The sequence below is a fragment of the Ciconia boyciana genome, chromosome 1 (assembly GCF_034638445.1).
Source record: "Ciconia boyciana chromosome 1, ASM3463844v1, whole genome shotgun sequence".
Taxonomy (NCBI): domain Eukaryota; kingdom Metazoa; phylum Chordata; class Aves; order Ciconiiformes; family Ciconiidae; genus Ciconia; species Ciconia boyciana.
Window position 1 is genome coordinate 12092676 of NC_132934.1, and position 144179 is coordinate 12236854.

The following is a 144179-nucleotide window of genomic DNA, read 5'->3' on the forward strand; positions in this document are numbered from 1 at the left end:
GTCTCCTCTCCAGATCCGTATTAAATATGTCATGAAGCTATGGCCTTATACAACTTGTCTTAATGCTCTGAGAATGCTTTGAACCTGCTGTGAGCTTAAACTTCAAAGGAGAGAGAGTTCACAGATTGATAGAGACAAATTGCTTTATTGAGAGGCTTGAATTCCACAAAAATCCTGCCCCTGGACTAAAGAACTGCAAGAACAATGCATTTCTCAGGTTCTCCAAAAAGAAGTAAAGTTCTGAGCAAGAAACTGCCTAGAGACAAGAAACAAGTTGGATACAAGGAGTTATTGAGATGGAAGGTAAGCCATCTTGGTGTGGCCTTTCTGACAAATTTTCAGATCAGAAAGTAAAAGAACATTGTAAATGCTAAATATTAAAATGTATTTTATAGGTTTTATGCTAAAGTTAAATATTTAGTGTTGGGTTTATAAGCAATTTCATGTCATCGATGCCACACTGTCTATCCAAGGTAATTCATATCAATGGCAATCTTTTAATTGATTATACTGTACTTCAGACCTAGCATATGTAGTTGGCCCTTGAGGTGGAATTTCAGTCACTGAATTTTGGTTACAGTCTACAACTCTGCACCTGAGCCTGTCCTCCCAGGTTCAGTTTAGAGTGAGGGAGAGAAATATGTCAGACAAATTGTACTCTAAAAAGACTTATTTTAAACAACTGCATTAAGATAGATCTGACTACTCTCATTATTCTTAATAGTCAAAATGACTATTAAGGAAGCCCGGAGACGAAGCTGATCTGTAGATATCTACCATTAGATAAAATATATCCTGCTGTGGAGAGTCAGCTACAGTCCTGCAGAAGTGGAAGCAAAAACTGACCTATATGAAACCCTCTTTTTATCAGTGTTTCTGATAATTTAAAATTAGCTTGGATATTTCTATACTCTACTGAAGTCAGGGATATAGACAGAGAATTTCAGTCTTCTGGTACTATAATCTCTTCTCTTCTCTTCTCTTCGCTTCGCTTCGCTTCTCTTCGCTTCTCTTTTTTGTCTTGTCACATTTAAATAATAATATTAATAGCTTTGTGGTTGCAGAATGACATTTGCAGATTGCCAGAAAAAAAGTGCTTATTGCCTTGCATGCTTCAGCATTAGAACATCATTTTCTAACTAGATCCAGTCCTTGTTGAAATCATAGTGCTGTTGAAATGATGGTGTCACCGTCTCAAGCACAGAGCAGATTTGTCTGGAAAATAAAATAAAAAAAGCCTAAAAACCCAAAAAGCTGCAGTGGAGAGGAACATGTGACTGATAATGTGACTGTATGAAAATGCTGATGTGTATTTATAGAAATCATTAAGAATGACATAAACATCTGCCAGTGGAGTTCTTAATGGGACTAGTAAGGTCCACTATCCCAAGATGTTTATATATTCCTAACTTGCATCTCTTGTTAGAAGTCTCTGATCTTCTTATTTCAAGTAAAAGTTTGCTGTTTAAAAATAACAAAGACAGCAGAATGAAGACTAGAATTTATTTCATACTCTTCTTTCCTTGCTGAGCTATGATTCACCATCTAAATGTTTGCTTTAGTTTGGGGATTCCAGATGTTTACTTCCCTCTAGTGAGCACAGCAAAACAAAGACTTATGGAAGGAAGATTTTGTGATCTGTGAGTAGGGTTGGCCACCTGTTGTTTAATTACTATGGTTATTTGGTCACTGTTTATAGTAAAGTTCAGTTTATAAAGGACTAATAAACTTAAATTCTATCAAGTCCTAGATGTCAGTAAAACAGTCTATCACACTTTCTTCTGCTGGGCTTCTGATTGTTACAAGACATAATAGCCATCTTTTCAGTCTCTACATTTGCTGGTCAGCTCTTTACCCTTTATCAATAATTTCTCAGCAGAACTTTAACATGATTTCAAATTTCAACTTTAATATTTATAGCAGAGTATCATTTCAATTCATAGATTGTATTTTTGTTGATAGTTATCTTTATTGAGGCATTCAGAACTGTAATTTTTTTTTTATATTGTCCTTTCCTTTATTTTTCTGCTTAAGGAGAACTATTTTATATAATGGCTTCAAAATCTTATATCATCTTTTAGTCAATAACTACCCTCCAATAAGGTTTACCTCTTCAGCTTCCAATAGCTTTATTTTATTTCTGAGTAGCCACACAATCAGATTCCATTAGCCTTCTCATGTTTAGTAGACATGCATGTTTTTAATAAAGTCAAAGAGTTTTCATTTTGCAATGTTTTTATTTTATTTAATAGACATGATTTAAAAATACGGGTTGGATACTTATTTACACTGAGGCCATTTTATAAACCAGCTACAGTATACAAGCTTCTTTACCAGGCTCAAACCATGTAAAGTGCTATAGGTGTACATGTGAATAAAGCTCAATGGCTGAAAATTAACCAAGTACAGGTCAGCACTTGGAATAAATATGTCACTTTTTTCCCATTTAGTCTTATTTTCAGTGAAGTGTATCTCAGACATAATAGATCTATTTTATGGTTTCTAAGGCTAGATTTTATTGCATTTGAGTAAATATCATTGTTTGACTGCATTGTACTATCCATGACCATCTGTAGTGGTGGAAAAAAAACCAACCAAAAAACATGTCTCTATAGCATTATTAACAGTTTCTATGTAGTTTATCAAGCTTGTAGACATATTGTGACCCTATAGTAGGAAAAGTCTTCTCATAAATGTAGGTTGCTTCTATGATTTATTTAATCAACTTGCCACCCAGAAAACTCAAAAGCTATCACGATGATGGAAGCATCTTTTAATGCAGAGTAAGTAGGATTCAGATATGAAAATAAAATTGCTGTAAAAGAAAATTACACAATATGCCCACCCACTATTGAGAGATCCTTTAACCTCAAAGTGTTTAAAGTCTCATCCCAATCATGCAAACAGAAGTTGTAGCCAAGTCGTGTGTTAAACACAAAAATAACATTGAAGCAGTCTGCCAGTAGTCCTTTGAGACAAGTGAAATATTGTAGACTTCCAGGAAGGCAAGTACATGTATATTTTAAAATAGGGAAAGCCAAATTAAAACTTTCCATTTAGCAATGAAACTTTCTCTGGAAGGCTGACCCTGAACAAAACAAAAGAGGTGAGCATGTGGAGGTCTGCACAGACTACCCCAGAGCATGTTGGAAGGACTAGTCTTTTAAAGAAGTGAAGACAAACATAAGTAAGGTTCTGGCCAACACAACAGGCTGACACCAGTTTAACCTAGAGTGGAGGGCTGTTTATGCTTCAGATGACTAATTATCATTGATAGAAGAGTACTTAAGCAGTACAGAGGTAGCCAAGTTTTAAAAACATCACAGTAAAGCAAGGAAGTGAGCTGCAAGAATTTGTAAGTAATAAATCGAAGAACAGAAGTATCAAGGAGAACTTTGATGAGAAATACCAAACCACAAATCCAGATATAGCTACCTCTGTAGTAAGTACCAAGCAGTGATACTGATGGGCTTATAACCACTTTTCCAAGAGAAAGCTTGAAAAAAGTTGTTTGTATGTTTGTTTGTTTGTTTGTTTTTTAGTTCAGTTACTTGTCTGTAAAACTGTACAGAAAATAAGGATGGAGAGAGCACAAAAGTAAAGAAGAGAAATTGTGAGATTAATTTCAGGAAAGTACAGCTAAAAAGAAAAGACCTCTGTCACACTTCTCACAGCTACTATGTAATACATCATGTTGGTAAATGGGGTTTTTTGTGTGTGTGTGTAACTAAAATTGCTTCAATATATTGTTAACAGAGAGAGGTTTGAATCATTCATCAATGAGATGGCACACCAGCCCCTCAGAGATAGAATTTTCTGACTAAGGTCTCTCTAATTTCTGAAATATATGATCAAACTTTTCACACCCAGATGAAACAAAGGCACCCTCCATGTTTGTATTGCATGCACAGTATAAAGTGTTGATCTGCTGTGACCTATCCTTTTGATCCTTATTAAATACCTTTTGAACTATTTACAGGCCTCCTAATAATGCAATTGGATAGATGAAGCAGAGGCTTCCAGACATTCAGCTATGAGTGAGATGGGACAAATATATTTGTAAAAATAAAAACTATCAAATCCATCAGCATTTTTCTGGCTGTTAACGGCCTGCATCTGGCTGATAATTGATCCCCAAAACAGAGGAGGGAACTTTGTCTGTGTCCTTCATCCTCCAGCTGGAAGAATGATGGGAAAAGAGGCCTGAGTACATCTGAAGTCTCTGCTTGACTTTGGATATAAGAGCAATGCTTAGTGGACAAAAATCTGATATACAGATAAAAGGTTAATTAAAAGTATGAAACTATCCTGAAAATACTGATTTTTGGATGGGATGAATCCCCCTCTGGGGTATACCTTCATACCTAAAGAAAACCTAGATGATGAGACTGCATGGATGTCTCAGTTTTAAAGAAACAAAATAAGATTTCTCGAAACTCCTGAAGATTAAGTTTAAATCATGCCGCGGTTTGGTTCCCCTCCCCACCCCATTCTGAGAATAGAGGTACGCTGCCCAGCTAGTTCAGCTCAGCACTTCTCAGCCCTGCTAAAATTAACGGATGCTCATCCTTTTCACATTAAAACATATTGCCATCACTTATAAAGTTATTGAGTAAAATATCCGAGAACAATCCTGTGAGAACTATGCATCACAGTTTTCATCATCGGTGTAGACAGATGTATAGTTGCAAACAATTGTTTTATTTGTATATGCTCTGTAAATGAAAAACAACCTATCAGAAAAGTTGGCAGTATGTATACATTGTTGCTTTTTAGTCCAAATAGATATCAGTTTCTATTAAAACTATCCTAGAAACTACTTTTTTTTTGAGATAATACTTACCTGGCATGCAGTGTGAATCACATGTACTTTGAAATAGATTTCAAAGTTCTTTCACATCCAAATCTGTGTATTTAAATCAGAGAAATGCATTGGCCCCAGAATATGCTCTTCATTGTTATTAAGTGTCAATTCTGAAAGCCATTACATCATAAAGACTGATTATGCTATTTTCAAATCTAGGCTTAGAAGTAGAAATGAGCCTAAACTAAACCACATAAGGAAAAAAAAAAAAGAAATATGTTTGGTAAAATGCAATTTTATCTCTGAATTGTCTTTTATTTGTACAATTGGTCAGAAGAAATAAACTGTGTCTGAATACTTCTGATACACTTTAATTTAATGATGTGATAGAATAAAGAATGGTGGTGCGCATGAACTGAGAAGTCCAGTTTTGTGTAGCATTTTCAGACCTGTATTTTGCAACTTATAAAAGGAATCCAACTTTTTCTAACTTTTTTTAATCTATATGGCTCGGGCTTTTTGTGGCAAGATGCCTTTTACATTTGGCATAGAAAAAGCATAACAGACCATGTGGATCTGAGACTAAATGGAGCTATTTTGATTCCCCTATGCTGTGCTGGCACATACAAAATTCAGGGCAGATTTTGCCATCTTTTTAATAGATTTTATTGCAACCATTCACAGCTTCATGGCTCACCCACTGTTCTTTAGTTTACCACACCATTAATTTAAACAATATCAATCTTTATGTAAATATGGATTGACTGCATTATATTTTGTTTCTAAAAGTAAAGAGCGATCACAAGGGAAGAGTAGGCAGCTTTATTTAACTTACTAAATCATTTAATGGAGTATTTAATAAGATAAGCATTTAAAACTACTTTCCTGTTTACACCATTACAAGGGAAGACTAGCTGAGTGGTCATGATTTGATTCATTTATTTTAATTGGGAACAGATTATAAAGACATATAGATTCCCAGGCAAATTGACTGGCAAGTCCTTTCTTCAGACATCACTGCAATCTGTGTAACGTTAGCTCTCTGCAAAGCATTAAAACTGTGTCTGGCAGTGCACGTTTTGGAGCTTATCACTGGTGCTTTCCTTTGGAAATTAATCCAGAATGATACCCAGCAATGGAAAAGTAGTAATTCACACTTTCATCAAAGGCTTATTTTATATAAATGCTATTTTAGTCCTGTGCAATTAGAGAAAATTAAAAGCACAATTCAGCTTTTCCTTGACAGACTTGGGCAAATACTCAGCAAGGTATATTTGAGAAATTAGGCCATATATATAGACCACGCATGAGGTGTGTTTAGCAAAATTAGTGTGTTGTTCTACCTGGTTATAGGAAACTCATTGAGCCATGATAAAGCATAGCTCTCTGCCAAGTGTAATTTGGTCACAGCCCTGAAATATTACATACAGACCTAGACAACAGGAAAAGCATCGTAGAAGGAAAGAGTTGATAACTGACTGGGGGGCAGGTTTAGCTTGTTACTGTTGAAATGGAACATTTTTGGGCATTGTAGTGGAAAAATGTGGAAAAAGAGAATGCAAGATATTCTTTTTCATGTAACATCAATTTTAATGTTTCTGCAAAACACTTTGGAAGATGTCTGCCCACTACATTCTAGCTATTGTGGAACTGTGTTAGAAAATACTAATAACCTTATAAATCACCAGGAAAACTTCAGTTTCTAGTGTCTTTGAAGCTAGTGATCATTATTCACAATGCCTGAAAAGGAAAAACACTGTTAAATCTTAGTCCAGCACTATTCTCAGTGATTGGCAGGTTTTCCTGAGAACTTTTTTAGCCATCTAAAGGGTATGAGATAAAAGCAAAGTTCATTAATATCCTGCATTATCTGTCAAACTTACTGCCTCAGAGGAAAGTTTGTGCCTGGGTGCACTTGCAAATTTGTGTCACAAAGCTGTTCATATGGATTTTTTTTACCTTAATCATGATCTGAACCTTCAGCAATAGACATAATAGAATATATCTATTTTTAATTTATTTTATTTGAACTGGACTATGAAGAGTTACTTTGTATTTACTGTGTGAGATATGGGCAAGCCCATATTGATATTTTTCAGTGATAATATTTTGAATATTAACAAGCATAACCGTGTACCACTGTAATACATTATTATCGATGCTGGTAACAGGCCACAGGCTTTGTACTGAGTTTGCAAGGCTTGAGGACTGAGGCTTGTCAGATTTGCTTGTCTGAACTTGTCTTGCCTACCTGCAGCTTTTTTTTTACTTGGTTTAGCTGTAACAGATTTTTTTTTTCATCTGATCAGGTGGCTATGGCTAGTTTGGTTTACCTTTGCTTATCACTGCCTACAGGGGTTAAAGCATGACAACAGTGCAGCCATAGTTTTATAAAGGTTGTACTGACAAGTAATTATTTTGTGCAGAATGAGATATTTTTGGCTCTAACACGATGATGTCATGTAGAGACATTCAGTCCTGGCACAATAGCAGAGACCTTGAGAGGCAGAGAGGCAGGATGCAGTGCAGAGGAGTGCAGAGCTGGGGTGAGAAGAGATGAAGGCTGGCACTGGAGACCAACTCACTAGTGGTCAGCTGAAGAAATGCAGACCTGGAGCTGGCCAAAGCTAGTTTTAGGGGTAAGAAAGAGAAAAAAGAAGTATGCAACAATGTACTGTAAATTCAGATGTAACATGGAGTTGCAGAGCAATGCAGAATGAGAAAAGGTGTAAAGATGTGTTAGCAAACTTATAAAAATCTGCCTAAGTGGATTGTAGAGTGTCAAAGAATAAACCATTGACACAAACATCATCTTCCTCTCAGTGAGGACTCTGGACAACTCACCATAACACACCCCAGGACCAGACTGAGCCACCAACCTGGGATCCAGAGGAGAAAGGGAATGGTGAGTCCAACACCAGGAAAAGGGATAGAAACTAAGAAATTCCTATATAACAATTTAAACTGTATTAGTATTATTATAATTATTGATATTTTTTCTTTATAGAAGTTATTCAATTTTTAATTATCTTTTCCTTTGTTTTTTCTATAATAATGAAATCTGGGCTCATTGTGATTGTTGAATAGACTCTTAAGATTTCAATTATGCTAACAATAAATTCTCTGCTTTATATATGAGGCGTGTTTCCTCTTTTCCCATAAACAAGATTCTGAGCATAACAGTAGAAATAAAATATGTTGGACTAATAAACCATGTTTTATAAATTACAGATGTTTGCCATTAGCAGATTATAACACATGAGGAAAAGAGAAACAGTAGTACATCAGAGGACATGACCAGCAAAGTGTTATTATGTGAAAGATTTTTAAATATCCTCCAATTTATCAATATTTATTCATGGACACTACTCAACAGTCTCTCTGATGTCAGACGTCCAGCTTCAGATGGATGCTTTTGTTCATATTGACCTCTCTGTTGTGAAATCAGTGGGATGTGAAATCAATAGTTGCATGTGTGAATTTATCAGTGCTGATTACAGGTTATCTAACCTGATCCATAGGTAGCTGCTTTCTTTTGTAGATGTCATTCTAAACATATATAGTAAAAACAGATAATTATTCATCTGTAATGTCAAATGATAGTAGACTGGTAACGATTTGACATGTGTGTTCATGCATGTTTGTGAGTTATGTAGGTATGTGTTTGTGCAAGGGATTAACTGGCTGTTGGAGAAGTGGAGGAAGGAACTCCAGCTGAGATTATAGTAATCATAGTTTATTTTTTTGTTTTATAGGATGTGAATTATGAACCTCCTGTTTGTAGTCTGGCATATAAAATAATATATATTAGACAAGTTAGAGCCATTTTCTTCATTTGGAGTGTTTAGATAAAGATTTACTTAATCACTTCACTTATTCTATCATGAGAAACAATAGTGACACACATTCATTATGATAAGATAGGTCTCTATCACTCTGGAAAATTTCTAAGAGAAAACCAAAAATGAAATGTTAGGATACTATGTGTGCAGTAAATCCTGTAAGCTTAGAAACTAAGAGGACAGCATGATAAAACTAAAAAACTTGGCATTTAATATTCTGTTTTCTTGCCCTTAGTCTATAACCTCATTATTTCCAGACAACACAAATAATTGGTTCACACTCCTTCTCTGGCAACTGCTTAGGCTTTCCAGCAGGATGCATTTTGAACAAATCATGATATTACACTTACAGCCACTGACTGAAGTGACGAATTAGGTGGAAACAAAGCTATCCAGCAAGAAAAACTGTATCAGTACATTTGATTCCAAGAAGGACTGTTCAGCCTACTGTTAACACCAACATGCCCGTGGCTGCGCTAGGTGCTACATTTAGTGCTTGATTTTCCTTTGAAGTGGCGTCAAACTTTTTCCATACCAGTCAGTGAGCATATGAAAATTGATTCAAAATATGGTGTGATTAGCACCTTTTTTTGTGAGTGCCCAGTCCATTCTGTTCAACATTTCTAAAGAGATCAGAAAGTGAAATATATTTATTTGAATTTAATCTCATGAGTGCATTTTGCTGACATAAGATCATAGTATGTCTGTGACCTCATCGTACTTTGGCTATGATTTTGTAAAACAAAAATAAAGATCCTTTGAAAGGTGAGATCTACTTCACTGAATTACAGGGTTAAGAATCACACTTAGGGGAAACAAAAACTTTCAAAGGAATACAGGATTATGTTCCTGTCATGTGAATTTTCCTATGTGGATGTTTATTCTACAACACATAGTATGTATAAAGTCAATGGCAAATATATTCTTAAGTTAGATGCTAAATTTGTTGCCTAAAATTAAGTGAGAAGAATCTAGAGCAAGCTCTCTGGATTGCTATAACTGTGCTGGGAAACAATTTAACAATTCAATTTCTATAATCTGAAACTAAGCCAGTACGACGAAGGACATGTTATCTTGGAGACTTCTCTGTCTTGGATAAAATAGAAACCAGGAACAGTTTTTACTTTAATGATGATATACCAATTTTTGCAAGAATTTGAAGCTTAACATCAGTATCCTTGCCAAATTTCTGTATGGATATCTATATTCTACCTTTATGTATTTCTCTCCAAGTTCTGCTTGGTATCATGCTCACCTTCTTGCCATTACTTACACTGCTATGTCATAGAATACTAATATCGTATTATAAGTAGATGTGAAATTGCTTTTGAATCCTCTCTTCAGCTGCCTTTCTACTTAAGAATCAGGAGATAATGATAGATTCCTTCTCAGGCAATAAAGCATTTTAATGAAACACTCTAAACAGATTGCTTATCCCATGAGTGTGTGTCTGTCTGTTGTGTCTGTGTATGTACATAAATATAGCTAGTCAGTTATAGTTATTTTACCTGGCTCTTGTAAGTCAGTGTATCCTGCCTTTTCGTTGCTTTTGTAGGTCTTTTCTTATTTTATCTTTATAGATGGGTCATCTGTATCTTATACACAGAGATAAACTTTTTGGTTACTGATCCGAACTGCACTAATGGTGCTTTGATGCAAACAGTGGTATCGGAGCTATGAATTTGCTAGTGTACAATAAAGTTGAACCTGCCTGATACAAACCATGGTAAGCACCATCTGTGTTATTTGGCTGTCATATTAGACTAGTTTCATGGAAAAATTTTGGCAGCCAGTTAGATGCCAAAATTTGTGGATATTTGGCCAAAGGAAAAATTCAAAGAGAGCCTAGGTATCAGAGTACTCAGGGTCGTGACAGGGATCAGAAAAACATGTGCATCTTACAGGGACCAACCAAGCTATGTGACAGCAAATGCTAAATGCAGAATTATATATTATCCTGTGCCTTGCCACAGCTTATGCAGATATTTCAGGTATACCTCCGTGTTCAGGCATGAGTTTCCATATTTGTTCTTTGAAAGAACTAAGGTGGGTTTGCTCTTGTCTAATTGGAACAACCTAAGATAACTGGTTGCTCCACTTGTCTTTTTTCAAATAATCTAATAAGCAAGAAGATTAATAAACTGCCTGGGTATACTGATGCTTGGGATCTGCAGCATCTTCAAAACTCCATATTTCACTACAGGATGATGGTAGGAGTTGAAGGGCTTGAGGAGAGGTTTTGAAGGAGTGCTAATGTCTTAGGAAATTATGAAAAAAATTAGGAAACTCGATCTCCTTCACTTTTAACTTCTCTGACTCTTGGACCTGGTCACTCAGGGAACTTTGATGATATTTTCCAGCTAGAGCTTGTCCCTTAGCAGTTCAGCCCAAGGCAGCTCTGAACAAGGAAATCTATGGGTGCCTAGAAAGTTTGGAGACCAACTGATAAAGAGTTTGGGAACCATCAGGGTTCAGTGCTTAATAGCTGTGTGTACATGAATCACAGGTTTGTATCTATTTCTTTCAGGTCCACCTGAGTGATTTTTTTATACAGTGAAGTACTTTTCAAGAGAAAGGCTGAAATGCCTTTGCAGTCATCCAGTGAGTGAAGTGAAGTGAAGTGAAGTGAAGTGAAGTGAAGTGAAGTGAAGTGAAGTGAAGTGAAGTGAAGTGGAAAGGCTCACAAATAGCTCAGTGGAACTGGATCAGGCCCAATCCCTTATAAAATAACCAAGTTTATCCTTTCTGTATAGTATCTATTTCTGGTTATTTCCTTGAGATACACTATTCCCAAGGTGACTTTCACTTTGTTATGGCCTGTCCAAATTTTGAAAAATAATACAACCCTGAGTGAGATAGCCAGCTAAGTAATTAAGACACTAAGCCAGGAAATCAAATTAAGAAGCCACAGCCATCAGGAACTCAAGAGTGTAAGGACAGTTGCAAACCAGACACAACAGATGGTAACTGTCTAAATCTTTTAATTTCATTGTTCGGTGACATAATATTGAAATAAATATATATATATCTCTCTCTCTCACACATACCCATACAGTTACAGACATCCCCAGTAAGTGTTCAAAGACTGCTAATTCAGTCTTTCATTCACCTCTAACCCATTATTTCAGTACTGATTTCTGACAAAATGTTGCTAAAACCCTCTCTGAACTAGTCCATGACTATACATGGCATGACTATACATGGCATGGCCTTCCTCTTGTATCTCCTGTCCTGCATATCAGAGCTGCCTGCTCAGCCCAACAGCACGGAGCTGGGATCCTAATTCCATGGTACTGACATTGCAGCATACACCAGGTTTATGTCAACCGGGCACTAACCTTAGAAAACAGTTCTTGCAGAACAAAAATAAAATAGCCAGAAACCTTCCTGAAAAGATTGGCAGCAGTGGGTCTGAGAGAATTAGATGCTGAAGAAGGTGGCATACACATGACAGAGAGAAGGGAAAAAGAACTAGAAAGCCTATAAAATCAGAGGACAGGAACTAACATTTCATATTCTGAAATACTAATACTGTGGATCACTTCACCAGAGGAACTAGAAAAATATTACAGGGTCAAATCTGATGGACACCTTTTCCAGTGTGCGTAGATGAGTAGGTCCTAATTAACAGACTCTAAGAAGGTTGGCATGGGGAGTCTGCTACCCAGTGGAAGCAGAGACCAAATTACACTTACGCCTTAGACACTTCTTTGCAATGATAAAAGGAAAAGCTGTTGAACATTGGCTGTGAAACCAATAATGAGTTAAAAAATAAGTAGATATTAATTTTATAATACAAAAGATACTGCACCCAGCATGAGGAAACTATATTTTAGGGCTCATTATATGAGATAAAGTTAATAAGAGCTTTGGAAGATTATGACTGCCTAGGGACTTGTGATCATGCTCTTGTTATTTTCAGTATAAGCAACCCTATCTGATAATGTGTAATCAGTAGGTCATTTTTTCTGAAGAAAAAACAAAGAAAGATGGAGTGGACTGAAATAAATGTTATGATATAAAAAGTACAGAAGGCTTTCTCACATGGCTGAAAAGCCATTCTTACAAAACTAAAAAGAAAAGTAGAAAAAAAATTAATTTGATTCCCTGGAAAAGTAAATAAAGTGGTTAGAAATTGAAAGGCACTGTGTAAACAACTGGGGAAGGAAATAGAGTAGTCTAATATGTACAAACTAGAAAGTAAAGAGAGAAAAAGAAAACAGGAGAAAGAGAGACACAAGAGAGAGTGAGAGAAGGAAGGAAGGAAGGAAGGAAAATATTAAAAAGAGAAAGAAAAAGATAAAAAAGAGAAAGGAAAAGAGAGAAAGAAAACGAGAGAGAAAGAAAGAAAGATAATGAGAGAGAAAAGGTGCCAAGAAAGAAAGAAAAGGCACCAAGAAAGAAAGAGATAAAATAGAGCATGAGAGAAAGAGACAGAGGAAAAAAAGAAAGAAAAAGAAAGGGAAATAGGAGGGAAAGAGAGAGAAATAGAAAGGAAAGAAAAAGAGGAAAATCCAGCACATGCCAAAGGAAAATAATGATTTTTAAAGGATTTCAATAATAATAAAAAGTTTAGCAACTCTAATGGCCTGTTACTGAGTGGAGATGACAGCGATCATCAGTGTTGCAGATATCTTCTATAAATATTTCTGTTCTGTATTTGGAAAGTAGGATGATGTACTTATTAGGCAAATGTAGTGCTTTCCAGATAAACCACATTTACAGGGAGTTAACATTTAAAAAACAAGGGATTAAACCCTTCATTGACAACACTCAAGATGTAGAAGATCTATTAGTGGCCAGGATTAATTTGCGCATATATTTTGCAACATCCAGAGGCATTTAGTTGGAGGACTTTACATTAGAAAGAATGTAAAAGTTGTCACATCTGGAAAAATGCAGGCAGTCAAACTATGCTGACGCACAAGGTCACTCTAAGCAAACATTGCTGCCTGCATGTTTGCATGCTGCAAGGAAGAAGCTTTGGTTAGAGATGGATGGTTCATTTTTGTGGTTTTTGAGTAGAAAGAGAAAGATCCCCCTTAGGTTGTGTTTTGTGGCAAGGGTTTGTGTGGGTTTAACATGACCAGTCATGGTAGATGCCCCAACAGATGGTGGAAAGGCAATTACAATACTTCCAAAGCAAATTCAAATTAAAATTTGGGAATTTAATTTAAAATTTCATTAAATCTGTGACAAAGAGGGAAAAATAGTGAAAGCTTAGCAACATTATTGATAAAATCTGACTAGCCTGAATGGAAGATTTATTCTTTTTTGGAGAGAGTCATGGAAGCAGTTTTCTACTCTAGATCTCATGCTTGTTAATACAGGCACCCGAGAGGACTTCAGTGGCCTTAGTATGCAAAGGCTTGTGGGTCAATATTTTACGGACCCTTTTCCAGAACTGGATGGTTGTCTCTTGGTTTGGGGGACTAGGATTTAACAAGGCAATAAGCCTTGCAACTCTTTGATGTGTGGATTTACAGCATTGTCATCAAAACATTTGCAGAATGATCACAGGAGAGTGCATGAAATGATTTAAGAACTATCTGTCAGAGTTCAGAGAGAAGTTGTCGATGTGCTGCCACCTACAGAAATAAAAGTTTCTAATGGAGTTTCAGAGGGAAAGACAGTTAGCCAAGTATTTAACACTCATCAATTATCTGAAAAGATACATAATTAATAAAAGTTCACGGATGACGTGAACTTGGCAGAATAGTGGGAAACAGAAGACGGAATAGCTGTATCCAGAGATCTAGCTTTCCTGGTAACATCCATTCAACAAAACGCCTTGTAAGCCGCTAAATATAAAGCTACACACCTAGAAAGAATGCAAGTGTCTGACATTACCTGTGATTGTATCCTGGTGTCTTTAAGGGATTATCATGGAGGAAAGCATAAAATCACTGCAAACCAGATGACTGTTACATAAAAGCTGTTCTATACTTAAATTTATTTACGGAGAAATAATCAATAGGAGTGAAAAGATAGGTATTTTCTTTCAGTACACATTGCAGGAGTACAGCTTCCGTGTTTTCATGTCCAACTTTTAAAAAGTCTTATAAAACATGAATAAAAATTTAGAAAATAGACAAAAATTATTCCAGTGGCTGAAGAAATCACTTAATTGAGAGACAGAAGTTTTCCAAAAGAGATGACTTAATGTGACCGTTACAGAAAGTTGACTAATTAGAGTGCCTGCATACCTTCAAGGAAAGAAACACTGAACATCATTTTGCTCTTGGTATAATCTAGAAAGGTATGAAAAACCCATACAGTTAGAAATTGAAAACAGAACTCCTTGATTTTGATTTATGGCCTAGACAGTTTAACTGTGAGTGATTAACTGTAGGTGAAAAGTACCAAGAAAGCAGAAAATTCTCCATTTCTCTCAGACTGGATGGTTTTATAGTTGATATATTTTAATTAAATACAAGTAACTTGATTCAGTAAATGGATAATTAAATCAAACATACAGATCCCCAAATAGTGCTATTTGAAATTAAAAAACTATTCTTGTGGGGTTTTTGTTTTGTTTTGTTTTGGGTTTTTTTTTCACAACAAGTCTAAATGCCCCTGTGTGAGTAAGGGCAAGGAATAGTCTACAACTTATTGTCAGCTGCAGTACATATAATGAAGATTCTTTAGAACTTAAATTCAGTAAATCAAGAAAATATTTCTTTCTCAGGAATATTACAGCTTTTGACATGGACAGTAATTGGCCACAGCTTTACTTCCATATTTATAATACATATTTGACATAGCAACATTAATTGATTTTATATCCTATTTGTTTGTTTACTTGTTTTAAATAGCAATTGTTGACCTTTTCCTTGCTCTAGAATATACAAATACTTTTCAGAAGAACATTAGCATTAGTGTGGTAGGCTCTGAAACCTGTAGTCCTCTTATGCTTGCTTTCCGCACAACAATGTTTTACATATTAATTTAAATGTGTTCTTTTCTCAAGCACAGCAAAATAATCTTCAGAATCAAAAACATATTCTGCTCCCTTTTATGAAATATTTCAGTAATCCATTTATTGAATAATATTTTGATGTTAGCGAATACAACATCTAAATTTAAACATTAAAGCAGTGGACCAAAATGACCCTCCCTGCATTTTAAACCTTGTGCAACTTTCTAAACTATTTTCTTCTCAATTACTCTCTCTTTAGTTTTAGCACTCACACACTGGAAGACAGGTTAGGTTCTGCAAGAGTCTTTACCAGTATGCTACACTACCATCTTCTGGAAAGAGATGAAAATAGAGGTTTTAACCATTTAAGATCTAAACATTTTTTTTTCTGTTTTCTTCATCATTTGCAGACTATATGCTGATACTTTCCAAAACCAATAGGAGATTTTTCTGAACAGGCAAAAAACCAAATATTAAGATTTTACCTTGTATGTTTAAGAAATCTCTCCTTCAGGAGGGAGTTTTTCTTTTCTCCGTTTAAACTGTACTTCAAATTACAATTTTTGACATTTTAAGGCTCATTAACAATTTACTTGCACAGCATGAAATCTTTCCAGATTAAGACAACTTTGCTGTAAAGGACCCTCATTTCATCAGTTGAAATTCAGAATTTATGTAGTTCTTTTTATGTTGTCATTAACATCAACCTAGAAAGCAAAGTTTGTGCCTCATCCAAAGTTGCAAAAATTTCCAGTAAATGTATCCAAGCTTGTGGGTTGGCTTGTTACAGAGATAAGACTGTTTATGAAGGTCAGTCCTGGGAGCTGAGGGGGCTAGATTTTACTGTAGCAAGCCAAAAGAAGAAACAATTTTGGATCAAATAAACGAATGTAGTGGCTGCAACCGAAACCACAACATATTTATTTTGAAATTAAAAGTTCTGCTCTATATTAGAAAAGAGAAAAGAGGCATGAATCAGTATAGCCCTGGTATTAATGCTTCTCTTATTTCACATTCTATGTACTGAATATTTTATAGGACACTGTTTTTATAAATTTTCTGTAATTGTGATAATTTGAAACAGCATTCATAAAAGGCTAAAGGCTAAAAACCATCCTTTTAACTGTGATTTTGATTAGCAAATGGAACAAACCATGGCATTTCTAGATCTACTTAAACAAAAACTTAATTGTTTTTTGAGATATTTATTGTAGGAATATGTATCCTGGAAGACAGGAGAGGTGTCGAAAGATCTGCATAGTGAACTCGGAAAAGAAATTCTTCCTCTTGAAACTACTGTGGGAACCCTATTAGCACACTCTAAGATGTCTAATGAAATTAGACTGTTTAGATTACCTTAACAGAAAGCAAGGCTTCAGAGAGACAGATACATGTGTAGACTTACAAGAAAGAAAGAAAGAAAAATTTAAAATTATTACTACTGTCCTGTGGCCATCTGTGCTAATTCTGCTTTCAGTATTTCTTCATTTCCTGTCTGAACTTGCAGAGTGAGGCAGCTAGTGAGAAAAACATAAAAAGATTTTTTTCTTAATCTATACTTTTTAATTTGCACATTTTGTAATTTTGAAGTCAAAAGATAATACTACAAAAATAGTAATGAATTCTGTAGGATATATACTTAATTTTTTCCAGCTTTGGTGTATAAGGAAGGAAGTAAATATGGACAGGTATTCTCTTTTGCCTGATACTTCAGTAGAATTTTGTGCCTGTGTTCATTGCCTTAATGATTCACTGACAAATTAGAAAGTCAGGATGATACCTTGACTGCATAGTTAGATGGCTTTCACAAGGATGTGGGAGAACAGGATATTGCAGTGATAATAACAAGTCTGTGAAAGTTAAACGGCTGAAGAACTATCTGGATTAAGAAAATGCTTTGGTTTATTAATGAAAATTTCAATCTTTTCCTTTGGAAATGTGGGGGTGGTACTTAAAACTTTGCTTCCCATAGCACTACAAATAAATTCATTTTAAAAATAGGAAATATTCAGATAAGCATGATTCTAAATGCTGTAGGGACTGACATATAAACTACAATAAAATTTAGAATAAGTGGAAGAACATTGTTTATTTAATTCAAGTAAAATGGAGAATTTTAAGCAGGTACAATATTTTCATTAGATGAGCTGTGCAACTTAATAAGAAAAGTAAATCCATTCAGTTTTTTTTCTTCCTCTGTTTTCAAAGGCTTTAATGCCCTGTATACTTGGTCATTTCACTGTGATTTGTTTATTTATTTTTTTTATTTTACAGTGAATATTTTCTATTGCTCTTATTCTATGTGGTTTAACTCTATAAATGATGTGGCATTCTGTCTGTTCAACAGGATAGAATTTATCCTGAAACATTTAAGGAGAATATGTGTTCTAGAACAGAAATTCAGTAAATTTTAGTCATTATACCTTTAAGCTGATTTATAAGATTCTGAATCTAGTTGAGCTGAAGCTCTACTGCTTGATGTTTGATTTAATTGAACATGCAATGATCATGAACATAATCAAATGAAAATTCATTCTTGGAATCACTTGAGCATCAGCAGAAAAAGTATTCTCATTATAGTCCCAGATGTAATGGCATTTGTCCAGGACACTTGGCTTAACAAACCTCGTCTTGCAAAAATGTCAAGGGACTTTTCATGATCACATCATGAGAACTGCTGCATGATCTAAGGTAAGATGGTTGCTTCTAGAACATGCTTATATAAATGTTCCTTCATTTTTATCATTGATGAGACAGTTATGAAGAGAAAACCCCTACTGGTATATTTTTGTGTGACCATATATTTTTTGCATTACCAGGTAAATAACACTGTGTTGGTTTGAATCTCACTTTTCTAGGCCATTCATCATTGGTTTCTCGTGTTGTTAAATGTAACACCAGTCCTGGTTTTGATATACCTATGTGTCCTGGAATTTTTTTTCCCAAGAAATAGCATTTTGCTTGACTTTTCTTTACAATGTATTTTAATTCCTACAATTATGGGTAAGCTAGGAGGAAGTAGAAATCAGGAAGTGTAAAAACTGAGATCCCACTTCTGGAAGATTAACGAAATTCGCATTCATCTGTACATCCACAGACAGGCACACTGACTTCACTAGAACTATTCATGTGTTCAGACCTGTATTGGTGTTAAGATAATGAATATTCTTAATGATAAACATATTATGGACCTGCTTATACTTTCCAGGTGTTAATGAAATAGGAACATGCATATCTTTTTGCATTGTTCCTTGAAAACTCTATGTTCAAGCTCAGTTTTTCTTGGTTCATCCTAAAAAGAAATGAGAACAAGTTTTTTGTGAGCAGGCTGACATTTAAAAACAAAGAAATAAGACCTGATTGGGTGATTAGGTGGTATCTGCAGTGGTCTATCTGTGATTTTCACCTATTATTCAGGAATATCTTTAACCTGTGAGGAAAATAATGTCTCAGTTGTTGGTTTATTAGTCCAAAATATCATGTTTTGTCCCTTAGAAAAATGCATGCAAATGAAAGTCAGTTAAAGTTATATACCAAGCTAGCAATCCTATTGTAGGTATACAAAGAGATACTAAACTGAACTTATTATAAGACAAAAAATGGATCTTATTTTCTGTTACAAAAGTTCAATAGTCAATGGAATTATGCTGACCAGAAGTGTAAAATACATAGTAATTTATAAAATAGCATTCAGAGAAAACTGGGTGCAAAATTACTTAAAAGAACAGAAAAATGAATGACTGAGACCAGCAGAGATGGAAAATTATTATTTTCAATTCATGACACAGGGACAGCAAATAGCTAGAAGTCCGTGAGAAAAGGTTCTGAAGTAAAAAAAAAAGGTTCTGAAGTGAAAAAAAAACCTGCTTCATTTTGTAATTAAAGACTATGTCATATAGTATAAACAACACTGTTATACCAGGTATACAGCATGGTCTTCCCTCATAACACTGTCAACTAAAAAGACAAGACTAAATATGTTATGATGTCAAAATTCCAGTGACGTATGAATGCCAGACATAATCCACCCACACATGTGCATGATCTGTGTCGGCATTCCTCTTGCCTTGGAAAAGCATGTAGTTCAGCCTGGATCCCTTTAGTACCAGTGGGGGATTTATTTATTACAGTTTCTGTATACGTCAGTGGTTGGGGTGTTAGCTTGGGAGACCTGGGTGTAGCCCCTGCTTGGGAACATCAGATCATCTCTGCTTCAGTTGCCTGTGTATAAAATAGAAAAAATAACACAGTCCCTCTTTGCAGGAGTATTGCAAGGCTAAATGCATTCAGGTTTGCTTCCTAAGATACTGTGATTATAAGGGGTATAGGAGCTCTTCAGTGAGATGGGGGCAAGTTAGACAAGGCTCTTTCTATCTGACATAAGTAAGTGATGCACGGTCATGCAACGAACAGGTACAGAGAGAAAAGGTGAAAGGAAGAAAAGTCTACTTTTAATTTGTTTTACAAGGTTTGCATCATATTGTTATATCAGCAAGTGAGGTTTTGTTTTTTGTTAATAGCATTGCATATTTAGCATCATTTTTTTCGAAAAATTGTCACTCTGAAGTGGGAGTGTCCAGAACAGAGGTGTTCAATAATAATGTAAAACAATTGGCAGGGTAGTTTAGTATGTTCTAACCTTTAAAGAGAAGCAACACTGGACAATAAGAGTATCGCTCTCCAAAAATGTTATGCTAGTAGAGTTTGTAGGTAGAAAATGCTGGCCCAGTAAAATTCGTAACTGTTATAACCATGTCCTTTGTGGATTTATCTAAGCATTCTGATGACAACGAAGTGATTCCTTTTGACTTCTTTATTTTAATTATAATTGGAAATGAAATATTTTGAAATAATTTTATGAAAAATCCTAAGACTCTGTCTTCTTGTCTTGTTTGGGACAAAACCGAACTTCAGAACTTCTAGGGCCTCAGTCATGTGTACTAATATGTGTGATGAAGCTATTGCATACCTCCTCTTTTAATGAAGCGTTGTAACAATAAAGGCTCAGGACATGATAAATCAAGTTCTGGATGCATTTTAAATATTTACTGGGCAGATATTTTTTAGTAGATTTTTTGATTGATTAAAGGAAACAAGATTTACAGACACATATTGATGGCACTGGTGTTCCCTGAAGGATGGAAGACAAATCTTAGATAGTTACAAAAGCATGGCTTGTTATTGTCCACTAAATGCAATTTGTGTGGAGAAAAGAGAGGGGAGTGTCCACTATGGGAATTACTTTTCTCTGTGGGGACAAAAGAAGTAATAATTATATTTAGAAACAGCTGTGATGTAATTTAGTGTCTTTTATTTTTCTTACAGCCTTCAGTAATTTATGATGAATATGCTGTAGGTCCACGTAAAATACAAGATTAATACATGAACTTTTTATAAAGCTGATTTTTTTTTACCAGCTTCATTAGATAGTCGCTGAAATTCAGAAACTCAAGATATGATCTGTTTATATTAAAAACATATATTTAAGTAAATCACTGAACATCACCAACAGTACATGGAGAAATCTTTTTCTATGGAAATGTTCCATGCATGCAGTTTAGAAGCGTAGCTGGCCTCTCTAGCATCTGGCTTGCTCTACCTTTCCTTTTATTTTGCATTCCCATGAATAAAACGAATCATTATTTATTCTTGGCTCTCCCAAGAACGGAGTGAAGGAGGAACTTGACTTTTGCCCTTCAGTGTCTCCACCTCCTCCAGCAAGAGCAGATGTCACAGGCATGTGCTAGCTTTCAGCCATCCCTTTTATATCTTAATCATGTTCATCTCTGAACTTACTCATTCCCAGGAGTCAACAAAGAGTAGTCGAGCAGTAGAAATAGTTATGGGAAAGAAGAATAAATAATGCAGATGTTAGGAATTAATTCTAGATCATATTAAAAATCTCTCTTGCATCTCATGGAGCTCAAATCTCAATTGCTCTCTTCACAGTCGGAGTCCAATGGTTTTAGTTTTCTTACATCAGCCCTAAGTGCAGCTCAGAGACTACGACAAGCAGGAGGGTTGCTCAGTTCTGGAGTAAGCCCCACATACCTCAAAGAAGTCTTTCCTTACTGATGGGAGCTCACAGATTTCAGTGACCTACCCCCAGGGATCACTGTTTTCCTCTACGGATTTCAGGTGGATCTGTGCTTTATCAGAGGGAACCAAAAAGGAGGGTAATCAGCATGAAGAATGGGAGGGAACAACAAAATGAGCAGGGCAAAAGAAGTAGTGAACAGAAAAATAGGGAGAGAAGGATTTCTGTCCTGTGGTGAGGCCGCATAGGAGAACAGGGCTCTTGTCAGCCAGCTCTTAACAAGGCACGCAAAAGCCTTATGAAAAAATGTTTGTTTTCGGTGTGGCCACCAGATGACACTAGCGAACTAGGAATGAATTATTTTTTTTCTTCTCAAGAAGCTGCAGGAACGAACTGCCTGCTCTGGGCACATTTGATGCGGTTTTTTGCATAGTCTGTAGGTGCCTGCTGTGAAGGGAGCAATGGGATTCAATTTCAGACACTTTGAAATTCGAAAGGATGGATGAAAACATATCAGTACTACTGCTAAGTGCACAAATTATGGGCAAACGTGCCTCATCTATGCTTTTAATTATTTGAAATCTTTTCAAAATATCATTATTTTAACCCATCAGCTGCCTTATTTCTCTTGGTAAGAACTGGCTAAGCAATAGTGCCTGAGCAATGAACACACATTCATTAACACTTGGATTTTGACCCAGTGTTTGATTCAATTGCCTCGTCCCCATTATGTTTTTGCTATTTGCAAATATGGGGCAAAGAGTTTTTCCTTCTATTTTAATTTGTATGTGTGTGTACAGTATCATGATTAAATCTCAGTTAAGCTCAGTTTTGATGACTTTACTGTTATGCAAATCTTTCAGCAGCTTTTCTTTATTGAAAATTTTAAGCCATCATGAACTTTGGTTTGGTAAATTTATTTTGCATTTGCAGCAAGAATTACACAAAATCCATTTGGAAATGTAAACAGGATTTACATTTGAAATTACAGCTTTTGTTTGGTTCAGCTCTAAATAGCATAAATAAAATGCAATAACAACACGATAATTAGTAATTGAAAATAATATTTCATTTCCAAAGCTATGACTATTTCAGCCATTATATTATTGTTTCTTTTTCATTTTAATAACAGGTATGCAGTATATCTTTAACAGTAAAACTATTGTAATACAGATGTTGGACTATCCAACATGTTGATCACCAAAGAATATTCAATATTGAATAAATCCAGCATCAAAAATGTCCAGCCATTCACTTCTCTTCAGCTTGAAAATAAATTATATCAATAAAAATCACGTATAAGCTGTTACAGACGATAACACAATGATACAATTTAAACACACTTGAATGCTTTGTAACAGGCTTTGAAAGTTATTTCCAGCTTAAATAATGTATTAGTGCTAATATTATAAGCTGTTGATATACAAATATTATTTTGGTTCCTCAAACTGCTTGGCAAAATGCCCAAAGCAGATCAGCAGTCACGCTAACTATAAGGTCTGCATAATTGTGTCTCAGTCTCCTTAATTAAACAAACAGATGCTTGATATATTATTCTGTGTTCACATTTGACACACTCCCTTCAGTGACCATTGGAACATGACTTCCATTTTTTTCCTTCTCTTACATTGAACAATTGCAGGTTGTGTTTCTCCAGAAGTGGGTTAGGTTTTAAGAGAAACAGTTGGCCTTGGGATAAAACCGCACAAGGTTCTTGCTGGTTGTTTTCCACTGAAGCTATTTTCCAACAGGATATTGAGTTTTCTTTAGAAGGATATTTTCTGGAATGTGTCTGCTTTTTGCAGACAATTTAATCTTTTATTTTTGTTGGAAAGAGAGAACACCTGACAGCTGAAAAGCCTTTGGCTGAAAACAAAACAAAACAAAAAGATTTGGAAATGCCCTCCAGTGCCTTACATCAAGTCCTTATGTCCAAGTCAGACCACCGCCCCGTACCGCACCAGAGTTATCCCTCGGTGCACCCCAACAGTCAGGAAGACAGAGCTGCTCAGGGTGGGGAGGCACAGGACTGCAACGGCAGGAAAAGGGGCAAACCCCAGCTTTTATAACCCCCCCAAAAATATTTTCAAGCAAATTTTTCAACCGAGGTTTGTGATGAATAGCCTCAGATGTTTTCTTCTACATTTTTTTAATAGAAAAATCATGTATTTTGTGACCTTTTCCATTATTTAGCTTATAGCACCCTGCTTGCACAGAACAATTCAAGTGCTGGAGGCCAGGCGGGGATGTCTTACTGCAGGTGGGGGCAGGATAAGGCGGGGTGAGGGGAACCAGGGTCAGACCGAGCCTGGGATGGCTGGGCAGGGCTGTGGAGACAAGGATATGACGAGGCCCAGCTGGGATGGCAGGTCAGTGAGCTGGCGTCCAGATGAGCAGGGTGAGTGTCCAGACACAGACATGGCTGTAATACACATGCAGGATAACTGAGGCTGGGGCCAAGCACAAGCGCTTCAGCATCAAACCAGCTCCCAAAGGTAAAAAAGTACCCAGGAGCAACCAATCCACAAATTGTAGGCTGTGCTGATCAGCTGCACCCTACATAGCAATTGTGCAGTAGAAGTGTAACCACTTTTCTTTGAGATGTGAAACATTAACCATGGGTGGCAGGTCCTGAGTTAGCCTTTCCCATATGCTTGTCATGGTCACGTATCTAAGAGGCAGATAATGTGCTGATGTGGGCCATAGAGATCCTGGAAAGGATCTTGAAATGATCTCTGTGTCTGACAAGGCTAAAAGCATCAACAACGGTCCTACAAATAATTTAAAGTTTGTCTGCTACAGCAGTACCAGAAGTAGAGATTTTTTTTGGTCCAAAACCGTGACCAAAAAAAAAAAAAAATCAATAATATATGCAGGAATATACACAAAATGCATAAGCAGTAGGAACTTTCGGGTCACAGCTGGAAGCTAGCGTACCCTGATATGCACACATATGCATGTGCAAGAAAGCTGTTCAGAACTCTGCTTCCTGCACTGCAGGTCCTTGGGCGATGGCTGATGGAGCCCATGGAGCTCAGGGTGGGAGCTCCAGGCCACAGACGCAAAGGTGCTGCTTTATGGGGGAATTAAGGCTGAGACCCCAGAGTATGGATCAGGATCCCAGTGAAACGGGGGGCTACAGGAGAGGAGGGCAGGGCTTTGAGCTGCTTGGACATGCAGGGATGCACCTTCCGTGTCAGGAAAATGAGGCAGCCCTGACCAGTGAAAAGCACTGGGGAGCTTCTTGCTTACCTGTCAGTCAGCCTCAAACGTATTTTTTTCCGTGACAGGAATTTTGCCTTTGGATTAGCTGCGCTTATCTTTTCCACAAGACTCTCTTCTCTTTTGTGTCTCTGATGTTCTGGATTTACTTTTAGCCTTGATTCTAACTTTTTTCCCTCCCTAAATCACAGTATTGTTCATTTAAAACCATCCACATGACAGTTATTAATAGGTAAATCCTTTGCCTTTGGTCCTTTAGAGCGTCTGATTTAATTCATTTACAGCTAACAAATGCCATCTAGTGGTTGTTTTGTGCTTAATTTAGCATCTAGTAAAATACAGTAGGTCAGTGTTGAATGGCATTTATAAAAACCATAAGCAGTTAATACAGAAAAGAGGACTACATACTTAGGGCATACTCTTTTTATCTCACTCGATTTGTGGCCTGAGAGGTAAATGCATATTGATCTGGTTGTGTTGATGCGTGATATCTTCTTACCACCCATACTAGTTACATAATCATCATCATAAATCACGTTAGTGAAACCATGCTCCATTTTCTGAATAAAAGATGTATGTCCACAGTGACACTTTTCTACACATTTCAGACTATTTTTTAAACTCCCGGAAACAAATACTGTCGTTCATAGGAGGTATTTCCATTTAATTAAACCAACAGTGAGTCAGACATTCAGCTAGTGTAAATTTATGAAATTAAAACAATTTTCAAAAGCAGAGATTTGCATAAGCCATGAGCAGCTTTTATTTGCATTGGAGTCTATACATGCAATAGCTATGAAAACAGTGGTCTGGAGAGGAGATTACAGAGGTTTATAAAATCATGAACAGTACTAGGGAGAAATTAGAAGGAGAAGTTTTTATTTCTCAGGACACACAAATGATAATGTAGAAGGCTTAAAAGAAGTACATTTTCATGATGCACATAATTAAATTGTAGGATGCATTGCTGTAGGATTCTGACCACAAGTGTAAATGAGTTTAAAAATGAGCGTAGATAAATTCACCTGATGTAGATCCATCCTATGATGTATAGGTACGTATGTATATCATTAAAATTCTGCCCTGTTTCACATTTCCCCTTTTGACTTTTATTTCTTTTTCCTTTTTAATATTTTCATCCATCTCCTTTCCAGCTTGACTAAACAGGCCAAAGTTTAGTCTTCATACTGAGATAAACATCTCATTTGCACAACTGTGGTGTATGAGTAAGGTGATAAAATAAAACAAGTTTGCCTGTTGTTACTTGGTGTATAATAAATGAGAGAACAAAGGTAATAAGTAAAATTACTCTGAGGTTTGCCGTTTGTGGCCAGTTTAATGAATAACTTTTCACATACCATGAAGAGCTTCTGCCAGGTGAATAGGGGTGAAAGATGAGCTGGTTCATTGCAGTTCATGGTATGTTAATTCTAAAGAGAAACAGATTTTGAGGGGTCTCTTAGTCTCAATGTATCCTAAAATATCTTGCATTCCTATGTGATGAGGTTAATTTAAAAACAAAACCAAATTGCTGAATGGGGAATAATATGGCAACCATGACACCTGGGATTTCAGTGAGGATGCAGAGTCACTCACCAGCACCATAACAGGTCATGCATTGCCATAGACTTGGAAAAAGCCACCAACACCTGAACAGGTAGCAGCTGTCAGAATACTGTGTCACCAAAAACTTGATGGTGAGTTCAGCAGTTATTCTTGTTCTGTGAGGATGACACTTGTGGCCTCAGATTGGGAAGTAAGAAATGTCTTCAGGTTGTTTTAGTTTCTAGTAAGCCATCACAAATGCAGGTGGCTAACCCAGGACAGGGGTCAATGATGGCAGCAGTGATCTGGCATCTCTTATTTGCTTTTGGGAAATTCACAGGCAGCTGAACTTTTGATTGTACAAACATTGTGCTTGCTGTTTAATTGTATACATTGAAACAACAACCTATTATAGGTTCAAAAAAGTCTTCATGTAAGTAATTTATAGAAGAATCAGGAACTGCTTTATTACATGTAAGAAAAAAATATATATTTTCAGTATAAAAGCCACAGGTGAGAACATTCCAGCTTAGATGGGCAAGGCCCCGATGTGATCTCTGTTATATCACAGAGTAGAGCAAGAGAGCTCTCTATTCAGTCATCTTCCTCTGCCTGCATGCATGCTCTGTCCCTTCTCAGACAACACGGATGAAGGAAGGGACAGACCTGGGCTGCCAAATTCTGCCAATCCCCAGAATCCAGCAACCCATAGCATCTACTCTGCCTCTTCTTAGGTAAGTTTAATGCAGTACATGCTTCCTTGCTTGACAGATGATTTTGCTGAGTGCTGCAGTGCTAGAGGTTTGGTGTAGGGAAACAGATTTGTGTTTGAGGCATCAGTAGCATGCACTGTTACTTAGCAAGGTAAAGACCATAACCAGAAGAAGAAGAGGTGGTATAAAGCTCGTTCTAGCCTGGGGAGGTTTGAAACTTTAATCTCTTACCTCCTTGCAAAGTTCATGACTGTGATGATGAGAGGTGCATACACTATTCCTTCTTTTAGGGCTGGGCCACCGGGCAGATACATAGACAGAAAAGAGGTAACACATTGGTAGAAAAGAGGTACCTACTCTTTTTCTGTCAACTTTATGGGGAACTTGCTAGGGTATTTCAGGTCTCTTGCTTTTCCCTCATGAAAGAGCTTTTTAAACAGCTTGGCACCTCGATGTCCAGGTCATGTATCTATTGCTAGCCACAGTATGACTGGGCCATCTAGCTCAGTGTTACCCTGCCTGTTGCTGTAATTGCCTTCCAACCCCCGTCACGTTTTCCCAGTACTGTTGAGCCAGGCTGAACTGGGGAGCAATAGCTCCCAGCTGCACTGTCCTTTGCCCTTGGGGCAGTAAAGGAAAAGTCAGGGACTATGTTAGGGCAGTCTACCTGACCCTGCTGTAGGACAGCACTGACTTACCATCCCTGGGGACACTAAAAATTAGTAAAAATCCTTTTGTCTAGATTTTTTTTACATATTGACTATTTTATCTCACTTTATTTTTATTCATGAGATTTCTCAAGAATGCGAAGTATCTACACTGAGTGTTGCCTAGAAAAGAGTGATTGATGCAATTCTACATTAAATATACTAAACAGTTCATGAGGTTAAAAGGATAACATAATAAACACATCTCACAAACTCGCACTTGCTCAACTGTTTACATTCAGATCTGTAGAAGAAACAAAATCTGATTAATGGAGCTACTCTGATAGTTTTCATATTAACTGATCAAATCCCCTTTTCTAGACATGAATTTCATAACGTAACTTAAAAGTATATTTTACAAAGTTGTCGTGATTTTTATAGTGGAATCAGAGTCACTAATGAACTTCAATTCCATTTGGCCTGCATAAGTCTAGAAACATCCTTTCATGATACATGCCCTGTACTTATCCCCCTCTTCAGTGTGATTAAATTAGTAGTGTTGAAATAAAAGCCACCATTAAATAAAAAACTCAGCAGGGGCAAAAATACATCAGGTAAGCAGGTTACATTTATGGTAACTGATTTTCCATATATTCCAATGGATACACATGCTCTAAATCAAATGAGGGATTTCAGGAATCTTGAAAAATTAATCAGCTTTCAGAATTTGGTTCTCAAAGGACAAATGGAGAGGTAAAAGTCTAGCCACATCTGCTGATTTTGTTGAAGTGTATATACTGTCATACTGTACTATAACTAATGGAATAAGACATGATGAGTCAATGCAGCTGGTGAAAAGAATGAAAATAATGTGATTCTCAGCGTTATGTATAAGACACGCTTTTTGAATGTTAAGTTTATAGAAGAGCTGCAGATCACTATAAAAAAAAAGGAATGGCGATTTGAAATATTTCTGTGATTTGAGTATGAAAAATGGAATAGAGTGGGAGTTTCTAGGAATGAAAGCCTTAAGGGATATTTCCTATTAAATTCAATTCTATCTGACTCATTTCTCAGAGCAGGGATCAACGGTGGAGATTCTATAGGTAGGAGGAGATGAACAATATTTTAAAAGCCTTGTAATGTGTCCATTTCTGTTCTAGTACAATGTCAACACAAAAACATAATTTAAAAAATCTCTGAATGGAGAAGGGGCACATTTTAAAAATAGCAGGTACCATTCATGCTTCTCCAAGTTCATGATTGAGTAAATGTATTTCAGACACCAGTTCCCAAATTTCCTGTGAAAATAGGAAGAATGTAAAGTATAGTCTTTTCTATTCAAGCCTACGCTTAGGAAAAGATACTTGTTTATAACACTCTATAATGGGTTCAAATACTGGTATGGAATAGGGAAATGTAATAAAAAGAAAGCCTGTCCACCACAGGCAATTAAAAAAATGTTAAAAACTACTGTGGAACAGGTGATTAAGGAGTCAGTATCTCAAAGCCCATACAGACATGTAAGATAGGTAATCGAAGCCCACAAACTCAGATAATAGATGCTTTAGAAACCCTGAAGTTGAAGAATAAAGGAGAGACAGAAGGCACAATGACATTTAAAACATTTTAGCAGAACTGTTTTTAAATCGAGTTGTAAAACTGTTGATGCCAAGACAATACATTTGCTCAGCATGAACAGGATGATGCAAAACTTACCCTTCTGTAAAACTCTTTCAACTGAGCTAGCGAGATTTTTTTTTTTTAATAATAGCTGTAAGAGCTCCCTATCTGTAGTCTAAAAGGAGGGGAGTTTTATCACCACACTGAAAAAGGAGTTAACCATGTGAAAGTGCATCCATATGCTACCTTTTGAGGATACAAGGTGGTTAAGCATAATATGTGAAAATGGTAATTAGTACAGATTTTTTCTATTCACAGTGAAAATCTCATGCGCACTGGAGCACGGTTAGGCACACAGACACACAGCAGTTCCTTGGGCTCTCTGGCTAAGTGCAGAGTACATGGTGTTGGCTCAGTGCTGCCCCATCTAAGGTTTGTAAGTCTGATGACTCAGGATCCTTCCTGGCTGCTATGCCGTAGCTCTCTGTAAGCTGTGTAAATTAGTGAAGTGGTCTCCAAACCACTCTTATGACTGTCAGATGAGAGTCAGGACTGCTTTCTTCATATCTTCAGCACTCAGGTGAGGTGTTTCAACCACATACCAAATTAACGCTTTCTTTCATTAAGTATATAATACTATATTTTGGATTTTTTAAAAAATATCTCAAAGTGGTATTGACTTCAAGCTCTTGCGGTGGGTCAGTGTTATGGAACAGCTACGTGCATGCTTGCAAGTGAATCTTTAACAAATAAATTGATAAAACATGGCTTTGACTGATCAATGAAATACATCTTGATCAAAATTTGCATGATGGGTATTAAACAAGACTTGAAACCAGTGAACAACTACCTAGTTTCCAAATAAAGGCAGAAGTCCTCCGGAAAGCAGAGTATGTGATCGTGAATCATCTTACCTGTGAGTAATGAGAATAAAGTATTTTCTTAAAGAGAACCTTTCAGTATAAAAGAAGCTGTAACCCATAGGGGTGGAGAAACCTGCAGTGTTAGAGCTTCTGTCTTTGGGCTTAAACCTAAATTATTGCTCACTGATGTCATCTAGACAGCATAAAAAAATTGCGTTCAAGACAAAAATGTTTTGTCTCTCTGAGGACTCCTTGAAGTTTCAACTGACACTTTTCACCTCCTTTCCAAAGTCTGTTCTTTAGAGGAATTTAAGGGTGCTTAGATACCAAGGGCACATGGAGGAAGAATTTGAATTAAATAAATAATAAGCTAGATATTAGACTTCATGTTTTGTCAATGTTTATTTATCATTTTACAAAGAAGTGGAGTGTTATTATTAATCAATTTTAGGGGGGTCATAAAAGCTCTGATCAGAGAAATGATTTGTCCCTGGCTGTCCAGCAGTGGAAACATAATCCAGGAGTCTTAAATATTCATGCCAACAGCATCCAATCTCACGTGTCTTTTATACCAGTTGTAAAAGTCTTTTGGCAGAAGATGAAAAGTGCTATACAAATATTAAACTATACAATTAAAAATAGCTTTTTCCTAGATCACACGCAATACTTGGGGATAGAGGTTCCTGCCTTACACATACTCCATGCATAAGGGAGCCGTCTTGAATGCTGGCTTGATTATTTTCCAAAAGAAATAGATTAGCACATTTCTTTATCCCACTTATGTAGCAATCATTTCTAATATTTTTTAATAAGGCATTCATATTTGTTGCACGCCAATGTTGCATTACATTAAGTTCATCTGTTAGACTGCCATGTCCTTGAACTCTTGTAATTCAAAATTATAAGTACTGCACAGTCTCCAGAAAAATCATGACATGAGAGTTGTATGAAAGCTCATAAATACCATATCACATAAGAGCTATGGCATATTCATTTAAACATGGTGTAAGGCTTAAGTACTGTTGTAAACACACACAAAAAGGGAGATAATGTTTAAAAGAATAAATTTTTGCAAAATGTACTTTATATTAGATTTGAATGAGATCTAGGTTCATTTCTGGAAATAAGCTATTCACTCTCAGATGGGGAACTCTCATTCAGATTTCAAGTATTATTTTCAATGTGCATGCAGATACCTGTGTCTCGCATAGGGGTTTTGGAAGGGAGACATGAGCTGAGAGAGCGTCTCAGCTGAGCGCTCCTGTCTTACCACTACAGCTCCATCCTCGCCAACATCTCCCCTGCCAGATAAAATCCTGATCCTCATTTTTTATTAATCTTATCAAAACTATTTCTCTCCCACTGACCTTTTCATAGCCATGTTCCTCCAAGGTCTATTAGGGTGTAATAGCACATACATTTTCTCTGGAGAAATGACCATTTTAAGAGACTTTTGTCCCTGTCTGCTCATCTCTGGTTGTAATTTATTGCATCCCTCAGTCATGCTGATACACGGAAATAAACACTGACCCCCAGCTAAAAAAAATCCAAAATACCATAGACAAAAATACTACCCTATTTCACTTTACAGCATGGCAACTCAAAAGGGGCAGTAAACTGCAGCCCAATAAGGCAGTAAGGCTGTTGAGAACAGGCTGAAACATTGAAAAACAGCTATAACATGGAGACAAAATATATGTAAAATTGCATCTTTGAAAGGAAAAGTCAGGTTGAAGTAGTTGGCTGAGAAAATTTTGATGCAAGACAGGAATCCACAGGAAATGTGCTAATTCACTACTTCAGCATTTTGGGCCATAGCATAAATTTCTTTCTTATGAAAATTTATACAGCAACAGGCCACAGGATGAACTTTCATTTTGTTTCTCAGTGGATTGGTCTGAAGCGTTTCCTTAGAGAAAGAAAAGAAAATAGCAGAAAACTCACCCAAGACTTAATTTATCGGGAACAGTTCAACAAAATGGACTCTTAAAAAAAATTCCGAAAATGAACAGGGCTGAAGTCGCGCTCATGTATAGCCCAGCTGCTAGCATTACCAGAGGTCAAACTTAGTTTGTTTTCAGCATGTTTCCTTGCACAGATATTAGTCTTTGTCTATAATTTTGGCTATGTCTCTATTTTCTTAGCTCAGGTTAATCTAACACATCATCTATCTTATTGTTTCTTTAAAAAACCCCAACAACTGACATTTACAAGTCACGGTATTTGAAATACTTTTCTTTGGGTCAGTTTGTTAAATTGCTTCAGATTAAATAAACAAAATCACAGTCTGCTATGTTTTGAATAGTGTAAATTTATTTATATAAAATTATATGTTATTTTGAGGTAAAAACAGCAAGCTATATCCTTAACCCCTATAAAACATTATAGATCTATGGGAGGTACACTGGTTTCTGCTATCTGAGGGTCTGGCGTGGAAGGCTGATTACATGATCTAGACACGTTTGAGATATTTCTTTTATTAAAGGCAACTGTTTTCAGATGAGCAGAGGGGGAGGCAGGCTGTTTTTATGAATGAAGGAGTACCTGTCTTTCTTGATTTGACCAAATCTGACTTCTGCTGCTGATTTTCAGGTGATATTGGGAGTAGCCCTTAAGGTGCTTAAGATCAGACTTAAGGCTAGGTTCAAAAATAAATATGTGTTTGAGGCACAGCATATAGGGCTCATCTGATGGTATGGATGCCTGCAGTGTAGAGATTTGCATCTCACCCAGTCATCCCGAGCTTCCATTAAAATAACCCAGACCAGAAGCTCATAGGCATGGAGCATTCAACCTGAAGCAGGCATTTGAGATGAAACATGCTCTAACAGAGCTCACGTATCTCCCCATGACTATACTTGGAGTGACTAGATAGCTGGACATCTCTGATTGATACCTTGAGCCTGGCAAGATGGGACCCGTGTTGATGGCCCCAAGGCTAAATGTTTGTTATTGTGCCTGGGAGCAGAATTCACTGTGAGGCCTCACTCATCTGTTTTATATAGTTCTCTAGCTCTTCCTGTTTGGTATATAAGAGCAAGATTTGCCACAACACAATCCACAACCAGTGCACATGGTGCCTGACGTAGACAACATGAAGCGCTGCAAAGGGCTATATCTGAAGCTCTCTCTGCAGCTTAGGTGCCCTTGTGTTATGAGGATTTAGAATCTGAAACAGTTTCATGTGCCTTTGTTAAGTATCTTTTTTCCTCTTAAAACAAAATAAGAAGAAACACCTTTTTTTTTTTTTCCCAACGGTGGTTAGGGCACTGCACAGGTAGTCAGAGCATTAAGATACGCTCCCTTCTTGTGTCTCATTAAAATATATCCAAATGGGTACTTTTCACATATGAAGAAGGGTAGATAAAAATGACTACTGGCTTTTCTGCTTGTCAAAGTTGAGCCACCATATATCTGGGAATGAAAAATTCACGGGCTCAGAGATCGAGCATGGTGTAGCCTGGTAGATTTTTGGATTTCTGGCTCCTTAATATACTTGCAGATTAAACAGCAATTGGACAGAAAGTAGTACTTCAGTACACAAAACAACACCTTAACATCCATCCAGCTCCCTACATACCTCCCAGCTGAAAGTCTTTTGGAAATGTCTTATATTATAATTTCAGCCTATCAACTCACACCAGCTAAGCACTTTAGCATTGAGCTGATTCAACTTGCTGATAGGAAACCAGGAGAAAACTGTAAGATCTTACAAGAAGCTTTGAAGGAGATTCAACATCTGGAACTGCTTTCTCTAAATCATTTATGAACAAAATTTACAGTAATATCATGGCAAGAGCCAGAGTGATGCCTTTCAAGATAGGAGACTATGATGCTGGACATCCCATGTTTAGTTCTTGACTAGTTATGTTGCTATGATATGCAAATTAATTTAATGAGCTCACCAACTTCCTATTGATGAACCCCATTCTTCCATCTTGTTCATGATTAGATCTCATATTCTCCCCTATTTTTTCACATAACTCTCCTCTAGTTGTACGCAATTTGCTTCGCTCCTGCATGTGCCCTCATTCTGATGTCCTGGCTTCTCTCCTTTGTCTCCAGGCTTTGGCTGTGACATTCAGCGGGTACCAGTTCACAAAAGCCTGAGGAAAGTTGGCTACTTAAAATCAAAATAGACACTTGCCAAAGGAGATGAACCATAAAGTAAAAAGGATTTTGTTAATCCCATGTTGCTCCCTTCTCTCCAGTGTGGATAAAAAGAAGAGAAATTCTTCCCTCTCTATCGTAGCATAAGGCATTGCTGGAGCTTCTTGTTAACAGTGTTTTTATAATTTTAAACCATTCAGAAACTGCCTTGTTGACTCTTAATCTCTTTCTCTGCCAGAGGCTGCTGCCTTGTGATGCCTTGTCTATAGTTTTTAAGAGTCTCTTCAAGACTTTCTGGGACTGCTGCTGCTACTAAGACGAGCTTACAGCTCTGCTCCTTTGCCAGCAGTCCCAGCACTGTAGTGGCAAGTGCAAGGGTTCTTGTATATGTCTTGTTCATTCATGCATCTGATTTGGCTAGAATTTTTAATAGTAATTGAATGTGCTATAAAATGGCCACGTAAGGCCTTCTTTTATTGTCTCTCTTTAAGCTTTACAGCTCTAATTTACTAAGAGGGGAAAAAAAAAAAACAACCAACCACCTATATTATCTTTCTTCAACTACTTCTATAATAAGAAAGTTTCCCTTAAAAGCTGGAGACTGACCTCAGTGCATGCAGTTAAGAATCTGTGTTTAGATTTTTGTGCACAAACCCCATATGTTCTCCGTGTTGTAGAATTTATAGGGACGCAATCAAGCTCTGCTCTGCATGCAACTCCTATTATTTTCAGTGGTGATCTTCAAACTGGTATCTAAAATTGGATTTGGGCCTGCAGAAATGTGGGATTTGCTGGTATACATGCTTCTCAATCTTTCTTTTTATAAAAACACTATTAAAAAGAAAAGAATCGTGAATTCTCCAATTTTATATAACCAAAATAGAATGGTGCAAATTAGCATCTTGTTTTCCATAGATACTGAATCTACCAAATCCTGAGATTAAAGAAAATAAACTTTAATGGAATTTTTATATATATTTTTCTGAATGTTATTACAAACCACATAAAAAACAACAGAAGTTGGACTGAATATTTAAACCATCAACTCTTTAAAATAATTCATAACTTTAATTATGTTTTAATACTATTTTTCCCATTAGTAGTGGATACAAAGTCCCCATAAACCGCATATGTAGAATTTTAGCAAACCTTTTTCATTACACTATAGAAGACAGTCCCAAAAGATTTTATTCATGTTTAAAATTAAATCCATCTTTTATTTAGCTTCCAAATATCAAAAAAATGGAAAGTATTTCTAAATAGAGCAACTAAATAAAACAATTTAATTTTATTTTACAGAGTGTTTTCTATTAAAAAATATTATCAGATGCTTTTACAGACTTTGATAACAAACTCAGAGCTGAGTCCTGCTCACATTCAAAGAGATGATAGGATTTTGTTAGTATCTGTGCTTGAAAGGATTGATAGTGTTATAAATATTGCAAATTTTACTATGCAGTCAGACAGTACTGCTTCAGGATGTTTTCTTCTCCCCAGCTGAGTTTGTCCTAAGCTGCTGCTGACTTTGTGTACCTGTAATAGCTGCCCCCTATTAAGCCATAGATTTTTTAAGATGCTCGTCTACACCAGGCTTCTGTGGATGCTTCCCTGTTCTCTCAGCTGAGGTTTGGTGCGGTTTCACCTTTGGGCACTTGCACTCCCGCTGCGAGCTGAATCTGCATGGCCCTTCCAGTGCCCACACAGTGCCTCCCATTTTTGCAATTGGGTCCCATTCAGCTTATTCTAGAAGGGAAAACACCTGACACAAAGTCACATGTTTTTCCATACATTTATAAAAGGATTGCAGCTCTCATTTTCTTGTGGCTAAGGCGAGTATGAATTTCTGAGAGGAATTATTTTTTTGCAAGGACCCTGGGAAGAGTATTACTGCCCACTCATCTACAGGAGTCTCGTTTGTGGCTTTACAACACTTCACAGTAAAGCTAACTCCTGAAAATGAGAGACTTGCCAAACATCCTGTTTCCTGTAAACAGCAACATCAAAACTCTTCATCTTGCCAGTAACTTTGCCTTCCAGAAATACAGAAGAGCTTCAAAGTTCTAACTGTAGTGCAAACTATCTTGTAAGCAGAAGAATCTAATCATAGCTGTTTCATGCTATTTTGGTTCTTCTCAAATATTTTTTCTCTCTGCGTTTCTATGTCTATACCCTATACTAACAAGCCATTAGCTAATACATACTTGTTAAGGAAACCTCTAAAAGGATCCTGGCAGTGCCAAAGATTATCCTTGCTTGTCAGTAATCCTAAGAAACACAAGACAAAAAAACCCCACCTTGCAGATATGTCTCCAGAAGAGTACAGAAGTCCAGTGTGTTCAGGAGGTACAATTCTATTATTGGAGTTTAACTGTTTGTTATTTGATCACTAGAAAGCAAACCACCAGATTAATGTGAATTTAAACCGACTATGGATCTATCTCCACGTAGAAGGAAAGTCTCCAATAAATGCAGGAGCTTGAAGCATATCCTGAAGAAGCAGCAGCATTGCAGGAAGAGGGTGAAAAACCTTTTGAAGAAAGGGACAACTCTTACTCTTTTTGCATAGTCTCAAGCCTGAGGCCCTGAATCCAGGTCTGCAGGGAGCTGTTACAGGCACATCTGTCCACTTAAGAAAACAAGACAACCTGAGCAGAACTAAAAGGATTGGAAGAAGGGAGAGAAACAGAGCCAAGTGCACAGATAAAAAGGTTGGAAGAAATATCTGATGACAGCTGAAAAGGAAAAAGATGAAAAATTAGGTGGGATACAGGGCTTAGGGAAAGTGTCCAGGATAGTAGTACTCAAATTTTAGCTTGAAATCATAATCTGTTTTACCATTTTCTAGTAGATGATTGCCATCTGCAATCACAAGAGAAAATTAATAATCCCAATTATATCTAATTTGTACCATCCTGCTAAATCAAGAGCATAACGCGCTCGGGCTTGAAATCCAGGAACTTGAGCATGTTTTAATCCTAAGGTTACTCGAGGAGCTTTTAAACGCAGAGCTTTCACCTTGCAGCAGTGTGTGTTTTCATTATTAAATAAGCTATAATGGGATAATAATTGGAATACGGAAAGGAATAAAAGTATCCATTATTTCTGTCAAAAATAGTGTGCTAAGAAAATTAGTTAATTTGTTACTGTTGGTTCCATGATCAAGGTTCTGCTCATGCTCCTGTCCTTCCCTTGTATTTGGATTCTTCTAAGTGCTAGAAGATCAATCAGGAGTGTAAGGCAGATCTTAATTCACCATTTATTTTTAAGTAAATGTTCACTAAAAGCCTCTTTCTGCTCTACACTGAGCTTTTTCAATAACTAGCCAGATATTTAGAAAGTTGCACTACTTTCAAGAGAAATTTCTGCTGAAATCAAATTTCAAAACGTGGTTTGGCTCAACAGAGAGCAGACAAGATCATCAGATGTAGGTCTAATAATAATCCTTCCTGTTTATAAGAATTATATTTCAAGTATATGCAAATTTTCCTCTTAAAAAATACCAAATTCATACAGAGGAATTTAGTTTACCAAAAACTTGATTCAATAACTCATGTTCTATGTGATCCAACAATTAGTGACATGAATTGTGAAACATTCCCGAAAACTTAGAAATACTACAGGCAAGCTATCAATTTTCAGATAAAAGAGGCAGCTGTTTTTGCAGGAATCTGTTTTTACTACCCTTCAGCAGAACAGCACACAACCTTTCCGTAATGGAGACAATTCAGGACTTTTAAAGTTTTTGTTCTACAGTATTATTTTTTCTTTTCCCAGAGACACCAAACAATTCCAGTTCAATATGAACTGCAAGCATAAAAGCAGGTCTACAAATGTCTCCTGTGAGTAGCTAATAAAATAGACGCTTTTCAAAGTTGTCCAAGACATTGCAGTTGACAAGGAAATCGAATGAGATTGCTTAGAATCTTATATTAAGCCAGTAGCAATAAACTAATACAATTTTATAGTGAACCTTCCTATGACTGCCCTAAAATCATGTTATAATTCTGAGTGTACAGATAAAATGAGTTTTTTGTACTAATCAATCTCCAGTAAATTATTCAGGCAGATGGAAAGACTGTAATCTCTTTCCGTATCATTGTGTTTGTCTCATACTGGGTACAACATATACTGAGATCAAATGTTGAACAGTCAAATGAACAGCAATTGTAATTTTTAAAGGAGGAAAAAAAAAAAAAAAAAAGCCATCCACCTAGAATTTTTCTTCCAAGCAGCCCCAAAAGCCAAAGCATCCTCCTGCAACCTTCATTTAAGAAATATACTGTATTTGAGTCATGGATTATTTGAAATGTTTTCCAATCGCAAAAAATCTATTCCAATCATGCAGTAACAGCCCCAGCATAAAGAATGTCCAAAGATAAGTAAACCAAGAAACTCTATGAAGATCTACCCACAAAGAACAACTCTGCCCGCTCCCCAAACAGGAGCTCTCCTTTGTATTACAGAAGTAGGGGGAGAAAAAACCCAATAGATATGATTCTACAAATGTGTTTGCTTTTAAAGCAGGTTCAGATGAGATGAAACAACAGCCTGTCTCACAAGAAGAGGATACCACTTGCCCTCCTTCTGCTCTAAACTCTTGCTATGTGAATTGCTGCGCGTGATGTGCCATACAATTGGCAAAACAGGTAAGCTGCTGAGTTTACAACAGGCACAGTTGAATATTTGCCTCCCAAGAGTGGAAATTCACTCTTTTTCAAAAGAGAGCAAAAGATGTCTGTGACTGACACCTTGCTTACACAGTTTGACTTATACTTTTCTTGATGACTTCAGAAAACTAGATTAGAAAGTGCGAGCTTGTATGCTTCACAGACTGGGGTATAGGAGTCTGGGAAGTTTTCAACAGAAGGTTTTTTACAAGAAAATGGAAGATGATAGAAAATTATGAAGTTAGAATTTAGAAATTGGTATTTTTTTGCAAAATAATTCCCAAAAAATATCTTTCAGGTATAAAGGAACAAGTGACAGAGGGGGGAAAAAAAAAAAAAGAAAGTGGATCCAGTTGAGCCGAGTGTGGCTTCTGGCATGCAGGGGGATTTGAACCCATGTCTTGCATAGCCCACACTAGTATATCTATTGAATCCTTCTCTTGTTCTTCCTCTAGACCAATGAATAAGCAATTATTCTCATATATTATCATCTCCAGCAGACAACTTTGATGTATACTGTTAACTTAGTATGGGGCAGCTTTAATGTTTGTTCTGTCTGTTCAAGAACACTTGTTGAACAATCTGTCTTATACACAGCGCGTTTGCTCTTTGTCACTTTCTCTGGTTCATTTTCATCAGCTAAAGTGATAGATTAATGATCTATCAACACTCCCTCTGCAGGGACCTGACTGTGAGTTTTCTCTGTTCTGAGCTAGTGCCCTAGACAACAGGCACTTCTGATCCTATGCAGGGGGGACGAAGGGGGAAAAAAGAGAGAACAAAAGAAAGAGGTCAGTTTTGCTTTGAAGCAAAAGAAGGAAAACATTTAAAAGCCTGAAAATTCCTGAAGAGGAAAAAAATTTTCATTTACTATTAGTCCAGAAAATTAGCTGTGCAATGAACTACATATATAGCATTTAATTGAACCCTTTTTAGTTTATCAGTACCTTTTATGATACGTTAGTACTTGAATGTGACATAGTATTCCAATAATGGTCTTTTTAATTACATATATTGCAAAGGTAACATGATTTTATTGTACTTAGTACTTCCTTATTTAACGCATCAGAAGCTACCATTTGCTGTGTCTAATTTCACATGACATGATGAGTACATCTTACCACAGCCATGAGTTACTTTCTATCAATGCTTTCCCATATAGCAAGTCCTCCTGTAGGCTCTTGGTTTCTCAGTGCAGCCTGCAGAAGATGAAAGGCATTTGGGTGAGCCCAGCTATCATGCGTTTCCTCCTTTTCTGGGCAAGTTAGCTCTGCAGTTTAATTTGTATCACTTCTTTTATCATATTCATAAGATTTAAAGGGAAAGTTTAGGGTGAGGACATGGCATATTTTGCTATGGGTATATATGATATTTAAGATTAATATTGTTCATAAATTTTATTCAAATAAGAATAGTTTCATACGCTCAGATCCTCTGATGAAGATCCACTGCAGGTGTTTTCCTTTACCCATCTCTTAAGTAATTCCAACCACTGTCATAATGTCATTTCTAAGCCAGGATAACTCAAGTAAAGAATCTTTCTTGAAAACAGCACTTAATAAATTAGGATTTGGACATATATGATGATATTCCTCCAGGCACTTTCCACAAGTGAATTGTTAAGATTGGCATGCAAGCTGATGTTTCTAGTAGTGATCATATCCTATAGGTAAATTAGGACAGTTTTCTTTCATGTCAGTGTTATGCTAGAAACTAGTGCTAGCTTGCACTCTAGTCCTAGCACACATCCCTCAGAGGTGGAGGGACCTCTGTGCCTCTCAGAGTATGTTCGCTCCATACAATGGACGCTGGAGTTACTGCCATCCAGGACTTCCTTTGAACAGGAAAAAGCCCAACTGTCCTTATGGCACTGTAGCTAAGATGTCCCACCATCATGATGAGACAGTGCTCACTAGCGTGAGTGTGACAACGCATTCCCACAGCCACATCGTCATTGCAAGTTAGTACTGCAGCTCTGCACTTCATAGATGGAGAAGCGGGGTCTCAGTACCTTCTTATATACTCTATTGATGAGCATGAACACATCTTTAATTTTTAACTTTTGGTATACACCATCAGTCTGCTGTAGCTTTAATATTTACATCTATGCAAGAACACCTATTGAACAGCCATCCTCATACAGATGTAGAAGACATTGCACTAACTGTACTGTTTCATTTTCTCTAGTATAGTTCAACATTTGAGCTACCTAATCTTTTTGATGTGTGACTATTGTGTTTGTGTCTGTAAAAGACCTTTAACGAAAAATGAAAATAAAAGCCATATTTGTCTCAAATGTATGTAATTTAAGGTCAGAAGGAAAGGAGCGTGCTCATCTAGTCCAAACTCCTGCATATGATGGGTCATCGAATATCACCCTGTAATTTTGTCAGCGTTTAATGCAATGTGTTTTTAGGGGATAATAGGAGCTTCTTTGTCGTAAGAGTTTCAGGAAATGTAGCCAGTTCTTATGCCCTGGAATTGCCAAGGAGATATGTGTTAACTCTTTCCTATTTTAGTACTGACTACTGTTTTCCTAAGAATAAAATATACAAAGTATAATTGAAGCCTGCTGGAATTCTGCTACAGTCCATGTCCGCAATAAAAAAATTTAATCAAAGCTGTGGCACATTCAAAAAAGACTCAGTTTACCTGGGGGAAAAAAAAAATCCAGTTAGCTTGCTCCAATGAAGCTAACGATAGAAAAAAATCTACTGTCCCACAGCAGTAAACCTGCTTAATAAGAAGTCTCTGACCAGAATAAACTCTGCTTGAAATTATTGTTACTATTTTTATTATGTGAGAGGAATTACATGGAAAAGTTAAGAATAGATTGGAGACAAAAGCCTGAGTCAATATGAATGTTTTGTTCAAATAGGTTGTTTAACAACACGGTTTGCTAGGCTTTTCTTGCAGTATACAAAAAGTTAATAGGTAGTGTTCTTATATTTGTTTTCTCATATTTATTTCTTTTTGCACACCAATAAAGTTGAACTGCAAGGGAGTTGGCTTGAACTGCCTACACTACATATTGCACTGTATTTCCTTGGTGGTTTGAAGCTTAGTGGTTGGAACTGAACAAATGATATGTGACAGACTGAAAGTGAGGCATATTCTAACCCTTAACTATTAATCACGTACAAAGAAAGTAAGTGCTGTGTTAATAAATTTTATTAAATTTATATTTTACATTTTATTAAATTGCCCAGGCTGCTCGGTCTGGGCAATGTGGCCTTGTAAATAAGGTGCTATACTGGGAGACAAGAGCAGTAGCATTTGACTTTCACAGACCTGTAGGGTCACTTCGGGCAAATCAGCATTTGTCTCTCTCTCTTCCTTTACACACCACTCCTGTCTCATTTATTAAGGAGTAGAGTCTCTAGCCTAAGCCATTTCCCTTTATATTTTTGAAAGCTTATCTATAGTGGTATGTACCTGGAGCTCAGAGGTAACACAAAGAACAGGGATACCTATTTTACAGGAGGCGACTCAAACAGTGTGTAATGCATGCATGAAATACAGGCAGTGACTCTCAATCCTCATGTGCAAATGTATACATAATATACGAGGACTGCTACTTGTGATCCTGGAGAAGTGCATGCTTCTGATATTCCGTATATAAAATAGGCTGCTAGCCAGCTGGTTGACTCCTGTGCTCCAAGATAATCAGCACATAGCTGGAGCTGTTAAAAAAAGTTGCTGAAAATATTACACTAGTCAAAACCAGTCATTTTCATATGAATTTTCCTTTAAAAAAGTAAGTTGGAAGAAAACTAAACCTGACCAAAAACTGGAGGTTGTCCTGGACAGACATGAAAAAAATGAAAGGGAAAAAAAGGTTTAGCATAGCTAAAAACCTCTCAAACTCCTCTAAAACTAAAACAAGTCAGTGCATTAGATAGTGGATCTCTTTTTATATAGAAAACAGATGGGTGAATCAAGCAGAAGAAAAGTCACACTGCAGAGCACTAAAAAAAAAAAATTAGAAAGTCATATGAAGTGGTGGGAAGTCTTTAGTTGCCATATCTCCTAGCAGAAACTTCACTCACATCTGCTGGACAGAACTTTTCAAGGAAGCAGAAGACCAAGCCCTATTCTCATGCCTAGGAATTGGCTTCCTACCTATTCAAATACTGCTGTAGAAGTCATGCAGGCATCATTTGGAGCGTCACTCAGACTGCATAGAAGTCAAACAGTGTCTGTGCCTTTCAGAAAAAGTCTGAACTAGCAATAGGCTTGGCTATTCAGTCTCATATTTCTGAAAATAGTCTTTATTTTGAGACATCAGGTATCAGAGAAGGATGCCACAAATTTTCAGAAAAGGAAACCTCTTATTTTTATTATTTTTTTCCCAGGTGCTAAAGCTTCTAAGGACACTAAAGAGCAGTTAAAGCAAACAAAAAACCTGTGTGTGAGTGACAGCATAAGGTCTTCTGCCCACCAAGAGATAGGTAACGACTCGTTAGAGCAAAGCAGTGCTCCATTCTAATATTGTGTCTTTAGTGACAAAAACCAGATGCTTCAGAAAAGAGGCAAAGAACTCACAATAGGAAGAATTCCTTCCAGAAAGATTTCCTTTTAATCTTTCACATGTAAGAGACTGATTTAAACCTGAAACAGGGAATTTTCAAAGCCTTTCCAATATCCTTTCTTAGCATTAATGACAACAGCTCTAGCTCTTCTTGTGATATGTATAAATTACAAACTCTTTGAACCTTGGTAGGGAGATAATGTAAGATATGTGCTGTTACACACCGTTGGTAAACCAATGATTTGCTGCTTATATGCAAAATAAAAGAAAGATGTTGCACACTAAGGAAAAATACTAATTTAATTTATCAAAGTCTGTTCAGGCTAATTTATAAGGACTGGGCCATTAAACAGCAAGAACGGAGATTGCACATAACAATATAAATCATAATTACATATAATGATTTGTATCACTGGGACATTCAGCTACAACTAATGAGATAAACTAGAGTCTTTATTTTGAAGAAGATGAGTTTCAAATTGCTAAGCTAATAGATGAATAGTTTTTAAAGACTGGGCTCAAATCTTTAATGCACTCATGATCACTAGTACCTAAAAAAAGTATGGTGAGAAGTAAAATCACTCCTCCTTAGGGTGTTTTCAAAATCATTCTGCACATTTATTGACAAGCACTGTAAAGGATATCACTCAAAGACTAAGGTTAAAAAAAAAACCAAACCAAAAACATATGAACGAACAAAAGAAAGCTTTTAAATTTTCTTTGCATGAACCTTCTTAGTTATCTGTTCTTATACAAATGTATTCTTGCTTCCCAAACAATTCTAGTCAAGTAATATAGTTATAGTTGGCATATTACTATGGGTAAAGAAAAATCTAGGAACATAACTATTAAATTAAGGTAAGGAACAAGGCTTTGAGAATATTTGATTTTTGATTAATTTAAAAAAAGTGAAAAATTGAAGGATTTTTTTTATTTTTTAAATTTCTTTTTTTTTCAAACAGAGGTAAAAGCTATAAACTGTGTTCAGCTCTGTCCTAAATGAAACATTTCATTAAGTAAGAAGAACTGTTTTCCCTGTTCCCTCTTTCAGCTCCCAACTCTCATCAGAGACTTGACTATAGCACAGAGTTTTATAGTGTGTATTGGTTTGATAATAAAAGGTTCAGGGAAGGACAAGGGCTGAGAAAGAAGGTGGGAAGAAGCGAGTTATTTAATACTTTACCTAACTTTCAACTGACACAAATATAAACATATAGTCTGTGACATTCCTTTCCTTTTAGTCTAGGAAAAAAAAATGAATCTTTTTAATTTTGCCCATGTGCTTAAATCCCACTGAAGTCAACAAGGCCAGAGGATAAATTAGAGCCTTAAGGGAGCTGAATGGTGAAAAGCAGTTCTGGGATCAGCTGGGTACTTACTGCAGTATGAAAAAACAGTCGGGTTTCTCCTCAGACATCGTCTGTCTCCTGTCATTCTTCTAACATCCACAGAGCCTGGAGACTGAAAGTTGAACATCTCTTGCAAAGGGCAATCTCAGCCGGCTCGTCTTGACAGGATTTTGATGCAGAACAGCAAGTCAGGCTGTGGAGATCCTCCACATCTGTTTTGAGCAATTAATCCCCTCGAGGTAACTCCATTCACATGCAACTAATTTTGCAGTGTTTTAGCTAGAATGTGATTGAGTGAGCAATCTCGAAATTGAAGAAACTTGGTATTTATTTTGTGAAAACAAATGAAGAGGCCATTAACCTCCCAATAGAAATGATTACTGTATTTGTTTTAAAATATTAGTCCTTTCTCTTCCCAGGCTTGAGCACTGTGCAACAGCTTTGGTGACAATCAAGATGATGCTACTTGTCGACACTAACCAAGACAGATTATTGTGATGAAGGGAATCACAACTCTCCAAACATAAACATGAAACCTAACCCCATAAACTCCTGTAGCCTGTCTTGGTATCAATCAGCTGCAGGTTAGATTCTTTTTCTCAGAGAAAAATGTAGTCAAGGTCTAGTTCACAGTGCATTAAGATAATTTCTTACACCTTAGTGAAATAAATGAAACCCTCTCTTAGAATCACAGAATTGTATAGGTTGGAAAAAACCTTTAAGATCATCAAGTCCAACCGTAAACCTAACACTACCAAGACCACCACTACACCATGTCCCTAAGCACCTCATCCAAACGTCTTTTAAATACTTCCAGGGATGGTGACTCCACCACTTCCGGGGGCAGCCTGTTCCAATGCTTGATAACCCTTTCAGTGAAGTAAAATTTCCTAATATCCAATCTAAACCTCCCCTGGCGCAACCTGAGGCTGTTTCCTCTTGTCTTATCTCTTGTTACTTGGGAGAAGAGACGAACACCCACCTCTCTACAACCTCCTTTCAGGTAGTTGTAGAGAGCAATAAGGTCTCCCCTCAGCCTCCTTTCCTCCAGGCTAAACAACCCCAGTTCCCTCAGCTGCTCCTCATCAGACTTGTGCTCTAGACCCTTCACCAGCTTCGTTGCCCTTCTCTGGACACGCTCCAGCACCTCAATGTCTTTCTTGGAGTGAGGGACCCAAAACTGAACACAGGATTCGAGGTGCGGCCTCACCAGTGCTGAGTACAGGGGCACGATCAATTCCCTAGTCCTGCTAGCCACACTATTCCTGATACAAGCCAGGATGTTGTTGGCTTTCTTGGCCACCTGGGCACACTGCTGGCTCATATTCAGGCAGCTGTCGACCAACCGTCCCAGGTCCTTTTCCACCAGGCAGCTTTCCAGCCACTCTTCCCCAAGCCTGTAGCATTGCATGGGGTTGTTGTGACCCAAGTGCAGGACCTTGCACTTGGCCTTGTTGAACCTCCTACAGTTGGCCTCAGCCCATTGATCCAGCCTGTCCAGATCCCTCTGTAGAGCCTTCCTACCCTCAAGCAGATCAACACTCCCGCACAACTTGGTGTCATCTGCAAACTCACTGAGGGTGTACTCGATCCCTTCGTCCAGATCATTGACAAAGATATTAAACAGAACTGGCCCCAGTACTGAGCCCTGGGGAACACCACTTGTGACTGGCCGCCAACTGGAGTAAACTGCATTCACCACCATTCTTTGGGTCCAGCCATCCAGACAGTTCTTTACCCAGCGAAGAATACAGCCAGTACAAGCCATGAGCAGCCAGTTTCTCCAGGAGAATGCTGTGGGAAACCGTGTCAAAGGCTTTACTGAAGTCTAGGTAGACAACATCCACAGCCTTTCCCTCATCCATCACCTTGTCGTAGAAGGAGATCAGATTGGTCAGGCAGGACCTGCCTTTCTGAAATCCATGCTGGCTGGGCTTGATCCCCTGGTTATCCTCTACATGCCGTGTGATGGCACTTAGGATGATCTGGTCCATCAGCTTCCCTGGCACCGAGGCCAGGCTGACAGGCCTGTAGTTCCCCAGGTCCTCCTTCTGGCCCTTCTTGTAGATGGGCATCACATTTGCTAACCTCCAGTCAGGTGGGACCTCCCCAGTTAGCCAGGACTGCTGGTAAATGATGGAAAGGGGCTTGGTGAGCACTTCTGCCAGTTCCTTCAGTACTCTCAGGTGGATCTCATCAGGCCTCATAGACTTGTGAGTGTCTAAGTGGTGCAGCAGGTCACTAATCATTTCCCCCAGGATTATGGGGGCTCCATCCTGGTTCCTGTCCCCATCTTCCGACTCGGGGGGCTGGGTACCCAGAGAACAACTGGTCTTACTGTTAAAGACTGAGGTGAAGAAGGCATTAAGTACCTCAGCCTTTTCCTCATCCTTTGTCACTATGGTCCCTCCCAGGTCTAGTAGAGGTTGGAGATTCTCCTTAGCTCTCCTTTTGCTGCTAATGTATGTGAAGAAGGTTTTTTTGTTGTCTTTTACGGCAGCAGCCAGATTGAGCTCTAGCTCAGCTTTGGCCCTTCTAATTTTCTCCCTGCACAACCTCACTACACCTTTGTAGTCCTCTTGACTTGCCTGCCCCTTCTTCCAAAGGTCGTAGACTCTCCTCTTTTTCTTGAGTTCTAGCCAAAGCTCTCTATTCAGCCAGGCCGGTCTTCTTCCCCACTGGCTCATCTTTTGACACCTGGGGACAGCCCGCTCTTGTGCCTTTAGGACTTCCTCCTTGAAGAATGTCCAGCCTTCCTGGACTCCCTTGCCCTTTAGGGCTGCCTCCCAGGGGACTCTCTCGACCAGTCTCCTAAACAGGCCAAAGTCTGCCCTCTGGTAGTCTAAGGTGGCAGTTCTGCTGACCCCTCTCGCCACTTCCCCAAGTATCAAAAACTCTATCATTTCACGATCACTCTGCCCAAGACGGCCTCCAACCATCACATGGCTCACAAGTCCTTCTCTGTTCGTGAACAAGAGGTCCAGCGGGGCACCTTCCCTAGTTGGCTCACTCACCAGCTGTGTCAGGAAGTTATCTGCCACACACTCCAGGAACCTCCTAGACTGTTTCCTCTCTGCTGTGTTGTATTTCCAGCAGACATCTGGTAGGTTGAAGTCCCCCACAAGAACAAGGACTAGCAATTGTGAGGCTTCTCCCTGCTGCTTATAGAATAGTTTGTCTGCCTCATCAGAACTCATTAGAAGTTAGTGTCTCTTGGGACTTGGATAAAAATGTCAAAGTCCTTGTATTTCTAGAATATCTGGGTTCAGAAAAAAAGTCAATTCTGTCGCTATGTTTTCAGGTTTACTTAAGTTCATCAGATTGTATGTATGTGCATCTATTTTATAATTCCACTGCCAATGTACAGACATGAATGACAGTTTTGCTCTGGATATATTTGCTTTTGTGCATAGATACAGATATTTAACAACACAAAGTTTCTTTGAAATGATGGCAAAGTGTGTCTGGATTGGCATGAAATCCATGTTAAAAATAATATCTTTTAATCAAGTTCAAGTTCGGCTATGGATTTTTTTTTTTATCCCCAGTAACTAGTTCTCATGTGGTATAGTCTGATCAAAACTGGAGTGTCCCACAGAACAAGTACTGTTTTAAAATAATGGTTTAGGAGTGTACCCAGCCACTGTGAACAAACCTGGGTGCAGGAGAGTTAGGATACCTGAGCAAGCGTTTGTCTTAAAAGTGTACCTTATAGCAATTTTATTGTTTATCCGCCTCCAGCTCCCCATTGTTTCCAAACAATTTTGCAACTTATTACCCAGTTTTACGCATACCTGACAGAGGCATATCAAAATATTATTAAAACATTGGTAGCTGAGTAGAGGAGGAATACCCAGATAACTACTCCCCACTGATGAATAAAAATCTGCCCAGAGAAGTCAAGTATATTACTGTTAGATACTGCAGAAACCACATAGGAGAGAACTGTATGAAAGCCATGGGAAATCAGGCTTTATAAATTCTGCTTCTCCTGCAACTACTTGTCTTAATTCCTGGCTGTATACAATGAAATTCCCAGGGCAGACACTATTTAGCCACATCTCAGTGTGAAAGAATCCCATTACTAGCTCGGTCACCTGCAATTTCTGAGGCCAGACATTTTTGGAAACCTTCATTTCTTCTGTGTTAGAAAGTCAAACACAATTCAATCTCCTGGTGTTCCTCCACAACAGAACTTCACGATGAACTTTATTCACTCATTTGGAGAAGCTTTATAACACTGTCTGCAGACAAACCTACGGTGGACAGGTGCTCTCTAAACTTTCTAACACGTTGCCTAGCCAATATATAGAGCCCTTCAGCTTCAGGCTCTCTTCTCTTTAACTTTGGTATTGAAAATAATTTTTATGTTTTAATCAATTTCTTAGACAAGTGTAGAATTCATCAGCCAAGCCTATATTTAACCCAAAGATGAATTAAATGTACTGCTTCTAAATGGCAGGTTAATATAAAGAAAATATTTATTTAAGTTACAACTTAAAATTAAAATGATATTTTAAGAACTGAGTATGTCTCCTCTAATCAGTGTTTCTCCACTAATCATGAAGAAATTATGACTGGGATGCAGAGATATATGGATGAGCTCATTTGAAAGATCAAAACATATAAATAATTATTGTTCCTTTTTAAAATTTATACCTGCAACAAAAAGATTGAGATGAGCCTTATTTTTTGTCTGGGATTTGCAAGACATTGAATTTTGGAAATAACAGAATTTGTTGTTCTAAGCAGGTGTGTGTCTTGAGCCCTCTTTCCCTGTGGAACTCTTTTATGGCCAAATCTAATGACTAATTGCTTCCACACTTACCTTCAGAAGATATCACACAGTCTCTTTTCTCTTCACCCCTCAAATCCAGGAAGATCTTACTTCTTCTCCACCTCCCCCATCCTTTTACTGGTTGTTAAAAGAGAAATAATTTTATTTCTTCAAATCAAAGAATCATAGAATAGTTTGGCTTGGAAGGGGCCTTTAAAGGTCATCTAGTCCAACACCTCCTGCAATAAGCGGGGACATCTTCAACTAGATCAGGTTGCTCAGAGCCCCGTCCAACCTGACCTTAGTGTTTCCAGGGGTGGGGCATCTACCACCTCTCTGGGCAACCTGTGCCAGTGTTTCACCACCCTCATTGTAAAAATTGTCTTCCTTCTGTCTAGTCTAAATTCTACCCTCTTTTAGTTTAAAACCATTACCCCTTGTCCTATCACAACAGGCCCTTCTAAAAAGTCTGTCCCCATCTTTCTTATAAGCCCCCTTTAGATACTGAAAGACTGCAATAAGGCCTCCCTGGAACCTTCTCTTCTCCAGGCTGAACAACCCCAACTCTCTCAGCCTTTCCTCATAGGAGAAGTGTTCCATCCCTCTGATCATTTTTGTGGCACTCCTCTGGACCTGCTCCAACAGGTCCCTGTCATTCCTGTGCTGAGGACTCCAGAGCTGGATGCAATAAGCCAGGTGGGGTCTCACCAGAGCAGAGTAGAGGGGCAGAATCACCTCCCTCGACCTGCTGGCCACACTTCTTGTGATGCAGCCCAGGGTACGGTTGGCTTTCTGGACTGTGAGTGCACATTGCCAGATCATGTCCAGCTTTTCATGCACCAGTACCCCACCAAGTCCTTCTCGGCAGGGCTGCTCTCAATCCCTTCATCCCCCAGCCTCTATTGATACTGGGGGTTGCCTGGACCCAGGTGCAGGACCTTGCACTTGGCCTTGTTAAACCTCATGAGGTTCACATGGGCCCACTTCTCAAGAATGTCCAGGTCCCTCTGGATGGCATCCCATCCCTCAGGTGTGTCAGCTGCACCACTCAGCTTGGTGTCATCTGCAACCTTGCTGAGGGTGCACTCGATCCCACTGTCTATGTCATTGATGTAGATATTAAACAGTACTGGTCCCAGTACAGACCCCTGAGGGACACCACTTGTCACCGATCTCCATCTGGACATTGAGCCGTTGACCACTACCCTCTGGATGCAAAATAAGGGATAGGTTTATATTGACCGAATACGGTGATGTAATTTCCAAAGAGATTTTACAGTTGCTTAAGAGGTATCTTAGCCCTTGTTTTGATGGCACTTCATGCTCTCTATGCGTTCAGAAAGGTAGCAAACATTTAGATAATGCTTTGCTTGGCTGGGGGTTAACTAATCTGGCTGATGGTAAGAAAAAATGGAACTGTTTTAAGTATTGCAATAAATTGATGGTCCCTTCCCACTATACCTGAAAGAACAGGAAGCAGGTCTGCGCTCAAGAAAGTTTGTCTGGGTGGATCCGCTCTCGGATAGGTCTTGGACTGCTACAGTTATTGCTCAGGGTTAAATAGCTTAGCTTGAAGCAAGAACAATCAGGTTGATTTCTACGGAATAGTTAGTCATACAAAATGAGTTATCATGAAAATTTACTTTCACTTAAAGTACATAATTGTTGGACAGGGACTCCGCAAGGAAAATTCCATCTTACGAAGACGCAAATATTGTGAAAAGTGAAGAGACATAGCGAAAACACAGAGTTAAGAGCAACACAGAATCAATGGCAAGCACTGATAAGTAGATTACTATGCTATCTAAAGAATTATTTTCATGTTTTACAGTTTTTCTCACTTGGAACACATAATCTCACTGCATGTTAGATTGCACCAATGATTATCATGCAGTGAACTCAGCGTGTCTTTTTGTATCAATGGACTATAAGTTCTCATAAAAAGCATGCGGAGCTCTTAAAAATAAAATAGAATGAAAAAAGAAGCATTGGATAAAATCCAGCTTGGAGATTTATTCCATTTTTTATGTGAAAAAAGTGTATGTACTTTATGATCCCTCTGGGTACCACAGTTCTTAAACCTTGTGAATTTTAATATGAGTATATGAAAGCATACAGATTTGAATAAGATTTATGAACAATGTACACTTTAAATCATTGTCTACACATAGCAAAAAAACCCCCAACTCATCACTAGTTTCTTCTCACCCTGAACTTTCCCTTTAAATCTTATAAACCTGATAAAAGAAGCTCAGGAGATGTCACAAGTTTAAACTGTTTTTCTACCATCAGGTCAATAAGATTTCATGTATTTTCAGACAATTTTATGATTTACAGTTCTCACATTCCAGTCTGGTTCTGACTATAACAAGGTCCCAGCGACTGTCACATCCATGAGCCACATTATTAATCCACTGCCAGACTCTGTTTGAACTGCTACACTTGTAAAGGAGCCAGCATGAAACTCTTGGTTTTTTTACAGACTGTCTGCTAGATCCTTAGTGAGTGTAAACTAAAGAAGTTTCATAGACTTCAATACAATTCCAGCCAAGTACAGCCACTGATAGTCCCTTGGTGCTTATCTCAACTCCTATTGACTTATTAGGTGTCTAAATAGCAGTAGCATGCAAGTATCAAAATTACAGAACATGTATTTTATAGACACACCAGAAAAATATTTGAACATGACAGTGACAACAGAATGCTTCTAGTGCACTGGTTCACAGAGATAAATATTGAAGAGCTTACTACATTCAATAATACATTTTAACAATCAGTTTTTCTCATGTTGTCTTATTACCTTCCATACCATCAAGCCATGGATGTTAATAACAATTTTACTCAAGATGGCATGGATCTAGAGGCATCCAATCTGACTACATTCCTCCCATGCATGGAAAGGATTGAAATTTTTACTGGCAGCTCACATGCACTAATATTAGCCTAATAAATGGATAAGAATGATGTTACAGCATGTGAACACCATAATTGTATTACAAATATATTTTAAATTTTGAACTGTTTTTATTAATAGACTACTGAAGACTGACTCATGGACCAATTCCTTTTTCATGACATGACATTGAGAAACAGCAACAAAATCATTGCTCTTCATCAGGAGAGTTCACAATTGAATACAGCGTAGGAAACAATATGTAGTCAGACAGATATAATAGTCAGACAAATCAGGGCCTGTGAGAAAGTAATGAGACAAAATTAACCACAGCATATCACCAGTTTAGCTACTGCTAGTTTCCTTCTGTGTCATGGGAAGAAAGCTTAAGGAGGGATTTTGAGGAAAATAACACAACAGCTATGTGACTGTTAAATGAAATATGAGGGGCATGATGGGGAAAAAAATCAAAATCACTTGCTTTAAAATTCATAAAGCTTGAAAAATGGCTGGTGAAAAGTGGTGATAAGGTTGGAGATGAAGCTGGTGTTTCAGTATTGAATGAGAGATGATAGGAGGACCCTTAAAATTAAGGCAAGCTGGTGTGATAGTGCATATGGCAAGGGAGGTCACAAGTAAAGCAAAATGGATGGCACATTGCAATAGCTGTCACAGCAGATTTGGTATATAAGACTACATTTGTCGAAGCCAGACAAAGGGGTTTTTATAATAGAAGTGCAAGATGATGAAAACTTGGACAAGAACTTTAGCTGAAGACGGGTAGGAAGGGACGTATCTTAGACTTGTTATATGGGAGGAACCTGACCACATTGATATCATTCAGATGTGGTGATCTAGTGTACAAGTGACTATGGCTATGACCAGGCAAGATCACCATCCTGATTGTCAACATCATTGAGGAAAGGCAGCAGGGAATGTAGGAAACTGGAAAAGACAGGATCAAGCAAAAGGAGGAGAAACAACTACAAGTTGTTTACTCAGAATATGCAGGTGAATTTGTATTTGCAGAAAGAATTACTTATATACAGAAAGCACAGTGAGAAGAAAATGGAATAAAAGGATCTGGAAGACTGTTCACAGAGAATGGAAAGGAAAAAGGAGAAAGATCCTCTGAAGTATACAGGAAGAATCAAATGGAAAAAGAGCCAGGAAAGGTTAGATTCCCAAAACCCAAAGGACGACAAGTTTTCAAGAAAAGCAGAGATAACAGTACTGAAGGCACTGGGGAAACATCAAAGAGGGGGACATAATATTAGTTGAAAGACTCCAGAGAGGCTGTGGAGTCTCTCAACTTGAAGATATTTAAAAGCCATCTGGACAGCTGGGCAACTGGCTCTAGATGGCCTTCCTTGAGCAGGGGGTTTGGACCAGGTAACCTCTGGAGGTTCCTTCCAACCTCAGCCATTCTATGATTCTGTGAAAGTTTGCTTATGAATACTTGAGAAAAAATATGGAAGCGGTCTTTGGGGAGTGAAAAACGTGCTTTACCTCAGAGAATCTAGGGTGGATTTGGTGGATGTGACTCCATAACAACATGTCTAATAACACTGGAGTTTAATTTTTGGTAAAAAGAGAATAAAAACACATTTAAATGGTGACTCAAAGATTAGTGAAAAGAAAAAAAGAGCAGGGAACAAAATGGACGGTTAGCTCAGAATATTGGAAAGACTAAGGTCCCTGGAAGAACAAGGAGGACTAGAGAGGATAATGAATGAGAAATATCTATGTATAGAGGGGGAGAAGGAGGAGGTGAGAGCTAGGTGTACCCCTGTGTGGAAGTCTTGCCATATCTTTTCTGCTCTCTGATGGAGACAGTCAATGACAGGAATGGGAGGCTGGAGGAGTGATATCTAAATCTAAAATTGCAAGTATATTTAGGATGTCCGACACTTGATTTTTGAGTTAAAGTACTCAAAAGTCCAATGCAAGTTAACTGAAGCGATTTGCATTCAGGTGTAATTCTTACCATTTGACTTGCAAGGTACATGCCCACATTTGAGCTGGTCACCCTAGGCTCCCTTCACAGGCAGTGAAGAGAAATAGGTACCTCTAGGGAACAACTTAGGCTGTCTCATCTTTGACTCCCATATTTGGATGAGAGGAGTTGGTCTATTATTTCTATTTCTTTCCAGTGACTGCAAAGGAAACCTTGGGTAACCAGTTCCAACTTCAGTGTCTGTCACAGAGATCTATATGATCTGCTTTTGGCCAGCAGAATCCCACCTTTCAATTGACATTTTAAACACATCAAAAATAATGAATACCTGCTTGGTCCAAAATACTCTAAAATCATTTGAGAGTTGTTCTGAAATATCTGAACAAGTCTCATAGGCTGAAATCATAAGAATCCACTGGCAGTATGAATTATATCCCTTTACTGCTAAAATACAGCAACACTGATTTAGGTCCAGGGACTCGGTTTAAGCTCTAATGGTCATCTTTGCATTTGATCATGCCTAGATACTACTTTGTGAAATCACAGAGAATTAGGGAAATGTTTGTCAGCATGCCAGATGGCAGTAATCAGAAATCTTATGGTAAAAGACAGTAGGTTATTTATTTTATTTTTGCTTATATATTTCTTTCTACTACTGAGGGTCACAGTTCTAATTCTGTTCCCTTTCATATGTAAATATATATATTTATAATGCATATAAATGCATATACAATTATATATGCATACTATTTATATTAAGGCTGCTTCTCTATTCCAGTAGTGATAGCAGAACCAAAAACTCCCTTGACCATACCCCCTCTAACATCTGCTTGCCTTTTCGTACATACACATTTGGGATAAAGTTCTTTTAACTTATTCACCTCTCTAACTACTTAGCCCAGAGAGTATAGAAAAAGGTAATTTCATGCAAGAGACCTTGGCTGGGGATGACTTCAAATAAACATGAATTATGGCAGTTATAAAAATAGCAATATAATCCACTCTTCCTCTTGGGAGTGTATTTATCATTATTCCTTCTGTATGGGTCCAAATTCAGTTTTAAAAAGGAAGTTTAGGAAAGTACAGATATTGATGTTCTGAGTCAATCTGTATTTGTGCTGCACCACTTACATACTGGGAAGGATGGCTCAGCATGGCTCTTCGCATTAGTACAACATACATGTCCAATTTATTTCACTTGATTCAGGCTGGAATGGCTCTAAGAATCTTTTAGCTGGTGAACTGGAAGAAACCTGAAGCTATTGCAGCAGCTTTGGATTGCCAGACTAACAGGCTACGGCCAGGCACCATTGACTCTGCTCTGCAATATGGTCTCAAGCTATTTGCATTGGCTCTGTGCTGCTAGACGAGCTGTTGTCTGGCCATTTCCACCAGTTTTCCTTCACCATAGAAGCAGTCTAACCCTCAGCTTTCAGCATTTACAAAGCACTGTTGTTTTCTACTTAGGGGTGAGGGAGAGAGTTGAAAGCTTAGACTGGCATTCTTCACCCTGACACTGTGTAGAAGCACTTCACCTCATTAGCTCAGTATCTGCCAACACACTGGCATACTGCACAGGAATTTTCCTTACTTCCAAAAATAACAAAGCAAGAACAAGGAAAAAGTATATATTTCACACAAAATAAAGGAAGTTTTAGAGTCTGTAATGTGTACTCCAATCTGATCCCACAGAGCTCTGAAGAATTTTCTTATGTCTCTCAAAGCAAAAGTTAGAAATTATAGAAATACAGGCTACAGGAAACCTCAAAAGGGACTGTTGGTCTACCCTTAGTGGTTAGACACCACAGGATTACTTAGTCAGAAAGCAATGCTCTGACACAAAAAACAAATCTTTATGGCAGATAAGTATCTTTATAACAGCAATAGAAGTGGGGAATTGCTAGGGTGAGGTTTGCATAGCCATGCTATCAAACTCAAGACCAATAGTAAAAGACCAAAAAGCTACAACTATGTAACAGGAAAAGATCAGAAGAGATTCAAGGCATCTTCCTTTATCAGAATGGAGCCAGATGCAACTCAGATCATCCAACAGTCCTTGTTGGTGTAATCATAGGGATAAAAAATTCCTCTGGAACCTAATTCTGACAGCCACTTAATCCAGAGTGCATCAATGAGACATATTAATAAGCACCAGTAATAGTTTGATTTACCAGAAGAACAAGAGTACTCTCTACATATATCTTTTATCTGTTACTGACGCTATTGCTATGATTACTTTTCACCATATTTCCTCTCAAGCTCTTTTAATATATATATATATTTTTTAAATAAGTAAATATTAGACTCATAGACCAGAAAAACTGAGTTGGAAAGAACTGTGGAGGTCTCTAATGCAGCCTCTTGCTCAGAGGATGGCTAACTTCAAGGTTAGATCAAATAACTCAGGGCCTTACTAGGTGTTTTGAAAGTTTCTGAGGACAGCTTCCACAGGGTCTCTAGGCAATTTGATCCAGTGGTTAAACCTTCTTACTGAATAAATGAGAAAAGTTATTACAGTCAGAATTTCTGCTATTGCTAATTGTGACTTTTGCCTCTTATTTTCTTGCTGTGGCCTTCTGGGAAGAATTTGGCTGTCTTCTACTTCTGTCTTCAGGTATGTAAATTGGAGGTGTAGAGAATTCCTGGGGAAGGGGTGGGTATGCATGAAATTGGACACAGTATTTCAGATTAGGTCTCAGAAGCACTAAGTAGAATGAAATAATCACTTGTCTTGACCTGCTGGCTATACTCTTCATAAAGTAGTCCAGTATGCAGCCAGCCTACTTACTGCAAGGACCCACTGCTAACATTTTTAGCCTGTTGAGTATCAGTCACTTCCCTAGCTGTATTGATGCACAGGATTAGCCTGTCCTAGATGTAGGACTTCACATGTGTCTTTGTTGAAACACATGGTACTTCTCCTTGTCCACCCTTCTAGCTTGCCAAGGTGCCTTTCCTCTAAAAGGCAGCCCTGCCCTGCTGTAGTTTGACACTACCCCCATAGGGTGCGACTTGAGATTGAGGTAAGGTTGCATTCCTGTCCCATTCTCCAGGTTTTCCGTGGATACCTTAAACAGTAGAAGTACAACACCAACCCCACAGGAACATCATTTGTAGCCTGGCACAAGTTAGATTTCAAACAGTAGGTTGTTGTTACAGATTAAAATACCTAAATTATTTGAAATGATTCACAATTTAAGTGAGAGATTTCAAACAGTTGAACATGATCCCAAGTCTGGCAACTCAAGTAGTTTTTCACCCACCCTGCAGTCCACCTGTGTAGTCCATATCTTTGGGTACAATCCAACTGCAGCGCTATTATGCCATACCCTATCAAAAACCTTACGAAATCTGTCTATTCTTGCTTCTTCTTTTACTCCCAGGCTGTAACAGATGTTCTTATTTTTGTTTCATACAATCAGATTTCTTTCTGCTCATACTGTGTGTACTCCCAGGTATATTTATGTTACTCGGAATTCAGAAATAGTTCATTTAAGAACAGTTGTAAAGTCTGTAGTGATGAACGTATCTACATCACCAAGCAGTTGATATCAGCACTACAGGTGGCAGAGAAAGAACTAAGCAGAACTATTCCAAGGGCACTGAGGGCCACATGTCTAAAGCTTATACAGACAATGTTTCCAAAACAGCCCTACCTTTGGTATGTGTTCACCCAGTGCTTGCCCCAAAAGGTTTCTGCCTTACTTTTTACTGTGTAGCTGCCCAAAAGAATTATGGATTAATTTTCTTGCTTCAGGCTTCAGTTGAACAGTGTTTTAAACAAGCTAGTCAGCAATGTTTCCTGAGTAGAGCATCAACATAAAACTTAATGAGAAAGCAAAAAAGGAAGATAACTTAAAAATAAAACCAAACCAAAACAAAAAAACCAACCCCCCCAAAAAAGCACACACAGAAAAGAGCAAGAAGCTGCTGAGCATACAGTCCATGAGAAAGTGCTCAGGTGAGCCATGTCTCTGAATTTGTACCTAGCCTGATACAGAAGAAGCACCATTTGTAGAAAATGGCAATTAAAACCAGGAGACAATGCAGTAAAAATTAACTCTTATGATACCGCCGCCTGGCACAGCAAGTCCTCAGAACTACAGATCAATGGTGTGGCATGAAGAAAGTTAGTTTTACGGACAGATAAGAAAGGCTAGTAGGACACCCTTTTATGCTTTAGGAGAGTAGGAAAAATGCAGCATGGCAGAGCAGAGAACAGTGCTGGTTCTTGGCAGATGTGTGAAGCATGTGTTCTGTATGTGCTCTGTATGGAAGCAGGGAACGCTCAGTGGAGCTTTGAATCCTCTCAGCCAGAGCCCAGACACTTTGTGAAATAAAAACCCAGACATTGGTCTGGCTAAAAGCATTGGAACTAAGCTGAAAACACATGTGATTACTTGTGTAGGTGACAAGAGAAACTAAAATATAAAGTACTCTAGACAGTCAATAAACCTGTCTTACAAACTTCCCTTTGTCCTCAGTGAAGGAAAAAACCTCTAGTGTAGCTGAACATAAATGTCAAATGTTTTAGAAAAGACAAAGTTAGTTAGGTTTTCTCCCTGCAAAAAAGACTACATATTCAAAATACCCAGATAATATTCCCAGGTCTGTACCCTAACTGTGCTTCCTGTCTGGTCCTGCAGAAGTTAGCGCATTAAAGATTTTTTGGTACATCACTAACATGTACTCTGTAAACTATGCTGCAGGGTTTGGATGACCGGTGACAGCTGTGAAATCTAACAGTGTGCCTCCCTACATGATCTTGGAAGGCTCAAACACCAGAGTAATCCTTTATCACCATAAGCATCCTGACATCAGATACAGATAAGAATAGTTTTGAATGAACACAGTTTACAACTAGGTGGCCAACTTTTTTTTCTTTCTATTTCTTTTTTTTCCCCAGCTTTCAATGGAAAAGGCTGTAGGAGGGAAAGGAAAAGAATAAGAAAATTGGATTTTTCCTACTGTCAACAAGTATCCCTATTTAAGACTGTCATAATGCTACTGTTGAGTAGCATTTGTCATGATCACAATGAAAATAAATGAATTACTTCAAAGAAGCAGCTGACAGTGTTTTCATCATGATTGCCATGAGCACCTTTTTCAAGAAGAGAGATGATGTAAACATTCCGTATGCACTAAATTATAGTGATGCAGTGACTTGCAAGCTGACGTGAGATACTTTCCACAAGTGATAATGCATTTCAAGTTTAAAAGAAGTTCCCTCAGTTTCTGTAACACTCCTTCCCAAAGCACGAGAAATCTTTGGTATATACAGGTCATGAGATCACAGGGTGGAAAGCTGAGGGTGGAAAGCACCTCTGGACATTGCCTAGTCCAACCGCACAAAGCAGAGTCAGCAAAAACAGGTTTCCCAGGACCATGCCCAGCTGGGTTTTGAATGTCTCCAAGCATGGAGACTTCACTGCATCTCTGGGCAACCTATTCCAGTGTTCAACCACCCTCATGGAAAAAACAATTTCTAAGTTTAAATAGAATTTCCTGTATTTCAATTTGTGTTCAATGTCTCTTATCCTGTCACTGGGCACCACAGAGTCTGGCTCTGTTTTCTCTGCTTTCCCCACTAACACACCTCCTTCCCCCACCAGGTATTTATACACATTGATCCCCCTGAGCCTTCTTTTCTCCAGGCTGAGCAACTCCAACTCTCTCAGCCTCTCCTCATATGACAGATGTGTCATATGCCCCTTAATCATCATTGTGACCCTTCGATAGACTCATTCCAGTATGATCATGTCTCTTTTGTACTGGGGAGCCCAGCACTGGTCCCAGTGCTCCAAAGGTGTCTCTCCAGTGCTAAGCAGAAGGGAAGGATCACCCCCCTCAACCTGCTGGAGATGCTATTCTTAATGTGGCCCTCAATACTGTTGGCTTTATTCACCACCAGAGTGCGTTACTGGCTTATAGTCAGCTTGCTGTCCACCAAGACCCCAAGGTCACTTTCTGCAAAGTAGCTTTCCAGCTGGTACTGGTGCCTGGGATTATTCCTCCCCTGGCGAAGGACTTTGCATTTACCTTGGCTGACCTTCACGAGGTTACTGTTGGCCCATTTCTCCAGCTTATTGAGGTCTCTCTGAATGAAAACACAGACATCTGGTGTATCAGCCTTTCCTCCCTGTTTTACATGATCTGCAGACTTGCTGAGGGTGCACTCTGTCCCATCATACAGGTCAATAATGAAAACAAATAGTATTGAGCCTGGTATCAACCCTTGGGGTACACAGCTAGTAACTGGACTCCAGTTGAACTTCATGTCACCAACCTTTGAATCCTGGAGTTCAGCCAGTTTTCAAATCATCTTGCCATCCACTTACCTCACCCATACTTCATCATCTTGTCTATGGGGATGTTATGGGAGACAGTGTCAGAAGCCTTACTGAAGTTAGGGCTGAGTAAATCATCTCATTATAGAAGGCTCCCATTATAGAATAGAGTTGGTCAAGCATGCTGACTTCTAAATCCATGCTGACTGTGCTTAATCACTTTCTTGTCCTTAACGTTTCCAGAAGGATTTGCTTCATCACCTTCCAAGGACTGAAGTGAGGCTGACCAGCCTGTATTTCTCTGGGTCCCTCTTCTTGCCCTTCTTGAAGATAAGGGTGATGGGAAAGGGGAAAAAAAAAACCAAAACACAAAAACCCAAACAAAACCAAAACATTCCCCTGGACCTCTCTTATTTCCAGGATGTTCTCTGATAGGACTCTTCCAAGCAGGTCCCTGAATAGGCCAGGAATACCCACATGAATGAATGGGGAGAAACGGTCCAAGGGCTGGAAACACCTAGGCAGTCTCTCCAGAGTATCTCAGATCCAAGCCTCCAAGCAGCAGCAAACAGTGCTGGAGAGCAAGTCAGGTTAGCAGATAAGGCCTCTGTCCCCTGCAATGGGGAGTGTCCCATTACTATCACTCACCATTTCCTCCTGGTGCTTTTGCATGGATGAGGCTCAGCCAACTCAGATGCTTTATTGGCACGAGCTCATTAACCCTAATCTGCTACCAGGGTACTGACCTATTCATTCTGCAGTTGCAAATCTGCAGTGTGGAGCAGGAGCCATCCTTCTGACATCAGAAGTCACAAGCTTCCAGCCTTCACCACTACAAGAGCTTCCATTTCTCAACCTGATAAACAGACACTCTAGCTGTCCCTCCTTCACCACAGCTGGGGGTTTAGGTTCCTGAAGCTGCACAGCCTCAGAGAAGATCCCATGAGTCCGTTTCTCATCACTTTTGATGCCGTGCAGTCTGCTGGCCTTCACCAATGCACACCTCCTGCAGACAAGGAACCCATCTACACCAAGCTCTAGGCACCTGCAGCCCCAGGCTTGGAGAGCTGCATCCTAGTTTGGGAGCTTGGTTTGGGTCAAGTCCTCTGAGGTTACTGGGAAGCAGGCTCATATGAGGAATCACTACCACGTGTGGACATCTCTCTGCTGTTTCAAGCCCTGACCCATAAAATCTGCTTCCTCTGTGAGCTGCACCCTAGGCTGGCGCTTATACAGGTCTCTCCCCAGCACCTGTGAAAGGATGTCTGACCCACTCTATTCTGGAGCCAGCTGGGACAGAAGCTTCAAGCACTCTTTGGTGAGAACAGCTGATAGAGCTTGTTAGAAGCTGCTGGAGGTTGCAGAAAGTCACAGCCTCCTGCTATTCTTTTGCGGTAGCACCAAGACACCGTAGCGTTCCTTGAAGAGGTCCTTGACGATCCCAGAAGTCTCAAGAAGATCTAGAAGATTTCAAGCAAATCCCAGAAACTGCTGTGCAAACTGCTGCATCTGTTGGCTGCACTCTAATGAAGGAGGTGAAGGAGGAAGTTGGTGTTAACCTGTAGCCAAGGCTGCAATCCCTGCAATAGGAGCTGGCTTGGGGACACCTTAAGCTGGAAATGAACTACTTTTAGCTGTGCTGGCAGATGCTTGTCCACATTGTAAAGCAACCACCAACTCTTGTCACAAATCTTCTTCTTTTCAGGCCAAGGACTAGGATTTGCTAAAAGAGAGTATCCTGCAAAATTTATGCCCAAACTTACAGTGTTGTTAGTCACTCCTTTATAGAAGTTCCAGAACTTACCACATCACAAATAATGTGTCTCACCTGACAGTGAGGCAAAGCTGGTCTGACAGATTGAAAGCAGTCAGCGGACAGCAAAGGCAATTCCATAGACAGGCAATTCCAGAAGAAATGAAATGATAAAACCAGCCTTGTGATACATAGTTCCCCAAACAACAACAGAGTGCTGGAAGCTAAAGAAAATATTGGGATAAGAACAGTCAGAAGAGTGAACTGGGCCAGCTTTTGCCTCAGAAGCCCACATAAGATTTGTTATACCTCCATGGTGATATTCTTCAGGTATTGTTTGTGCTAAATGCCAACTCAGGTCCAGAAATTTAACAAGTTGCTTCAAATCTGCCATGTGTTTGCCCAATCTTCTGAGAGTTTGCAATGCTATATGAGTTAGTTTGCATGCTATACTGTGAAAACTGTTCTGTAATCACAAGCCATTTTTTCCACTGGGAAAAGTGAATCTGGCAATGCACAAACATTAGATCTCAAAACTACCCTGCAGAGCAGTGAGAGATTTCCACACACCACACATGTAACAGCACATACATGGGAGAGGAGTGATCATCTAGTTTGTTTTTGTGGATTAATTTCACCGTTAACACTGATTTGTGTGTTCAGGTCTCATGTAGAAGAAAAATGCCAAACATCCTGCTAGCCCAAGTATTGTGTACTGTGTAACAACCAGCCTCATGTGGTGTTAATTGTGAAAACAGTGTCAAACATCTTCCCCAATCTGACTTGGAAGTCAGAAAAGCTAAAAAACTCTTCTGCCATAAAGTCTATCAGAACTGCCAGTGCTCAGCTCTCACTGTAATTCCAGGAGAACCAAAGCAAAAATGAGGAGAATGATAAGCAATTGAAACTATAAATGATTATTTATAGTTCCTCAGCATGGACATGAAATCCAGACTGTCAGAATGAATTGTTCTTGGTTTTTGTATTGTTGTCCTGATCCGGAATGGCAGCCTGTATATAACTTTAAAAAAAAGAAGTATGTTTTTTCATTTTGAATCTTGTGCTGTCAGGCATATAATATATGTATCTTTAAGGCTCCTCAGTCCTTACAGGAATTCTGTTTACGTTAGGGTTGAAAGGTTTGAAGTGCTTTTTGGATGAATGGCTCAAGGGCAGCAGACCCCTTGCTCCGCTGCGCGGCTGCGGCAGGAGGCTGGCACTCCTGGCTGCGGCGAGCCCCCGGCAGTCTGCGGGGCACGTGGGAGGGCTGGGGCGAGCGAGAGAGCAGTTGTTGCTGAGGGAGTGCCAAAAACGACTGAGTGCTTGCTATCTGATGAGAGAAAAACTTCATCCCCAATTTCTGTGGATGGCTAAGTGACACAATCACCTCCAAACTGAGGAATTTTAACAACAGTAGCTACCAGCTTTTTCAGGCTGTACCTGAACTGTGCTCCTGCAGTGCTGAGAAACACAAAGCAGGTGTAAACAAATGAAGTTGGTCTCAGAGTCAGTCTGCTGAGGTACAGCCTGCAGTATAGACACAGGTTTAGATAAATGTCCTGCTTCTCAACTAGCTGTAATTGATGTGCTGTGCTGGAAAATTGGTCGAGTCACCCATGTATCTTTGTATCAGTTATCCTACTTCAGAGGAGTTTGTAGGGCTTTCTGCCACATCCCAAGAAGAGACAACTGCCTCTCAGAGTGTGTACAACAGCTAATCCTTTGTATGGGGTACTAGCTACTACCACATTACAAATTAGGAGTAAGTGCTGAGTATTCACATCTGTTCTTAACACCATTAGAAACTGCAGCAAAATCATCTAGCCATGATAAGTTTTCCAACTGAAGGCGACACAGGCTTGGAAAGCGTTAGCTGTTTTCTGTATCTATTTTTATTTGTTGAGGAACACAGGTTTCTCCCAAACACAGGCTGTTAGATCTGTCTGAGCTACTGATCTCCATACTATGTCCACACTTTTTACTCTGGGGTGTTGTGCTGGGGTCACTGTAACAGAATGCATTCAGCCTGAGGAAGAAATAAGAATGAGGGAAGCCTGAGAGGAAATAAGTCTGAGGAAATAACGATGAATACACAAAATGTGCTTCTGAGCATAAACAACCTGTTGTACATCAAAGCCTGATTCAAACATCTTTTGTGATCAACAGCAGTGTTAAGCAGCTGGGTAACAGAGAGCATATTCAAGGGAAGGAAAAGAGCTGCAAGAAGCAGAAGTTACTGAGGATCCATTAGTGAAATCTGGACATAGTTCCAGAGGTGCTTGGCATAAAGTTCCCTTACAGTTTGTATAAATGTAAAAGACATACAAAAAGCAGCTCTGTCCAGTAATGCTTGAATAGTCAGGAGCACATAGGTTGTCTATGGAAAAAAGGGGCACTCACCAAGGACAATTGAATGAGATTATATGAGACATTTCCCCTTCCTTATTTCCCCTGCTCAGGTTTTTAACAAGAATTAGGCAAAAGCAAGAGAGGGTGTGTGTGTGTGTGTGTGTGTGTATATATATGTGTGTATATATATATATGTGAAAGAAAAACCCTCACGACAAGCATAAACGACTTCTACTGCTGTGAGGCAGTCACTTCAAAGCACTGGGGCTTTCAATTGCCCTGTCATTCTTATCCATCTCATTATATTTGTTAGGATCACTCCAGGAGTAAGTGATGCAAACAGAGGCTAAAAAGTAGTTTCAAAGTTAAAGAAAGTGAATTAAGAGCTGAGAGGAAACTACACGTCCTAGAATTTCCTTCATTCTCCTGCTAGAGATGTGCCACTTGTTTGTCTTCTCCCCAGGCATAAACTGATGTGTTTATGGCCTAATCATCATGGTCCTCCTTTCCACATTCAGGGAATCCTGAACTACTGCAAGTCTACTGTTGTGGTATTTTCAGAGAGAGGTACAAGTACTTCTCGTCATGTTTGTGAAGTCCTCTGTAATTGCAGAATGCACAGACACTCATTTTTACACCAAATGTAAGCAAGTTCTTATGTATATTTCTTTATTAGGTGGCTTTAAACTACATTTTAGTTATTTCAAATCAAACAGCTAAGGCAAAAATGATGAGACCTATGAATAAAGTTGAGTTTTCAGGTGAAAATTGGTCCAGCAATCAAGGAAATCTACTGTAGATTTACAAAGCTCCAGATAAATTGCCACATCCGTATCTGAGAGCTTCAAAATACTTGCCAGTATTGATGCTAAAATATTCTGGCAATCACAGAGCTAGTAGTAAGGATTATCAAGTGCTACTGAAAGTGGCAAAAGTTGTAGGAATTCCTTCAAGAATGGGGTCTTATCTTCACCTAGGTTGCATCTGCAGTCTTGCAGATAGTAAGCCAGTTTTTTCTGCCTATTGCTAAAAACTGCAGAAAACTCAGAAAGAGACTGATTTTTCCAGCTAAGCAGGTACTGGAGATTTCCAATTGACCTCAAGCTCTGTGATGACATAATACAGCTTGTAGTTAACTGTCAAATACTTTAGAGACTTGTATATATTTTTAAAATGTGTTTTATGGCATAAGTGGCTAAATATACAGATTTTTATAGGAGTACATGTGTGTGTATAGCCTGGATGGTCTATTATAGAATATACAGAACTAAAATTTTATGCTTATATATTGGCTTAGAAGTGCATTCAAATTTCTCTTCAACTATTACCTCCTCCAGATGTTATTTTCTCTGACATTTTTAAATAAATGGATAAGCCATTTCTAAGCTATCCCTTAATACAGTAAGTTGGAACTCTTTTTCTTAATGCAGGATTTTTAAATAATTTCTGTTTGAACAACCTATTTCTTCTGGATTGAGGCATAAGTTTTGAAAATCTTATTTGGGATAAATTTTCTTGTAAGATAGCATGAAATCAAAGTGAGTTTCTAAAATAGTTTATTGTGATGGGGTTAGAATCATTCTCTGTCTCACTCATTCATCCAGATTTTCTCTGGACAAATGAATTTTCTAGGGACGTAAAATAACTGTAAAGACCCATCCTCTCTTAGCACCCTATTTTCTGTCATGTATATCTGTAGCCTTCCAGTCAGAGTTTCCAATGCTTTTATTTCAAATAAACATAGTTTTTGAGATTTTATTGTCTCAAAGTGACTGATAGCTAGGGATAAGGAATACTCAAATCAATAATACCATCCTGTCCATACTATTCACACCAGACCAATATTATTTATTTTCTTTTTTCTGTAAGCGCAATGTGTATATTATTATTAGAACAGATAAAGTGCAGAGTGGCACCAGCCAGAGCCGGGTAGGGCAAAGCAGCTGCATTGCCATGTTGACTGCACGTCGGCAGCGTTGGCAGCAGCAGGCAGGAGCTCAAGGAGATCCAACATCCTGGAGGGAATACCTCAAAAGTCAGAACTCTCTGTACTAGTGTGCAAACCAGGGGGAATTCATCCTGAGTGTGGTATCATACCAGTACTGTTCCCAGGGCTTCAACGTCACAACTGTCTTAAGCTAATGAAAGTCAACCAAAGGGAAATTACCCCATTTGCCTCCCTTGTGCCAGTACTAGCACCTGTGCGGTGGGGTGGTGAGCCAAGGCAGTTCTAGCTAGAGACTGGCTGGATCAGGAAAACGACCTGGCAAAACAAGAAAAAAAAGAAAAAAAGATGGGTTGTCTGCAGCTTCAGCTCTGCTGCCACAGGAGCTGTAGAGGTAAGAGGAAGGATCAGGCTGTCATTAGTTTAGAAACAAGCCTCTGCTTACTGGACCTCATGCGTGGAGGACATTGTTGCCTCTGACTTTTTTTGAGGAGGGAAAAGCTATCTCCAGGGTTCCCATACTCTATGTGCTTTCCTTTCTCCTTCTATTGGCTGTATGCGACCTGTATGGGGAGACTTCAGTGCAGAGAAGAATCTGGGTAGAATTCAACACTGGAATGGTCAGAAGAAAAACAAAGTGAAATTGCTTTAATTGAAACATTTAGGAAAAGAGTGAGAGCAGACAGAAACCAAGAGCTTGGTGAAGGTAACTAGTAACCAGTCAGACAGACGGGAGATTTAACTCCAATTTTATATCTGGCTGTCCTGTGCTAGGCTTGCTCAGATAAAAAGAAAGGAATTGTTTTGATCCATAGCTGTGTAAGTCAGTATAACTGTGCTGTAGGAAGGGAAAGGAATTGAGGTTTCTTTTCACAAGGTAAAGATAAGGCTGTGGCAAATTTATGCAATCCCCAAATGGGTTGTTCCACAAACTTGTGTAAATCTAACTTTTGGCTTGAGAATGGAGTTTTAACAAATTTTCTCAGAACGATTTCCAAAGTGTATAGAGATTTGGTTGGGTTGGACTGATGCTGTAGGGGATCCAAGTGACACAAGGATAGAAGGCTTATCATTGATTACATAGTAAATACAAAATCTACAAAGAGCTTCATGCTCTTTGGATCACCTGAAATGATTCTATTTTTCTCCTTTTTTTAGAAACTTAAGAGGCTTTTTTTGTTTATGATCTCTCTTTCAAGTATATAAATTATGATGAAGGATGGAAAACTTAACAAATTAAAAGAAAGACTTTGTAGACAGATACAGTTTTATACAGAAAGTAATTGATGTAGTGATAAATGTCTCTCCTTAAATTAGGAAGCAGTTTGGATTATTCAAAGAGTCAAACAATGAGAGAAGTGAGGAGTATGCTATTTTCTCAGAAACTTTTTATATCTTTTCTGATCTGAGACTGGATCTGATCTGAGACTACTGGCAGTGAAAAATACTCTTTCCCTGCCTCTGTCCCCCCAATTATTTCCTATATATTCCTTTCAACATCTTCACAGTGAGTTTTATCTTCACTATAGTTGAGTCCACTACATCATGAAAAATATTTTCCTTCCGGTGCTTTTAAGTAAAGTATGTATCAGTGTGGACATGCTTGGTAGCCAAAATCAAAGTCAGAATCTGAAAAAAGAAACAAAATAACATTTCGTACTACTTGATTAATGCCATGGACCAAATTCCAGTTGCATGGACTCAGTTGCAGAGTGCAATTCAGAACAGAAATTGGCCTAGTGTAGGTGGCACATAAGCCACCATTTTAAGAAAAACATTTTCAGAAAAATCAGCCACCAAGTGTTCAGTAACTATGTATATAAACAGTTGGGATTCATGAAAATGCCATTTTGGATTAAAAACCTGCTTCGGAGGGGAGATATGCTTACTTTAGTCTCTCTTCAGCCTCAGAAGAGCCATCATTCGTTCATATCTATGTAGCTGTTAAAAATTTAGCTGTTACTAACTCTTGCATTTTCAGGCCCTTCCCTTTAACAGGATGATTTAGAGAGTTCCACATGCACAAGGCTATTAACCGGCTGGTAGTTTCTTGCTTGACTTGAATAGTCCATTTACCTAAGCAAGTCCTTTTGATCCAAGGTGAGAGAACTGACCAGAAACAAAATTCAAAACTGTTATGATCTAATGAAATTAAGCGTATACATGGATGACCCCTTCCCAACAGTTTGAAGTAAAATGTCAGGTCATGCAGCAGAGCAGAAGTTAATGAAATGAAAACTAGAATCTCTAAAGCTATTAAGGACAAATAGACTCAAAGCTTCTCTTGCTGTGTTTAACCATGTCAAGAAATGTTAGTAAGGACTCAGATCCAATATATATGTAAAAATGTAATCAGACTTCATAACAGTTAGAGGGTTTGTCCCTGTTTCCAAAGAAGTAAAAAACCCCTCCAAAATAACCAACAATAACAAAAAAACCCACCAAAAAACTTTCCTTTTTCATTTATATTTAAGTGTCTGATTCAAACTTTTAAAAAATAGCCATACGATTGTGCCTTTTTTTAAGGGCACAATATGAAATAAAAATAGTTTTTTTGAAGCATTATCTTGAGCCACCATTACAAGTTTCTTAGATTTTTCTTAGACACCTGTAAAGGTCAACTTATCTCCATTCCTTGGAAAGGAAAACAGAGTGTCCAAAAGGCTCTTAGGAGCTGGAAAGATGAGGTGTCACCACATGATAAGTAGTAAAATGAAAGCACATCTCTGGTATATTTTGATATGTATTGCTGACCTGCAGCATAGTATACAACAACATTTTAAAACCTGTGTTTTGAATTATCAGCTCAAGTGTGCCTGCTGTTGATCTCTCCAAAGCATTTCTTCTGTTGTCTAGCAATATATAAACCTTCCCACATTCCTTCTGTGACCTGAAAAATATTGTATGGTATTGTCAGAAGCAAAACATTTTATACTTAAGTTACCCTCATAGATGAAATTCACCAAGTGAGTTCAGACCTGCCACAGAGCCAGCTGTATTTACTAATTGACAATAATATAAATTTCTTGTGCAGCTGGATCACAACAGCTAGACAAAGAAGAGTGCAAACAAATGCACGTGGCCCAGGTAACCACAAACAGGAGGAATTTGGAAGCACAGGTTTTTTTGGTGATTATCTGAATAAAACTCATTTAGACTGTTTTTGACTTTTAGTTTGGATAAAAGTTTCAGAAAGAATTCCTGCTACAGACATTTTTGGAACTTTAATTTTTTTTCAGTAAGTGAACGGACAGAATTATCATAAAATGAAAGTAAGAAACCAAGGTATTAATAAGCATGTGCTTTCACCTTTCAAAAAAAACCCCTAGGTTTGATTTAAATTTGTGATTGCAAGTTTATTGAGTTCTCATTTTAGCCAGACTGCTAGAGGTGACAGAATTGGTTTTGTTAGATACGTTATATACGAGTTTTGTTAAATACATGAAAGTGTGGTCTTCACCAGCTTAATGCTCAAAGTAGCTTAAGTTCAGCGCACACCATGTAAAAGGAGCAAATGTCTTGAAGGCACCTTAGGGACTGATTGGTTATGGGATTTATTTTCTGAGGGACATTAACAGAGATAAGGGAATACCCAAGTAAACTATTGCATTTTTTTAAAGCAGAGCTGTAATATATGTCATAGATGAGTGAACAATCTTTATTTTCTGGAAAATCAGGAAGAGCTGAGGTCTGCTAATATTACTGCAAATGTCAAAAATTTCCATTTCATTCAGAAGGAAAAAAAAGAAAAAGAAAAAAAAAAAAATCCAAACAGGAGAGTATTTTCTCAAGGCTTGTCTAATCAGCATTCAATAAGAGTAGAGATTTTAGCCTTCCTGTTGCTTAGCTATTGGTTTACATTGCAAACGACAGTTGCTGCTTGTTTAAATATTACTTTTTCAGGGGCTGGGAAAGAAAACTTTAGGGATGCCATACTTCTGCAGAGTTTACAGATGTTTAAACACTGGTGGTTGAGCTGATTAATGAACACATCTGTAAGTTAAATTCTCAGAGACAGTTTTCAGGCTGACTGAAACAAGAAAGTGTTGGGAATCTATTGAGAAAGTTTAAGATTCCCAGCTCAAAATCCAAAGCACACACATTTGCCTAAGGATCTGAATGGAAATATTTGAAACCGGATTGCTGCCACCGGTCTTTTCATGTTCAGGGTTATAGAATTTGCCAGCTTAAGATAGGCTTAATTTATGAGATAAAGCTACATTGTGCACTGTTCAGCCCAAACCACATGATAAGCATATGGAATAGGGTTATATTTTCTTTCCTTTCTTTTTTCTTTCTTTTTTTTTTTTTTTTTTTCTGTAATGTGTCCTTAGTCTGCTTTCACTTTGTGTGCGGTCTTACCACTTACAACAATCAAGAAATACACAAACAATTCCAGTAGAATAAGGCAGTGGATGATTGCAGCATCAGATTATATTCCCGATGATTAAAGTAAAAGGAGTAATGGAAATTCCAGGTGATGCCAGTATCTGAGCAGGGTTGAAAAATAGTACTCTGCTGCAAAGAAGGATGAAGAGCTAACATAATTTCATTAGATAAAACTAAATTAGGAGTATAATCATTTGCATTTTTGGTCATGATTTCCTGGCTTGAATGGCTTTAGAAATGTTAGAATAAAGTTATTTTCCTTTTCAAATAAACTTTTGGAAAAGTTACAAGAAAGCTTGTTGTAGTTTAATTGACCTTGTTCCTTTGCTGCACCTAATATTGTTAGAAGGCAAAGACCATCTGATGGGAAGGTAGCACACAGGAATTTAAGAATATTTTCCCACAGCTGAATGGCTTATGAATCATAGTTTATCTTATCAATCACCATTCTGCTTTTGAGCCCAGTTCAAGTTGAAGATATGACCAGCTCAGGAGCCATGGAAATCATAGACAACATTCTCTCCAGAAGCGGTACTGTGTGTTTGATTGAACCAGACCTTTTTCAGTTTCATTTGTATATAGCTTTGTTCTTGCTAAAAAAAATCATGAGAATATTTTCAGATCTCAGCCTGAATGACTTACTCAAGCAAGATTTTTTTTTCTTTTGAGTGCTTCCTAGCTTCTCCAGTGGCCAGATAAATTCAAACAGAATGATAAATTAACTGATCACATGCTTTCCAGTGAGAAGCTTACCTTTACATTCAAAACCTGTTTTCACAGTCTCTTTCAAGCTTCGATTACAATCTCTAAAATTGAAGAAAAAGAAAGATTTCTTATTCCTTCACTAAGTTAAAGGTGATCCTTACCTGTACGGTGGTGGCTTCAGAGAGAGAGACATAAACTTATCTAAACCACAAGATGAATCTGAGCAAAAAAATATACATGAATTTATTAGAGAAAGCTTCACACAGGGAGCAAGCAGCAAGTCATGGGTCTGAAAGCCTCTGTTCTAGGACAGGAAATATATAGGAAATAAGGAGCAGCTATAGCTAATAAAGCTTGTCCGTAGACTGAAATTCAGACCTTGATCTTTGCAATTGAAAGGCAATTCTACAAGCTCATTTCCTGATAAAGTTTCTTATTGGATTTTAAAATATAGGATGCTTTGTGTGGATCAGTACTTTGAAGGTCAGGGTGCTATTCACCTGGTTTCACTCTCATTTTCAACAAATGACAATGGCTGGTATCTTTAAAACTCTTATGCAAAGAATTTCCTATTTCTGATGTTTGGGACTACCAAAAAAGAAAAAGGAATAAAACAAAGTGTATATATTTAGGAAAAGAAAGCAGTGGTCATAACTATGTTACTTGTACATTTTGTAAAATTGTTCTAAATTTCTTAGGTTTTTTTTTAATATGATTAAAGGTTAATAGTGAAAGAAATCCTACACTGAAGTGACTCAAAAAACACTTGCTTAGTGCAAATGTTACAATCAAATAATGTTTGTGTTTTGAGGAAAGGGTTCAAATTCAGCATTTATTTAACTTCATTGGTTTCTTTGTACTATGGCAGATTTAAGTTACTAATTTCATTTACTAAGTGGCACATCTAGTTACCGTACTGCTAGACCCTGAAAACATTCCAGAATCTCATACCAGAGGACACTGAGATGCACGTTCATTTTGGGACTAGCGCTGATCATTCATGGCCTGGCTCCAATCCCTTTATTGTTGATGGTAGAAATAAATGATTTAAGTAGATACAAAATTCAGGCTTTTATGCTGTATCAGCCTTCAGTGTTATGCGTTCCCTCCACTTCACCACCAGGAGAATAGACAAGGCATTCCTCTACACACAAAATTAAAATAAATTCTCTTTGTTTCTTTTGTTAAGTGTTTTTTTCAATATATTATTTGCTGAACATTAAATACAAAGTAAAAGATGAGTGTTCTTATTTTCACGCAGCTGAAGAATTAGTTTACTTTCAACAATTTGGGTTTATATGGGAAATTATACTTTTAATAAACACTTTTCCCTACTTTCCTCAAACTACTGCTTCCAAAACTGGTATTAGAGTTTGAGATTAGAGCAGTTCACTATAAAACTTGAAGATAATTGAGAGAACATCTTCAGAAAGACAATCTAGGTCTATATATATAATGAAGTATGACAGGTTATCAAGGTAATGAAATATGTGCAGCTGAGGGAAAAGCTAAGATGAAAGCAATATGATAGCTTGAGGAATGTTAAAGTTTCTGATGTAGGAAGTATTAAGTAAGCCCAGTGTATTGTAAAAATACTTAACTAGAGAAAATACAGGAAATGTTTACTTAAACAGTGATGTCTCCTCTATACTAAAATAATCTGGAACATAAAAACATTTTCTGGAGTTAGTGTAACAATAGAGCAGATCCAGAGTAAACTGGAGCACAAATACAAAATTTTCTTTCCTTCATTATATCCCATAAATGCCCCTGGGAGAATGGCTCTGTGCTCCTTTTGTTCCTGTGATGACCTGTTCTAGGTCCCAGAATGGATGTGTTAGTATGAAAAGCAGCAAAGTGAAATAGTTTGAGAAAAACAGTATTCCCAGAGAATGAGAGAAGATGAAGCTACCTAACTCAGGGACACTTTAGTCACCTCTTGCAGGTAATGCATTGTACTCTGTGGATATGCCACCATTTTACTATGAACACAGAATAAATCATATCAAATACTTAGATCAAAGACTGTATAAAATAAAATTCTGTAATGCAGAGCTACTAATCAAAACTAGTTCTCTTGACTCTGCCAAACCACCTTTCTTAGCTAGCCTGTGTCAGTAAGTGTTCAAAATATAAACCACAAGTCATATGACAGCAAAAATAGGCAAAATACCCCCACAAAAAGGATATACTGGGGATAGCCAATTACACAATGGTTTGACGGTTTGGTGTGTAGTAGCTGAGTGGAGGAAGGGGATTATTTTGCCAGCTGGAAAGAAATGGAAAGGAAGTTGAAATGTGTGAAAGGCCTCAGGGATGAAGGAGAGAAGAGTTAAGAGAGGAAAGTGTGGACTGAAGCTCAGTTGAAAAATCTGTAGTTAAAACAGGAAAGCTCTTGGATCAGACAACTAAAGAAGGCAGAGAAGGAGTAGTTAAGGTATAAAAAAGCTTTGAGATGCCATTAACATCTGCTGTCAATCAGGTTTGTTTCTAGAATTAAATTTTTGGTGGATGGGGTTAATAAGCCTAAAAGTCCAAAGCAAAACCTAGCCACACATGGTGGCTTCAGAGACTCTGAAAATCTCTGGCTGAACCACAAAGACAGGAAATCCTCATCCCCAGATTCTTTTTCACTGTTAGGACAAAGTAATGCCTGTTGCATGCATAGTTCAAAATAAACTTCTAGCTCTTTAAGCTTCCTAGAAAATTAAAACAGAGAATGAACTCTAAAAGTTGCTCTAGAAGTAAGAAAGCAATGTTTTTTTCTGATTTTTGTTGTTGCTTTAATTTCTTGGGCATATTTTGATGCATGAAAGTGTATTATCTGTAGTTTATACTGGCTTGGTTTCTTTTCTTCCTTTTATTTTCTTTTTATGACAAAATCATTCTCTGAAGTGCAAAGCAAAATTTGGCTCACTTTGGCACTCACTATTCATGAACCATAGATACTTTCCAAGATACCTGCCCCAGCTGACTCCCTTTTTAAGCATTAAGCATAGTCCATAAATTCTGTTTCAAAGTTTAAATTTACAATGGACTCAATTCATAAAACTGTCATGGTAGGTTTTCTAAGAGCATTTCACACTAATGTGCAGAAAGCTTCCAAGCTGAGTAAAAGCTGAGCTGTTCAAACATATCAAAGCTTTCTTCTTTATAGACAGATGGTCAACTTGTCATTGGACTCTCGGAGAGAAGGCAGTGGGAGAAGTGTTAGCTCAGAAGTGCCAGACTACAATGAAACTTGTTCATAAAGAGCTGATCTATGCTCTTTGCTGTCCGTTCAGAACCCATTTTAAGAACGTCACCTAATTCCCATCAAATCCAACAGGCTTCAGTAGGAACTGGAACATACCATATGTCTGAAAAGGAGTGCTTCTCTGGCATGAAGCAACACTACTTGTGAGTGGGAGTTAAGAGTGCATGGCAGAAGGAACGAAATTTCTGTCCTATTAAATTTCTTCTCTGCTATTGTATTGAACAATATAACTCATTTCATGCCTTGAAAACGTTCACGTTGGACTAATAATTCTTAGCTGATAGAAATTGCTGCAATTGTGACTTCGGTACAGTGAATCCTGATTTATTTGTACCACAATCTTTTATATTAAGTAGAGCAGGACATACACAGTGTATAGATGGGGTAAAGATCATGGCATAATGGCAGCATTCCAGTTCTCCTTCTGCACTGAATTTCTTGGTTTTTATTTTTTTTCTATGAATTTCCAGTCAACTTCCTGCAACTGTTTAATGCTCCTTTTGTCTTTTTTGGGGGGAGGTGGAAATTTTTTTAAGAAAAGTTTAGAAACAGAGATACTAGACAATAATTGTAGAAACTGAAATTGAAAAAAGCATGCAAATATGTCCATTAGAACCCAGATTTCTACTCATGCAATCACAGTAGAAATACAAGACTTGTATAATGTGGTTTACCAAATACTATCAACATAACATAACTTTAGAAATTCTAGTGTAGAACAAGATCCTTATTTTTCATCTTCCCTCTGGTCAAGTAAAAATAAAGTGCCTCTGTTGAATAGACTACCCACGTTGTTGGTCACAACCAGAGCTGGGAAAAAACTTGACTTAAACCAATCTAAATATACTATGATAAAAACCAGTAGCTTTATAAATTTTGTGGGGGGGGGGTTTAGGTACAAACTGTAAACTCTATCATTATAGTTTTATGAGGATTTGATAAGTATGAGAAATTTTATAATAAATTATAGCTGTGCTAAATTATCCCAAAAGAATGAGAACTTCACAAGAGTACACTTCTGGGAATGAGCTGTAGGAGTCTGCAGGGTACTGTTCCCTTGCCAGGCCAGTGGCATTTGAAAAATGACACCAGGGCCATCCATTTCAAATGGGAATGACTGACTCAGGATGATTTTTTTTTTTTTTGCTTGTGGCTACTAAAATCCCCACTCCTTAAACACTTGATTTTTTTGTAAAGCCTGTAATAAAATCTGCTTTATTTTGCCATATAATAGACTCCTCTCTCCAATATCAAGTGAGGGTCTTACAGGAACACAAGCTAGACAGTGTTCATACTAGCATACTTAACACTCATATTTATTGTTTTTCCCCCTTTAGACAAGAGTCTCTAGAGTGTACCTTTTTAAAAATTCTAATTCTGATGGGAAAGTTTTAGTCCTCACTCAGTTGAATAGTGATATTGGGTTTTATCTTACATATTAGTTAAGAAAAGCAGGATCATTTTTTCCTTTCCTTTTCTTTTCTTTTCTTTTCTTTTCTTTTCTTTTCTTTTCTTTTCTTTTCTTTTCTTTTCTTTTCTTTTCTTTTCTTTTCTTTTCTTTTCTTTTCTTTTCTTTTCTTTTCTTTTCTTTTCTTTTCTTTTCTTCTCTTCTCTTCTCTTCTCTTCTCTTCTCTTCTCTTCTCTTCTCTTCTCTTCTCTTTTCTCTTTTCTCTTTTCTCTTTTCTTTTTTTTTTCTTTTCTTTTCTTCCACTCCACTCCATTCCATTCCATTCCATTCCATTCCATTCCATTCCATTCCATTTTATGAAAGAAAAATTTCATAATCTTTTTCCTAGTACATTTTCTAAGAGCTACTGCTGAATCTAGGAGGAAAATTACCTTAATACTAAAGAGAACTATCTTGGTGATGCTCTATCTATATGATAGACCAGGGAACTGTTGGAAAGATGTAAATTGGCAGGAATAAAAGTATGTGCAGGAAGAAGTTTTGATGAAGATGTTTTTTGTAACACAGTCAGCAATGTATGTGTGCTTGAAACATACATTTTAACAAAAGAAAGAAAAATACATTTTATTAAATTGGTGGTGACATTTCTCATGGTTTTGAGAGAGTTTTGAGACATAAATCTCTGTGCTGAATAGATAATCATTATTCTTAGATTCAGACTCAGAAGGCCTGAAATTAATCTGTACCTATATTCAATATTTGATTTCATTTACACGACACCTTCAAGTTCCTTCATTCCTTTTTAAAAGCTTCTTTTCCTGGTCTTAATCTTTTTACATTCCCTAAAGGTTATAGTGTCTATCACATAATCAACGTTTTGAATAATGCTGCAGCTTAGGCTCTAGGGAGGATTTTTTTTCTGGTTTTGATGCATATGAGTAAGTGTGCTTGTATATGTGCATGTGTTTTATTTACTGTGTTGATTTAAAATGACATTATCACAGCAGTTAGAGGAGGGAGAGATCTATTCTCTTCAAGCCCTCTTCCCTAAAAGGCAATATATTGTCTCCCAAACACAGGATAGGTTAGACAAAGTATTACATTCCATCTGAACAAAAACACTCTTACAGATTTTCTCATACAAAATGCCATTCCTGCTTTTCCTAAATATCTTCTTGGTTGAGCCTGAACCATCATTTTAATGCATAAACTCTTTGCAGATGATTTTACATGCATGGAGAATGTAAGAGATTTTGTTATTCAAATTAGTGCATTAATGTGCCTGGAGCTACTTTAATGTTTTGTTGGCAGACTACCTTTAAATTCTACATATTTTTTCATTGATCACAACGGCTTTGCCTGTCAGGCATGGATTTTCCAGGGCCATTGTCAGACTTTTTCATGTGCAGTATACACTTTTGCTTTTTCTATATCCTCACCATAACTATTATGTGTCCATTTTTCCTCTGATCCATCTACAAAACCAGTATGAACTTCTGGAGTGTTCCTGACTTAAGACATGTAAGTGCATGCTCAGTTTAAAGTAGAGGCTTTAGTTGTATTATTTCTGTTTATCCTTAAACATAGGCTTCAACTGAACAATGAATGTTGAGTATAAGCTCTCTGCTGGTCCTAGAGTAGGGAGCTCAATTCTGCTCTGTTTCACCTTCTTAAATCTGAAGGGAAATATTTAGCTGAACCAGATCTCCTGATTTGTTTGTTTTTAAATGATCTCTGGATTTGCCCCATGACAAATCTTAATGAAAGGATAGGGATAACAACATTATATAAAAATGTAATGGTACATATAACTTTAAAATATAAAATCCTATGGATGCAAAATTGGTGTATCTTATACATCTGGGAACTTACTTGCCAAGTAATGCATTGCTTGTTCATTCTGAAATAAAGCACAGTCTATAATACTGTACTCCATATAAGTTTTCAACCAAGAATTCCAAAGTGCCAAACTGTAATTTAGAGCATGATGCTGCTCGTTTAATCTACTGTTTCACTCAGTCAAATGCAAAACTCTTCTCCCAAGACCAATATTCTACATAAAAACCAGACTCCCCTACGAAAGTAAATGACAGAACTAGTTTCCATTCAGCACTGCAATAAAGTGAACAGATGTAAATTAATGGTTAATTGGTCCAAAATGAAGCAATATTACAAAATTATTATTTTTTTCACTTTTCATTCCACAAAAATGTTTTCTATTTTGATTTTTTTTCTCCTACCCTTCAGAAAATTAATTTTGAAAATCAAGTGAGCATTCCAATTTGTTCTGAGTTCTGATTTGCATTCCTTACTGATAGAGGCAGATCTTACGCAAGAGTTTTCCCCCACTGGCCTTCTTCATCCATCATTAACTGTAGCAAATGTGGAAGCAAATTATAACTCAAATACCACAGTCATTAATCAGAGGTTATGTTTTAACTGAACACGTATTTTGACACCTTAAGAAATAGATGGATTAACAAAATATCAGAACTATGATTGAAAGCTGCAGATCGAGAGCTCTTCGGCCCAGTAATCTCAGGATTTGACACACTGAGATGTCTTAACTTCATTAGAATTATTCTCAACTTTCCCTCCTGCAAATGGAATAGAAAGACTAATGGAAAATGGCTGTACACTTAACAGAAACTTAAAAAGCTATGAGAATAATGAAAAATGAGAACATTCAAATATGTTTCTCTACAAGATTTGTTACTAAAGATTTCACTAAAGAGTTTTTAAAAATTGTTCTATTAAGAGTTATTATGATGATTTTAGAGACCAAATTCAGTCACTAAAATGTAAAGGGAGGATTTCAACCCTCCTTTCTGTGTAAATCAGAATGTAACCTTAACTACTGATGCCTCCATAATTTTTTAAGGATGCAAACCCCATAGCTGCATTCTCACTGGGTCTTTGTCTTTCTCCTAAATTGATGGGATAACTGAAGAATAGACTGATTCTCTTTGTCATCACGTATCTTGCCCTGAATTGGCTGTGGATTGTTTTGATAAAAATGTCCATCTTAAGAACAATGTTTATTTTCTAATCCATTTACTTTGGATGCTTTTTTATTGATTTATAGGCTTCTTAACTGAACTTATAGCAAAGACATAGGTCATTTTATGACTTCAAGGCATATAATTAAGGCTGTGAAATAAAATATTCTAAAATGAGACAAACCTCCTGTATTTCTGTTTTACTTGGATCATCTGTTGTCTCTTGGGAGCCTAGTAAGAAAACAACTTAAACATTGCATTGACCTAAATATCACTGCTATGCATAGGATACATTTTATTTTAACTTAAGCTATAACAAATCCCCTAGCTTACTTATTTGTGAAAATCTTGAGGTTTGCCAATAAAATTCATCTGGAAAGAGTGGACTCCTTTCCTTATCTAAGAGCCTTGAGCCATGTTCTTCATTACTTGTATTCCAACAACATTTGTAATACCATATAGGCTCTGAGCCTCATGTGCTAGAGTGCACAAACCCATTAGCAGATAGGCTACATTCAAGAAGTTTAGCCTTTAATTTAAAATCTGCTAGAATAAATTTAATGAAAAAACCCTGGTTAGGAACATAAGAATAATGTTCAAAGATTAAGGAGTGGAAGATTTTTCAAGTTCACAACGCTGGATTAAATCTGTATTTATGGGAACTCTCAAGCACTACAGAAATGGAAGATATTGTCTCAGTAGGTGGCACTATTCCCTCAAAATCAATATGAAGCTTTTTCTTGGACAGGTATTTTGGCCACCTAGGTAGTAAGTTTTCTGTTGATGATCTGCAAAATTCTGCATCCAACCACTGTGGTCATTAAAGATATTGTGCTTTTAGGACAAGACAGATAATTTTGCCTTGCCAAGCAGATAGCAAAACAGGGGAAGAATAGTGTGTAATTTTGGGGTTTTTGTACATGTGGTTTTCCTTCTCATTTCTTGTCCTTAATTTTTATGCATTCCTGCATCTCAGTGGGTTGCTTTGATTAAATAGCCAGATTTAGTCCAAAATACCAAATTTATTTTTTCACTAAAGCTTGATGTTCCATTCTTTGATTAATAATAACAAAATATATAAAATAAAGGCCCTTCTGAGGTCAGACAAAAACAAAAAAATATCATTTAGGAAAAACTTACACAGCCTAGTAGGGTTTTGTGAAAAAATAATTTGTGTGATAGAATTTTTTAAAACTTATCAATACAAAGTAGAATAATCTATTACATTTCTGAAAATTTAACATTCCAAAACTTAACATTCACAAAGCATTTAAAAAAAGAAATCTCTAAGAAAGAGAGGTAACAATGAATAACTGGTGAAAATCTGTGTACTTGAATACATCACTGATAGATTCCAGTTGTTCCAGTACTGCAGACTTTGCTTAGTTAAACTTTAACCAGGTATCTGCATTCAGAATTAGAGTTTGATTTAGAAATCAAACAGTTTGAAGCACCTTTTGTAGACTTCTTTGCAATACCACTGTACAATACTGTTTCATGGTATAATCGATTAAACATTTTTAATGTTGAAAATAGCATGTCTAACAAGATCTGCATGAAATTCACAATCAGTATACAATGTAGTATAAACTTAAGAAGAATGTTATTCTCTATAGTCCCAAACTTCATAGGTGCTTTCAAAACATACAAAAGCTTCAAAAATGTACTTATTTTAATTTGTAATAGCTCTCTCAGGCTAAAATTCAATGCATACAATATGCTTTCAGATGAAGAGAACTATGAAAGATTTTTAATTTCCTTTAGAAAATGAAATAATGAATAATTAAACTAGACAGGTGATTTCAATAGCTACATTTTTATTTAAGCTCACAACCGACTCAGGAAAGATTTCCCAGAAAACACTTTCTATAGTCAATATGTTAATGGTACTTTCTCTAACTAGAATATCCACATTTCATCGATCATCTCAGAAGAGATTAAAGTTCTTAATTTGGCAGAATTTTTCTCTGAAGTGCTTTTAGGAAAATAAAGTCACATGATATAATGGGAGCAATATTGGAATGCTTGATCCCTTAATTACAGTTGTTTATTTTTCTATTTTGTAATCCAAGCATTCAAGCACTTTACAGCTTACATGCAGATTTTGCTTGTAAAATAAACCATCACATGTGTAACCTATCACACTGAAAGTGAATGAAGCTTTATGGTAACTTTGAGGGCCTTTTATGACACAGAGAAAAGCTCACAACTACCCTGGTGTTACAGATTGTTAACAGTTGCCATTTGAATTCTTCTTAATAGATAACACCCAATGATTGTTTTGCTTTCCACTGTGCCTGCAATCCGATATCTGTAAGAAATCTTAAATCTAAGAGTCAGCTTAAAATCTTTACTAAAATATTAAAGAGAATGAATAATAAAGCATCTAGTGTTTCTAAAAGCCATATGCCCTTATTTTTAATGTCCTAAAGTTCAGGCTGTCCCCAGTTTACAATAACATTAACTGCTTGAGCTCAATTTTGGCTTAGTTATATAAGGAAAGCAAAAAATGGAGTATCCACACACTAACAAGGGTGATGGTGACTATTTCAGCAATGGTTTCGGCTTCAAGTTTGAGAAAACCATGGCACATTTCTGCATGCATCAAGTACATTACATTCATGGTTTGGGTTTTTTTTATGACACATTAACAAACTTGGAATTTTCAAAGTTTTTCAGGTCTGGCCTACCTTCTTCCCCTTCTGGCTTTAATGCTTGCTAAAGAAACATATAAATTTCACAGCAATGAAATCAGACAAACAAAACTTAATAACTGTAATTGATTATTACTTTTCATATTAGTTTTCTGAACCTCAGGAAACTTTGTGAAAAAACTGAATCATTTGATTGAAACAGTTGAAAGGGGAAATTTGGTATCAATCATAACCTTCCAAACCCAGGAGAAACCATTCTTCTCATAGCATTTAGAATTACATAGAATGCCATAGTGTCCTTAGCAATGAACACGTACTCTTTAAAATATGTAAGGTTGGTCTAGTTTGAAATCCCCAGAAAATCTTTGTAAAATGAAGCAAAATTGAATAACATATATCAAAATAGTATATGTTTGAGGCATAGGATATTCTGTCATTTTTTTTATTCTCACCCTGTTTTGTTTACTTATGATGCTCACTTACCATTAAATAAATTCTCTCCTTTCTTATGTTTTTCTCTATTTTTACTTATCTCTCGGGTTATCTCTGTAATAAGTTATTGTTACTTACTGTTTTACTTACCACTTACTTACTTACCAGCCCTCTACCTCATGCTAATGTTTCTCGCCTTTTTCTCAAAGTGCTTAAGTAACTGTTTTCATAACACTAATGGTCTCACCTATGATTACTGACGTATACTGGGTACTGAGGGAGATGGGGGAAGTGCTCACTAAGCCACTTTCAATCCTTTACCAGCAGTCCTGGCTCACCGGGGAGGTCCCAGTTGACTGGAGGTTAGCAAGTGTGACGCCCATCTACAAGTAGGGCCTGAAAGAGGATATGGGGAACTACAGGCCTGTCAGTCTGACCTCGGTGCCAGGGAAGCTGATGGAGCAGATCATCTTGAGTGCCATCACATGGCATGTACAGGACAACCAGGTGATCAGGCCCAGTCAGCATGGGTCTATGAAAGGCAGGTCCTGCCTGACTAACCTGATCTCCTTCTATGACAAGGTGACCCACTTAGTGGATGAGGGAAAGGCTGTGGATGTTGTCTACCTAGGCTTTAGTAAAGCCTTTGACATGGTTTCCCACAGCATTCTCTTGATAAAAATGGCTGCTGGTCGCTTGGACGGGCGTATGCTTTGCTGGGTTAAAAACTGTCTGGGTGGCCAGGCCCAAAGAGTTGTGGTGAATGGAGTTAAAACCAGTTGGCGGCCGGTCACAAGTGGTGTTCCCCAGGGCTCAGTACTGGAGCCAGTTCTGTTTAATATCTTTATCAATGATCTGGATGAGGGGCTCAAGTACACCCTCAGTAAGTTTGCACATGACACCAAATCGGGTGGGAGTGTTGATCTGCTTGAGGGTAGGAAGGCTCTGCAGAGGGATCTGGACAGGCTGGATCAATGGTCTGAGGCCAACTGTATGAGACTCAACAAGGCCAAGTGCAAGGTCCTGCACTTGGGTCACAACAACCCCATGCAATGCTACAGGCTTGGGGAAGAGTGGCTGGAAAGCTGCCTGGTGGAAAAGGACCTGGGAGTGTTGGTTGACAGCCAGATGAATGTGAGCCAGCAGTGTGCCCAGGTGGCCAAGAAAGCTGACAGCATCCTGGCTTGTATCAAAAATAGTGTGGCCAGGAGGACTAGGAAAGTGATTGTCCCCCTGTACTTGGCACTGGTGAGGCCGCACCTCAAATCCTGTGTTCAGTTTCGGGCCCCTCACTCCAAGAAAGACACTGGGGTACTGGAGCATGTCCAAAGAATGGCAACGAAGCTGGTGAAGGGTCTAGAGCACAAATGTTATGAGGGAACTGGGGTTGTTTAGCCTGGAGGAAAGGAGGCTGAGGGGAGACCTTATCGCTCTCTACAACTACCTGCAAGAAGGTTGTAGTGAGGTGGGTGGTGGTCTCTTCTTCCAAGTAACAAGAGATAGGACAAGAGGAAATGGCCTCAAGTTGTGCCAGGGGAGGTTTAGATTGGATATTAGGAAATTTTACTTCACGGAAAGGGTTGTCAAGCATTGGAACAGGCTGCCCAGGGAAGTGGTTGATTCACCATCCCTGGAGGTATTTAAAAGACATGTAGATGTGGTGTTTAGGGACATGGTTTAGTGGTGGACTTGGTAGTATTAGGTTAATGTTTTGGACTTGATGATCTTAAAGGTCTTTTCCAACCTAAATGCTTCTATGATTCTGTGATTCTATAATATGAAAAACTAGTGTTTTCATCCTTTGCCACAAGCACGTGGCATCTGGAAGAGAGCTATGCTTCATGCCAACACATATTTCAACTTTATCAGGTAAATTTTTTGAAATATCCCATAGTGCTTGGGCATGCTTGAGCTCCTCATAGTTTGAGAACCACTTGGGATCAGCTTGTAGATGCACTGGCACAGAGTGATGAGACACCAAGAGCCCTGGGATGAGACATGAAACAGTAATTTCCATTTGAGGAAGTCTTTTCCAGGAAATGTTACAAAGGTAATTCCTGTGTGTACAGCTGATCCAAGCTTTCTAAAAAAGTAATAATATTAATAGTAAAAAAAGATGCTCGTGTTTTTCCAACCAAGACAACTTCTGAATGTGCAAATATTTATGTCTACACAGATAAGCTAGATAAAGGACTTAGTTTCTTCTGCTCTATCACATGACAAGCCAAATGGAATAAAGGAATGTTACAGGGAGTGAAAATTCACTTTGCACTATATATCCAAACTTTGTGGGAACTTTTTTCTTCTCTGTGAAGGATGGATTTTGCTCATTTGGGGTTTTAGAAATCTACTGTACAGAAAAGTAGTCAACACCAATTGGAAGTATATGATGTCTTCAAAACAAACACTTTTGCCGTTTGACCCACTCCATTCCTCTAGGAATGAGTTAGTTTTTAGGGGAACTGAGAGATGCCTCTTTTTTTGATTTGTTGACTATAAAGGACAAAAAGTTATCACTCCTTATCTTGTACTCGGGTATTCAGCTTCTGCATCATTCCTCTCAAAACCCTTTCAGGTCCCACCGGGAAAACTGAAAGCTCTATAAATAAAAACAATTCCTCTGCTGGCACAAAGCTACTTGGGAACTGGGTCATCTTAGCTGGTTCCTGACGGCTGGTCTTGGCAGAGGAGAAAAATGTACTCAGTCTAATTTTCATATTCCAAACAGTAACTAAAAGTAAGTGCAGGTTCAAAAAACACTTAATGGAGAACACTTGGTTGAAGCTTAGTGCTTCCTATTTCACTTCTTTCACGTTAAGTGATTCCACACATTCGAAGAGGAAGCCAGCTGATATTGTAAGAAAGTATAACAAAAATGGTTTATTTTTTTCAACTCATTTCACAGCATTAAATTAAATTTACGTGGGGTTTCTAGAACTTGCTAAATGCAAATATTGTCTTATTAAGAAGATGCAGACCATTGCCCAATCCCCTTGTTTTTGCAGATTCTTTTGAATCTCATTGCTTAATAATTATTCTGAGATTTTTCCATCAAAACAGAAGTAGTTTCACTTCTATCCATGGTTGATAGAATGGACTTCTAAGTTAGCTCACCTTGTACTTGGGGAATCTGTCATTATCACAGGAATATTTTCAACTGACTGATCAGGAAAGTGGTATTTCACTATTTGATCACTGCAATTTTGCCATTTCTTCCAAATTAGAAAGTAAAACCAATCACAATATGAAACATGAATAGAAGCATATTTATATGCACTGATTATAATTTTTTTTTAATAGAATAACCAGAATTGTTAGATAATTTATTGTTTGGAGCTAGCACATAAACAGGTATGCAATATTGTTCTCTTTGAAACACAATGGCATTCATACCTGACTGAAAGTACGTGTGGTTTAGTTTGCACGCTATGAATGTTATTTTGTATTGAAAAGCTCTTTTCTTAATTTGCAAAGATAGAGTTAATTTCTTATGAAGGAGAGGGAGACATACATTTTTCTACTTGACAAATTAATTGATCCAGCTCTGATTCTAAACCTTTATTGTAATTTAGTTTCCATTACTTTTGAAAACTAAACCTTTTTTCTTCCAGGAATGAAAAAGGTGGTAAGCACCTCCTTTTTTGTGCCTGTTAGACACCTGCAGTAATCGACTTGGGATTTTAAGTAGAAAGCTGCTTAATTTTTCCAATTTTTGAACACGAATATTAGAAGAACTGATAAGCTGTTGGACTGCAAAGCATAGCTATACAATAAGCCTCAGAAAATATTTTAAAACATTGTCAATATTGATTAAAAAATCAGAAGGAAACTGCTCCTGTTGAAAACATCATCTTGTTGAAAACACACATCTCATTATATGACTGAGGATAAAGGTCTTTGCTAAAATGTATGTAATTTATGTACTGGTTGTTACAAATAGCATGTGTAATTCCATATGCTGTGCTTCATAAAACTTATGCAAACTACCCCTCTACAGCAGACAGTGGAAACTCTGTTAGAATGAAATGTGTTATGAATGGAGTCCAGTGTTGGAAGGCAGTTCAAAGAAACCTTATCTAAGCAAACTGGAATGGGTGATTTCCTTGTAGTTTTACAGTAATTATTAGGCATATGCCAAGCTGCTCAGAAAAACTTGTAGTACCTTTGAAATGAGGTAATACAAATATCAGTCTCCTCTACTTGGAAAAGTTTAGTAGTATGAAAATATTTTTTTTTGCATGCTGAACCTTTCTCTAAAACCTCTTTGCACATAATTACTCTTTTCCCATAGTCAGAGACTTTGAATAGTCCTCAATCTAAACACTCTAGTTGGCCTGTTAATAACAACAACAAAAAGTCTATCAGATGCCCATCATTAAACATCTTAATAAATCCTATGCAATCATGTAGTCCAAAGCCTTAATTCCAAGTACAAGAACGAAAAGCCGCAGCAGTTGGATAAAGAGAAGAAAAACTAAGAAATCCTTTTCTCAGCTAAGCTATTATGAGCCACAACTGAATTTATATCTAGGTGCTATTTAACACTTTCATATAACAATTAATGTTCAAGTGTACTATAAGAATTATCAAATTGCCAAAACAGCCTTGTAAGGAAAAAATTCAATAGTGATATTTTCCTTTCTCCAATGTGGTGATGGGATAATGGAGATGATTTATCCAGTGCTACGCAAGGGGCAATGGCCAATCTGTATTTAGAAGCATTGAATCTAATTCTGCACTCCATCAACATGTTGAATTCCCTAAAACTTAAGAGCATATCAGACCAGTATCTGCTTCTCAGCTCTTCATAGGATCCACAAGACATATTGCCAATTTTAGAGTCCCTGTACATCTCTTCTAGAGTGACTAGAAACAAACTACAGCAATTTCAAAAGCAGTTTTGCAATTTTCCAACCTGATCAAAGAACAATGAAGTCAGAGATGTTTGTTTAATGTGTGCAGGAATCACTACTAACCAAGAGACAAGAGAAAAAGAAATGAGTACCCTCCTCCAACCTTAATTGCAGGATTTCAGTGCTACATCTCACGTGAGTTATATATTCCAGACATTTAAGAACATTGTAAAATATTTAGGAACATGTTTTAAAGAAGCTGTTTCTTAGGCTAAGACTATGGGAACAGTTACACAGATCTCAGGAGCTCTCCTCATATCTTAATTCAAAACTGGGAGGGACTTTTGAGTGCATGGATGAGGAGGAAAAAAAAAAAAAAGGAAAAAAAAGTGACACCTAAGTTCCATAAATCTGTAAGTAAAGCTTCCAGTCTAAGTAAGTGGGATTCATCTCATCTAGCTGTGATTGCCTATAGCTGAACACATGAAGTCTAAGTTACAGTAGTCTCCTTTTATAGTCTGTAGAGGGAAATGGGTATCTTACAGACCAATTCAAACATGTCAGGTCAGAAACATTCCCTTTTTGAAGTTGTCTTTTTTCTCTCCATTGACCACAAAAGACACACATGATACCTAGCTCAGACTTGAACATTTAACTTCTGGATGCTCAAGTTGAGTCCTGGGCAGGTGAAACACTACTTAAAGTGTCCATAGATTTTTCCATAACCTCTCTGCTTCCTGAAGTGAATTGTTCTGTCTCTGACAGTCACCCAGCAACTGCTTGCAATAAATCTATTTTAAATCTGCAATAGAGCTATGAAAGAATGATTAATATCTGAAGCAGTTTGTAAATAGACCTTAAGAAACCTTTTTCCTGTAGTCTTCTAATATCAGGTACTTTCAGCACAAGAGAATTTCAGTGGAGTAGTCTCTGTATTGTACTGTGGTAGGAAGATGCTGGCTCACCCTTCCTTTCTCACATGAATAGCTAAGCTTCAGTAACCTGGAATGTTTTCCAAATGCATTCTACAGGATTTGGATTCATGCTATAAAATAATCCTTTCTTATGATGCAGTAATTCCAACATGAGTGGACTCAGCATTTCAATATATTCCATTACCTTCTCCTTCTTGATACACTATTTGATTCATGGAAAACTTCTTGCGATAGCTTTACAGAATATTTTTGTAATAGAAAGCTTGAGAAACTCTATCATTATTTCTATACTTTTATAATGTATTGTATTCCTAATTAAGAAACACACTGTGTGATGGTAACGGCAGGCAGAACTCCTCTGAAGTCAGTAGTATCAATTCACCTCTGCATAGAATTTGGCCTCACAGTCCTAAAAAAAGCTCTGTAAATCACAGTGAGTAAAACTGTACTGTTTGACATGATAGTGCAATGCCCTCTTAGTAGTTACATTGACTTTAATGTAGATGTTCTTGCTCCTAGAATTTAATACCAGCTCCAGTTTGCTTTCTGATTTATTCAGGCCTTTCAGATGTAATGCAGCACAGCCCAACTCCAAACACACAAGTCTGATAATATATAAAAGACATTTTATTAAGTCACATAATGTTTGTAGGCAAGCAAGCCAGTCTCTTTAAGAGCCTTGAACCTGATAATTCATGCAGTCAGAACACATGTAACATCTGCTTCTATAAAGATTTAATACTTAATCCATACAGATTTTGGATCTCATTGTTCCTAAGAGAAGTTAAAAGCAGAGAAATAGAAAACCGCATAAGTGTAGAAAATAAAAGCATGTGGGTTTTACAAATAACAGATCTTTGTTGGTGAACTTAACACAGACAGGTCTTAATTAGACCAGGCAGAGTTACAAAGCCAAAGTAACCCTTGTATAGAATTCTTAGTGAGAAGACAGAAACTCCATGAAATTTATCTCTTGATGTATTACCTTGAGGTTTTCCTGCTTGTGAAGAAAAAGATTCACTTTCCTCTATCTGAAGTTTTCCGTTGCTGTAAAAGGCAGAAAAATCAGAATAGAGGCCTTGTACCTATACATTGTTCACTGACAACGTTTTTGCCACATTCATATGGCTGAAAATGTCTCTGCTAAGTGGGTGCCTCCAGAACATTCTCCTTTAGAGATTGCTTGACAACATGAAGACAGATGCATCCTAACCTACACCAATTTCACGAGCATCAGTTTGCAAGACAGGAGAAGGTACAAGAGTCAAGAAAGTGGAGTCGATGTTTCTTCCCAGGACAGCTGTTCCTACTTTGCTGTTTCCCAAAAAGGATATGGGAGGTTTACAGAATCAGAATAACAGGTTCTGTAGAACTGTTACCACTTTCAAGGCCCAGTTTCTTGGATTTTTACCATCTCCTTCTATTTCTTCTAACTCTAAGTAAAAACTGATGTCAAATTCCCTCCCTTTGAAGCAAAATTTAAATTTATTTCCTATGATTCCATTACATAAAGCAATGGGCAATCACGAAAGCTGAGACCTGTTCTTGAATTCATAGTATCACATAAGATGAAATATGGAACATGTGAAACATACTTTGCTGAGTTTTCTAAGGTTAAGATTCCTCACAACCAGAACTTTTCAGACTTTGCAGAACATGTTTGCTCACTAGAAATAATTGTAATGAAAAGCCTAATTCCACAATTAAAAACTATCTCAGGTAGGCCAGATTCCTCATTCCAAATTCCATTTCTTCATCACCACCACTTTTGACAAGTTTTTTCAAGACAAGAAACCTACAGTAATGGCAGTCTGTATTTTAAACATCTCTGGGCTCCATGTAACCAATATATGGTTGTTGATGATATGCAACATCAGCAAACTCATTATCAGTGAATCACTAAAGGATAGAATACAACAACCTACAGTGATTTGAAAACTTCTACACATGAAACTAAATGGATTTGGTTCAACCTAGCTCTTATTTTTATCTGTGTTTCTACTGCTATCACCTCAAAACTTAGTGTTGTCCTACATTTCCGTTTTATCAATGGCTTGGTCTCGTCCTATTTAAAGACTACTCTGCAGTTATTTTGGATAGCACTGCAGGGGTAAGTAGTTTGACATTCTAAAACAGCATTTAATCAGAACATGTGTACTGAAGATTTCAGAAAGTATTCTAGGATCTCTGAAAAAAAATCAGGACAAATTGTTTCTATCTTTCATCCAAAACGCAGCAAATTGAGATCATCAGCTAATGTAAATCAGCAGAACCCTACTGAATTCATTAGAGCTCTTCTGATTCACATCTGTAGACAATCTGCATAATCATGTTGTCACATGTAATAGTTATATTATGTTCTCATGGTTCCTCCTTAGCTGGATAGAAATGGCTTTCCTGTCCCACAAAAATGGTAATGCATTTAGAAATGTCCCATTCCATGTTAGGGCAAGCCTAAGACTAGACTTGTATGTATAATATCTTTAAGTTGTTTTGTTCAGATACAAGTGGCAAATGAAACTGATTTTTGTGGCATTTTCAGACAACTGTAATTTTTTTTTTTGGTTGAATGAAATGTTTTCTTCAACTTGTTGAAGAACAAATTGTTCTGTTCAGTTATAAGCCATTTTAAATAAAAGCAAATGAAAGCAAAGAGGGTCTTTTCTTAAGACATTAGAGGGTTATATTCCCTGTTCAACTCTGGCAGACAGAATGGGGAGAAGGACTCACATGTCCTACCTCCCCCAGGGGAATGCAAGTCATTTTCTAAGACAAGTGATATTCAGCTTAACAAATAGTTTTATATAACATAAAATGGCTTCAGAGTTTCACTGCTTTCCTCCCTTACTCCTCGAACATTTCCTAAGAAAAAGCAGAAGACCTGAATTTTATCCTGTACTCCAAGCTGGACTGAGACAGCATATGAACACTGGATTCCTACATCTGTTGAGTTCCCTAAACACTGGACAACTTGTCTCTTAATAAATTGATTGTGTTTCTTAGAGAGTTTATAAGATAATTTGGGAGCATTCAGAGGTATCTTGCCATCTTTACATTTCTGACTACTTACACTATGCAACAACTATCTTCCAAAGAGAAGGGAATGGCTCCGTAAGTTGCAGAACTTGCCTCTGATAGAGAGATTCAGGTCCAGGTCTTTGCTGGAATGCTGTTTTTCTCATTGTTATACAAAGGGGAATAGCTCAATTAAAAGATCCCTTTAAAATAAACAGCTTCATTAAAGGAGTCTGAGCACATCATCATCAAAGACTTTATTGGATAAATACACTTAGTGATCTGCTAACACTTCCATAATTTGGAATAAGTGTTTTTTTCAGTATTGATACACAGAGCTAAACCCAGAATTAGAATATCAGTAACATTCCTGCTCCACCAGACTACTTCAAAACCCTCTTTTATTTCCTACATATTGCATTAAATCAGTCTTGTGCAGCTGGAAACTCTTCAAGGGCTTGTATGCTAGACAATAACTGGCTGTCCCATGTTTTTTCCAGAAACAAAAGTAATTGCCAAACCAGGCTGGCAAGCTTTCAGCTTTCAGCTGACTGCTACCCCTAAAGGATCAATGATCCTCATGCCTGTGCTCCCAGAAAGATACGATAAATTTGCTGCAAAATTTCAAAAATCAGTGAGTATTTTATGGCAACTATCAGCCATCCCAGAGCTGTCTCTTGAAATGATCTTATCAGTTAGCACTTGAAGATCCCTGAAATGCTACTGCTCCTTGTCAGTGAATTTTTACGGTGTAAATCAATCCTCTGAGGTCAATGAAGTCTAGCAGAGAACAATAATGCTCTTTTTCTAAATCTGGTTAATGAAACTGGATTGCCTGTATAAGATCTCTTCTTTTAGAAGAATAAAACAAACTGAATAGAAGATATATATATATTTATATATATATGGTAAAGCAACCAAAGTAGATGATGGAGAAAAAACCTGAAGTTTAGGATGCTCAGTTCTTATTGTTCCAATTGCTATGTGTTGTGAACGAGTGAGATCACTTGAAAAATCACTGTCAAAGGTATTAGCAAAAGTGGTTTTAATATGATTTATAAAAGCGCAACTTAACAAAGTTCAATGGCAAGGTTCACTCTATTAATAACTGCATGGAAGAAACATACAAAGGCAAACTGGGTTACACTGCAGTTAAAATTATTCGCAGAGAGACTGAGGATACAAAAGTGTACGGAGGACCCTCCTGTTGAGTCAAGAGGTTCAGAGTAGACCCTCTTGCTTTCTAAGCTCCTGATGGGGCTTAGATGTGGCTAGGTCCAGTCTTAGTCTCAGACTTGGACAACAGTTTATGTCTAAGGGATCATACATACAAAATTTATCAATTCAGCATGCAATCAAAGTTATCAAGACAAAATCAAAGTTACCATACTACAAGGTTGTACGTGATATTGGTCACTTACCAAAGATCTGCAGTTGGTAAAAGGTCTCTCTGCCTCGAGGAGCAACCTTGAGAGGTGTCCCAGGTCAAGGGGAGATCACCGCCATGCAGCCACACTGCCTACCAGGGAGAGCTCAAAGAAGGCTCACTTTGGCTGTCATATTTATAGATAAAGTGGTTGGCTCATAGTCAAATTACATGCGACAAAAAAGATGTGCATGAGGCTCCTCATACTCACAACTTTGTTCCTGCATAAATGAGTCTTGGAAAAGCCACCCGCTATTCATGTGTCAGTCACATGATCGGTGTTCCAAGCTCATACGCATCGATCCTCACTGTGCCACTCAGCTCCTTTGTGGGTTCTCAGAGAACAGATCGGGACCAGAGGAGCTCTTGGCACAGCCACGGCTCAGGCCTTTATCTCCTTTGGAGCCTGTACCAAACTACTGTTAGTTTGGTTAAGGGGTCAAGTGCATCTGACACACTATGCTGTTATCCCTTAATTCACTACAAAATTGTCCCAGAAGGCAGTGCTGAGCACACAGGGCATTAAGACATGCAGCAGCCTGGCTTTCAGTGAGGCCACATGGCCCTGTTCAAAGCAGCAAAGCATTCAAGCTGACCACACTAAGACTGGCAGCAAATGCACAACTTTCTGCTATAGTTATGACTTGATTGTAACAGGAAAAAAAGAGTATAAACTTTTTAGAGGAATCTTTATATGAGTCTTACTGATTTCCCTTCTCCATACTATGATAATATTTTGACTGAACTCCCAATTCTCACAGCTATTCCTTTCCCTCAATGCAATTTCATCAGTGTTGTGATATATATTGGCATTTTCTTGCTGAGGGAAGGGTGACTTGCCTGCTTGAAGAACTTTGTGAAACTGATTTAGTTTTAACAGCTCTGGAGCTTCATTGTTTGAAAAAGGTTTTGGATCTGAATCTTGATTCTCCTATTTGCCTCCTCACTCAAAGCCTATTGTTTTTAAGGCACAACATGACATGGATTTTTTCTAAGCTATAGAGAGGAAGTACGTATAGGCTGGTGCTAAGGAGGGAATGAAAAAGTGCTTTATCACTGGGGTTAGATTCATATTATATAATTTTAGCTTTTAAATTCTAAGCTGGATGTTTAGGTTTCCTGAAGAGTCAGTAGAGCAAAAGATGGCCCCACTGGGGGTGATTCCTCCTCCATGTATCATACTACTTACTTTAGGCAAGTTTTTTAGGCAAGTATAGCTTGATGCTTTGGGTGATTTACTTATACTATGTATTTTTAACACTCATTACCCTCAAAAGAGGCTTATAAAAAACCTGTTTTTTTTTCTATAAATCTTTCTGATTTATATAAAGATTTTATTAAGAATGTATTAAGGAGCTTGAAACAATGCTGCGGATCCTTAACTGAGGTTTGTGAAAAATTTGTAGTGAGTGATCAGCTTATTCTAAAAATTTTATGCATATCTGTCTTCTTAAAGTGAGTTTTAACTTTATAGCTAGAGTTGTCATATTATACCTAAGCTGATTTTGATTTCATTTTGATGTTCAAAGAAATACAAACTTCTGAGAATTTACTTACTTAATCAGCAGCGGCAGGTCAGATGCTATGCATGTATGTGTGTCTTTTCATACCTGTAGCCCACTACATACTCTCCCATGATATACGTCTTACCTTGACAGGAAACGATACAGTCACTACTTTTATTTGATTCTAACTGCTGCAGAAATTTGGAAAAAAGATTAATTTCTGGTTGATTTCCCTAATGTTGTGATCCACCACTCCAGCTTAACCTGTATGAAGTGGAAAGCAACATCATTTATTACATATTGTAGATTTTCTTTGGTAGTGGCCTTCAGATTGAGCTCAGGGAAATTGTATTGCCTCCTAATGTGTTACAAGAGCTTTAATTTTAAGAACGCTTTGGATGCATGATGTTCTAAGATTATAAGGACTGTAATACAGTCATATCATTTATACCTTCTTACTGTGTTTACTTAGCTATGTGATGCTTAAGGAGTGTGGTCCTTGGAGGAATTTGCTGATATCAGTAATTGCTGTTCTTTTGAACTCTGACCTGGTTGCAATAAGTGAATCTGAATTGCAAAAACAATAACTAATTTTAGCAGAGTTGATAACTCTGTGACTTGAAAATAACCATAATGTTCCAGACTTTGAGGTAGTAACACAAAAGTTGATTACAGCCACTCAGTGATGTCTTCATCTCTCTGCTATTTAGGCCAAAAGGATAGTGAGAAATGGATTGTGAAAAGTAGTTATTTCACTATAACTGGTCACTTAGAAATCTTTTAGATGGGAAAAAGTACAGTGTGATTATTTCTCAGAAAACCAAAATTTGAAAAAATGAATTTTATTCACTTCTGAGTTTTTTTCAGCTTTGGGATAAATTAGTTTTGACTTTGGCATTTTGACCTGTAATTTTACATAGCCAGCACTCCTATTTGATCATAACTTATGAAGGAAATTAAAGTATGGTGATTTGCAGTCTGGTTTTCTGTCATGCTGTAGCCTAAGACTCCATTTTCATCTTTTTGAAATTAAAACTTTGCAGTACCGTTTGTTACCATTTGTTACTCTGGATATTCTTTGGTAATTTGGAAACTCAGCTCAGGGAAGCTGCACAGTGTTTACTGTGTGAACTGTTTCTTGTCTGCTATACACATGTTCTTTTTGAACCTATGTATTATAAAAATTAGATTTTAATATGGTGAGAGAGAAGTAGAAATAAAATGTGAAAATTTTAAACAGTAAACCATCATATGTTGAAAATTTTAATCATTGTTTCCTAATTTACATTTTTCTAGAGTTCTATCTATGATCCACACTTTTTTTCCAATTAAGTGTATTATTTTGTTTGGGAAATAAAAAGAAATATTGAAATGTACCATTCCAGTTTATTCATAAAATTAAAGGGTTCTGATCTGCATCCCATATTCCTCTAAATAGTCTCAGGAACCAAAAGGAAAAACTTTTTCTTTCTACAATTATTTTCACTCTGCTGAGGCCACAGTACTAATAATATGCAGGTAAGACATTCTTACCCCTCACTCGGCACTCTCTGCCGTTTGTGTTCACCAGTATTTTCCAACTCATTTTCCTAGACCTTTATTTTTATTCTATGTAATTTTTCTGCATAAAACCATTGCCATCTATTCATTCTCCCTTATGCTCCTATTCTAACATAATGTCTAAATAAAAAAACAACAAAAAAGTAAAATTATTGATCAGATATTTTAAAAGGTTAGACCATGCTGTCAGTTTGTGCAATCCAGCAGCATTGTCAGATCTGAACGGAATGGACGCAGTGCATTCTACATCAGATCTAATGCACATATGCTGCACGGCTGATCTTCCTTTGCATAGCCTTTAGATCAGCTCCTGCAACAAAGGGCAACCAATGCCTGCCAAAAGTTGCAGTGTTGGCAGGAATGGAGCCAATGCAATGCTTTTGGCTTAAAGAGATGTTTCATCAGGCTGCAATTACTTAATCTCATGATTAAACACATAGCCTATGCATCCTCCCTAAGATCTGAATCCTACCCTTGACTGCAATGCTAGGTGTATTAGATTATATTCTCCATAGGGCAGAAAATTTTGGAGATTATTTAGAAAATGAAGACCAAATAAATCACGAGGCCTACTAAACTGATAAACATTCATCATAATTGTACAGAGACTGTGGATAATGAGGTCATGGTTAGCCATTTCAGCAAAAACTCTGGCAATCTTCAACCATGTCCTGGGCTAGATTCTCTCTGGGGTAGATTGGCACAAAGATAGAGAATGTATCAGGAAACTTGATTCTGTTTAATTTAAAATGTTTCCAAGGGGTATCCCATGAATAGTTTGTTCTGTTGGACATATCCATCTAGGTTTCTAGCTTTTCATTACCTCCATGGCAGAACAGGGCTGCAAATTGTAAGAAACTGAAGTTTCCAGCAATTTTGCTGGTTAGATACTTTGCCAAGGATGGAACCCAAGCACCTGTTTCTATTTCATAGACTAATAGGAACACCCAAGAGCACAACAGAAATGGAAAACAGTACTTACATGAAATGTATTTGTAGTTTAACATACCATAATAATTTTTTTGCCATTCCTAAATATTTTCCCTCAAGAAGTAGTAGATTTGCCCTCAGCTAGGCATAGTTCCCTCAGAAGTTTATGATCCGTGTTGAAAATTATAAACTAGTGAATATTCAGCCCTTTTTAGTCTCTATAGTTATAAGTACATTCTTTATAAAAGGATCTTAGTGGGGGAGGAATGCTGAATTTTCTACTGAAGTGCTTTTAAAGCAAATATGCCATGAGCTGTTATGGATGAAAGGTGTTTGTTAAATTACTTGATGTTACAAATATCTGAAATTGAGTGGGTGATTGATTTAATTGCAGTTGCAGACTGGTTTTAAAAGCATATTTTTCTTTTTGTTCTGTTTTTCAGATCTGAAGAACAGTTGGATTCTGAACATAAAGAAAAGAAAGTGTCTGAATATACTAATCACAAAATGTAGCTTCTGGCTAAGCCAAGGCATATTGTCAAGATGAAGTGCTGCATAATTTTCAAAACACGCAGTCTGGCCAATGCATTCCATTTCTGAATACCAGTACCCCTGTTGTTCCAGTCCCTGCTATTTTCTGAATAGAAACATCCAATAATTGTGGTATGGTGTTGCTTTCATATATACATAAGGCTAATAAAAATAGGAAAATTAGTGAATGGCTTGGTGCTGTAAGTTTGAGCTGAGCATCGTCTCCCGAGTTGCCAAATCCTATCAGCGACAGGGGGTCCATCAAACTCACTGCCTCACTGTTGCATTGAAGCTTGCTTTTCTAGAAGAAAAGCATTTAGAGCAACACTTAAAATGTGATTTGCTTAAACCTGATTCTGTGTTGAAGTACAAAAATCAACGCTGCTAGGTCCTTAGTGTGCTATGCTCCTGCAGATCTCACTGGTTTAAACCTGCAGCATTCAGGGTTAGCTTCAGAAGAAAGGCTTTAGTTAGGTAATACTAACGCTCACAATGCCACTCCACTAAGAATTTATATAAAAGTCAGGCAGCTACAGAGAGACTTCTGCTAGCAAAACATGCCAGGTACCAAAATTTCTGCTCAAAGATATCTTGAATATAGCTAGGCACTTGTTTTAGTGTTTGAACTTCTCAATCTCTTCTGTTGAAGCTGTGTCAGTTCTGTATCTTGTACAATAATCACAGGTTTAATGGGCTAGAGAAAACCTTTAGGCAATTTACCATGACAATTCCTGTTCTGTTCCTCTTTCCAATGAATGCTGTAGCATTTCAAAGAAAGTGGAGCAGCTGTAACGGGAGGAACTGTGAAAAAGCCTACCCCAGCAGCACAGAATACCCTCCAGCTTGAATCTCAATCTTTTAGAATGTTAAAGTAGGTGAGGTGAATCCCTAGATGAAGTGTTGTGGATAAATGATCTTCCACAAGCCATTAAGTCATGATGGCTAAAAAAGAATTAAATTAACATTTTCTTGTGAATTCATAATAAATTAAGACTGTGCACGCTGTCAGTTATTGTGGTTCTGCTGATGAGTGGTAACTCATTATCTGAGTAGTTACTTAGTTTTTTATCGCCTGCCCATATCCTAAATTTCTTCCCTGACACCTTTGAAAATGCTGGCCTTGCATCACAAATCTCCTAAAACCTGTTTTGAAACACTTACTAATATGAAAGTTCCCCATTGATTTTAATGAGCTTTGGATCAGCCCCATGAATAATAGGGAAAAGCTGTAATTTCTTTCATATGGTTTATCACTGGGAAGCAAAGACAATTACCTTCATGCACAGTGTGCTTGTATTGCTTGGTCTTTAGCCCTCGGTTAGATGATATTATTGTCTGGCATCAAAGCGGAGTTCAGAAGAAGAGAAACAAAACAAACGAAAAAGCTCACAAGAAAACATTTATTGAAGCACGGGATAATCTTAGATTTACTTTTGTTTCACCACATAGACTTGTATGTGCAGGAATGCATGTATTGGCAAAGTCCTGAGCTGACAGGTCTTTCTAGGGTTCACATAAAATGACAGAGAGATGCCAGGAAGCATCAGACACCTCCACAGCTTTAGGTATCATTAAACAGCATTGTTTAAAATGTGTAGGGCTCAGAACAGGCCTTTGGTTAGCTCTCCCAGAAGGGAAAACAGTTTACCTTTTTTTCAGGGATCTGCACCAGAGCTTACTGAAGAACTCTTTCTGCCTTCAGTGAGATCTTGGTTAAGCCTGTGAGAAACAGTTTAAACTGTGCAAGAACAGGTAGAACAGATTCAGCATAAGTGCTGGAAACAGCCTTATGCATGTGCCCTGCTGTCACTCCTTAAGTACAGTTGTAACACAACAGACATGGAAATTTGTCTTTAATATTAGATTGAAGATACATAGAGATACCAAACTGGCTATGGCGATGTACTACTGTAATTTCTGAGTCTGTCATTTAAAAGACAAGAAAAATGATGTTAATTGGTAAGAAAAAGATGGTAAATGCATGCAAAAATACACTAATTAATTATATCTCTAGAGAAGTTCCAATAAAAGAAAGAGAAAAAATACATATTTCACTCAAATGCATGAGAAAAATTCAGGCAGCGCATTATTTACAGTATTTTTTATTTCTGTTTAAAAGCCTTTCTATTTAACACAAATGTAAAGCAGGGCATTTGTTACATTTGTTACATTATTGTAATTTAATCAGCATCACAAAGTGCTATACTGTGTTTCTGTTCTCAGTGGCTATTCATGACTCCTATCTGGACCTTTTCTAAGGTTTTAATGAAGTACCAGAATGGAAGATTCCCATTTAAACTCCTTTTTAAAAATCAAGACATTTCAATGGGTAATTTCTCTCCAGCTCTAATAACTACTCGTTTGTAACTGAAGGACCATATGGTAGCACGGAAAAGCTAAAAGACAGTTGAGCTCTCCTGGTGGCAGTGATGCTGGCTTCCCTCCTTCCTTCTCTCCCCACACGAGTGGTTCTCTAACCCTGGACGCTGACCTCGAAAGCCAAATTGTTTTGTGTAATGTGCCCATTGCTACAGATATTACAGATATAGGAGCCAGTAACTGACCTCACAAGCTGTTCACCAGGGAGCAAACTGTGCTTTGCCTTCAAAGATACCTGGGTGAGTATATATACAAAGGCATTCTGCAAACAGCGAGAAAAGGAAATTAAATCATTCTGGAAATATTCGCTTCTGGCTGTGGCAGCACACCTGAGGTGTTCCCCTGTGCAGTGCAACTGCCAGGTTGTAGGGGAATGGTAATGCTGTGCTCAGGGCCAGGGCCTGTTGCCTGCTTGCACACGTGCTAGCTCCCGTTGACATGTGCTAACAGCCCTCCATGGAGGCACAGGCAGGAGAGCTCAGCACATGCAAACAGAGGATTCCCAGGATAAAACTGATGGTGGATGGTCCTGAGCCTGATACAATTGCTGAGACCTGAGGAAGCTCAGGGCTTGGGGGAAGCTGGACTTGTATGTCCTGGGGGGGGACTTTCAGTCTTCATTAACTCAGCACTTTGCTTTCTTTCTTACCCTTGCTTTATTGGCTTTAAAATGTACAGATGTTTGACGATACGTTATTCATAAAGGATTAGTTAAGCTCTTCATCTGGACCTTTCCACAGTGTACAAATGTAGGCCCAACAGAGCAGATGCAGGTGTTGGCTTTCTGGGGCTGACTAAGTAGCAATCACATCTTTCTTCAGCCTTTCTGGGCATTTCTAGATGCTCATTCCCCTCAGCAGAAATGAGGTTATCCAGCTTAGCACCCTGGACCCTTGAAACCAGTGCTGAGCTGCCTTACCCAGAGAGAGTACGCACTTTCTCAGTGCGTTGACCTCATGAATTTTTTGGATTTGCACATCATCTTTCACAGGGAGGTAGGTAAAGTTGGTAAAAAGACATGTTGGATGTATCTAAATAAACAGGACCAAGGCATAGGCAAGTGACCCGGCCTGGGAAAACCCAACCTTATAAATTGTTAGAAAGGTCCCAAGCACAGTCTTTGCCTACAGCCTACCTTACCAAGCAATGTTTGGGTGTGATTTAGGGGGTAGTGTCAGACAGAGACTATAGAGACTGTTCCCAGCAGTCTCTCTTTGGAGGGGCAAGGGTATTCCTCCATGTGGGCAAGAGTCATGCCACATCCAATTAATGAATGTCTCACATGATTTACTAAAATTGATGTAGCCACAAGTACATTACCTCTTCTTCAGCTTTCTCACTTGATTTCTAGTCAGCCTTCTTAATTAGCCTAAGTCTATGGTGTAAGTCCAGGAAGTATGTTAAAAAGGTTAAATAAAAAACCAAAACAAAACAAGGGGGGAAAAAAAGGCAAGAAAAAGCCAGGCTCTAAGACCCAGAGAAACTTAAAAGTAGATGCACTACAGAAGAACCCAGTCCCTAGAAGCTCAGTTGGTGCCTCAGGGAAAGTTTGACCCAGACAAAATTAATAGATAAAAGTTGCCTGTAACAAATATAGTTAACCACCTATAACTCTGAAGTTTTCATTAAAGTAATTACTAAAGTTATTTGTTATTTATCTATGCACTAAACTTCACTATCCTAATAGTTATCTACACTTGAAGACAACTATGTCAGGATCCAAGGCTCTCTGTGTAATCCATGGAGAGAGAGAGATGCCTCTAGGGGACAAGCTGGAGAACCTGAATTAGGAGTCTAATAATTGCCAAAATGGGATACAATAATCACCTTCTATAGAGCCTTGCAAAACCCTCTATAAAGTAGGAATTCTTCCCCATTTTGTGTCTGCCCCTGAAGGACTCTTTTTTTTTTTTTTTCCCCAAAATAATGTGTGATTTGAATATCTCACGTTAAATATACCTGATAAAAAAGGTTTCAACTTTTGCCCCAGATCTAGTTTTTGCTTTCTTTTGAGTATAGACAGAATGTTTTTTTTAAGAAGTGAAGTTTTTGTATTGTTCTTATGGAATTAGCTCTTCACAAATCAAAGCAATACAGTTTCAGGTGAGGAAAGGAACCTGAAAAAGAGACAATGAAAAACATTTATTGAAACATTATTATATTTGCAGTGAAACATTCAAGAAATACTACAGATAAACAAGTAAAAAATCCCTCTCAGTAACACTGATTGTAGTATCAGGATCTTATAATCTACAGTGTATATTCCTAAATAACAAAGACATCTTTGTGTGGTTAAAGGTTAAAAGCTTTGATAGACCAAAAAGTTCACAGCTGGACTACATGCAATATAATTTCTTTGTGTCTGGATTTTCTCATGAATGGGACTGGAATGTCTTATGCAATGGAAACAGAATATTAACAGAGAATTTATATTTAAAGAATATTATGAAATTTCATATTTTCCCCTTTGGGTGTTTTTTTGAGTGGGGTTTTATAATTCTAGCCATATATGCAAACACAGATAAAATATCTGGCTTCTTTTTTGGCCAGGAGACAGAGATATGAGTCATGGAAAGCAAGATTTATTGGTCTACCAGAAACTTTTAGTTTAAATTTTCTCATGTCAAAGTCTTTCAAAGAAACTGAATCTGCATGTAATTGCACATAACCATGAAAAGTGCAGTTTACTCTTTGACTAATTTAATTAACTGCCTTTTTGCTGAGGTTCTGGCCTGTGGCTTTGCTCTGATAGACACAAATCTTGTGTTGACTTATCCAAGTCTCTCCTATTTGATTTACTATTTTAATGTATCAGTGATAAACAGCTACAATATACTCCTTGCAGGACTTGAATATACTGTCCAATTATTGTCATATTGCCTAGAAGTGTGAGTTGACACATAGCCTCTTCTAAAAAATGTACATTGAACCAGACATTTGAACAAGATGTATTTGAGAACCACATGAAAATAAGGGTTAAATAATGAGTGGCTGGTCTGTTAAATTGACATTCAACTCAGTGGAGCTTGAAGGGACAATAACACCAGTGTCACAGAGCAGCAGGAGAAACTTCTAAGATCTGTCTCCCCACCAAGGGGACAACCCCACAACCACGGACAGTTGGAATTCTGGCTTCACCAGAGTTTGAAAGCTCTGACATGAAGAGGTCAGCCAGCAGTGGTTTGTTTGAAATAGAGGAGACCATCTGTAGGGTCAGAAGCTAAACCCCAGCTGGAGCAAGGCTCACTCTGTTCCAAGGAAAAATCCTGAAAATTCTAGTGAGCTCTGGAGCTACAGATCTCGTAATACCTGGTCCCTGGCTGCAGGGCAAATAGATTGATTATTTTGGCTGGGGACTGTCCCCATTTTCCACATATATCTGCCAAACAGACTAGGCATTTCAGTGCTATTGCTTTATGGGAGCTTTGCTTGATAAATGAGGTTTTGTCTACATTCAAAAGGATCTGGCAATATGATGCTTTCTATGGAGGTATTCAGTCTTCTAGGGAAGCATTCATTTAGCCACAGAAACCAGGTGAATTTAGACACTAATATATGAAGAGGTAGTTTAGGAAAAACTTGTCTAACCTGTTAAATTGATCAATAACACCTTAGATTTCAGGGAAAAAAAAGGCTTCCCCAACAATCTAAAGCTGTGTTAATGAATGTCTCCAATAGTAACTTCAATGAGCTAATTACATACAAGTCTTTCTCCTGCCACATCCCTAAAAGAATCCTTGGTGGGAGCACAATATTGCTAGGCATGCTAGGAGCATAACTCATTGGCTTTGCTGCATGTTTGCAGTGATGGCATTTCTCTGGCCAGAACACTTCCTCAAAGTAATAGAATCATAGAAACATAGAATCATAGTATCATTTAGGTTGGAAAAGACCCTTAAGATCATTGAGTCCAACTGTAAACCTAACACTGTCAAGTCCACCACTAAACCATGTCCCAAAGCACCACATCTACATGTCTTTTAAATACCTCCAGGGATGGTGACGCAACCACTTCCCTGGGCAGCCTGTTCCAGTGCTTGACAACCCTTTCGGTGAATAAATTTTTCCTAATATCCAATCTAAACCTCCCCTGGTGCAACTTGAGGCCATTTCCTCTTGTCCTATGGCTTGTTATTTGTGAGAAGAGACCAACACCCACCTCGCTGCAACCTCTTTTCAGGTAGTTGTAGAGAGCGACAAGGTCTCCCCTGAATTCAAGAGTTTCCTAAACCTGTGGTGGTTTCAATCCTGTTTGTTCACATAGAAAAATGTTACAATCACCAGACTACAAAGTATAAGTGTTTAAGAGGCTACCGTATCCTTACACTAACACCAAGTCATACACTCAAAAGGACAGAATGGTTAAAAGATGCCTGGAAGTACTACAGATCTTAGAGCACTATGCTGGGAGTGAAGCAGCAGAGGGTTCTGCTGTCAAGACTAATTATGGATTTTATCCAAGAATTGTCTAAAATAAAATCTATAAATGGCATATAAAGCAGAATTTCTGGACTCAGTACTGAGAAATGAGTACCTGAAGCCTAGTGCTAGTGAGCTTGGGTTCCCTCCAGGTTACTTTCTTTCCTTCATGGTCCTTTTTCGCCAAAAAAAAAAATAAAAAAATTCTATTGTTGATTGAGTGTCCTAATTGGAGTAAATCATATTTTAAAAGGCCTTTTCTGTTAGCATAATAATGACTTCACTTAGGCTTTTGATAAAGGAATTGGAATAAAAAAGAGATTAGAGTTCTGCCCAATATAGCAATGTTATAAGAAAACATTATGATTTGGGGAATCTCCAAATTTTGCTTGGTTTTGGACTTCTTTGGGGTTTTTTTATCACTGCCTTTTTTATTTAAGGTACTGTGTTCTCTCTCATTCAGATCCTTAACCTCAGAAGGACTTTAAAAAAACCTGCCGTTCAAATATTCACACACAAATCTTTTTGCATGAGTGTTCGCCACATTTTCACATTCTGGAAATACTCTTGTGAACAAATATTTGCTTGTACAACAGTTCTCAAAAGGTGAATAAAGGAACTTATGAACATTATCAAAGCAAATACATGTGGCGCCTGGTACATGAACATTTATGATCACATTTTTGCAGGACAGAGCCAATGTTAACAGAGTTTCAGTACAATGTACAAAAGTGCACTTCTGCAGAATCAAAGATATGCATTACTTCAGCAAGCAGCAGAACATCATTGTTCTTGCAGAGTTCCCTGGATGACGTCCTAGCCCTGCTAAATTCAGGGGCAACTCTTCTATTTTCTGCCATCAAAAGTAATTCTATATGTGCAGGTATTATTCCATTCTTTACTGTCACCTTATTCTCAGGACACACATTCTCTTGTTTGCTCGGAGTGTTTTTTGAAAACAAACAACAGAAATTAAAAGTGCCATAAACTTTACCCAACAACAGTCCAGTGCAAAGCCATTGAAGTCAAGAGAACAACTTGTCCTGATTCAGAAGGCTTCCAGCCAGCTGCTGAAGGCCTAGACTGTATCTGAAATAGATTAGCAGTACGATTTATGGTGTAAGAACTAGGCCAGTTTTATTTTATCTCTTTTAATAAAATTGAATGCTCCAGAGGAAATGTTCACATTCAGATATTAAGTTTCATCCAGACTAAAGGTAAGAGCTGAGAGCTTGCCCTTGGAGACTGCATACCTAGCCAGTACAGTTAGAAATACACTTAATGGATCATGATATCGTCTATCCCTGATAATGTTTGCAGCATTAGGAACAAACCTACCACTACTGATACTCTCCTTTGACAGCAGAGGGAGCGTTTCATCCAGTAACTCACTTGTTCTCATCTGTTCCCATGAAGATCCTGGCAATAATTAATAAATAAATACATTACCAAACCCAAATATCTCTAATCAGACAGGTAGTCTGTGGTTGGATAACTGTAAAACAAAGTAAAGTAGCTGGAAAATCACACAATGTAGGAAAACCAGAAGGTGTTAATAATGGAGATCATAAACTATTCCTCTTTTCTTTTTTTCTTGAGAGATAATTTCCAGAAGAGTAAGAATCCGAATTAGTGAAAGAAAATATTTTTTTCCCTATTGGATAAAGGAGCATGAGGGGTAAAACAAGTGGCAAATATTAAAAAAAAAAAAAAAAAAAAATTATTAAAGAAAGTCTCCAAAGCTCAAATTTACTCTCTACATTTTATTACGGTCTGGCTCCTCAGAGCTCCCCATGAGTTTTTTTCAGACATGTCTGTGCTGAAAACCCAAGCTATTTTGTTACTGAATCCAGGCCGTCAGCTGCTGGTGGGGTAAGGGAGATCTGGCAATAATGTCAAACTTAAAGTATATGGAATAGGGAGTGCATCACTGATTTAGTCTCAGCCTGTGCTAGGGTAACAGGTAAAAAGGGCGTTGACAGACCACAAATTTTAATAGCTCTGATCAGATGATAACATGAAGTAGTAACTCTATTGTAGTAGTTACTTAAGGAGATGTTTCTCACTTTTTCAACAATGTCATGTCCCTGTCTCCAGCCATATCTGTTCAGAAAACTAATTACTGAGTACATTAGCAAATGTACCCTGTACATTGCAGCCACAGCACTGGCACTACTAGCTTTTCTATGAGCTTTCCTGACTGGAGAGTTTATTGATCACCTGACTGATGCTTGTTTAGTTGAATACTCTTTTTATTTTTTCCTTTGCCTTTACACAGGCAAACTCTGATACTTCAAAAGATATTTTATTGAATGAAGAACATTTGCCTCCAGGTGAAACTAATAACTTTGGTTCAACTACCCTATGGCCTGATTAAAACCAGGCTGCATTCATATGTCAGGTTAAACCATGAGATTCTAAAATGAACACTGTCCCTCTAAAATCAGTGGGAACTTTGCCTGTTCAAAGATGTGATCACAAACAGGAAAATAGTTTTAGCTGTTCATTAACTTAGGCTTCAGGCCTGAGTCAAAGTCAGACAACATTTTGAGCAGAACTTGCAATACAGTCTATCTTCAAGGGATATATAATGTTTCTGATTACACGTAGAGCCATGGGAGTATAGGGTTTGATAGGTGATAAAATGCATTTTTAGGGTTTTAAAAACTCCACAGTTGATCAGAAACAAGCTGAAAGCAATGTCTAAGCTGAAGCCCACTCTCTGAAAATTAATTGTTACCGTTTGATTAGAAATGTCATTTAGGGCTCGGGGACTCTTACCCATGACTTTCTTTTTGTAAGCAGGCTGCTTGATCAGCAAAGCGAAGGATGAGGTTGTAGATGGGCCTGATACCTCACTGATACCTCCAAATGTCTCAATTTTTATATTCCCTCCTCTCTTTATTTTACTACATTTTTTCCTCTTCTTTTTTCACCCTACTCTGGTTTTGATTGAATATTTTCTCCCTGTCCCTCTTTCTATTTGAATCAACTTTTCCTAATCATTGAGGTGGTTGGCCAGGAACACATTGGAAATTAGGTGAACGTATCCCTGTAAGTATTGTAAATAGAACTCAGCAGATCTCACAAGCATGTTGCAATGCTAGAAGAATTGTGTGATTTCTGAAAGGATGCCTTTTTTTCTGTACCATGAACATAGTGGTTTTCTAGATTCAGTAGCCTAAATGCTCATGATTTTTCATTAAGCCAGCTTTCTAGTAGAAATAACTATATTCCTGACAGCCACTTGAACTACCAGAACAAGATTAATATTAAAAATTGCTTACAAAAAAAAAATTAAGAAGAAAAAATGTTTGGATATTTGTTACCTGAATTTTGCAGGCAGGTGTAGGACCCCTATGGCTAGCCTTTAATTCCATATTTGTCCATCTCTACTTAAAATGAAGTGTGGAGAGGAGCTGTTTTATTTTGAGTAGGCGATATGCAGACCCTGAAATTTGCAGCAGGCACATGCTGGGCTATTTTTATTAAAGAAACTCCAGAATCCATGGCATGTTATGATAAATGCTTATCCTTGCACATTCTTAGAGCTGAAATTATAAGAAACAAGACAATAAAGCCAGCAGCTAAGATACCTGTCTAGAAAGGAGACTACAACTTTCAGCAAGTGGTAGGAACAGGTCCAAGTCCTGTCCTAGCTTACACCTATTTGAGTTAAGGGGATTGCACTTGTATAAATGAGAGAAGAACTTGGCTTGTAAACTTCAAAAGGCTCACAATAGCAAACAGGGGAAAAAAAAGAAGAAATGAAAAAGCAAACAACGCCATGTGGAATGAATCTGAGACATCCCATCCCAGTAAGAACACTCAGCAGTCCATTTTATTTATTCAGATCAAATGCAGACTGTGAGATATATAGACTATGTGAGGATAGGGTGGGAAATGTTCAAACAAAAGCATTACTTTGGCACTACTGCTGAGATTAATGTGGGTTATGAAAAGAGTGCATCTGAGACTGGCACTGAAACTCTTGATAACTAAGCAGGTTCACAGGGATGAACTTATTATGACAACCCTAATATTGAGGGAAAGAAAATACAAAATCAGGACTTATATTTTCATATGAAATAATCACATGTTTTACTGAAAGGGTTTAATTTAGACAGGACAATGAGTTTTGAAAGTGAACAGGAATCTGTTTTAAAAAAAAGAACAATAATAATAATAACTGAAAAAGCAAAGCGCAAAAATAGCAAAGGAAAAAACTTGGCTTTTTCAGTTGTCCTTCAACTTAAAAAATACTTCTTGGATACGAAGCATTTAAGATGTACATCACCTATGCAGGACAGGGAAGTATAAGTAGTACACACTTATGCACATATTACCTTTTAACTATGAAAACTATGGCTCTCTAAGGCTTCTCAAAGCTAAAATGAATTTGTAGGTCAAACCTGCAGAAAATTTTCTACTTGCTCAGTACGGCTGCTGTGTAATCACAGGATCACTCCCTCCTTTTCTGATTGTTGAAGAGCAACTTCTGCTTCTGAAAACCTCCTCAGAGGCACAGGAGCTCTCCCATTTCTTTTTCATGGCTTAATTGTATAAATCAGTTACTGGTGTGAAGAGAAGAGGTCAGAGGGGAAGGAAGGTGTCCAAGGCAGAATTGTACTCAAGGAAGACTCAGCTCCACTGCAGGGTACAGCAATCCTATGACCATCAGCAGTATGCTCCAAATGAAGCCTTTCAATGTTCAGCCTCTGGCTTTCAGCTGGTCCCTGTAGTAGTTTTTTGAGTTAATGGAGAAAAATATGCCCTTCCAGAGAGCTACTCATCGCATCTGTAGCAATATCTTTACAGGTCAGATGATTCACCTTTTGAGGTTCGTATTTCCTGTGCGTTGATTACAGAGGCAGTCTACAGGGTGACTAGCTTGAACACAGATACCTCAGACATTTTAAGTGGGAGGACTGTGCAGTTTTGACCTCAGGTACTAAAACCTACCTCTCTGAAACATACTTAAAACTTACTATTTTTGCTCTTCTTTTTCAAGAAAAGTACACAGAAGAGTAGCTGAGCTGAGTTATTTAGTAGTATATGCACAGATTTGGCTGTATTTGCCAACTTCTCATTAATTTCTATGCATGAAACTAACCTAGATGAAGTGGATAATAACCACAGACCAAAAGGGAGGTGAAATTATGTCATGAAGTTTATAGCAATTCCTGAACAGAGAAGAGCCTCCAAAGAGACTATATAGATAATCCTCCTTATGACTCACAAGAAAGTTGCTTAATCTGAGGAAATATATAGCATATGTAGAACTTATTTATAATAGGATCATCCTGTAAATATTTTAAAAGTTGTTTCAGCTAACTGAACTTTAAAACCATTTAGAGCCTCTCTGCCAAACTGGAGAGTCATAACAAAGTTCTGTTTGCTTGAGAGGAAAAAATAATAATAAATAAATACATTATCATCCTGAAACTTAGCTCTACCAGCAGAATGTCATTTTGCTAGTCCGTCAAAATTAGGGGTTTGTGTTGGTAACTTGAAATAAGACTGTCCTTCTGTGATTCATAATTCAAAAAGCATGACATAAACTGGCCTTACTTTCACACGTTTGTAAAGGAGGGGTGGATATAAAAATTCAATACAAAATTTGCAAAAGAGCTAGATACAGGATTTTTAATGGCTATGGGCATACAAGCAATTTTAAACTGTTTGGATATGTTTTTTTCCTTTCTATTTAAATTAAATGAAATGCTGGCAGCGACAGGTTGGCCACTGGTATTTTTGTACCCTAATTTTATAAGATGAACTCTCATTTTGTCAAACCACCTTTGTGTTCTGGTAGAGTTTCATAATTCAAATTCTCTTAAATTTCTCAACCCATCAGAACATGAATTTCATTGGTGTCAGTCCCATCCCTTCCTTCTTAAGGGCTACTAGCTCCAAAGGATGTATTACTGGGAATATTTAAATTATCTTAAGGTTGTACAGAAGCTGTTTTTTCAATCTGTCTGTTTCTGTTACTATAGTGAATGTATCTTTTCCTTAAATTAAGTAGCTACTACACTTGACAAAACACTGATGCAGGTAGTTGATGGAAAATCTTAGGTAAAATTAATATATTGTATAAATTTAAAATGTTTTGTAAGCTAGTGTAAATTACATTAATTTAGTTTATCTATATTTTTACTTCAGAATTTGGGTAAAAATTAGAGGTAATCCAAAGGGAATTTTCTTATTTAGGGCCTATCTGCCACAGTAAATTGAAGTGGGAGGGAAGGTTTAGCTAAGTCTAGGGCTATTATAAATTGTTTAAACATATATTATCTACTGAAAAAGTGAAATAAATATAATCAGTGAAATTAAATATCCTTCCTGCAATAATCCCAGAATGACTTAGTCTTTAAAAGATGCAAGATTAGACACACCATCCTTCAATTTAGCATGAGCTTCAAAGAAAATATTTGCAAAATATCGTCTTCACCAATAATAAAAATAGAGCTGTTCCATAATGCTACCTTTTCAGTAAGTCCCATTTTCTGTATTACTCTGTAGATTTGTACAATTAGCTATGACTCTGAAGACAAGAGGCATTGCTGTGAGTTAGAGAAGGTATTTCTTCTGTATTCCTTAATTTTTTCAGATGTACACAAAGGCGGTGGTTTTTTTGCTAGATATTGTATGCATATAATTACTTAATTGGTATTTGCATCATATATGTATTGTTAACTCTTCATTTTCTGACTTATTGGCTTTTTACTCAATTTTACATTTTTTATTAAAAATTTTATGTGCAACATTTGTCATGTTTATCTCTTTTAAAATTAAATCTAGCAAAGCTTTTCTGAAAGTGTTGGATAGACAACATACTAAAAGTATCTTTCTTCTTGCAAGCATTAAATTTTACTGAAAGCAGATACTTCTACATTGGCATGCACATTAACACATACTAATGATATGGTTGAGAAAGAATAAAATTCCTCTATAAACAAATTTGAATTGATTTTGTTTCTAAGACTAAAGTCATTCTGTAGACATTGTAAAATTAATTAGGTTTATTAAATTTAGTGTCTCATCCTGGCATCTACCTATTATTTATGGTTATAGCTTCATTAGGATTAATAACAATTGATATACATCACATTGCTATCCTGGAAAGTACAAAATGACCCTCTTGGCTTAAGGGATAAATGATGCAATTCTTGTTATCATAAGGTCCCTGCTAATCACTGTGGATGGAATGTCATCTTCAAGCACTTTGAAATCATGATTATGATCATTATTATTTTTACATCTGGTCAGGTTAAAACAGTATGAAGAAACTCATGCTAATTTTAATCATTCCAAAGACTGGTTCAAACACATTAGTATTCACGGTCTTCTTTCTTTTAGCATTGAAGGGGTAAAACAAATCAGTATATCTGAAAAAAAAGCATTCAAAGCCAGGCATAGAAGAAATGGTTTGGTTACTATGAGAATCAAAACATATTTCGAACTCAAGTCTGAATGGAAAAATACTTAAGTATTTTGTAGAAGTCTAGAAACAGAGACAGAAAGATTATTTGAAGTATTTTTGCCTCTGACACATAATGGTCTTGTCCTCCTTGGGAGCAAATAGCTTGGATATCCTGCTTGTTGCTTCATTAAATTCAGTGAGAGTGACAAGCAGGAAAATAGCATTCAGGAATGAGGTTACATGTAAACTCTATTTTAATATTAAATTAATGTAGCTGAATTCATCTTGTACTACTAGTTTGAGAACCTGAGTGTCAGCATGCATCTTACCTACCAGATGAGGCTGCTCAAGTTCAAAGCATCCTCACAAGCAGGAAGTCCTTCAAGGAAGACAGCTAAGTAGACAGGAATTTGGTTAGTAGCCACGTTTGACCCATGCAAACACATATATTGACGATGACCACAGTGAGTCAGAAGAAAAGGTGGGAATAGAACAAAGATATCCTGGTTCTCCATCTAAGATTATATCCATTATAGGTGTCTTCTTAATAAATGTTTCAAATCTTTAAATGCCAATGTATTGTTAGAATTACATTTTATAAGGATATTGACACGAAATCAATGCAGATGTAAAGATTTATTTTTTCCTTTCTTTTTTTTGTTTTAATATCAAAGGAAGTGACCATTTTCAAAATTTGTTGAAAAAATGTTACAGTGATATATGTGCATTTTCTGGGTTTTATATTCTAAATGTTATTGGGAAAGTAAAAAAATGTTAATAAAAAATGTATTTTAAATGTGGACATATTCAGTGGCAGACACTTCGATCCTGAAATGATTGAAATTAATTCATGCTGATCTCAGAAGTTAGATGCCAGGTGTGATTTTTACTTTCCTGGGTGACCATTCTTTGGTGGCTGAAAGCTGCAGTTTGAAGACAACAAAGAATGAGCTACAAACAACGAACACTGCTCACATTCAAGTCATCAAATCTGGAGGCAGCATATTTCCTTTTTCCATTCATTTGTCTAGCCAAATACCTGGGAAACTGTCTTTTATAGCCAAAATTATCACAGAATGGTTTGAAAAACACTCAAACCCTGTCCAAAGTGTATATTTCAAAAGTTAAATATTAGTCACGGAGTACCACAGATTTTTTTTGTCCTAATGTTAAATAAAAAGGTCATAGAGGAGCAGTATTCCTTCCAGGAATTAATATAACGAAATCACCTTGAGCTGACATGCATTAAATCATAAAACTCTCTACTGTAAGGACAGGGGAAAATGGGTGTTTTATCAAATAGTGTGATCAGTGAAATAAACATTTTTGTTTCAAACCTATGTATATTTTTAAACAAGTTAGAGCAGCAATATATAATTAGATTGAAAAGATACAATAAATAATGATATCTGTGTCATATCAGAAATATTTCAGAATATGCTGGGAGTGATTCTCGTTTTGTAAGCATGGCTTTATCCAGACTTCGCAGTTTTAATGACTGCAAATGAGTTGCCTTCTGTCATACTTTCTAGGACCAGCTTGTAGAAAGAGACAGAAAAAACTATAATCTTAATTTTTATGTCTTTAAGATCAGATCTATGAAATACTGTGTGATTAGCATGTGACTCATTGATCAAATTGAAAAAAAATTCTCCTTTAAAGAGGGCTAAGAACTAAGGTAGATATATATGTCCTTTTCTGTGGTATTTGTGGGCTTGCTAATAAGAAAGACGTTTGTAGCCTGCATGTGCTGAAGGCAACAGTCTTGGTTTGATAAATGACATCACTGAAATTTTGGGAGTGCAAACCAGGAGCTCAAGTAGCTTGGAACAAAGTTCTTTTGTGTGCATGGCTAGGGCACAGGGGAGGTATGCCAATAAAAGCTTTTAGTTTGTCCCATGATCTCAGTCAGACCAGAGCAGGTCACATACAGCTTTGGTGTGGCAGTCATATTTCGGCATTTCAAAATCAAAATAGCCTTCCTAATAATCCAATGCTGGCACCAATAAAGTATATTCAGGGATCTGCTATAAGTCAAAATGATGCAGTGTCTCACAAAGGATGTAAGTGCTATACCTTTTTAAATGCTACTAAATGTAGTACATTTTTCTGTATTAATAGCCTTTAGTAGCAGATTATTTTGAAACATAGCTGCAAGTCTATTGATTGTGACCACACATCAAACAGGACAGGAATATAGGATATAACCTGGAAGACTGCCTGGTCTTCCTCCAGTCAAATTTGGTCCCCTGCCATGGCAGGGAACAGCAGCCCCTCTGGTTCCCCATGCTCTTCTACATCCATGTTAAAACTAAGATTTTTAACCACATAACTGTGACCAAAAATCAAAGACCCTTTTAGTGATTATAACACTTTGTTCTTATTATATCCTTTTGCTTGTGCCAGTGTGGGATTTATCTTAAATAACTCCCCTACTACCTTCATTTCTTCTTCTTTTTATATATTTATGAGTAGAAATTATTGCCTTTATTCTCTTTTTCTATCAAGAATCTCAACTCCTTAAGTCTCCTCATATATGACAGGTTGTCTTTCTTTCCTGATATCCCAGTAGCCATTCTTTGCACCTCCTCTGCTTTGAATTAATTTTCTTGAAGAGAGATCTGCCCACAGAGTTTTTTTCGTCATCACAGTCATTCAGATATTAGATGGTAATTCCAGCCTTCCTCTGTAATGATGTTGATTCCTGGTACCTACTGGTTTGCATTAACATGCTCTTAATCAGGTTTGAAGTTTCTCATAAGAACTTTAACTCAGATTCTTCTAAAGACTATAAACTGAGAAATTCCCTTAAAAGCCTTTTTCCAGCCAGATACTATCTTCCTCAATCACTTTCTTCCTCGAGTCATCCCTTTGTTCAACATTCAGTTCTGCTAATCCCTATCTTCTCTAGTTTCACAAGGAATTTCCTTTGTGCCATTGCATCAAATCCCTTACCAAAGCAGAGAGAGACAAAAGCTGCAACATTTCTTTTGGCTTGGAAATGGGTTTCCTTATCAAAGAAGTTGCCTTTCCAAAGATCAATAAGAAGATCTGTCTTTGGGAAACACATGTTGAAGTTTACCTCATTTATTAGTGTCTTTCATTATTCCCTTCATCCACAGCTCATTCTAATATCTGCAAGCAATTGAGAAATATTTCTAAATTGATCTTTTTTTCTCTTTCACTGCTCCCATTAGACATTATAATTTCTGATATGACTGTTTCATTAAATAGTCCTTGGTACTGGATCTGTGATTTCATCTCCTAGCTGTTTTAGGATTCTGGAACGTGTTTATTCTGGCTTCCCAGTTTGAGAACATTTTACCTCTTTAGATTTTGTTGCTACTCAAGTGTTGTTTTCATTTTCACATTCTCATTTTCATTTGCCTTTGATTCTGTACACAAACATAATTATTCTCCCTGAAACGTGATGTTAAGTTCATTTATCTTTGCGTCTGTGACTGGGTTACACTAATGTTCAAAGTCAGTGTGCTATACAGCTCTCCTCCTTTTCTGCTTCTTCAGTCTTTGTATCACAGAAAAATAGAAGTTGTTTTAATTTACTGTAGCAATATGGAAATTCAGTGAAGTACAGGCTAATCTCTCATTAGCGCTGGCTATGAATAATGAGACATTTTGTATTACCTGTCATTCTTTTTTTCTTTGTTAATTCCAGTAATTACAATTCTTCTCTGTCACACATATTCAGCCTTAGCATCAACTTCAGACCTTCTTTCTCTTTCATTTTTCCTGAGTTCTGACAGATTTACTCCTGTCTGAAAGATTTTATCCATTACTATTAAAACATTTTTTCACAGTCTAATTTTCTGTCTCTGCTATTTCCATCTCCTCTTCCTTGGTTGTCCTGATCTGTGTCCCTATGATCTGAATCAACTTAAAGGAAGGGTATTTTCTGATCCCCTCTAGATACATTTCACATTGTTCTTGTCTTCAACTCTACATAATTTACCAAGCATCTTCTCTGCATCTCACCTCCTTTTCTTTGACCTGTCCTTTCCATTTTTGTTGTGCTATCTTTGCTCTCTTTACAGGTTCATTTATTTTTAACCCTTCCTTATTTTTTCTTTTTTTCACATTTTTTTCTGCAAATCCAGAGCTTCTCTTTCAGTTCGTTGTCTTAACTGTAGCTGAAGGTCTCAACTTTTTTTTTTTTGTGGTAATAATAACAGTGAAACTATGATAACATGAACTTCAATACGGGCTAGTTGCCTTAGAGCATGTCTGAAATCACTGGTGGGTTTAAGATGCCTGCACTAGAGCCTATGCTTTCATATCTGATTTCAACACTATCTCAACTAGCTACATTAGAGCCTCTATGGATAGACTTAGCTAGACTAACACCAGACCAAAAACAAGTTTCTGTTTTCTACATCTGTTACAGACAAAGGAAGCACGTCATGGAATTTCTTTACCAATATGTTTCCTTCCTCTTCTTCTTCAAGTGCTCATATATATCACTTGTCAAATTATGACATTAAGTCAAATGATGTGAAATATTAGAGTATGACTCCGCAGTAACTGGGTAGGAAAATGTCTCTGTACACAATTTTAAATTCAAAAAAAATCCTTCATAATTAACAAATGAACCTACAGAGCTTTTCAAAATAAAAGCTAGTTCTCAACCCTAGAATGGGTACAGGAATTAGGAATATCATTGGGAGTCAAAGGTTTGTATCTCCACTCTGCATGACTCATGTGAGAGACTTCTTGAATATGAAGCACCCATAGACCAGGTGAATAAACTGGCCACCAGGTAATAGATTAGGGAGCACTAAGTTTTATTCCTGCACTGAACAATGAAGAGAAAACAAACTTTTGAATAGCATTGAATTAGCACTCCCCATTCAGTCCTGAATCTAATTTTCCACAGTCCAGATGAATGCCCTTATCATATGTCTATGTCTATAGACATAGAGTAAATATTTACTTCTTCTCTCTTCCTCCCTCCTTCCCTCCCCCCCTCTGCCTCTGGGAATATGAAATTATTTATGAAAAATGGGACAGCATCACCAACATAAACTATAGAAAACTCATCCAAGAAAAGTCCCACATCATACTCATACGGTGATTCAAGTCCTTGGTCTGAAATACGCCAGACAATCTTCCACATAAGTCCTTACTCATTTAACCAATAAGTCATCGGCAAACCCTTCTCCTCAACTTCTCTCTCCTTCCCTTCCTCCTTTCTTATCTTACTCTGGTACTTGTTTTGACAGACATTACCTCTTGGTTCAAGGAAGACTTTACTGAAAAAAACATTGTTGACATAATTATGTTTCCTTGGGAAGGGTCAAATTTAACTAACTGGTATTTTCTGTCAAAATTGTTTTGGTGGAAAATCTCTGTCCAGAAATAGTGTGAAGAACTGAATGAGACTATTGTCAATGAAATTTACTTACATGATTTAGGATTGGCAAATGTGGGCTGTTTGGTGTTTGCTGACTTCAGGCAATTATGTGAAAAATATTTATATTAATTTATAATTAATCAAGTCAGTTAAGTCAATATAAGTAATTTTTTAAAAAAATTAAGGTTATATTGTAAAGCACTCAGATTAGGAAAGGTCACAATTACAATTGCACTTGTTATTTTGTTGTGGTTGTCCTATATGTATTCATTACCATGTAGTCTTTAATTACATAATCTTATGTTATTTACTCCATGCCTCTCTTTGTGCAGAGAATGGGGAGTGCTCACTTACTGAGCAGCTAATCAATGTTGTGTATACAGTGTGCAGTGTTTACCATGTAGCCCAAGTTAAGTTTGCTGCACAAAATGTAGGAGCTGCAATAAATTATTAAATTCAGTATGTGCTTTGTCATGACATTCCTCAATATGGCATCTAAGTCCTTTGCATTTATTTACTAATTTTCACAACATCCCTGGTGAGATCGGTGGCTGAGGGAAATGGGAGAAGGTTGGAAGGCTTAAAGTTGATGCACACAGTAAATCAGATGAATCTGTTAATTTGAGGTGTCTATTAGCTGGTTTTTTTAAGTATATGCCATGATACAGCACTATCACTGTTCAAAACACACTGAGCACATCTGCAAATTTCATACCAGAAAATAAGGGATGAACACACAGAAATAAATGTAAAGAACACACAGCTAGTGACATCTGAGACAAATCTCACTGAAGTAGGATTCTAACATTGACGTCTCTGAGGCAAATGCAGACAACAGGTTCTCAAGGCAAAGTTCAACTATACTTTGTTTTTCTACACTTAACCTTTGTCGTTCAGTACTCATCTTCCACGTCTGCGGGAAGCAAAGTTGGGATGCAGCATCAGTGGAGATCTCTGACTGATTTTGTAATAAAATTGATTCAGTGCAGTGACTAAGGCATGGCAACTTTGGAAAACTTAAATATGTGGTTACATGTAAGACTGTTTCATACTGAGATTGCACAGGAAATACAAACACTGGAATTTCCTAATTTGGTATTTCGTTATTTTGGAGCCCAATTCTGGTCAATGGGACAGGGCACAAGGTCTTCATGTTGATAATGAACTGGCTAGAAGACAGAAAACTAGTGGTCACTTTTCACAATAATAGGAGATAACCAGTGAAATCCTTCAGAGATCTGTGAAAAAGCCAGCACTGTTCAATATAAATGATTTAGAATGGAGGACAAATGGCAAGTTGACAAAATTTGCAGGTGGTTGGGGCACTTAAAGTGAAAGCTGACTGTGAACTTTTGCAGAAAAAATTTGCAACCCTAAGTATCTTCCCTCGCCCCAGGAAGAATGTAAGTAAGCAAGCACAAAAAAGCAGTCCTAACTTTACTTGTGTCAAGTGCAGCTCTGATCTAACTGTTACAATGCTGAAATGAGATACTGAATTATAACGAATAGGAGGTATCCTGAGGTTAACAGGTGGAAATCAAAACAAAGACCTTTGTTATGCCTCTGTAAAGATCCTTGATGCATCAACTTTAATACTGTGTGAAAAAGGAAGATGTAGTGAAACTGGGAGAAGTACAGGAAGTAGAGAATAGCTTCTGGATGAGGAGGACGGTACAGACACCTATCAAAAGCCTGCTTAAAACCAAAACCAAAACCAGAATATGGAATGGAACTCTCCATCCTTACAAGGAGATGACTGAAGGAAGTATGATGGAAGTATGATAGAAGTATGTCAAACTATGCATGGAAGAGATGCTGAACTGGAAACATCCATTCACTGTCTCTTCAACTTCAAGGACCAAAGGTTCTCAAATTAAACTGGGATGGCAGGAGGGTCTTAGGTTCAAAATACAGAAGAGAGATACTTATCCACATGGATATTTATCCATACGACATAAATTTAAGTACTGGAATTTGCTGCAGAACTCTGTGAATGTCAAAAGCTTATACAACTTCAAGGTAAATTTGCATAAGTTCATGGAAGGGAAATCCCTTGAAAGCTACACCAGAGTCATCACTTCTGGCACAGAAAGTCTCCAACACTTATTAGAGAGTGCTGGAGGGAAGTGTCATACATACTTCCCCGTTCTTATACTCTCTCATGCCTATGACCTACTTTGAGTGATAGCATACTGGGCTAGAGGAACAGTGCAAATATATTTCTTTTGTTTCTGGTACATTTTTTGTGTGAGTTTATGCATATATATAATAGAGAACATACAGACACATAAATGTTTACATATATAAAAAATGGGTAAGCTTTTTGAAAAGTCTTTAGGTAACTAACTCTGGCTTGAAAAAAAAAAAAGTTTATTATTATAAGTGTATTGTGTAGCCGAAGCTTGCCACCATTGTTCACTTTAAGAAAGACTTAGTTTCAAGACCAAAAAAATCACTCCCTTCCATCAGTGAAACAAGGTATCCTGTGTAGAGATGTACATATTGGTACAAGCACATAGTTTCTATGTGACCTCCTCACTTTCAGCTGTATTTAGCCTTTGACATAATTTTTGGCCTCTCAGCTGTCTGTTAGCTCCTAAACTTGTGCCATTGCTGGCCTTTCATCTACTTGACCTTTGTTCTCATAAATTATAGGAGGGTATTCACAAATCTTAGAACAAACAAAGAAGCTGGAAGTAGCTCCACTAGCATGACCCCTAAGAAGAGCAGCTCTGCCATATTTTTTCACCTATGGAAGAAATAATATTTGGCCTCCAGTCCAAATTGTAGCATATGTATTGTAGCATATGTTTTGGCAAACAAATTCAGTGGTCCATTGTGATTATCCCAGCAGGTGCCAAAAGAAACAAAAATTAAGTGTCTTTGAATCTTGTTCTTTGTAAAAAACCCAAACAGTTAAAACACCTTTGGGACAAGAAAAGCCATAGATAAGATCCTTAGTGCATGTAAGTTAGTGGATATACTCTGCAATAAGATTATTTCCAGTTCTAGCAGCTGACAAACTGACCATTTCAATTTAGAGCAACAACTTCCAGTGCTATAGTAGAAGCCTAATTTAATGAGGCTCTGAGTCTGTTTTCCTGCCTCTGACTTCAGAGTCCAATGGGGAGATGAGATACTATTCTCCAGATGCTTTTAGAGAAGGCAAGAAGTAACTAGGCTAGAAGTAACTAGGCTAGAAGTAACTGAATCATGAACTTTAATTTTGTATATTCACATCAGCAGGATGCTACCCAAAAGGAAGCTGTGATTTCCTCTCTTTAAGAGGCCACCTTAAATATAGCTCAGAACTGGTACTGTGAGCTGGTTATTGCATAGGTTTTTTGGAAATGAATTATTATTGTACATAAAGAGATATCTTCAACATGTAGCAACATTTAAATGTATGCAGATTTTCGGTCACCTAAAATCTTCCATACAATTCAAAGCTGAAATTCTATTTAAGGAAACAATTTTCTTTTCTAGCCCTTCTTCAGGGCTGAAATTCAGCAAAGTTTGTGCCTCTGCAAAGGCACAAACTGCAAAGGTTTGTGCTAGCAGATAATTCTGTATAATAAGTAGATAAAGGCCTTATAGTTACTTGGAATTTTAGTTTTGATGGATATGAGCATGGCAACTTGCAAATCTCCTCAGAGATTCCTTTTAAAAAAATGCATACAAATTGTATATATTTTGCTTGTATTTTTTAGTATAATTTTAATTTCCATTTCACTTTCTAGGTTTTATTTTTTAAAAGGAAAAGAAAAAAGAAACCAAATGAAAACGTGTCTGCTTCAATAACACAGAAACTGAGCATTGTTTTCTGCAAAAAGAAGTAAAATGCATCATGTGCATTTTATGATGAATTAATTACTATTTGAAGATCCACACTAAAACTGAAATAAAATAATTTGAAAAGTTCTGTACATATCATGTAAGGAAAAAGAACTGTTATTGATAAACTCATTTTAATAGCTATTTCTTCTGTCACCTTGGTATAAAGCTCAGTTTACAACTAATCTTGCTTGAATCTTTTCATTCTTCTGCTATCTTCCTATATCTTTCATATCTTCTGCTATCAGTAATGTTACCTCTTTTTATTTAGTGAAGTATATCTGTAAATTCAATACATAAGCTGGTTGACTATAGAACATTGCACATTTAAACTGTCCTGTAAGGAGTTCTACAAGGTTGCCTGACCTTCCTGAATGCATAACATCACATATCACCAGACTCCATATTTCATATTCGATGGAATTTTGTGAGCCTAGTACACCCAGCATTTAGTACTGTGTCATGAATATAAAGTCATTGCACTGCCAGTCCAGGGGTCTTGGGCTGTTACTCAAGCTCTCTGCAGACTCCTCTGAGATCTCCGGATGATCAAGAGGTGAACAGATCTGGAAGCAGAGCAGTGTGTTGACCACACACATAGAAAAAAATTGTAAATAGCTGAAATCATCCATTTACATGTTATTTTCCCTCCCCTGCTAAAATCACTTTATGATGTCATAATGTTAAGATAATAAGGATCTTCGATGACTTAGTGCTGCAATTTTAGGCAGATAGATATATGGTAAGTGTCTTCAATCCATTAATGCCTGGCCATTATTTGAAAATGTACATTGCTATACAGTTGCTCAATGTTACGGGCCAGGACCTCTGCACCAGTGACATAGTTTATCTTTTCAGATTTAAAGGCAGATTAAGCTGTCATTTGTGGTGCCTATGCCAGAAAATAATTCCTGTTTTATATAGTCAGCATATACTCTTCCATCTGCTGTAATCTTGTTGGCCAGCAAGTACAGAATTGCCATCGTAGCTGGCCACCAGCTCTGCATTAAGCTAAGGCAGACCACAGGCCTGGGGCCATCAGACATGCTTTGTTTGGACTTGGCTTCCTTTGCTCTATCTTGTTTAGCTTGAACAGCAACTGATTAATGACCAGGTGGCTGTTATTTAATTTTAGTTTGTTTAGCATTGTATAGTTATGTGATGCAATGCTTATTGTTAATGATATCATTAGGAACAACAAGTAGTTATGCTATACAAGAGTGAACTACTTCTGTAGTGTAACTATGATGCAGCTTAAAGGAGGACAGATCTGGGGTGACAGCCGAGGCCTTAAAGATTTGAGCACAGTATGATACCAGTGGTCCAAGGGCTATCAATAACTCACCATTAATCAGTTACTGAAAAAAAATGGAAACTTAGGATCTGGACAAAACTGGATTTAGGGGGAAAAAAAGGACAAGGAACAATTATCCAATGTATGCAAAGTGACGAAAGAGTAGGGTGTAAAGCACGCAAGAAAACATAAAAATGGCAGCAAGAGGGCAGAAAGAAACTGTCAACATTGTGCTCCTTCTATAAAAGAGAAGGAATTAACCCCCATCATTAACATCATGCTCTCCCAGCAAAGATTTCAAGGAGCTCATGAATCCCCGTAATTCCCCCTAGATTGGAGGCACCTGAGGTGCCCTTGCAGAACCACTTCACTACTCTGCAGACTGAAGAGGAAAGACCTGTCACACCAGAAGAGACACTGGAGCTGAGTATGGCAGCCCGATCTGCTCTCTGTATAACAACCAGCACACCTAAGGAAAGGCGACAAGTGACAGTAGTAGGCAACTCTATTCTGAGAGGTACGGAGGCACCCATTTGCTGACCTGACGCACTCTTAGAGAGGTGTGCTGCTTACCGGGGTCTCATATCAGGGATGTCACGAAGAGACTACCAAGCCATGTACAGTCCACTGACTATTATCTGCTGCTGTTGTTTCACGTGGGCACCAGTGATACAGCCAGGAGCAGTCTGAGGAGTATCAAGAAGGATTACAGAGCCCTGGGAGTAGTGATAAGGGACTCTGGAGCGCAGGTAGTTGTTTCATCAATCCTCCTGGTCAAAGGGAAGGGGTTTGAAAGGGCCAGTCGAATCTGGCGAATCAACAAATGGTTACAGGGCTGGTCCCCTGTAACAGCCAGGGGTTCAGCTACTTAGACCATGGGACTCACTTTGAGAAACCTGGTCTACTGGAGGCTGGTGGGGTCCATCTGTCAGAGAAGGGGGAAGGCATCTTCAGTCATAAGCTTGCCAAGCTAGTGAAGAGGGTTTTAAACTAAAGTTGCTGGGGGAGGGGAACCTCAATCCATCCCACTCCTACCAGTTTGATACCAGTGCCAGCAATAAATGCCCAGAGCCTGGAGAAGGATCACAGGTCAGCAGGAGAGCACCTGAAGAGCAGCACAAAGGAATTCCAGCCCCTCCAGCCAATGTCAGCTTCATTGGGGACCCAACTTAAATGCCTCTATGCAAATGCGCATAGCATGGGGAATAAACAAGAGGAGTTAGAGACGTGCGCACACCTGTAGGGCTATGATCTTATTGGCATCACGGAGACATGGTGGGATGGCTCCTATGACTGGAGTGTTGGAATGGAAGGATATGGGCTCTTTAGGAAGGACAGGGAAGGGAGACAAGGAGGGGGTGTTGTCCTCTATGTCAGTGACCAGCTGGAGTGCATGGAGCTCTGCCTGGGGATGGATGAGGACCCAACCAAGAGCCGATGGGTCAGGATTAAAGGGAGGACAGGGAGAGGTGACATTATAGTGGGGGTCTGCTGCAGGCCACCCAACCAGGAATGCCGAGCAGATGAGACCCTCTATAAACAGATAGGAGCAGCCTCACTTTCACAAGCGCTAGTCCTCACTGGGGACTTCAACCACCCCAATATCTGTTGGAGGGACAACACAGCAGGGCATAAGCAATCCAGGAGGTTCCTGGAATGCATTGATGATAACCTCCTTCTCCAAGTGATAGAGGACCCAATGAGGAGAGGTGCTATGCTGGACCTTGTTCTCACCAACAAGGAGGGGCTGGTGGGGAATGTGAAGCTCAAGGGAAGCCTTGGCTGCAGTGAGCATGAAATGGTGGAGTTCAAGATCCTTAGGGCACTGAGGAGGGTGCACAGCAAGCTCCCTACCCTCGCCAAAGACTTCAGGAGAGCAGACTTTAGCCTCTTCAGAGATCTGCTTGGTAGAGTACCATGGGATAAAGTCCTGGAGGGAAGAGGGGCCCAAGAAAGCCGGTAAATATTCAACATCACCTCCTCCAAGCTCAGGAGTGATGCATCCTAACAAAGAAGAAGTCAGGCAAAAACACCAGGAGGCCTGCATGGACGAACAAGAAGCTCCTGGATAAACTCAAACACAAAAAGGAAGCCTACAGAGGGTGGAAGCAAGGACAGGTAGCCTGGGAGGAATACAGAGAAATTGTCCAACCAGCCAGGGATCAGGTTAGGAAAGCTAAAGCCCTCATAGAATTAAATCAGGCCAAGGACATCAAGAACAACAAGGAAAGCTTCTATAGGTACATCAGTGATAAAAGGAAGACTAGGGAAAATGTGGGCCCTCTCCAGAAGGAAACAGGAGACCTGGTCACCTGGGATATGGAGAAGGCTGAGGTACTCAATGACTTTTTTGCCTCAGTCTTCACCAGCAAGTGCTCAAGCCACACTGCCCAAGTCGTAGAAGGTAAAGGTAGGAACTGGGAGAATGAAGAACTGCCCACTGTAGGAGAAGATCAGGTTCAAGACCATCTGAGAAACCTGAAGGTGCACATGTCCGTGGGACCTAATGAGGTGCATCTGTGGATCCTGAGGGAACTGGCGGATAAAGTTGCTAAGCCATTATCCATCATATTTGAGAAGTCATGGCAGTTCAGTGAAGTTCCCACTGACTGGAAAAGGGGAAACATAACCCCCATTTTTAAAAAGGGAAAAAAGGAAGACCTGGGGAACTACAGGCCAGTCAGTCTCATCTCTGTGCCTGGCAAGATCATGGAGCAGTTCCTCCTGGAAACTATGCTAAGGCACACGGAAAATAAGGAGGTGATTGGTGACAGCCAACATGGCTTCACTAAGGGCAAATCATGCCTGACAAATTTGGTGGCCTTGTACGACAGGGTTACAGCATTGGTGGATAAGGGAAGAGCAACTGACATCATCTATCTGGACCTGTGCAAAACGTATGACACTGTCCCGCACAACATTCTTGTCTCTAAATTGGAGACACATGGATTTGACGGATTTGATGGATGGACCACTCAGTGGATAAGGATTTGGCTGGATGGTCGCACTCGCAGAGTTGCAGTCAATGGCTCGATGTCCAAGTGGCATTCCTCAGGGGTCGGTATTGGGACTGGCAATATTTACATCTTTGTTGGCGACATGGACAGTGGGATTGAGTGCACCCTCAGAAAGTTTGCCAATGACACCAAGCTCTGTGGTGCAGTCAACATGCTGGAGGGAAGGGATGCCATCCAGAGGGACCTTGACAGGCTTTGAGAGGTGGGCTCCTGCGAACCTCATGAAGTTCAACAAGGCCAAATGGAAGGTCCTGCACATGGGTCGGGGCAATCCCAAGCACAAATGCAGGCTGGGCAGAGAATGGATTGAGAGCAGCCCTGAGGAGAAAGACTTGGGGGTGTTCGTTGAGAAGCTCAACATGATCCGGCAATGTGTGCTTGCAGCCCAGAAAGCCAACCGTATCCTGGGATGCACCAAAAGAAGCATAACCAGCAGGTTGAGGGAGGTGATTCTGCCCCTCTACTCTGCTCTCATGAGACCCCACCTGGAGTACTGTGTTCATCTCTGGGGTCCCCAACATAAGAATGACATGGACCTGTTGGAACAGGAACAGAGGAGGGCCATGAAGATGATCAGAGGTCTGGCACACCCCTCCTATGAAGGCAGGCTGAGAAAGTTGGGGTTGTTCAGCCTGGAGATGAGAAGGCTCCAGGGAGATCTTATTGCAGCCTTCCAGTACCTGAAAGTACTACAAGTTTCTTGGCTGACAAGAAAGCTGGAGAGGGACTTTTTACAAGGGCATGTAGTGATAGGGCAAGGGGTAATGGCTTTAAACTGAAAGAATGTAGATTTAGATTAGATATAAGGAAGACATTCTTCACTATGAGGGTGGTGAGGCACTGGAACAGGTTGCCCAGAGAAGTTGTGGATGCCCCATCCTTGGAAGTGTTCAAGGCTAGGCTGGATGGGGCTTTGAGCAACCTGGTCTAGTGGAAGGTGTCTCTGCCCATGGCAGGGGGTTGGAACTAGGTGATCTTTAAGGTTCCTTCCAACCAAACCATTCTATGATTCTATGATTCTGTGGTGCTATGATTCTATGATCGAACTGTTGACCTTAGGCTCCAGAGAGCAGTGGAAAGGTGAGCCTAACAATAGAGATAAAAAAGAAGTTAGTAGTAAAAGATTTTTCTGAATAACAACTTTTGAAATATTGTATTGTTAACAAGATTTGCTTTCTGTTCAGATTGTATTATCATCAGTGTATCTGGACTAATAATAATAATTTTTTGTTTCATTTTGGTTATACTGTTAAAACCTTCAATTTGGCTAACGGTAAATTCTTGGCTTCACATAGAAGGTATGGTCCCCTTTTAGCCATAACAAGATCTTGAGTGTAACACTGCTGAGATATAGGATATTTACAGTTGGTTTTATACCACCAGTCCCTGGCTTCTGGAAAGCCAGCTGGGAACTCATGCAGCTGTTGCAATTCAGAATAGCTTTAATTTCCTGGGAACCATTTATCAGACCAGACCAATACTGGTCATTGACAAATCCTGGAATCACCGAACCAGAGTCCCGGCTTATTTTTGGAGCCACTTCATTGCCTCATGCTGCAGACTAGGCTTCAGGCTAACCAGTCCTAAAACATACAAGGTGATACATAGCATCTCTAAAGCAAGTTTTGATAAAGAACATCCTCCTTCCTTTCCTCTCCTTTTTAAAATTGCAAACTCTAAATAAGAAAAGGGTAGTTGAAACATTTAAAACTCCCCCCAAAATGAAAAGAGAATGCAAATAAAACTTTGCTGTCTAAATAAATTATACTTAACCAGGCACATCATGGAAGCCTTTAAGTCTTTAATGACAACTGTTCACCAGTTCCTATGAGACAAATACAATTACTCCCACTTTACAGTCAAAGAAGTGAGGTACCCATATACTTATGTACAGCAAGAAACTGAATGACAGTGTAAGGACACTTTCAAAATCATTTTGTCTGCTATTGTTTTCATCACCTGAACAGTTTCCAGTTATCCTGGCTTGACTTCTGGTTTACAATCCACAAATTATTCACTGTGTGAGGCATAAAAAAGGGCTGATATATATATATGAACAAAAAAGAAGCCTAGGAGAACCAGGTTTTACCCTATGTACTTCAGTTAAATGCTTGAAGTTAGGTGGAATGGCTTAATGACAAAAATTGGGATGCCAGTATTTGTCATAAGTTTTATTTTCATGCACTCACCATAAAATTTCCTTATTTCAGTCACTGATTTGACATACCACTTTTATTTCTTATCACTCTATTCAAATTTTGTTATGTATCAAAGAATAGCTTACCTGCCATTTGGATAAAGAACATCACACACACACACACACACACACACACAGACACACAAAACCCTACTAGTCTGCATCACTAAAAGTTACCATAATCTGTGTGAGGAATTTTTACTGAAGCAAAAACCCAGAAGATAAGCAGAAATGTAATTACTAAAAAATAAATATGTATCTTAAAAAACTCCCACAAAATAACCAAACAAACTGGACCTCAAAGAGCTGTTGTCTCTGTAGATTGGTTGTTCTAGAATTTACAGTACTCTGACACAATTCGTTGTAACATGGGAATCTATGAATTTTGAAATACTGCCTATACTGTGAAATTGCTTTGAGGTGTTTTTCAGATTCTCCTGGGAAAAAAAAAGAACAGCCCTCTTTCAGTCTTCCCATAGTATCACAAATATTTGTGTTTGCAAAATATAAATGCATAATTACACATATATATTTTACATCTGAAATTAATATCAGATGTTGTGGTCAGAACAATATTATACCTTCCTTATAACAAATTGTACTGAATACTTATGATACTGAAATACACTTACTGTCATTTCAAGAGATGATACAAAAGTGATAGGGCATGATCAGTCTCTTGATTAACAACACAATCATGCTTTGTCAGCATCTCAGTAATCTTCTTTCAAACAACAACTGCTAAATTAGAGCCTATGGGCTTTTGTGCGGGAGTGGCTTTTCTAAGAACTTTCCATTAGGGAACTGTTTTTAAAGGCATCAATAATGACTTCATTGGACTTTAAAAAATGTTATTGCCCATGGTCTTTGATAATAAACATCTTACGGTGGTTTAATTTGCTCTAAAGGTGTTCTCTTACTTAAACACTGATTTTGTGGGAAATTTTAAGAGATTATTGACTTTTAAATATTTTGACTTTACAATAAATGCTCTTAAGAGTTATACACGCTGCCTGATAAATATGATAGTTATGATCCTAACCTTGCAGTGCTGAAATTTGTCTATTGACTTGAATGAGCTCATATCAGTCACAAAGTTCAGAAGGAAGAGTACATTCATGGTGGATATGTATGGGTTTATTCAACTGAGCCTAAAATCAATATATCTGAATTTTCCCTGCAACTTGAAGGAATAAGAAAGGAAAACTATATAATTGCCGAGCAAAAGCAAAGCACCAGAAGTGGGAAGTTAATTGTGGAAATAGAAGTAAAAGAAATTAAGTGGAGAAATTACTCCCTTTACCAAGACGATCTTAAATGGGCTCAGTAGCCTCCACTCTAGAAAAAAGCTACCCTTGGAGAAATTTGGCTTTACTTGACATAATAAAAAGTATGAGGTAAAAATAAAGAAAGCAAGACTCCAGACTGAATATCAAAAATCAAATTCCTTGACAACGGACCTGAGGTTTGCACCATGTGGCACTAAGTCAAGTTCTTATTTGCTTTTTAAAGTTACTTGGGGAAGTTCTGACAATAGGAAGTTAGTTTGAGTTAAGAAAGAACAGATTACAGCTGCCTTGGTCCACACCCTGCTTGCATGAGGGAAAAACAAAAGTCAGCAAGGGTTTCCAGCGTATAAACTGCCTCTTTACGGTAAAGAAAATAGAATGGTATGTGGTTTTAAGTGTCTTCAAGTGTAGCCCCTCAGTTTCCGTTTTGAGATAGCTTCCTCTTGATTATGGTAAGTAGCACTAAGATGACTGTACTCTGCATAAGCAAGAAGAGTATTAATAGTGCAAGCTCAGGGAATTAATACAAATTAATTATTTTGATATGGATTTGGTCCAGTATTAATGATACCTTTTAGAAAGTTTAACTAGATATGAGGAAATCTATGAGGACTACCGGGTACCATTCTCCGTGATAATTCCATTTTGAGACTACTTACTTGGTGTGAAGAGCACAACGAAATTTAGTATTTTTGAAAACATTAAGGTGAAACTGATTGGTTTTGGGAGTGGTTCACACAACATAAATTTCTGCTTGTTTATCAGAAAATAATGATTGCATTCCCTGCAATAAAATAAAACAGGCTAGTAAATTAAAGGTTTCTCTGGAACTCACAGGCGTACATCAAAGATCTCCTGTTAAGTTCAGTAAGGTGTGGAGACATTTTTTACTTTATTGATAAAAAGGTAAATACACAGTATGATGCTTTCTGACTTCAATTTCTGCATGTGTGTTAAAAGTTACATTTCCTAGATTGAGCATAATCCCCCAGAAGAAGAAAAATATAAAATGATAACTTCACAGTTTTGGTGGACAAATTCTTCAGCCACCTAACTACTATCCTCCGGAATATTTATTTCTTTGTTTGGTTTATTTTAGTGTACTTTTTTTCCCACCATTTTTGTTTTCCCTAAAAAGCAGGTTACTGAAACACAGGTCTTGGTAGGAAAATCTGGAGATGAGCCAAATAACTTGTTGAAACCATTGATTTGGAAAATGGAAAATAGAAACTTAGGCAATTATTATCTTGAATATTCTGACTATGCTGCAAAAAGGCACTCAGACCAAAATCAGTCCTTAGACTCAATGCACCTCCACATAAATCTGTGAACTCTGAATATTGAAAGTTTACTGTAACTGGTATTAGTGGTTTATACAAGTTGTAGCTTGTGTTCTTAAACTTCTGCTGCCTAATCAACCCAACCAGTGGTTGATCTGTTGAACATATATAATCTAGGTCTGTTTGGTTTAGATTTGTAATATGTTTTTATTGCAATGGATTGTAAGAATATAAAATAAAAGAGGTATGTAAAATGATCTCTGCAATGCTACTTTGCTATATTATCCTTTGAACACAGTGAAAGGTCACCAAGGAACATGATGGAAAAGAGGCCCACAATACACAGAGGGTATGATTGATGTATCACGTTTAGAATGTAATCTGAAGTACAAGAGATTTAATTTATTCCATGACATACAGCCTAAAGTTTGTTTTCAGTTTGATCTGAAATAATGAAAATAATGTTCCCCTTTGCAGCTGCCATTGATTACTGTAATCCACAACAAAATTAAAAGACACAGTGGATCAAATCAAGGTATTGGAAAGATAGCTCGTTTACAGTACAGAAGTACAGGCTAGCATATGCATGAGAAATATGTTAACTATGCTGACATTTTCCCCCATGCTGCTAGAAAGGAGAGGTTATGATTAATAGCTTAAATACCAACAGTTAGGCCTACTCACCATGCTATCTTATCTCACTGTCTGAAATGGCATGTGGTGCTAATGTGTTAAATATGATATCTTACTTTTCTTGTGACCTGTTTTTTAAGACGTGACATATGTATGCACGCACATATGAAATGCAGGCTATCTGCTATTTTCTCATACAAAGCCTAATACCTTGGGTGGGTGAGGTTCTTTTCTTCTAGAGCAAAGCTAGGATGTATATGTAGCCTATAATTTTCCTTGTTCCTCTGGCTATTTTTCCTTTAGAAGATCACCATCTGTCTATCATTATAATAGTTTGGACTATGAAATACCCTCCATATGATAAGGCTTTTTGGAGTTGGAAACCATAGGAATAGGGAAGGCTCAAACAAGTTCACTCTCTGCTCTATCCTGTGAAAAGAAAAAGAGGGTTTTTTTGTATTGGGTTCACAGGAAGAGACATAGGATTAAATGTGCTTTTAAACTTCTGTTGAAATACAGTATGTATTTAAAGGTATCATACATAAAGATCAAAGCACATAATTACTAGCCTTTAGTCAGGCAAAACTGCCACTGAATCCTATTCCTGTAAAGGCAGAAATTCCACTTCTCTGTCAGGACCCAAATGTTGGGCCTGGAATATCATTTGCTGCTATTCATTAAGAAATATTCTATGAAGCTTCTTCTCCACAGCTAGCTCTGTGGTAAAGGCATGTTGCTTGGGAGAAGTTGCAGAGAACCAGAAAGTGAAATCTTCAGGAACACGTAAACTTTGTCTTAGGCTATTGGTGAGGGCACTGCTGTGTGATGTCCCTGACACTGAGCCAGCTTGGTGGGTTATCTGTTCAGCATGCTAAAGTACCATACATTTGCTTGAAAGCATTTAATTTTCCTGATGCTTTCTTGGTTTTATATTAGTTGGTTACCTCACAAAGATAATTTCTTTAAATATCACTTAACAATGGATTTATTGTTACAGAATACCTGGTGAGTTTTGTTTTGTTTTGTTTTGGGGGGAGGAGCGTCCCATTTGATGGACAAATTGTCTTAGAGTCTCCTATCTTGTTCACACCAAGAACGGAGGAACAGAATTAATCTTCTGCTACAAGTAGCCTGTCTTTCCCAGCAACAGTCCAGATATATGAGTATGGCAAGTTCTTCTTCCATTAGGAGACTGGTTCACCTAGCACAACAGTTTTCCTCCACAGAGCAGACTTTTCTGACTTCTCTGGATCCCCAGAAAATGCTGCTGATCAACATAAACCTCATGAAGTTCAACATGAAGAATTGCAAAGCTCCTCACCTGGGGCAGAATAACACCATGCATCAGTACACAGGAATGTAACAACCCTACTGAAAAGTACTTAAGTGTTGTGGTGGAGGCCAGGTAAATACACAAACGACAAATGAATAGACAATTCACAAGTGATGTGAATTGCATACTGGTCTACATTAAAAGTAGCATGGCAAGCAGAGTGAGTGAAAGTATTTCCTTTACTGATGATGAGACCACTGCTGGAATATGGTGCCTGGTCTGGGGCCCCTTATGCCATAGAACAATGTCAAGAAACTGGAGAGGGTCCAGTGTAGGGCTACAAAGATGTTGAGAGCCAACAGCACATGACCTACAAGGTGAAGCTGAGGGAAATGTGCTTGTTTAGTCTGGTGAAGAGGAAACCAAGTGGCCATCTAAAAGTATGACTATTTGAAGGCTGTTAGAAAGATAATGGAACCAAATTTTCTCAGTAGTGTCAGAGGCTATAACAAAGCCCACAGACTGCAACTTGGGAGATTCAGACTATACATCAGGAATTTTTCACTGGGAACAAGTCACCCAGGGAGGCTGGGAGCTCTTGGAGATTTTAAAAATGTGGCTACACAAAGCCATGGCTGACCTGCTTTAGTATTGTTGGTGATAGTCCTTCTTGAAATTCAAGTAGGACTAGATCTACCCCAACATTTCTGTGATTCTGTGGTTTATTTTCAAGACATACTTTGTGGTTCTTGCGCAATCCCATAAATATAGGGATCAGTGTGCTCCAAGAATTCACCCCAAAACAGTTCTGATTGGAAGAGGTGGCTTATAAAGTATCACATCATTGCTAATCAAAATTATCTAGATATCAAATACTTCTTGAGAAGCTTTTAGTTTGACAGAAGTTTTATAGAGGCCCATTTTTACAGATGTATTTCCTATGATTTGTCCTGCCAAATCAAGACAAGCTGTAGGAATTCTGGCTTGCAGAACTTAGTGAAACATGCAAAGATTTAATCTGTCCTAATGCACCCTCACCTGACAAGTCTCTTAGGGCAGTTTTCTGAGAGGAAGGAGTGCAATAAGCTCAGAACAAACTTCTAAGTTCAGTATGTTACAGTTTAGCACATCCTGCCTCCACATACATTTTTTTGTGGGCCAGAATGAAAAACAGAGGTGTGGTGATTATAAGAATGTCTCTCTAAGGTATTATAAGGCATAAAGTACAGCCAGAAAACATTAATCATATAATTATCTCAGTGTTTTGGTTTCCATATTACTTTATAAAATGTGGTTTAAGAAAAAATGAGATACAATTATTATTACTTTTTTAATGCAGGGGTGATTCAATGCTCAATTGAGAATGTTAAAACAAATAAATTCTCTAGCTTCTGCCAAAGATCAGTGCTCTCTTTCAAAGATCACCACCAAATGAAGTATTATCTTCATGTGAATACTTGTAACAACATTGGAGTCATTATTCCAATTATTAAAAGCTTAAAAATATTTTTGAATGGTTTCCTGTAAATGTCACACTCCACTTAGCTAAAGATCTGATTCTGCTCTGAACTTTTTTATTTTCTTTTCATTTTATTTTTGTCAATAATTATCAGAAAACAATGTGTTTTTTCTAAAACCTTAAAAAAATAGATAAAATGTAAGAAGTGTTCCTTCTTCAAAAATCACCATATGCTGACTGCTCATACACTTTTCACAGACTTGATTATAAATATCAGTGGGCAGTAAACGTTAAAGGGTAATGCTGTGAATTGATTGCCATGGCTGGAAGAAGTTTGACTTTAGGAATTACTAGGCGCAGGTTTATGTCCAGTGAGGTCAGATGAAAAGATCATAATGATCCTGTCTTATCTGGAATCCCTGACTGCATGAATAGCATGAATGCCAAAAAAAAAAAACCAACACCAAAACCAAACAAACAGGGAAAAGCATTCTGAGTCAGCTGAAAATATGCCTGAGTACAAGACTTTTTTAATAGAATAAAAATTAAGAATTTTATAATAAATAATAAAATAAGAATTTTAATAAAGAATGGGATTTGACATATTTGACATCTAGATAATTTTGACTAGCAATGTGATCCTTTATAAGCCACCTCTTCTTCCAATCAGGACTGTTTTGGAGTGAATTCTTGGATTCTTATAATAAAATAAGAATTTTATGATCTGAATTCTCCACTGAAAATGCAATACTGCCTACTCTAGCTTATTTTAAAACTTCTTCAATTTATAAACACTAAAAATTCTGAGGGGTTTTGTTTATTTGTATTTTATAATCAGACATCACTGAGAGAGGCTGTGCTTTCTCAAGATGGACCTAGTCGGAATCTCATCTCTTTTATACTCTCATACCCATGCTGTGAGTGTCAGCTGTTGTGAGCATCTTACATTCTAATCTGAATACTTCCTTTCCACAGACCAATGTGTTTGGACACGTCTGCATATGTATTAAGTTGCCTCATGTCAAGGACTGAAGGATGTGTATGGACATAAGGGAGATTTCAGAACTGCATAGACATAAGATCTTAAACATGTTAGTGACCACACACTGACTGTCTCTCTCTGACAACAATTCTTTTAATTTTGAGTCCAGGCATTCATATCGTGGTGTGACTGCTTATTGTAGCAGAACGTTACACCAAACCAGGATGTCAAAGAAGGGAGAGGATTGAAAGCTCATGCCCTAATTTTTCAAAGCAGTATTTTGGTGCTCAGTGCACTCTCAAGCAGTCAGTGCTTGAGAGAGGATTAAGAGATTTGAATTGAGAAAGACTTTAATATGGAAAATAAAAGCTTCCAAAATAAGGGGGGGAGGGGTTAAAAAAGGAGGGATGGGAAATGCTGTAGGAATACAGCTAAGGTTGTTTTTTTTTTAATGGAAGAATAAAATAAGTATTAACTCTCTCTATAACTAAAAGAACAAATAAGCCTTTGTTTCATTTGTTTACACCAAATGTGAATGAAAGAGGGACACCAGAAAAAAGAGTGTGGGAAAGACTTTAAGAAAACGACAGTTACCATATCTATGGTGCAAAGAAAACCAAGAAAATCTGATTGTGCCCAAGGTGTGAGATCGGATACTTTGCAGTACAGAATTAGAAAAAAATGTCACGTAGAATAGCAGGCTCATAGAAGATGACCTTAAGTCAGTGGAAAATTAGGAAAAGCTCTACCTATGTACAAGAAAGAGAAAAACAAGACCTGGACATAAAAGACACTTAATCTTCCATCGGTAGATTGTAAAATAAATTTGCAGGATGTGTTTTACCAATGTACTAGCATATTGTATATCAGACAGTTCATAATAAAAAAGCTTTGAAGTAGAAAGCAATGTCATTTACTAAATAAGTGATAATTAACAATTTGGAAATAAGTGGGAAATTAGATAAGCTTCAGAGTGTATTTATAAAAGGCATTAGTCTAATATGCTTAGTGAAATTACAGTTTTTATAGACAAAGGAAATGGCAAAGTGCTTAACCTAAGTCTAGGATAGGTAATAAACTGTTGAAAAGGACTGGCAACAGGGAGTTGTGCTGAATTGGACTGGAAGGGTGTCTTAAAGAGTTCTTCAAGATGTGGTCTTTGGGTCAGCTAAGAATTTCAGTGATGAGCTCAGCACAATGGCCAAGACTACTTATGAATTTTAGTTACAGAGAATTGAGAAATATTGTCAATACTGAGGACAGAGATCACAGGTAGGGCTTGGATTTTTTTCTTTTAGAACATCTTTTAGATGTTCTTTTGGACTTAAGCTGTGGAAGTGGAGTCATATATTACACACTGTGAAGAAACATGAGACTGTAATATGACACAAGAAATGACAGTAAAGGAATCAGGACCACAAAGAATTGATTTTTACAAAGGAAAATTAAAACTATGTGGCTTATTCATCTTAGGAGTGTGGAGCCTGAGGAAGAATATGATTGGCTGTACAAATATATGAAGGAATTATATAGCTGGGTGGGGGAAACATCATCTAGCTAAAAGGTAACAACACACAGGAAAAATGTTGATGCTATGTTTGATTAACAAAAGCTCTTAACTGGTATAGATGAGAGGTTCTGGAACAGCCCTCTACCATACATAGTTAGGGGAAAAATGTTAAGAAGCTCATTGCATCATTGCCTCTGTTTGGAGACTGAACTTGAGGGGTCTTCTATTTTACTTGTGTGTTCCTAATTCTACTTACTGCTTGTCGTCTCGGCTAGAAAAACCTGCACGTAAGTATTTACTTACTGAATGTGGGTCACTACTACCATAACCCTTTCAGAAAGCATGACTCTATGTGGCAAAACCACTTTGGGACATCGGTTGCAGTCACCTGCAACAAGGAGTCACACATTGACATTGTCATTACACCTGTAATTCTGCTTTCTGGGATTTTTTTTTGTTTTTTTTCTTTTTACAATCTTCTACCTTCTCCTAAATCTTTACTACCATGGTTTTGTGGCTTTTAGAATGGGTCAGTGGCAATGCTTCCAATTAATTGCAGCTGCATGGTGTGCTGCAATCGTCTTTCGTGATGACAAAGTGGGACATGCAAGACACATGGTCATGATTACACCAAAAGTCTTTGCTCAGAACTGCGGAAAAAAATTCCTTCATTTCTCAATTTCCTATCAAACTGACAACATTATTCCACTCCCAGTAAGTGGTGTGCTATTAGCTGGGTTCCAGTCACCCTCTCCAGTCACCCAAAGCTGACTCCTTTGCCAAATATTTCTACACATTAAGAGAGTCTTTGATTGAAGTGGAATACTTAAGATATATAGAGTTATTATGGAGTTTCTTTTCGTTATGTAGGAGTATGACACAGTACATAGTAAAAATAAAGCAATGCCCAAACTAATATTTCTGTAATCCATCATAATGAAAGATAAATTAAGAAAACCATACAATTACTGTATTTCAGGTCTCAAACCAGTTGGAGTTGTGGACTTCAAGGGAGCTGAAACAGAAGGATTTATTTACTTGTGACCATTCACACAGCCAGGTGCTAGATGTTAGCCCCAAGACACTGTTGGGCTTGATACACAAGGTGGGGTTTTCCACAGAGTTTTTTTGGCTCAGTTTTTCTCTCTTTAGTGACATGTTTGTCTACTTTCACCACTTCTTTAGGCAAACCATTATTCTTTTTACTGAATCCCCCAGCCAGCTTTTTCTTTGCCTTTCCATTCTCTCTTCTTGACAGAATGGTGAAGCCTTTAATTTCTTTTCTCTAAGAGCCACAGGTTAATTGCCTTGTCTTCTCAGCACCAGTGAACGGTCAAGTTCACCGTCTAAAATCAGCTTTTCAGTGGTGTAATTTACTTGCCTCATTATAACTAGGAAAACTCACACCAACTAAGGATTTAGATTTTTCACATAGCACAGTGAAGACTCTTCCTTCATTCCATGCAGAATCTGGGAAAAGTTTGTAACAAGGCAGGAAAATGTAGAAGATAAATTATTAACTATGGCAGACACAAAATCACAGAAGCACAGAATCACAGAACGGTTGAGGTTGGGAGGGACCTCTGGGGGGTCATATGGTTCAGCCCCCCTGCTCAAGCAGGGCCACCTAGACCAGGTTGTTCAGGACCATGTCCAGGTGGCTTTTGAATATCAGTCCTATCTGATTATAAATATAACTGGGTTGCAGAGGGCTGAAGAAAACTGGTATTTATACCACTCAGAAAGTAGGAAAACATAACAAGAAACAAAATCCTAGAAAACTGTTGCTACTTTGTTCAAGGTTTTCAAATAAATGTGTGAAAAAGCTGTCTTAGGAAGGAAAGAGTTAGCACTGAAGTACTCATAGTCTGGAGAAGATACTTCAGAGGTAGATGGATTTATGTTGAATTAGAGGTGGTCTCCATTCCGAACTCATTTGCAATTTAGTCTTCCTGAAAGTGTGTACATAGATATGTTTGTATATATATCTATAGAGGACTTAGATGTTCCTGTTTAATTTTAGTTTGCAAACAGTAGCAGGAAGTTTGACCGCAGTCAATAATCAACTCAAGGCAATGGTTCTTATTACTTACTATAAAAAAAGTTATCATACAGTAGCTATGATGAATGTAAACAAAATGTGTTCCATATTGTGAAAAGATTGTGTGGGTGTGGGTGTGCAATTACATATGTATGTCACCCTCTCCTTCTGGGACTGCATTTGGCTAAAAAACCCAGGTGTTGCATACAATGTTCCATGAAGTTTTTCTGTTCCTGTAAATTAATGTATCCAAAATAGTAGATATCAGTTTAAAACCTGGTCCAGCACTGTGTTTTTAGCACATAAGGAAGTGTTAGTTCATGGGAAACACAGAATTTTGATATTCATACATTCAGAGGTGTATATATACATATATACTCATATTTATACACACATACTCACAGAATGACACAATATTCTAGGTTGAAAGGGACCTCTTGAGGTAATCTAGTCTAATCCCCCTGTCCAAGCAAAGTCAGCTAAAGCAGCTTGTCCAGGTCCATGTCCGGTTGGGTTTTGAATGGAGGATCTCCAAGGATGGAGACTCCACAAATTTCCTGTGCAACCTCTTTCAGTGTTTTCTTGTCTTCAGATGGAATTTCACGTGTTTTAATTCGTGTTCATTGACTCTTGTCCTGTCACGGGACACTACTGAGAAGAGTCTAACTCCATCTTTCATTAATGAAAATGTTGAACACTATTGGCCCCAGTATTGATCTCTGAGAAACACTGCTAGTGATTGGCCTCAAACCGGACCTTGTGCCATTCTGGGCACAATGGGATCACAATCCTCTGGGATTAGTCATTCAGCTAGTTTTTAATCCACCTCGCTGTCCACTTACGTGACGACACTTTGTCAGCCTCCCTATGATGATGTTATGGGAAACAGCGTCAAAGTCTTTACTAAAATTGAGGTAAATAACACTTGGAGTGTGGATGCTTAATCCTGTGTTATTATATTTTACTTCGACAAAGACAGGAGGAGGTTATATATTTTTGTACAATATTCTTCAGATTGAAGCACATGACCAGGAAATGGTAGACCTGAGAATTATGTTCTTCCCAGTTTGAGGAGATCCAAAGTTAAAGTTGCTGTTTCTCAAGGGGAAGAAACTCTCATGACCAGGGTATAAATATGGCTGCCATGAGGATATTCTGCAACTCTCTTGTTGAACAGGCTCTATATTTATAATTTTGGGCAGGAAAGATGGGTTTCATCCCAGTTCAAAATGCTATTTATGTGTTTTATGCAATCAGAATTTAATTAATTTATAGGAACCAAGTATCTGGAGAATGCCATCAGCAGTAGACAAGAAGTTATGTCCTTCTTGCCAGCCATCTTTCTGAATCAGAAGTACTGCTTCAACAGGAAGAATGACTTCTTGTAGGCTCCACTAGGCACTCTTTGAGGAATTGTAAGTATAGGGAGGTCTAGAATTCAGATCTGAAATTTCTGATAAATCCTTTAGACTGGACATGCCCTAATTAGGGTTCTCATTCAGAATATTTAGGTAATCTGCTGCTGAGCAACAGCTTTCCCAGTAAACTGAAGTTCTGCCTTTATGTGGAATTTAAATACTCAAAGAAACACAAGATCTTTGTCTTACTGCCTTGATGCTTGAGAGGCCCTAGGAATGAAAGTTTTACCATCTGAAATGCTGTGAGCACCTAAAATCATTTCAATAAAGTGCCCATGACATGCCAACGTGGTACCATACCAAATATACTACAACCTTAGATAAGCAACTCGGAGCCTACCACCTTCAGAAGGCTATTTTGGATTAATAAAACATGTGGCCCTACACATTTCTAGCCCTCCATTTCTATATTTTTGCAGCAAGATCTTCACTTAATTCAGAGAGATTACTTTCTGCATTTAATGAGAAAGAGTGAATTAATGAATATTTATGTACTTTGTTTTCCTTAGGGTTTTTTTTTGTTTGTTCTTTTTGGGGGGTTTTGTTTGTTTGTTTTGGGGGTTTTTCTCACTGTCTTGAAATTCTAAATGAGTAAGCATTAAATTGTCTTATCATTTAAAATGTCTTCAAGACAAGGAATCAGCCTAAGACAGAAAAATCCAGAAGTTTGTGCGTGGTAAGGGGGAACAGTTTCAGGAAAAAAAAAAAGTAGCTTTCCAAAAAGATGTTAAAAAAATATACAGGTATTACAATTGAGAAATACTTTTTTTTCTTATTTCATGCCTTAAATGGTGTATTCCATTTAAATTATCAAAAGAATGGAGATTTACATATGTTTCTTGATTATACTGATCAAGAAACTTAAAAAGTGCAGGTACTGAAAGTTTTAATGTGCATGTTACAATTTAATGCAATATCTCCTGGATTTCTTTTGCCAGATGTATCATAAATAAGCTTCAATTATAGTATGCATTTTGAGTGGGTATTAATTTTCCATAAAATGGAAATGAAAATGAAGAATAAGTACAAGATGACTCATTTTGAATTTATGTGTATTATTGATTTTTTAAAAAATAAAACTCATATCAACGTTGTTTAAATCATGGATAACTAAATTTCCTTCTCACTGAATTTATGAATTTTAAATGAATTTATATTTTGAAAAAGACAAGTATTAGAATGTTAAATCATAAAGAATAAAATGTAGAATATTATTGTTGTGGTCAACCATACTCTCCCCTCTCATTTCCTAGGATATTGTAAAACAAGTGATAAAAACTACCAAATATCAAGGGCCTGGCTGCTTTTGTTTTCCATTCTGGTATTCCAAACAATCCTGATCACTGTAGTGGTGCTAAAGCATAATACAGTGTCTGCATGGATAAGCAGTGAATTATTGCTGTTTAAAATTCTTATATTTGAATTATATATCATATAAGACCAACTGAAACTGAAGACTTTTGGCAACTAGCTACTATTCCAGAAAAACAGTAATTTTTAGACTTTCAAAATAGTTTATTTTAGTATGAATGCTTTTTTAAAACTTCTTTCATACAGGATTGATTGATTTATGTTGTTGCTTAGATACAAACAAAGCCAGTATTGAAATCTGAAGAATTTGTTTATATAAACATAGCTCACTTTTCTAAATATTCATTCTTATTGACCAGGAAAAGTTTTATTGAATTACATAAGACTTCACTGTCTGTATGCAAAGTGTTATATACATTTTATTGAACACTGTCATTTTGGGGTAGATTCTTCTTTTCTAAATCTTCATGGATGCTGCAAGAAGCTGTACTTCAGCACTTAACTCTCCTAATGGACTCTGTCTTACCAAAAGAAAAGACAAATAAGAAATTTCTTATCTAAGGGAACAAAAGTACTTTAGAGGCTTATCAAAACTTCTGGCAAACTTCTAGCAGTTTCCCCTTCCCAGCAGTCCCTCGGCATCTTCCACATTGCTTTCTCTTCTGCTGCACAAGGATTTCTCTGCAATTCCAATGCCTCTACCCATCTCCAAGCTAATGAGCTACTCTGAAATTTTTGCTTGCATGCTCATGATCCAACCCCATAATCAATAGTCATTTTTGCAACAGCCACTAAACAGCTTTCAGATGGTATTAAAGATAGATCCTGGCTAAAATACCAATCACTGAAATAAGAACATCTCTGATACTAAGACCAAACTGACTAGTTCATGTAGTGGGATGGTGATAATGATCCCATACCTATGTCCTGTACTCTATAAACATTAAAAGGGGCCTTCACAATTCTACTTCACTGCTCACGTCAGCTAAACTTTCTCTGCTTGAATGGGAATGTTCCCTGGTTCTGCTTTTGACATTATTGAACCATTGTCCTCTGAGCAACAAAGAACCACTATCCCCCTCTGTCCTATGGAGCTTCAGACTGTAGGATATGGGTGGCTGGAAGGAAGATCTCAGAGCTTGCATATCGCATACCAACCTAGCAAGGCTCCTCAGAATGAAAGTCTGCTCATTTTCTTTTAAAAATGTAGACAAAGACGGAGGAGAGGATTGTGCCAATCTGCTATTTACAGATGCTGTGGTGATTATCTGTGGAATGACCCCTGCAGGGGTTTGAGCCCCATTGTGCCCTAGCACACAAGTTGATTTTCCTGGGGAGAGAAGGCTGTGCCATCCTGCAGGGCACAGAAGACTCTGGATACACTTTTGCTGTCTATGAAGAGGCACCTCAGAATCTGCTCAGAGAGAGCTCTGTGTTTAAATGCCACATTTTAGTATCCTCTAATATGAAGTTGGAAAGCTCTGCATGTTTCTTTTGTCTAGTTCTACTTGATAAGTCTAAAGAACAGATAATTTATAACACCTGCAAAATTAGTATCTCTCTTCTATACAGTTACTAGTCAGTGCCGCTTTTGTACATTTATCTGATTGCAGTACCATCACCATGATAAGAGTGGTCATCGTCCTGCAGGCATTCCAGCTTTCCATCCCTTTTCCATATGTCCCTAAATTGTTAAGACATGATAGAAAATGGGGGGCAGGGCAGTTTGGAGAGGTTGTGTTCTTAAGCTATTGCAGAGGTTTGGAGGGCTTGGACACCCTGGGAACCTAAGTCAGCTGGACTGGAGGCGTCTGTGTTCAGGAAACAGGTCAGTGGCCAGAGAAACATCCAGTACTGAGAGGTTCCTTAAACTCAAGATATTTTCTCAACATGCAGAGGTTCCTTAAACTCAATATGTTTTCTCAACATGCAGAAGCAGTATGTAAATCCAAACACAGCTGCCTGGTGAGTGACCAGAAAGAGGGAACTTTAATTTTTTCTTTGACAGTTTGGATATTCTTCATCGATCAAAAAGAGGGGTTGCCATGCCAAGCAGTTTTCATAGTATTCTTTTTCAGTAAATTCTAAAGAAATATCATTATGACTTGCTTCAAAGAGATGTTTTGGGAAATAAAAAAAAAGTAAAATACATTAATAGTCCATTTTCAGAAGAGTGTAGTTCCCTTCCTGAGCTTCCTTCCTTCCTTCCTTCCTTCCTTCCTTTTCTTTTTTCTCTTTCTTTCTTTCTGTCTTTCTATCTTTCTGTCTTTCTTTCTTTCTGTCTTTCTTTCTTTCTTTCTTTCCTATTGATGGGGATGAGAGTAAAGTTAACAATGTTATGTAATAACTTATTATTGACTTTATAGCCACTAAAAATTTATTTTTGCAGATACCAGATTGTACATTGTAAGTAATTTAAATAAAGGCATTTGTAACATTTCTTAGCAAGTTTTTGTTATTTTGCCAAGGTATTGTCTTTATATCAGTCATGCTTGGAAAAAAATCGTACCAATCCACAATAACAGGAATCATTAGTGAAACAGCTTGTTTTTCATATTTTCTTTACAAATGTTTGAAATGGCAATGAAAATGTTCAGAATAGTTGACAAGCTCAAGTAGTAGGTTTCATTGTTACATCCACACACAAAAGCAGCATAAAACCGATATATATTATTAACAGTGTACAGCTCTGTGAGTTTCATATAGCCACAATTAGGAAAGGAAAATATGTAAATTAATGGGAAAAAAAAATTTCCACAAAGTAAAATATCCTAAATTCTATAAAGAAAGTATCATTCTATGAGGAATACTAATTAGATACCCAAAAAAAACCCTCCTCTTTCAAAACCGTAGTTTTATTTTAAGGATATTAAGACTTCTGCACAGATTAACATTCCTGAAGTATAACAGTTTTCCTTTTTGTTGTTTTTTACACTTAGTAGAGTACAAAAGTTATTCTCAGCCACAGAGAAATTGTGATAAGATGTGAAGTAAAGAACAGGCATGGACCAGAAAAATATATAATGATCTATATAATGATTTCTTCTGATATTTATCATGAAGGAAGTATAATGCTAGATGATTCTTAGGAAAAATTTGGCTGAAATTATTACAGTCCAATATTGGATACATTTAAGGAACAGTCAACAGGAAAGAATCTACCTCCTAAATTGAAGGAGTCCCTAAATTTAAGTGTTATCCATTATAGATAATGTTAATAATGCTAAGGATGGTAAAGGTAATTAAATAATTAGTGACATGCTTCATCCTTCTTTTCATTAGCTATAGCCTGGATTTATTCAGTCTGATACAAGGTTTGTCTTTATTCACAACATATTTAGAGGGTGTTTCCTACCTTTGGAAATGTTGGTAAGTGAGATAGAGACAGTAGGTGTCTTGAGTCTTGTGACTACTGTGGAAAAGAAATAAATAAAAAGCAGGGATCATTGTGTTGGGGGCGGGGAGGGGGGGACACACACCAGCATGTTGTAGGCAAGAAAATATCTTAAATTGAACACTAACACATGGCAGGTGATTTGGTATAGGTGTGTGTGGTAGGGAGAATGAAAGTCCAAAATTGAATCTTGATGTCTCAATTTTTGCTGCTCTCAGGTAGCA

At 37.6% G+C, this 144179-nt stretch overlaps 1 long non-coding RNA gene across 4 annotated transcripts; it reads left to right on the forward strand.

Annotated features, from left to right (window-relative positions):
* The first annotated feature begins 7334 nt into the window (after positions 1 to 7334).
* On the forward strand, positions 7335 to 97663 carry LOC140650351 (uncharacterized). Of its 4 annotated transcripts, none has more exons than XR_012041953.1 (5): positions 7335 to 7443; positions 7628 to 7709; positions 38847 to 38971; positions 57084 to 57113; positions 97344 to 97663. It is a non-coding gene; the product is annotated as an uncharacterized lncRNA (long non-coding RNA). The 4 variants fall into 4 exon arrangements; XR_012041948.1 differs by lacking the exon at positions 97344 to 97663 and adding an exon at positions 59406 to 59498; XR_012041950.1 differs by lacking the exon at positions 57084 to 57113.
* The last annotated feature ends 46516 nt before the right edge of the window (positions 97664 to 144179 follow it).